Genomic DNA, 144,179 nt, shown 5'->3' on the forward strand with positions numbered 1-144,179 from the left:
TTGCCCATGGTTCTCATCTTATATCGCACAGTTCTTTAGGAGAATCTGATAACGTTGTATGTATTATATTGATGGAATGAACAATAAAAACACATAGATAAGCATAAATTGTATTTTATTCATTATTTGTATTTGTATTATTTGTATTTTATAAATTTTTGTGGTTTCTTCTTTTTCTTTCTTGTTACACTAAGGTATTGACAATTTTTGTATATTGAGCTGGGTTTCTTCATTAGACCGCCTCCTCTTCTTGATTGCGATGATTTGTTTCCATGTTTTGCAGCATAGCACCCGTTTGCAAAGCTTCGTATTGTGAATTCTGTAAAAAGAACGAGGAAAAAGATGATTAGTATAGAAATAGATGATGATTAAACAAATACACTTACAATGATAAATATGATAAAATTACCTGGAAGGTATATTGCAGTAGTCTACGATCATTAACCGTGGGTACTGTTGCGAACAAGTATTGAATTTCACGCAGAGATTTTCCTTGGGCTTTACAGCACAAATAAAAATAAGCATAATAGCCACATCCGGATGAACCAAGACTTTGCATTTGGCTATTATTATATTTATAGTACATACAATGAAGTTTTAAGAATGCAATATGTTATGGTACATAAAGAGGAAGGCCATAGCTGTCAAAATATTCTCCAACACCGCGATTATCAATATAAATTGCAATCCAATGGCTTCCTAGTTTTGTAGATGGATCTGTATTTACAATGATTGCCAGAGGAAGAGATATCCGTGAGGGCAACTCATCGCTTGCAAATACCCCGGTAAAATAATTTCTGAATAATGGACTACCGTTTAAAGCACTAGCTAATTGTAATGTATTCAACATCGTTAATGGAAATGATACATAACGTATACGTACCTTGTAATTTAAAAGTCCAGGATAATGTTGCGCTGGTGGTCGGTCTCTAGGAGTGAGGAAAGCTCCCCATACACAATACAGTTTGCAGGTGCTGCTAATTTCTCTTGGAAATGAACTTCCAATCGGATGGCTCCATGTCGTTGTAAATTCCAATAGTGAAAATCTCCAGTAGAAGAATCGGGAGTTAGGTCAAATACAAACAGTGTATATCCATTCTTGTAGTCGGCTCTTGAAATTGTATTTCCAGTATTGGTAAAATGTATGCCAGAGCCTGAGAACAATGTGTGGTACGATGAAATGTAGAGATTTTCTTCAAAGTTGGGTTGTAATGGTTTTGAAGGTACAGCTTTTCCATCCACGTACAATGTAAAGAAATTAATGTTTAGATGTTGAAATTCAAATGGATTGCTGGTAATAGTTCCACTGGATGCTTCATTCGATGTAAATCCTACAATAATACGATTTGGCAATGTTCCCATAAACAGGTTATCAATAGTTTTGGATTGTATATCCTTCGAGATGGTAAATTATTTCATTTGAACCCTTGTCAGAGGATACTTTGCCGGTGTAGATTGTAAAATTTTATTGTGTGCCAATTTGACACTAGGGCTGATGCTGACTTTTTCACCTGCAACGATGCATCTAGAATATTGATTTTTGCATTGACACCACTTTCACTGGCCATAAGACAAAAGTTTGGTTTTGCAGGAATAAGTTTAATACATAATTCCTCTCCATGAATTAAAAATTTATCTTGATTAAAAATGTCACAATGAAGATGTCCAATCATATCGAATTTCATACTTTGTTTTGTCAGTTGTTGAAATCCTTTGTTCTCCCTGGTGGTTGCGTTCATATGACCAGCCGTATCTTGAAACCACATTGCTGTTTGTAAATGTGTATTTTTAACTCCATCACTATAATTGAGCAGTTTTTCCAGGTACGAACGATATGGATGATTATGTGACGGAAATGAAATCAGTTTATTGTTCAAGTAGATTTGTACTTCACTAAACATAGCATTTAGAAAATCATTGACAGGTGCAATTGCTTTATCCGTTTCAATGAAAGAGGAACCATCTGGTTTCACAATTTGTGCTTGGATGTACAATAAGGTTTGTGGCAAATCAATATATTCATCACTGCTACCACTCACTACAAATTCTATTGGTGAATTTTCAGCTATTGAACTAATTGGTTTGTAGCCAATAATACGATTGTCCAGAACACTGGTTTGCGTGGGTAACGTTGAAAAAATGTCCAATTCACTTTTTACACATTCACAGGATTGATGATGTAAGAAAGCCATCGTTGAATTAATCAAAAATATCTGGCGAAGATGCCAATGATCTCTTCTTCTTCTTATGTGATAATTTACGTCTCTTTGTAGGATTGATGGTGTTGTTGATCGTTGGAAGGTCAACCTCAAACTGAGAGCAGTCATCCCATTTTCGTTTATGATATCCACTTCCCAGCATAGTTTTCAACTTATTTTTAGCTTTTTCTTGTAAATTTGTTTTCGCCTCTTGCATACGTTGATGAAACGATTCTTCCAGCGGTTGATTCGAGATCACAACATCATTAATCATATTCGCACCTGATTTTAATAATTATTTTCCCACAGTTTTAGCTCCTTGCTTCACAAGTGGTAACACTGAACGAAATAAGCCACCAAGGAAACTTCCAATGCCATGTCCTGCTTGATAGGGACTTCCCACATAGACGTTGCCGATACCGGACAATGCTTGTTTTTGGTAGTATTGCAAATACGGATCAGTCATGACGACGACGACGGAAATGTAGTTTTGTACACACCGTTCCAAAGGTGAATGGCATACGATGACCTGTGCTATCCCTTATATCGATTTGTATTTGCTCAAAATTCATTTTTTCCACCGGAACATAATGTGCAGGATTAAAGATTTGTACTGCATGACTTCCAAAAGTATGATTCACAGGATCCATGTTGACAATTCGTAGCAAGGGTACCATTGTATCTCCAACAATGACAGATTCAATAATGTCACAGCAGACGTACATTTGTGATGGTAAGCCTAATCGTACATCCGGTGTATATTGTCCCTTTTCCATATCTTTTAAATCACTTTTCGGTTCAAATCCAAGCATTAAACTAACACTTGGTGAGATTTGTACAGAAGTATGGATTTCCTTATTGGGATGTCTTATGAGGCATATATTATTAGTTGCGTCATGCGATATAAATAAATTGGTTTCTTTATGATGTATATTAATTGCATGAATAAGATCCCGTATATTGTTATAATAGCGTACAGGTATCGTTATAACCTTCCCCGGTTCCTGATCACTACTACTTGATGATTTGTAATATATTTTATTGTTTTTACTGTTAATGTTCAGCAAAGAATGTGGATAATGAATCTCTACAATTGCCACATCCCATTTCTGCCGAAACTCTACACGTCGTTGTAATTTTGTAATATATGAAGTCAATGTATTTTCTGGAAAATAATCCATGGAACTATTACTGAGAAGTGTAACCTAAAAATCTTGATCATGTTCCATTTTTCTTCTTCAATGAAGTTGCAGGGATCCACGAATTGAATGAGGAGGGATATCCTTTCCACTGGACGAGGTACTCCTTTCTGTGACCTTTTGTTCTTGTACGTAATATTTTATCGATGAGGAACGTCGAAGGGAGCGGTACTGGTTGTAATTCTTCTCTGTAGAAAACACCATCGATGAGTTGATGATTTAAATCCTCTAGTCGATACACTGGTGGGTTTCTTGGTACAATGGATTTTACTCTGAATATTTCCCAAGTCCAGTTCTCGAGGTAACCCTTGTCAAAGATACGTTCTGTTTTACTTATACGAACAGTGTCACCAACAGATAAGTCCGTATCTTGTTTTGAACGTTGTAGCTTTTTGTCGTATAAGTTATGCCACACCTCCAGTAAATTATCTTGAGAAACGTTTGCAGGTGCCATTTTAATACTGGAATGCCGACTTTCATTGTATGCTTTTAAAAGTAAAGGCAATACTTTGATGTAATTGTGTGTTTGATATTTGGTAAAGTATTTCCACATACGATGTTTCAATGTCTGATTAAATCTTTCTGCGATGCTGGCTTTAATATCTGGATCCTTTGTTGTAACATGTTGCACGTTGTGTTTCCTGAGAAACTTTTGTACTGTCTTGTTGGTAAATTCAGTTCCTTGATCACTACGTAGCACAATTGGTTTCCTGTCCTGGAAAATCATTTCAAATGCATTCACTATATCCTCGGCACTTTTTGATTTTAGTGGTACAGCCCATCCGTACCGACTAAACACATCAATCACTGTAAGAATATAGCGGTAATTGTCATTATAGTTTTGAAGTGATTGTAAATCATTTAAATCACATTCCCATTGATCATCAATATTGTTGACAAGATCAAAATCTCTACGGAAACGACGACGTACAGGACGATGTAACGTGTAGGTATGTTGTTTAACCAAAGTTTTATTTTGGCTAGAGGTATAGATTTTCCTGTGGCTTGCCATAATTTCTTCGCAGTAGAAAATGATTCAGGATGTGCTGGATTGTAATAAATGGATTTCAACTTTTTGTTCATGGTTTGTACGTTGACCATTGTGGAATGATATGTTTTCTTTTTGGTCGGACTTCTAAAACATCATCATCATCTTCTTCTTCGTCTTCTTCTCCGGAAGAAAATAATTCAGGTGCTCGTTTTGGTGGTGCAGATCCTTCAGATGCTGTTGTACTATTATGCTTGACAATATAGTTTAATCTTCGTGGATTACCAATCAATTCTTGAGGTGTGTTTGACGATGCAAGGTGGTTGTAAAACAATTCCCAGCCTTGAGGATTAGAATGTTTCCTCGGTCGAGTCACATCACACATTAAATCTACAATATTGGATCCATGTAGTTTATTGTCGTTGATGTACACTGTTCCTTTATGATCCCACGTAATTGCGTCATCTTGTTTTAAACGATGGAATAGTAGTTCGGCTTTCTTACGATACATTTGTGGTATTGCGGCTAAAATTTCTTGTTTCGTGCTATCGTCAACATTTGGAACGTCACCATCAGGTTTCATTAATGTAATTGTAAGTGGTATTGGTTCTTCTTGTTTACGTATCACATAAAGATATTTCTGTAATATTCTATTGTACTGATTCCATTTTTCTTCATCACTTGGATACGATGTATTCAATATAGATTGCATGTCACGATCGAGATTAGGATCGGGATGATGATGCATGCATTCGTTGAAGCATTTCTGGTGGCACTAAAACCATCTTCTTGCTATGTTCCATGATGTTTATTGTTTAAACAAAATACTGGATAACACACTTCCTACAGTAGGTGCAAGTAATGCAGGTAAGAATCCTCCTTGTTGTACGGCTAAATGTTTCTTCTTTTTATCCAATGATTTTGTATTGTCTACGAGATAGCGCAGCGTGTTCTTGTAACGCTTTAATCTTGACTTCTGCGCACTTGTCAGTGGTACATTGCATTTTAAGACATTATAACAACATTCACAAATACTATGAATTAATGAAGCGTCTGCATTGGCAATAATAGCTTTACGCAATCTTGGTTTAGCTTTGTGCAGAGCACGTAGCAGATCAGCGTGTTTCACTGTAGGAGACATCGTAACAGACTGTCATTCTTTTCACATGCACAATAATTTAAACATGTTTTGTTTGTACGTAAACGTACGTTGGTACGCAAATCATCGGAAAAAATATTTGTACGAAATCGCATTTCATCGGGTGTATCTTGTTTAAATCCATCAGTAAATAGCCATGTGGATTTCTTGTTGCGTGTGCATAGCTTTCTTGTAGAAACAGTGGATCCTCAGGCATGATTTGATAACTCATATGCTTGATTTGTGACTTGTCACGTGGATTTTTAAACAACACCAAATACGAACAATTTAAACTCATATTTCTATTTGCTTTACTTTGATGAAATACATTTTGTGTTATAAAAATCTCACTAATATTTCGATGATGCGATCCTTTCGTGAACATATCAACAATATCACTATTCACTTCTCGCATATGGTCATCAAAAATAATCAAATGTGATCCATCTTGAGGCTGAAAATCTTTCATTCGTGGAAGTCCTTCGTAAAATTCTACTGGAACCGGCATTGTTGCACACACGTCTTGCCATTCTGCATAATACCAGTATATCTTACGAAATTTTGCATTGATCATGGTTGGGAGATGTGACAGTAATCGCTTCACAAAATACGTTTTTCCACACCCACTAGGTCCTGCGAGAATACAGGTAAATGGATGTTTCCACTGTGTATCCATGATGAACACTAACACCTTCTTTCAAAAATGATGCGTATTTAAAGCGAGTACAATTTTTTTTGTTTTAGTTTGTAAATTCTTGCACTCACTGGTAAATGTTCGCGAGAAACGGAAAATCCGTTCATCTGTTTATCGAATAGTTGAAAACTGTTTATTTGTTAATCGAATAGTTGAAAACAGTTTATTTGTTAATCGAATAGTTAAAACCCGGATAAAGTTTAACGGTTAACCGTGAAAGCTGATCACTGTTTGATTTAAATTCTAATTGAACATTTTTCGCTTGAAATTTGTTTTGAAATCTTTGTTTCAATAATTTTGTTTGAATTTTTTTGTTTCAAAAATTTGGTTACAATTATTTTTTGTTTGAAATTTTTTCGTTTCAAAAATATTGCTTCAAAATTTTTGTTTTGAAAATTCTTTAGTTTGAAAATTGTTTTCGTTTCAAAATTTTTGTTTGAAAATTTTTCGTTTCAAAATTTTTGTTTGAAATTTTTGTTTGTAAATTTATTGTTTCAAAATTTTTTGTTTGAAAAATTTTCAAAATTTTTCGTTTCAATTTTTTTTGAAATTTTTTTAGTTTCAAGATTTTCGTTTAAAAGTTACCGTTTCAATTTTTGTTTTGCAAATTTTGGTTTGATTTTTTTGTTTGAAAGTTGAAAAAAGTTTTAAATGCCATGAATCTTGTTCAATTTTTCCACCTAATTCCTAGAGAACATTGACCAGGGGCCTCGTCGTGCATCAAAACAAAATCATCGATCACGTGACCGTACTACACCCGAAGGGTCCTACCAAATTGAAAGGGGATACCCGTCCATACCTTATAACCTTATCAAATAGGATAAATTGAGCCAATAACCGAACACGTGGTTGTACTAAAAAATTTTGCAATAGCACCACCGAAACATATTGAGGTCCTGTACTATGCTTAAATTGGACAATTTCAGTGGACCCCTTGCCAAATTTTAAGAAGGAAATAGACCCCTGTAATCATATAAGGTAATAGGATCTCATCCAAGGGGATAAAATGGACCAAAAAACCAAACACGTGGTACAACGTATTGCTTACGTTTATATTTTGACAATTTTGTACCCCTAAAAGGGAACGAGGTGGACCATCCAAATTTATCATGATACATATTGAGGTCCTATACTATGATACCAAATGTTTAAATTTGACAATTTCTACAATTTAAGGGGTGAGCCAAGGTACCCTTCCCAAAAATGTTAATGGGTGCATCAATATACCCATGTCTTACGAAAGGGAATGGACACCTATACATGACCATATAACCATATAAGGTAATAGAACCTCATCAAAGGGGGATAAATTTTGCCAAAAACCAAACACGTGGTTGTACTAAAATTTGGCAATTTTGTACCTATAAAAGGGATCGAGGTGAACCACCCAAATTTATAGTGATCTATATTAGTGTCCTATACTATAATACCAAATGTTTAAATTGGACAATTTCTAAAATTTAAGGGGTGGGCCAAGGTACCCCTCCCAAAAATTTAAAGGGGTGCACAAATGTACCTCTGTCTTATGATAGGTAACGGACCACTATACATGACCATATAACTATATAAGGTAATAGGACCTCATCCAAGCAGATAAATTAGGTCGAAAACCAAACACGTGGTACAACGTATTGCTTACGTTTATATTTTAGCAATTTTGTACCCCTAAAAGGGAATGAGGTGGACCATCCAGATTTGTCATAATACATATTAGGGTCCTGTACTATAATACCCAATGTTTAAATTGGTCAATTTCCAAAATTTAAGGGGTGGGCCAAGGTACTCCTCCCAAATTTTTCAAGGGTGCATTAATATACCCATGTTTTATGAAAGGGAATGAACCCCTGTATACGCCCATATAACTATATAAGGTAATAACACCTCATCAAAGGGAATTAATTACGTCAAAAAACCCCGAAATTTGAATTTTTGGCAATTTTTTACCCATAAAAGGGAACGACATAGACCCTTAATACTGATAGAAGTACATACTGTGGTCCTAGGCTACCATACCAAATTTTTAGATTTGGCAATTTCCAAAAATTAAGGGTGGTGGTCCTAGGTACCCCTGCCAAAATTTTGGGGGTGGGCCATGGTACCCCAGCCAAAATTTAGAGGGGTGGTCCTAAGTACTCCTAGGTCATTGACCCCGGGCCAAGGTCATTGACCTTTGACCTATGACGTCACAAAGGTCGGGGTCTAAGTCCAAACTTCGATCAGGTGCTGCAATTACTACTGTAACAGTGTTTCAACAAAAATTAAAACTAATATAGTTTGCAATGTACCGCAGCATCAATTCTCATCGAAACGAAAATAATATGTTTACGGCATCTATTTAAAACGGCACTGTTAAATCTAAACATGTTTAGGCATAGGACTATTTTTTCTAAGTTTTGTACCGTCCTCCACACCTCTTCAGAACAGTTTTTGTAGTCCTTGTTTTAAAAAATAATTGTCTCAATTATTATTATTATTTATTTGTTTTCATATATGGAGAAGATTTTTTTGTGTGTGTCGCTTACTTCGCTCATCACCGGCAACGATATTGTCGGGGCTTCCACCGATATTGTCGGCGACGTGTGCAAAGTACGCCGACACCGACACCGATATTATCGGGTCTTCCTCCGATTTTGTCGGTATCGTGTGCAAACACGCTAAGACTTCGGTTCACGTGGTCTGGGTTTAATTCCCAATGAGAGTGCATTTTGGCGTTCACCCAGTGTCGTGACATAGTGCTTTCAAACGGGGCGGCTTACGGGTCGGGTCGGGTCAGCTCGGGTCGGGTTGTCGGGTCTGGTCAACCGGGTCATGTCGGGTCGGGTTGTCGGATTAGGTCAATCAGGTCGGATCACGGTTCGGGTCAGTCGGGTCGGGTCGGGTCAGTCAATTCGGGTCACGGGTCGGGTCGGGTCGGTCTTCAAGCCTACCCGACCCGACCCGTTGAGAGCACTAGTTATCACGAGTCGGCTAACTGCTTTCGTTAATGCGAATTCCACAAATTTCTGCTTAACGAAAGCAGTTAGCCGACTCGTGATAACTCTATCTCATGCACACTACTTTTCCTTAAAAAAAATCTCGAATATTTTTCAGTTTGATTCCAAAAAAAAAAATAAAAAATAAAATTGGCGGTACTGAACGTTAGGTTGAAAGAAGGAAAATAAATAAAATAAATTTTATGAACTTTATCTAAATAACCAAATGAAAACATACACAACTGTTTGATTCTTTACATTACCAAATTTGTGCATTTATTGTTATTTGATGCAAAGAGTTTCTGCAAAATTGTATTTAAAAAGTTGGGAAAAGCATTATTTTTTAAAGATCTTTTCGTAATTGTTAACTTTATAATCTCGCCAGAGAACACTCACCACTGTTCGCGCGCTCTATCGTGTAAATTGAAGGAAGGAAAAATGTGGCGAAAAGTGATTTTCTAAATTTTTTAAAGTACAAGGGTCACACTCCCCTTGGAAAATGAGATTTAAATAAAAATTAATGAAGTATTATTATAAATAAAAATATTGTAATAAAAGGTATGTGGTGGCGGAGAGATTCAAACGGGGCCTACTACTCACCGCGCTGACGTTTTCCTCCTGGAGTACGGATTTCTGTTTGGAAATAGCGTTCTTTTGATTGTATTATAGGGGTGCAGCCTATATACCTCCTCGCTTTTATTAGGTATTTTTGCCATAATAAAACGTTGCGGGTCACTTTTTTTTTTTTTTTCAGAGACAGAGAGAAGAATAATATACCAACTTTACGGGAACCAGACAGTTGTTATAGGAAGAGATCAGAAGGAAGCAAGAATAAGTAAAGGAGTAAGGCAAGGATGTGGACTTTCACCTCTCGTGTTCAACGTCTATATAGAAGAAGCTATGAAAGAATTCTTTGATAAGAACGAGAAAGGCGTAAAAGTAAATGGCCAGGGTTTCAGCACAATAAGGTTTGCTGATGACATAGCACTGATAGCAGAGAACGAAATGGACGTGTAGGAAGCACTTTCAAACTTGAACGACCAACTGGATAAAACATGCAAAATGAAGATAAATAAGAAAAAAACCAAAGTGATAAAGTGCTCAAGAGCAGGACAGGAAGGGGCAAACGTATGGCTAGATGGAGAGAAAATCGAACATATTAAGATGTTCCCGTATTTAGGGAGTCTAATATCCTCGGACGGAAGCACGAAAAAGACGTAAATTCCAGAACGGCACAGGCTAAACAAGCATTCAACAGGAGACTGCTAACGTGAAGAAATGTGTCGTTGGACGTTCGTAAACAATTTATTAAAACCCTGATATGGAGCGTGGCGCTTTATAGTGGACATTGAGAAAAGCTGAAATATCCACGCTGGAAGCATTTGAAATGTGGTGTTGGCGCAGAATGCTACGCGTATCATGGACCGAAAGGAAAAGAAATGAAGATGTGCTAAAGAAAGCTAATGAAGGACGACAGATCATGAAAATAATAGGAAAAAGAAGAAGCAGCATGCTTGGTCATCTTATTCGGCACTCCAATTGGATCACCTCTGTGGTACTGATGGAGGGAAAGCCAGAAGGAAAACCAGGAATAGGAAGACCAAGGATAGAATATCTAGATGTAGTTGCGAAAAAGATACCTTATCAAAGTATAAAACAGCTCTCCCAACGGAAAGAAAAACTAAAATTTCCATGTTGCCCACCGAAATACGGTTGAGGTGAACAAGAAGATTTAGAAAGATTATGCATGACTTTTAGGTACTTTCTGGAGTTACATTCCGGCAACACTTTTGTAACAATGAAAGATCAAACAGCGCTCCCGCAAAGGAAAAAGTATACCAAAAGGAAACAGTAATTATGGAAGATTCATGGCTGATAGCGGAATACTGCATTTAAATATAGGCAAGAATTGTTTCGTTTTATTTATCATTTTTGAAGCTTGAAATAATTATAGGTTATAGTTAAGGAGCCGTACTTCCCATTTAGGGAAGGATAAGAAACGCCATACTTTCAGGAATTATTCATTGACTATCTAGGATGTTAAAAAGTAGGTAATAGACTGAGTTCTTGCCCTTGTACTTAGGGTATTTAGGTAGTGCAACAGTAAGATGTATCCTCGTGCACGGGAGATGAGAAGTAGCTGTTCTTAACTATTACCTAATTATAATATAATTAAAGCATGTTAAAATTAGAGTAAAGAAGTAAATTTTATTTATGTTATTACTTTAAAATGATAGTGAAAACCTATAAATGTATACAGTTTTGGTAGTGAAAAACTGTAAATGTATACAATTTTATTAAACCTTTTAAAATAACTCATCAATTCATTCAAGTTGTTCCTTAGAGGACTAAAGGCGGCACACTACAAATCTCATGGATTGTTCCGGTTTTCGAGTTGGGCAAAGAGCAATGTAAATTATAAATGTTATAGGCGTATGTCATATGACTAAATTCAATCGAGTCCTGCTTCTCCTTAATGGTTTACAGGAACACAGCACGTTAGAGTATAAGAGGAGGAGTTATGGAATATGGAGGCTACTTTTTGAAAAAAATACAGGAAAAATGTGTTAATTTACAAAAGACGAATATTTAAAGTACTTACATAGGCAACCAATTTCAAACTCAAATATTAACATAGACACACCACTGCATAGTTAGCTCTATTTCCATCATATTGTACTATGTAAATAATGCATACAACATACGAATGTAATGTTTAATACTAGTATTAGCGGAAGTATATACTTATACATGATTCATTATAACAATAATGTCTGTAAAAGATAACTTGTTAAAGTACTTGCTCCAGGGTTTCCCGAAGTGTTCCCAGCCCGAAAAAACCCGGTGGGTTTTTTCGGGTTGGACCCACCTGAAAAAACCCACGGATTGAGTATAGCTCGCTCCCCCCAGTGATTTTTAACGAATCATAGTGATTTTAACGATTCATACTAGTTCATAATGAATCGGAATCGCATGTTATAAAGATTTAAAATGTAAATCTTGCGGTAAGGAAGCTTTAGTAAAAGTAGTAGTAGTAGTAGTAGTAGTAGTAGGAACGGGTTAGAAGCCCCGCAGGGGTTGGTTGGGTTCTGTTCTCGATATAAGTAGTAGTAGCAGTAGCAGTAGTAGTAGTGACTCTTCCAGTTCCGGTGACAAAGAACTGGGGGGAGCGGGCCATACACAAGCCCGCTGGCCATACACTTTAAAATCCCCCTGGGTTTTTGACCTATTTGTTAGTATATTATTGGTACAACTAAGGTGATCACATTGTAAGTGATTTTCATCAGATTTTAGACTTTCCTTGGGCGAATTAGAGACTTTCACGTTAAGGTAGACAACAACATTCAACATACGACCTTTATAAAGTTCTGAATGCACTGAATGAATTAAAAAAAAAAAAATTAGCTTGAGATAGTTATAGAACAAATTAATGTATGGATTATGCTGATAGCCTATTTGAAGTAAAATAAACAATTTTGTACTTTAGAAAATATTTTCCGTTCCGTGAATAATGTGCTCGTCGACTCGGCGACACCGAGGGACATTATCACTCATACGTTTGACGGGTTTAAGGTCATAGGTGCCGGTACTAATAGTACATATGTAAATACATTAGTAAAACTATTAGTATTATTTCTTACCTTTGACGTAAAACACAAGTTTCTTCAACTAAAATTTGGTTTTTCAACAATAACAGTTTAGTTCAGTCATTTGTTGCTGCTTTTCAAATAATTATTCTGTAGAATCAACACCAGCAATAGCGTAAAAATTCTCGTCAAATTTAAGAAGCTTAATGCTCGGGGTTCCGTAGACTATGTAACGCTTACTATTTCAAGTGCTTAGTTCAAATTTCCGTACTAGTGGAAGGTTTGACGTACGCGCCGTGAAAGAAGTGCTCGGGAAATTAAACGCAGAAGGATCGGAAATGAATACTTCAACAATAAAACTATTTATTTTACGCTTAAGCTTGCCATACGTCCGTAAAAACGGGACAGTCCTGTGTTTGAGTACGAGTGTCCCACGTCCCGTATTTTAACTTCGTTCCATTTCTGCTATCAATATCAGCTTATTCGAAAAGTGAAAAACAAAACAAAACGGAAAAAAAAAATCTGACTGGCTGGAAATCCTGTAATTAGTGAATGAACAGTACGCTGTTGCATGTAACAGTTTCGAGGAAGTTATTACACCACCCTGTTCGACTTGATAGCAATGGTACTTTTTCCATTGCACCTTATGGAAACTCGGATACTCTCCGGAACATTAAAAAAAAAAAAAAAAAAAAAAAAAAAAAAAAAAAAAAAAAAAAAGCTTTGAGTGCTTCTACATTTACAGATACAGGGAAGATGACTGACCTTTTCTCCAGCAACAAGAATTATCTTTTTCAGAGGCTAGGGCACAGAATTGTGCTTTGGTCCAGGTCTTAGAAAAATGTAAATCTGGTCCTGACAATTACACACGACACAAGGAAAAAAATCAGCTTTTCATCAGATTAAACTAACGAACGTAATTTTGGCAAATACAGTCATGTAAATAAATATCCCTAAACGCGCGAAGAATATTGAAGGTAGATTGTACCTCTGATTTAAATAATTTGCATATTGTTTTCCTGTAAAGCATTTTTATAGCATATCTTAAGTTTTTAGGCAACTTTAGTCTATACAATTAATTGCAGGGTACGAAGAGAGAAAAGCAGCTGCTGCTTAGTGAACTTTCACCTATTATATTCTTTAAAAACAAATAAATAAATAAATAAAATAAAATGAAATCTTTTAGTTTTAGTCTCACGGTTATGCCTGCTATGCTCAAGGTGACAGTGATGATGACAAATGAATGAAATGACGGAATGAAGAAACTGGGAGGAAACGTAAGAATCCCGAGAAAACCCACGCACAAGGTGTTTGTCCACCACAAAGCTTACTTGGCGCGAGCTGAGATCGAACTAGGGACCCCATGCACCAGAGGTGAACGCACTACCACTGAGCCACCGCAGCCTATTATACTTGTGTTCATACCAGACTTCAGTTCGTTGCATTGTGTTGGAAAGTTCAGGGGGGGGGGGGTCTGAGGTGTCCCGTATTCTCATGGAGAAAGTATGGGAGGTTTATTTACGCTGGAAGATGTTAATTTCATGTAAGACATTTTGAAACATTTATTTGTTTCATACAACATGAATTGTATCTTTGTTTTAAATTAATAGACCCTTTTGGTATTCATATTTGGCGAACGTCAATCAGGCTTCTGAACGACTTGATCTACATTGGTTCGTTTGTCTGCCGATCTCCTTCATGGCTAAGCGGTTAGTGTACGCGTCTTCGGCGTGGGTGACCCGGGTCTTCCCGGAGGGAGCTCATGTGGTTTGGATTCCAAGTTAATTAGTAGGTCCCGTCTCATACAGGCTCGCTGCTGAAAGGGACGTTAAACACAAAATCAACACAACGCGTTTGTCTGCCTCTACCACTCACACTACAGGGTATAACTTTCGGCCTTTTAAGTTAAAATTTTCAGAGTACAAGCACGAGACACTCTAAATTTCCTGTATAGATTTTGGCGGCATACCAACGTAAAATATGAAAATGACGGCCATTTTTTCAGAACAGCGAGTATCCACGCTACGAAGCGCAATTTCCAGTCTTTTAAGTTGAAATTTCGACAGTGGAAGCACGAGATATGCTAAATTTGTTGTATAGATTTTCTCGGCAATCGAATTAAAATTTCAAAATGGCGGCCATTTTTTCAAAACAGCAGTGAGTAGAAAATTGTTGTAAGTTGTGACAATGACAATCTTGAAATATAAATCACATTTTAACACTTTTTGCCCCAAAGACATTGGAAAAACCCGCTTAAACCCGAAAAAAACAATTAAACCCGAAAAAACCCATATGTGCCCAGGTGGGTTGGGCTTTTTCAAAAAAGCCCGGGTTTTTTCGAACCCTGACTTGCCCTAAGCTGACGAAATGGTGAATATCAGTGGAGTGATAGTGACTAACACCGATAATAAGATATCACCGTTTCAGGGCTCCATTGCTGCGAGCTAGTGGCATTCATGCTTTTTTGTTTGGCGACCTAACACAAGTTGGTTTGTTTTTGCATATTTTTAAATTGTCATGCTGAAAGGCTGGTAGAGGTTAGCGGAATAAATGCCGGTGTATTTGCTTGAATAACCGTTTTCACGACATAGTTTGCCGGCATATTATCAGTCTGTACGTAGTTATTTTCGTATGCACAGTTCAACATACTGGAACATTATTTAAAATAAGTTGAAGTAGTCCTCCATATTATCTACCCGCACGCTTAAAATATTAGTGAGCTTACTATTTTTTAAAATACAAGGGTTAAAATGCTGTATCACCGGACCAATTTTAGGAAGGTTACCGCGTCAATTAGAGTTTTGAAAGTTATGAAGTTGTGAATAGTTGAAGTTTTGAAAGTGGTTGTTTTTCATGATGTAAGAGGTGGGTTTTTCATGGTGTATGTGGGGACGGAAGGGTTATTTGGCGGACAGGTACACTTGTTATGATTTAGTATCGGGAAAGGCACATATGTTGCGGAAATTGCACGTTTCTCCACCAATTTGAGACCAGGGTTTGAAGAAAACCAACCGACCTGGGCCCATATGGGTTTTTCGGTTTTAATTGGGTTTTTTCGAGATATTTCAATGTCTTTGGGGTAAAAATGTTGATTTATATTTCAAGATTGTCATCATCATAACTTACAACAATTTTCTATTCACTGCTGTTTTGGAAAAAAAGTGGCCACCATTTTCAAATATTACATTGGATCACCAAGAAAATCTACACAGTAAATTTAAAATGTCTCGTGCTTCTACCCTCAAAATTTCGACATAAAAGACCGAAAAAATTCGCCATTTTGAAATTTTATGTTGGTATGCTATCAAAATATATACAGGATATTTAGAGTGTCTCGTGCTTGTACCTTGAAAATTTAAACATAACTGAACTCCGAGCATTAAGCTTCTTAAATTTAACGAGAATTTTTATGCTATCGCTGGTGTTGATTCTAAAGAATGCTTATTTGAAGAGTAGCAACAAATGACTGAAATAAAATATTCAGGGGCGGCTTTAGGATTTTAATTTTGGGTAGGCCCGCTCCCTCACTTGTGAATACATATACACATTTGATTGATTAATGACAGTAGGAAATTACTTTTACAGTAGTGGTTGATGCTATTTGTTAAATAATTATCTACCATTACTATACACAGTGGAAAATATATTTAGTCTTCATTGTATCTTTTAGCGTTCATATATTTTTGGGTAGGCCCGTGCCTACCCGCTAAAGCCGCCACTGAAACTGTGGAAAACCATTTTTTTCTGAAGAATACTTGTGTTACTATCAAATGTAAGAAATAATACTAATAATTTTACTAATGTATTTATATATTAACTGGTAGTACCGGCACTTATCGCCTTAAACCCGTCAAACGTATGAGGGACGGCGTCGCCGAGTAAAAGTGTACATACTTATAATACGTGTGGAAGAAATTATTTTTACGTTGATCATCATAAAAGTAACATGTATCAAAAAAGTGAAACATATACGAATAAGAATACAATATGTTACCTGTTGTAATAAAAAAAAAGTGGGAAAAATATATTTAAACTTAAGAAATTACTTAAAAGATGTCTCCTAAACAACTGGTTATATAGTCTACTGTCGACGAGTTTATAAATTTTGACTGTAGGAATATGTAATTATGCTTGCTAATTGACAAACCCAATATCGTCTATATAATCTAAGGATGCAATAAGTGGAACTGAATTATGTATGCAAGGATGTGTGTGTGTTCCAATATCTGGACATTTCATTTTCATCACGAGTATATATATATATCTTTAATGTGAGAGACGATAAGAAGAATTAGTAGAAAATCAGCATCAGAATCTGTTGATTTATTATCTCTTATGGTAGATCATTCATCGTTCATTTATACATTTTGATAAATTAGCTTGTATCTTTTTACACGTCATTTATAATCGATCGTTCATTGCAGGTAATCACTCGCCTTACTATGGAGCGTATTAAATACACATGCTACTCTCTATTTGATCACGTTGCATAAATAATAATGGATGAAGTTCTCTTTCACGTATCACAAAGGCTGGATGATTTGCAGGTACTTTTCTTCCTTTTATTGTGTTTTCCAAATTTTAAAATCCTATTTTCTTACCATGAATATATATATGCAATCCTCATTCGTCCTGTTGTTATTCCTCAAATATATGTACTATATTTGATTTTACTTAATTGATTTGAACATCATACAAATAACAAAACAAAATTGCAAAGAAGAAATGAATGAAAATATGAAATTGAATATTGAAATTAGAGATGCAAAAAAGCCGGCTTTTTTGAATCGATGGTTTTTTTCACATAAAAAGCCGGCTTTTTTGGGAAAAAAACGAGAATTTTGGAAATTTTGGCTTTTTTCAATTTCATGATTTTTCTATCTAAATAGCTTTCTTATAGTATATTCTATAGTTAGATAAGAATTCCATGATCTAAATGCCATATTTCGCTTTAAAATTCACCATCAAGATGGATGGAGCACATGTTTTACGAATTAAAGCTAACATGAAGAATGTACTATTTGAGGGCAATTTTAGAGGCTATTTAACTTTATTTTAACTTTTGAGTTATCGACATTTTTTTCTTCTCGGGATCATTTCAGTTTGTCATCCGTTTTTCATTTCTAAGAGCTTAGCACTCTCTAGCTTCTAGCGCAAAACTTAAACTTACGTTGTTCTATATATCCGTCAAAGCGTACGTTTTTCAATATATCCGTCTAACCGTACTTCCACATTTCTGTTATACTGTAGCTGTGCAACGGTTTAGCAATAATTTTCCGGATACAACCTTGAATACTAATGTATACAAATAATCAGTAGCGGATTTAGAAACGTACTTTGGGACGGGTTTCTCTGATTGTTTCGTTTCCTAAAATGTCCTAATTATATTTGGGAGGAGCTTGAAGTTTATGAGTACAGGCATTTCGTTTCGTTTATATATTTAGCGATAATCTTCCGGATACAACCTTGAAGATCATTTTATACTGAGAATCAGTGGCGGATTTAGAAAAGTATTTTGGGAGTTTGCTTTTCTTACTAATGTTTAGTTTTTCTAAACATTCGTAATTTTTATTTGGCGGGAGCTTAAAGTTTATGAGTAAAGGCATAACTAATAGATATTTCGTTTGCTTTAGACATTCCGTGATTTTGGGGAACAGGCTTCAGTCCGAAAGACCGCCCCCTAACCTTCGCAAAACCGTCACTGCTGGTAATTAGTAATAATAACGATTTAAAAACAATAAGAAAGGAAGTCGGCCAACTCACAGTACACGCACTATTTCTACTTCACAGATGGAATGAAGAAAAGCTTTGTCAGAATCGTCGAATGGTGAGTTGAATCCCGGACTTCCCGATAGAAGCGCAAAAGCTCCACTCAGTTATGTTTGTTGTGCAGTTGTATTTATCTTCCGTAAACCTTTTTGTGTGGAGGTGGGGGTGGGAAGAGTTCCATAATGATATGAAGGGTGTGAGCCAAGAACATGCTAACTAACAAATTTTCAATTGCTGAGTTATGCAGCACCAGATAGACAGCAACACATACCGCTTTGTTTAGTCCTTCATGTATAGTCTTATGTGAAAAATCAGCTTTCCGACTTTCAAAATGGATTGTGCAGCAGAAAATCTCTAATTTCTTAAAATAGTAAAATTGTGAGTTACCATGTTCTTGCCTCACACCCTTCATATGTTGAATCCCTCTTGTTAAAAATACAGAAAACTTGAGGACTGAGTAAACCGTGATGGTGCTTATATAAAACTGTAGAATTTCAAGAATATACAAAACCAAAAGCTCTAGATATGCAAGCTTTAAGTGTATCATATAAATCTAAGTATTTTTATTATGTTTTATTTTAATTTTATTTTGTTCTAAAAAGAGGGTTTGGAATATTTTGAAGTAAAAATACTACATAGAATTTTGCTACTTATTTGTGTATTTTTTTCAAAGAAGTGTTTATTTTTAGGGTTGACTGGTTTACACCAGCTGTTTTTCTTTCTTTTTTTAAATAAACAACTGGTTTAAAGCAACAAAAAAAATAAAAATAAAAATAAAAAGAACGAAAAATGCGAATCGTGTGAACTTCATGGTAACGTTTCCTCACATCAAACCATCCGCATTAGTTTTATTTCCTTTTCACCTTTTAATCAAGGTGTCCCATGTTCAATTCTCGGTCGAACCACAACCCTTCTTTCATGCGTAAACAAAGTAGCGGTTCGGATGTAACTTTAAGCGAAAGTCTTCTCCTTGATAACCTCGGTATTACGTAAGGATGTTAAGCCTGAACATATGAAACGAAACTAAATTGTATATTTCTGCATGCCTGAATGCCTATTGTTTTATAAAGAAGCCAAGGTTGCTTAAATATATTGATATAAATTGGCAAAATTTATCGATTGCCTACGTAGCTTCCAACATTAGCTTGGATTGTACTTTCAATGATATGTACGTACTAAATTTGTAATTTAATACCTCAGTTTTAGCGTACTGATTATGATACGTTGACCTTTAAGTTTTACATGTAAAGCAATAACAGCATTTCTTTCATTGTTTTACATTTAGAGTAATGACGGGATTTTCCCGATGGCTAGGGCGGGAGTTTCTCAATTTAAGAAATTTACTGACCGGACTTCTTTAAGCTTATTTGACCTCTTCCAGCATAACCCAGTTGTTGCATAATAACACCAAGACGAAACAAACTTATTTCTGTCAATATGTAATATAAATACATAAAGCAAACTATCTAAATAAAAAAAAAAAAAAAAAACTGGTTTAAACCAAAAAAAAAACTAGTTTAAACTCCCCCCCCCAAAACGGGTTTTTGGCACTTTCAAAAAAAAACATGGTTCTTGCTAACATTGCTTACTTTTGTATTTAGGAGGTTAAAAAAAAATCTTATTATATACATTGGTTAATCCTTTGGAATTCATAATGTAAATATGTTGAGAAGTAAAACTGTTTGAAATATCTTTTCGAAATTCATGGTTTATTTTCGAGGTTTTATATAATTATCGGCATCAACCACTAATTAAATGACTTTTTGTGTTATAGAGAAGCGAAACAAAATCTGGTTTATCAATTTAAAGCAGAATTTTGAAAAAAGCCCAAAATTTCCCAAGCAAAAAAGCAAAGCAGAAAAAACCGAGTTTTTTTTCCAAAAAAGCCGGTTTTTTTCCGAGCCCTTGCATCTCTAATTGAAATACGGATTTCAGAGGTAGAATATTCTAACCAAAACTGATAGATTTATCAGTTCTGGTTTTAGTAGATATAATGTGGAGATAGAACCTATTCTTGGGATACTGGATCTATGTCAAAAAACAATTTCTTTCCATTTTTCCTCCGTGAAATTCCAACATTGAAACCGGAAACGCTAGATTTATTCAACTTTCGGTCCCAATGACGAGTTAATTTCAGATTAAACTTATTCTTAATGCACCAAATTCATATTTAGAACGATATTTTCTCACTGTTTTTGCTTTATCAGGATCAATATTGAAGCCTTAAGATGTTAATTTCTATCACTTCCGGTTTTTGTATAGCGATAACAGAAGAGAAAGGGTTTATTTTTGAGATTTTGAATCCATATTAAAGCGAATAAAACCGAAAATGATAAATTTCTGTTACTTCTGGTTCAAGTGGAGGAGTAAAGGTGGGAATTGGAACCTATTTTGGATGTTGAATCCACAGCAGACCAACATTTCTTGCTATCTGTTAACGCTTTTACTCTGATACTTGTCAACAGACAGACGGACATGCCCATTGTATTATACTCCCCACAATGTGCGTTGTTTCGAAGTCTAAAAATGAATTTAGATCGATTTGAAGCACTTCCTATAATCTTTCTTCTAAAAGCTAATTCGAAGGATTGTAAGTAAACTATGGTAACAAAAGCAGTACGTACTTTGTGAAAATCCATACTGCTATCGAAGATGGTGCTCTTTTCAGTGGCTATGAAAACACCTTTAGACCTCAGCTTCCACTGTGGGAGACTGCCTAAACGGTTTCCAAGGTTGTCTGTGCTTTTCAGCAGATCAAACAAAAATTCATTGACGGTACATCGGGTGATTTTACGTTAGTTTTAATGTGTGGTATAGTATATATTCTCGTTCCTCTCTTTATCTTGGAGAGTTGAAACTGATGTGTGACTTGAAAACTTATTCTGATGCATACAGACCTAATTTGCAGTAGTAACATAAAGAGCTGGAATTTATGTGTGCAGAATAGAGCGTAAAATACTTGTCTGGTAAGTAGATCCAAGTTGATTTTTGCATTGCTATTAGTCCAGCTTGTTGTTAACTTGTCACTGTAGCTGTACTCTGCTATTAGTAAGAAACACTGAGAAACTTTGTTTGGTTTTCTTGTACTACTTTTCTTTTTCTTCTTCTTTTTTTGTTGTTATTGTTGATAAATATTTTTTGGAGTTGGGTGCGTTTTTTTTTTTTTTAATACATGCATGTCTCACTTACTGTAGCAACAAATTTCTACTTCCAGCTGCCCGGTAGCATCATACAGCTTTCTGCTGTTTGTGGGACGTTCAAGATTACAGCGAAGCACCAACTTATGAATTCTGCTGTTATGCAGCATTACTGGGTTCAAATCCCAATTAATAGTGATGTTTATAGTAGTTACTAAGACCTTTGATCCAGTGGCTCTGTATGTTTCTGCATTTGGACCGGAAAAAAGAGTCTTAACTTCTCTGATTATATCCAGGGCACGGCTAGTAGCAGGTCGTTGATTGTCTGGTTTCCGCCCGATGAACTTAAACCTCTCAGGAAGTAGACTCATTTTTGCCTTACATAGCTTATACGAACACGAGTTACCTTTCTAGGTAATGGTGAATTTTTGCGTTATACCATTCTTTGTGCTACTTAGTATGAGTACGAAGTCATTACAGCGCATAGAATTTTATATCTTACACTATTGAAATTCGATCTATTGCTGTCACTCGAAGTATTTAATTACTTTTCATTTTCAAGCTTGTTTCCGTAGATCATGGGAAGCCATTCTTATTTGAAAAAATAAAGTAGTGAAGCTAAGTCAGAAATTACTGTGAGAACAGTTTTGTTTCTTTACAACAGGTATGTGTAATGCTGTTTGTCATCTTCACACATCCTCCTTGTAATCGGGCATTATTTTAAGTGTACAAGAAACATGAATCGTCATCTATAGAATTAACTTACCACTGGGTGAATCACTGTCAACTTGGCATAGAATTACGTATTTCTTACCTTGCTTAGATGGTGCCACAGGTGTAATATATTTCTACCATCTACACACAAAATAAGGGAAACAACTGAGGAAACTGTAACTTACATGATCAGTGCGCCATGGAATTACCATTAGCATGTTGAACAGCTCTAATTCGTCGTGGAATAGAACCATATAAGCCCTGAGTGGTTTTCGTAGAAATGTTGTACCATTTCTTGTGCAGCATAGTACTCAGCTTCGTCAGCGAGGATAGATGAGGCTGTCTGCTCTGGATTCTGAACCCCAGAACTGATCCAGGTATTCAACAAAGTTGAGGTCTGGAGATTGGATGGACCAGAGGAAGTATTGTAGTTTATCCTGATGTTCATTAAACCACGCCTCAATAACTTTAGTAGTATTGTCATCTTGAAAAATTCCGTCATTAGGCGGAAACAGTATCTGAACCAAAGAACACACATGGTAACCTAAAATGTCCACATAATCCCTGGCAGTGATACGTCTTGCGAGCGTAATCACAGGACTCAAGGAATACCAGAACGTGTGACTCATACCATACTTCACGGTAGGGCGGAGACAGTTTGGAGCATGATTCATAGGGTATCCGCCTGAGTTCCAAATAAGGTGAGATGGGATTAATCTACCATAATGTTCGTTTTCAGTTACCTGCGGTTCATTTTGCGTGTTCTCATCGCCGTCTTCTTTGCACGAAAGTGTTATGCAACCCAACCGCGGATATTCAGGTTAACTTATGTCGGACTGTGATTGTCGCAATAAGTTGTTCAGGTATTAGTAGAATTCCACAGTCATTTTTGTCACTTTCGCTCTACAGTTCTCTTCAATGTACGGCGATCTCTGTCACTGAGATTTTTTTCCGTTTGCTATGAATTCTGTGAGCCATCGTCACACGTGTCATTGTACCTCGCGACATTCATAACAGTGACCATCCTAAATACACTTGCTCCAACTAACTGCGCACTCACAATTTGGCCATTCTGAAACTCGAGGTATCCCATATTGCATAGTTTGTTTAACGTTTCCCTCGGTACAAAAGTATCCTCAGTGTGCCACCTAGTACATCATACGTATTTCGTTTGCATTATTTTGATATATATATATATATATATATCCTAACCTACTTCCGAAGCAGCACCAAGGTCTTTTAGAGCACAACATGGTGTCGCTACTATCAATCCCCCCCCCAAAAAAAAAAATTGACACAACTCGAAACATTATTTATCATGCTTTATGTTTGTTATCTTGTTGCAATTTAATATCAGTGTGAAACCAAAAGATTAACAAGTTATTTTCAAACACGCTTCATTCAAAAGTTTCGTATTATAATTAAGTTAGCATTGAATACATATTTGAGCTGTGGCATTTGTATCTTCGCATTTGTTGAAGAATTGGATTTTAAGAGAATCGATAGGTACTAATGAGATCTGCTTAAGGCGATGACAAGGCACTTTTATCGCCAGGGGCTCACTCCTTTGTGTGCCTATTAATGACGCGAGTCGTCGAAGCAACGATAATCTGAGAATCGGGCACCGAATTCACCAGAAGCCGTAGGAAGTCAGACCATAATACCGGGAGGACTTCCCTGATTAGGGTCTACTGTAGTTAACTGGAACTATAGTTAACGTTGAAGTTCAGTGAACTAATGCTTTAAATTTGTTTGCTAGGTGCACCTGCATTCAGCCTTCCAGCGGACGCATCAAATACTTCAAAGCTATTCCAACATTATTCACAGGTCTACAAGCAACTTTTTGGCTTCACCTCGTGCACAGACGATACATAACAAACTGAATTCTGTTTGGCAGGAAATCAAGAATTTAATTGCTACACTAAAACGTATAGCTAGCCATCTCAGTGTGCAAGAAGCGTATGATGAATTCATGTTCTTTCTAGCCACAAAAGGTAAGTGTTTTTTCTTTCATATTGAAAAAAAAAATATTTTCCAGATATATGTTTATATATATATATATATATATATATATATATATATATAGTTCTACGTCTCACACATATACTGTGTCGGTTTAATTTCATAATTTTAAATAGTGTAAAGTAGAAATGTCTTACTTGCATAGAAGTAAATGGTGGTGCATATCGATAGAAACAATAATCACACTTTCGGTTATTCTGATTTATTGTCAGTTTTTAAACAAGTAAAAGGAAAGAAAAGAGAGAAGCTCTGGAGAAGTTCTTAATATGTTTGACAATATTTTGTCGTACTTACTCATGCGAAATTTTCTACTCTAGATCAATGAATTCGATCGATGAAATAGATATTTTATGTTATAAAAAAAATGAACATCTGTCATATTCAGTAGAGACTGTTTAAAAATCGTTTGAGTAAACGGAATTGGCATTTAATCTCTAATCATATGGGATGGAGCCGCGGTGGCTCAGTGGTAGAGCGTTCACCTCTGGTGCTTGGGGTCCCGGGTTCGATCCCAGCTCCCGCCAAGTGAACTTTGTGGTGGACAAACACCGTGTGCGTGGGTTTCCTCAGTGTTTTCCCGTTTCCTCCCACTTTCTTCATTCCACCATTTCATTCATCATTCATTATCACCGTCTCCTTTAGCCTAACCGGCATAACCATGGGACGTAAAACTCAAAAGATTTCATTTTTTTTCTAACCATATGGGGGAAAGCACGGTGCCTCAGTGGTAGAGCGTTCACCTCTGGTGCGTGGGGTTCCTGGTTTGATCCCAGCTCGTGTCAAGTGGTGTTTGTGGTGGACAAACACCGTGTTCGTGGTGGACAAACACCGTGTTCGTGGGTTTTCTCAGGGTTCTCCCGTTTCCCCCCGTTTTATTCATTCCCCCATTGAAATCATTTCGTATCATTACCACCTCCTTTAACCTAGCCGACATAACCATGGGACATAAAATTTAAAGATTTCATTTCATTTATAGGATTTTATTATAGTGTATTGCAGATTTTTTTTTCTTTTTGTTGAACCACTCGTTCCGAAAGCTAAATGCTCCTGGAGTGTGGCAGGTTGCATCATCTTGTTGAAACCATAAATTGACGATTTCATTTGATCCAAATGGGGCTAAAGGAAAGCAGTGAGCATCGCAGGATAAAGAACTCCATTCATTGTAACAGGTCTTCCTTGTTCATCCTCAAAAAAGTAAAGACCGATTAAGCCCCCACTCCAGATCTCACACCAAACCTTAACTCGCTGAGGATGCATGTCTTTTTCGTGAATTTCTCTTAGGTTCTCGGAATCCCATATTCGGCACTTATGCTTGTTCACAAAGCCGTTTAAATGGAATAGAGCTTCAGCTGAGAAAATGATACGTTTTGGGAAACCATGGCTCTTGCGTTCCTTTTTCAAGATCAATTGCACAAATTGCAGTCATTTTCCATGATCAGCTAGTTTAAGTTCCTGTGTTAACTGAGCTCTGCACGGGTGTAAGTGTAAATCTTTTGTTAAGATTCTGTGCATTGGCACTGGACATGTGCGCATTTCTTGAGCACGACGGCAACATGATTTTTTCGGACTCTCAGTAACAGAATCACGCACAGCAACAAAATTTGCCTCATTCCGGCCACTTCGACTGCGTCCAGGACTTTTGATGTCTACTGTTGAACCGGTTTGTTCAGATATCTTGATCAACCTACGAACAGTGGGTTCATTTGGTGCATTGTTGTGTCCGAGAATCGTACGGAGTTTCCAAACAGGGGGGAAACTTTCACCATTCTTGTAGTGAGTTTTAATAATCAACACTCGCTGTTTCGTACTGTATCTTTCCATGACGATACTCCAGAAACACTGACCTGGAAAACAAAAGCACAGTATCAGAACACAACTTCAGTTATCACTGATAACAAACCATGCAAAAACAGTGTTGCCAACAACAAAAATAAAAATAATGGGCGTTTCAAATCCGGCGTTCTTTTTGAGACATCCTTTATTATAATTGACGGATCGTTGAAGTTAGTATCAGCTAGCAATTTTTCTTCCAGTGCTAGAGAACTGTTATAGATCTGGCTATTTTGACAGTGCACAGAACTATTTTTTCTTTATTTTTATTTGTGTATTGTCATGCTGTAAATTGTTAATTATGGGAAGTTCCTTATAAGTTAACACAGGCACGTAGCCAAGGGGGGGGTCCGGGGGGTCCGGACCCCCCCCCTTCGAGACCAGAAATGAAAAAATTAAGGAAGGATAAAACAAAATGAAATGACAAAAAGAAGGATCAGCGTTAAAAATTAAAAAGAAAACTACAGGAAGCTTTTGCTTACTTTTTCTTATGAGGAGATTTGTATTACTTGCAATATGGTGGTGAGGTAAGCGAGGTATTTTGGAAGAGTCAGGGAATTTGAAATTTCAAGAAAAGTTTTGGAATTCTCAGAATTCCTGCTATTAGTCAGGGAGATTTCAAACTTTCGAAAGCATAAGTACCGTTGTGTAACAGCGTGGGCATTTTTAATCATAACTTTTCGTCATCGCATCCTTGCAGTATCAAACATGTTATTTCAAGGACAATTTTCTGTTGCTCCTTTAACCTGTCATTTGGAACCGACAGTAGTTGACGGAATAATAAAAACAAAAAAATTATGTTGAAAGAAAGTTCTGTTAGCATTTGATTCAACAGAGAAAGGAACGCATATATTGTAAAACTAGTTGAATATACATATGCTTCGCACAGGTGCTGTATTTGGAAGTCAACGCCTGTGGGAGTATCACCATTGATCTCAGCGACCGCGAAAACTATGGATTTGATACTAATATCAGTCATTTTGGGATATTTTTTTACATGCCTCGGTATCCACACCCCGCTGGCTCCCGGCCCGTATACTTGCAAGTCATCGTTAATTGAAGTGTCACCATTGATTTCAGCGACCGCGAAAACTATGGATTTGACACTAATATTGGTCATTTTGGATTACTTTTATATGTCTTGGTATCTCACCCCCTTTCGGTGACCCCCGGCCCGGAGGCGAATAGCGTGAATTTGGAAGTTATGCGACTGGAGTTTCACCATTGATTTCAGCGACCGTGAAAATGTGAATTCGGCACTAATAGCTCAAGTGGTAGAGCGTTGGCTTCGCATTTGGGAGGTCGTGGTTTCGAATCCCGCTGCCTAGCATTCTGACTGAGGTTTTCCAGGGTTTCCCTCAGTCGTACCAGGCAAATGCCGGGATAGCACCTACTAAACAGGCCCTGGCCGATACCTTCCCAAATCCTTTCCATTATTAATGTTGTTGGATATCCAATGTAAAATGGCCTCTGAGCTGTATCTGGTGATTGTTAAATAAATAAATAAATATTGATCATTTTCTACTACTTTTACATGTCCCGGTAAACGCCCCCTGAGACCCCCCTGGTTCGAATTTCGACAGAAACGTTTAACTCTGGTCTGGAGTTTGGACCAAGGTATTCGTGACTAAAATTTGGTAACTCTAGGTCAATTTGTCTGGTTCCCAAGCCGGTTCCGGTAAACGCCCCCCTGAGACCCCACTGTTTCGAAATTTGAAAAAAACGCTTCGTCTTGATCTGGGGACTGGGCCAACCCCTGACCAAAATTTGGTAACTCCCGGTCCACTCGTCTGGTCCCCAGGCAGCACACAGGCAGACAGACAGACAAACACAAAAACAAACTCTTCATTTTATTTATATTAAAAGATAGTTTACAAGACAGTATTCAGTACGTACTTTTTATAATAATTGAGGTCATAACGAAAGGAAAATTGTTATATTTGAATAAACAGGAGAAGAACGTAAATATTGCAAAATCTTTTTCAATACTTTTTTTTTATTATTTTCTCGAAATTTCTTCATAGTTTGTTATTAAAATACTTGCCAACATATCCTCATTTTATTGTCCTAACAAACCAATATATGTTGATAGTAAAGTAGTTTAGATTGATCGAGCGCCTGGGCCTTCAGAATTTCATGTCCACCCCCCCCGCCGTTACGAAATCCTGGCTAAACGAACCAATATATGTTCCAGTAAAATAGTTTAGAGTGATCGAGCACCTTTTGTGATGACCACAGTATTTCATGTCACGGACCCCCCCCTTCACGAAATCCTGGCTACGTGCCTGGTTAACATAGCTTCACATCTCAAGTAGTCATTAGTATTCCTCATGATCTACTGCCGTAAGTAAATTTCTGTTTTTAGTCATCTGTTAGGATAAATTAAGGGTAACTTCTTTTGTTTTTAATTGGTGTTTGTAGGGGGAGAAATTTTTGATCACTAAACATACGCAGAGAATGGAAGAAATATCGTGGTGGTTTAGAGGGTTAATAAAATATTTTACTGTTTATTTCTGCCAGCTTACCATATAACAACAACATTATCCATTAATATGCGAAAGCAGCCTCGTCATAACTTTTTTAGGTCAATTACGTAATTTATTCTTTTGTTAATAGCTCGAACTTGCTTTAGTTTTGAACAATATGAATATGCTGGTGATTTTAATGAAATTAGTACATGCGAGTGTTGAAGAAAGATATCGGATCCACTGATTAACCTTTCTTTCTTATTCAGCTTAATCCAGATATCCGTTAGTGATTAGTTAACACTTTTCTCTCCCATCCATTAATGCGTAATACGTCCCTTCAAATACAGTTGAATCAGTGTAGTTGAGAAAGTTGCGCGAGTTACCCGCATCTTCAGTCTGTTGAACCTAAACCAATAAACAAAATACTTTACTCTTTCGAGGTTCAACAGGAGTAATTATGGCATTGGGCATCTTAGGCTTATAGCTGCTTGTGCTAATTATCTGGCTTATTAATGACTGATCTCATAAACTACGTGTAATGTCACGTCCGTCCATTTAATTGCTTTTTATTCACTTGCATCATGGGTTATTTACTTCAATGTGATGAATGGAGGAACAGATGAAACATTTGGAATAATTATTGATATATCTGATACGATGTCATAGCCCCATAAATCCGTATGTCTTTCCATTTATTTAAAATAAAACAACAAGTACTTGGATTTATAATTTTGTCTATATTTAATAACCAAGATAGCTTGCAATAATTTGTGTATTGAAACATGAAATACAGTAGTCATGTATGGTTGTGTCTGCAAGAATATGTACCTGTTTTGTTACATTTAAAAAGGTACTCAATTGTAAATCCTGAACATATGATTTTCCTTTAAGATGGAAATTTCGCTGCACTACGTTGAAAATGTAATCTTTGTTTGACGCAATTATGCTCAATATTCATTCTTCTTAATTTATTATTTCATCTTTATTGATGCTAAATACTAAATACGTGTTAGTAATTTCATAATTACTATGTTATCAAAATACTTATATACTTACGGCATTTTCTTAAATTCGGAAATAATAATGCGCTGTTGGATCCGTCCTAAATAAATAGTGTGTTAATGATATAAGAAAGTTGGGAAAGTTTCTTGAAGAGGTCAGCGTCCGAACTCAAGACCTTGGGGGAACTTCTGATGTTGATAACTATAAAATTTATATTATGGGCTAATCCGATAATATATTAAAAATTTGTTTTCGTTGTATATAGATATGTACAGGGTATTTCAAAACAACACCGACAACTTTTGGGAGGTGATTCCTGACACCAAGATAAGACAAAAAGTATAGACGAACCTGGATGCATAAGTGCTTCCTTTCGGAGTTACAGGCCGCCGAAAACATGAAAAAATGAAATTTAAAGTTCCATGACTGTAATACTATGGCGCCTACTGTAGTTGGATCAAGACTTCACTTAGGAACTAATATATGCCCTATACAAATATTTATGTTACAGAATCCTGTGGTACTTCCGCACTTTATATATATATATATATATATATATATATATATATATATATATATATATATATATATATATATATATAAAAAATTAGTTGGTGAGTACTTCAAATTATATTCCCGTAGCCAAACTCCAATTATTATAAGTAGTACCTCTGACAGCCCCGCATTTCACATCACAAGCGCCCTTCATCCTGACAAGTGGGGAGTTCACTTGCCCACGATGACTTTTCAGCCGTTCCAGTAACATCATCAATATTTCAGTTGGGGTTTGGGGATCATGATTCAGTGAACCTTGACTGTCACCATCAACAGCTATCAGAGAATCAGAACTTATTTCTGTACTAGATAATATGGGTAACTATAGCTTTTTGTCTATAGAAGACGGAGAGTGTACGGTATTATCGCATGAAATATTTGATACATAAGACTTAGATTGTCAGTATTTAGGAACAACTTTTAAAATAATCAGTTACCTTAAATGCGCTACCGCTTAGCCGAGAATACCCGACAGCCATAGTCGGGTGGTCTGCGGCATTAGGCTGTGGATCGTTTGTTGTGAATATCTTGGATTCGAATCCCGCTTCAGTCATAGGTGCTTTTAACTATTCTCGTTTACTTCTATGTCTGTGTGGTGTCGTAATGGTTCCAGTGTAATCCCTACAAAGCGTTAAGCAGGTTAAATAATTTGATAAAAAGCTGTTACCTTTTCATATATATATATATGGTGGTTAGCGCATGCCTTCGGTGCCCGTGGTCATGAGGTCAATTTCCGCAGAGGCACTCAACAATTTCGGTGCTGACCCAGCATCGTGTGGACAATTGAGGAGTTATCTGAAGTAAGAGGTAGTGGGCTCCAGTCTAAAAAGCCGGTATTAGGGACTTCGGTTGTCGATGCGTTGACTACACATCCCCACTTTGAACTATGCCCGTTGGTAGGAACCAAAGGACTGTCGTGCCAAGAGTTTAGTTTGTTTTAATTATCATAAATGGCTTCTTTATTATTAAATTTTATCCAATATTTTCTTTTCAACTGGTTTGCGAAACTCAGAGCTAGCTACTTGTTTTCTTTGCAATTCATGTTCATAGTCAGCACAACTAGTCACTAAGGAAAAGCAAACTTTTCAATAAAATTCGTTTCGCGTCTTTCGTGGCTCTGAGTTTTTTTTTTTTTTTTTTTTTTTTTTAAGTTGAAGGGCGTTTTATCATTTTCCCCTCGTTTTCCCTATTTTTTCTACTTTCACCTATGTTTCTTTGCACGGACATTGTACCTACAGGCACATGCGTAATGTGTTCGTTTACAGAAGCGTGCCTTTCTCCTGCCACTATAGAAAGTGAGGATGCCCTGTATCAGAGAAATATTAATTGACGTATGTAAATGAATATATCTGTAATGAAGTCATAATTAGTTAGTTTTTTTGCATCGTACATAGTTTCCTCATCCTCATTAATCTCTTCACCCCCGCTTCCTGAATTCCAGTTCTAGTATTCTTTCTTGAATAAGGCCCATTTAATGGGGGACTGATGTCTCATGTAGGCCTCTTAACTATAACATCAGCAATAAAGAAAGTAGGGTTTAATTTGCACTAATTTTAGAACATTGCGTTAATTATTAGCTAAATAATAATAATACTACGGAGCGAGCTTAGTCTAATTGTTAGGATTCTTGCTTCGCAATTGGATAATACCGGGTTCGAATTCGGAGACCAGCCATCCTGATTGAGGATTTTCCAGGGTTGTTCCTCAGTTATACTGGTCAAATGCTAGGTTAGTATCTTAATCTAAGGCTCTGGAGACCTTCCTTCCATTCCTTTTCCAATGTTTTCATCTGTTGATTACTACAGTGTAAAGTGGCCTCTGAGGATGTATCTAATAGCTTATAACAAATAAACAATAACGACATAATATATCTTCACGAAACGTGCGGGTTAATTTAACTACAGCCTTATAGTCTCAACAGATAGCTTAAGTTTTAATATCAATTTCCTGACTTTTAACTACTATTTTCATATTGTTTTAGCTTTCAATTGTTTCACATATGTTCCCACCGAGAATTGAACCAAAGATCACATGAACAAATGCGAATATGTTAAATATTTTTGAACACTTTAATATAAAAGACACAAAACGCTTCAATGATACGATGCATAAATATGTTTTGGTTACATTCTGCAATGTATGATTAAAGAAACCTGGAGGGTGAAGAAAAAAAATAACAGAAATCTCTTTTTTATTTACTCCTTCAACAAACCCCGACCTCAGAAGAGCAAGTCATAAGATAGGTGATAAAGTCATGCAGCGAACACTTTTATTAATAATAATAATAATACACAACCATATCACTCTCCTGAAATTCTCGTATGTATATTTAAAAATGTACTGTTGTGCCACGCCAACCAGTCTATATATATAGGCTATACCTTCGAAGTGATATTCATTATTACATTTGTTGATGATTGGACTCTAGTGAGTCAGAAACTACAATTAATAAAGAGTTTGTTTTGTCTAGTATTCCTGCGATTAGAAGGGCCTTATCTAAAAGATATTTCATTTGTATAATAGAAAATAGTAGTGTATTTTATAAGAATAAAATAAATATTTTCAATGTGAAGCTAACATTAAGTTTTGAAGAGGAGCTAAACAGAAAAATTTGTTCCCTTTACATCAGTTTTCAGACAGTTCACTATACTTTGAAATGGGAAGAAGTCAAACTTGGAAACATTTTACTAAAGAGACCTCGGCAGAAAGTGCAGCATGTAAATATTGCAAGGTTAAAATAAAATAAAGAACAAAGGTAGCACAAACGTGTTATGGAAACATGTAAAAACATAGGAACATACTATTAAATATATTAGTGAATCCGATAAAAAGTTTTGACGAATTTTAGATATTCAATTTTATCATCACAATTTCAGATGTAGGTTTGGATACGAATCAAGATCTGAGATTCGATTTTCGGATCCGAGATCCGGACCCAGATCCGCAATCCGAATTTCGGATCCAGATCCGAGATCCGGACCCAGGCCCGAGATCCGAATTTCGGATCCGGATCCGAATCTCATTGGGTCCGGGATATCCGGATCCGAAAATTTTTGGCCATCCCTAGTCTTGACCCGACTACGGTATGTCTTATAGTATTGGAGCTATGGACCTTTAAAGTTCATTTTTTGATGCTTTTGGCAGCCTGTAATTCCGAAATGACGGATTTCTGCACCCAGGTTGGTCTATACTTTTTATCTTATCTAAGTGTGAGGGATCACCTCCCAAATGGGGTCGGTGTTATTTGAAACAGCACAACGGTGAACACGACATGGTATTTATTAAGTGTTATTCTGTCAAACGAAGATTTACATTTTAAAAATATCCGTGCTTTATTGAATAACTATTCAAAATTTCGTCAGATAGTAGTTAAGACGGAGAGAAATTATATTTAGAAAATTAGTTTTTCCCAGTACAATCTCCATTACGGGATAGAAACAAGATATATAAACTCATAGCTGTACGCTCGTAAGTAGGTACTTGTTAGTCAAATGTTGCAATGTCACCCTGTATGAAAATGAAAGGGAAAACGGATTTCATCGTTTGTTTTCGTTTAATTTTATCATTCATAAGTAAAATGAATGATACCATTTCTAATAATTCTCATTTTTTCAGTGACTCGGACTGGAGTTTACATCGGAATAGTTTGCTTCATAGTGGGTAGTCTTATAGGCGTTTCAGTAGGCCTTATATGGCAACGGCGAACGATAGCACCACAACATATGCGAGCAGTCGTTTGTAACAGTTACGAAGGCATTGAGGTAAGCAATATAAATTTTAAAATTATTCATAGCAACTTCTTTTTTTAGTTGTTACTTTTGAAATTCTATAAAATATGTTATACTATATATGTACTGATGTGGAATAGAAAAATAAAGAAATTCCTTTGCTGTTTCTTTTACGATCTTTAATAACCAAAAGCATGTAGAAAGGATTAACTATTTAAAAATATAGGATAACATTCAAACATTGTCTTTGTGATTTTCTGCTTACATAGGAAAGCTTTGAAATTATTTATGTTAAATATTGTATTTTTCTGTTAATTTTGTAGCAATATTTAATGTCTGGTTCAGATATTTTAAACAGTTCAGTCGGTGTCAAATATAGAAGCAGGAAGGAAGAAAATAGAACAAGTGAATAGTTTCTAATACCTGGGTAGTATTATTAGTGATAACGTGAAACCCGAGCCTATGATGGTGTAATAAAAGCAAGGATAGGAATGGCAAAAGAAGCATTTAGGAGGAGGAAAAATCTATTTTGTGGATCCTTCAATAAAGAATTTAGAAAAATATGTTTAAAATGCTTCGTGTGGAATATTGTGCTATATGGGTTAGAAACGTAGACCTTACGCAGAAGATATGAAAAAAGACTCGAAGGTTTCGAAATGTGGATGTAAAGAAGAATGGAGAGAATTAGTTCGAATGGAAAATGAATGAAAAGGTGTTAGAAATGGTGGGGGAGAATGGGAGAGAAAAGAATTTTAGATGTAATTGGAAAGCGGAACGGAAACTGTTTGGAGCATTGGCTGAGAAGGAACTTATGAGGGAAGTGGTAGAGAGTATAATGGCAAGAAAGAGATGGATGAAAGCTTTTCGGTTGCGGTAAGTGATGTGCTAATATTGGCAGTATATACCTATGATGATGATTGTAATGTACGATACAGGCCCCCGCAGAAGTTTCTATCTCTATCTCTTAAATGTGGTTCGGCTAGCATTATTATGTGTTTGTTTGTTTGTTTATTTATTTATTTCAGGGAGTAACAATGATAGACGATGCAGTTACTCCAGTGATCACTGCTCCTGACGAATTGATTGTTCAAGTAAAAGCTGCATCTATCGATCCGGTTGATATAAAAATTACTTCCGGATATGGACGAGTACTTCGAAGACACCTCAACAGGTACAATGTTGTAAGTGACTTGAATTGATTACAGAAATATGTATGTGAGTGTGTTGTGTGCTACACCTAAGATTAAAAACGTTATCTGCGATGAAATATAGAAAATGTGAATATCTAATACAAGTTTCTGATCGTAAGTGTACGTATTAATACGTATATGCATGTATTAGCTATCTCATTTAAAGTGGCTAAATTCTTCGTATTCAAAACCTTAGAAATAAGCTCAATTGTGTACAAGTTTGTAAAGACTCCCACAAATATTTTCATAATCATTTTAGTAAAACCTGTTTGTTGTACATTGGTTTTACACGTATATCCGATTAATACAGATGAAATTACATAAAAAATTCACGGGGGACCTACATGCGGGTTCCAGGTGATATAAATTCACTATATATGAAGATTTCATTGTATTAATAATAATAATAATAATACAAATATTTGCATTAAAAAAATATGAAATGTCTTTAGTATTAGAAATCAAGATGATCGATACAATACTTTACTATTAAAACATCGTATATTATCCTGTTCTATTATCCTTTTGAAGTTGTCATAAGGTAAATGCATGAATTATATCATTAAAAAAATGTATTGTTCATGTTCATGTCCATGGTCTATTTCAGAACGTAAAAAACGAATTTCCAGTTGTGCTAGGTAGAGATTGTGCAGGAATTGTAGTGGAAATTGGATACAGTGTGAAGAAATTCGAAGTTGGTGATCATGTATGGTTTGCAGTCCCATACTGGTGTCAAGGTGTCATGTCTGAATATGTAGTTGTGAAAGAATCCTTAGTCTCAAAGAAACCACAAAACGTTGGATTCGAAGGGGCTTGCACTGTGCCATTTTCTGCAATGTTAGCTTGGGATGCGTTGTGCAGAGCAGGTTTAGACGCTGCAACAACAAAAGGAAAAAGGTCAGTCAATACGAGTGTGAGTCGTTCATAGATATATCTATTTAAGTATTATAATAATTTGTAGAGGTTTGCCTACTGTATGATTTTCTTAGAATATTTTTCAAAGGGTTGGTGATTGCGTAGTTTTAATAGAAAAATTGTAGTATTTTTTGTATAGTTGCATGCAAAAGGTGACGTCTTGAACACTATGTTAAAACGCTTTATATATCTATATCTGTCTCTTTCTCTCTCCCTCCCTAATATATGTAAACACTTTTGAATTTGAAATGATATACAAGAGAATAAATAAATTATATTGTACATATACTCGCAAAAATAATTTTGGAAGAACAATTTTTTTAATTATTCTAATTTATAAAATAATAATATTAATCTGTAAAACAGTTTATAAGCACGCAGGTTTCGTTAGAGGTAGTTCATAGAGATAACAAACCTTTTGTATACAACCGCCACTATTTCCCTATATCCGACAAGTCTGCTGTCACTTCAAATAGAATAGCATGAATTAGATACTACGAAGGACGCTGGAAAAGTTTTGCAATCAATATGAAAAAAGACATGTGAAATTCTGGAAATGGTTTTATTGTTTTTCTGAGTGTTCACCTTTAAGATCGATATACTTTTGCATACGCTCAAACCAATTTTTCACTCTGAGGCTGCTACCTCGGAAATCGCTGTTTGGAATGCGTCATCAGCTGCTTCAGACAATACAAATAGTTCATCACGCTTCTTATATTTTTGTGTGTGTGGGAACAAAAAGAAGTTATTAGGTGACAAACCAGGTGAGTGCGGACAAGGGGGATCTGACTTCGTTATGGTGCAGAATGATGCAACGACATGGGTTTGTTTACATAATTCATTGATGACCTCTGGCAAACAAATTGTTGTCTAGTGCTTTGCATTTACAGGACTCGATCTTCTAAAGGTATGGTTGTCTCCCAAGTAAAGTGTAACCGAAGAAACAAACAATCATTTCTTTAACAGCACTCCTCGAAGTGACAACTTTTGTTGGTTTCGGCTCACTTTGAAACACTCAAACAATAGATTGGTGTTCAGTTTCTGGTTCGTGTGATAGATCTAAGTTTCTTCTCCTGTAACAATGTAGTACAGCAAATTTGACTTACCTTGGTTGAATTTTTTGAGATTTATTTTTCACCAATTCTCACGAGCCTGTATATGAATTTCAGTTATGTGGAATCCAATAGCTTGAAGTTTTCCATACGGTTATGTGACCATGCAAAATCATATGTATTGCTTTCATGTCCATGTTCAAGGGTACCTGAATCTCATGGTATGTTACATGGCGATCTCTCGTAATAATTTCACGTACATCATCATTACTGGCAGGAACAGACATGCATGGATAGACAACCGTCATGAAATTCATCACTGAGAAATGTGCGACCACACTTATTCGGAAAACCAATTGTATACAGTTCTATTCCATAATTTTTCATCCACGAAAGCCAAAAGAAGTTACTCGATGTGTTGTTTCAGTGTTAAAACTACATTTGAAGTCATATATTAACATTGGCCAAAAGTATTCACAAGATATCTCCATTTCTCACACAAAACTGCTTCTTCAGACTGCTATTTTAGGCTTAACTAAACGAAGATAATTTAAACACAGAAACGTCTGTTCTTCCTAATTTTATAATACCGGAACACTAGCACCACAGTTCATAGTAGTTTGTAGAAGTCCTCGTATTACAGAAATCAGAAGTAGTAAGGTAAATTAGCGTTGTTCTGATTTAAATGTACTTTTTGGAAAAAATAAAATAAAAGGGTTTAACACGTTTTGAACTTAATTCCTTTTCTTTCTTTTTCGAAGAATACGAAAACTCGCTGTAATTTCAACTACAAAAAAGCTGTTACTGTAATGTTCTAAAAACAAACGGACCTGCAACAGCATTTTAAACATTTTCACAAATACGCCAGTTTAAGAAATGTTGCATACTTTACCAGTATTTACAATATCGCTGCAACGGTTTGAGATATTAAATTGTAGTAAACGTGAAAATGTTTTATTGTCTATTGAAAACCACATAAATACTTGGAAATGAAACTTATGTATGCATTTTTTTTTTTCGAATGAACTCCTTGCAATTTTATTCCCATTCATTTGCAATACGCCATATCATAACCGTGGTATCCAACACTAAGGTACTTCAGAAATGCATTGCCTATTCGTGTCAGCTGTGCTGTTGGTGTGTTAAAGGCTTATAATATGTGGATATTTTTGATACTGTAGCGCCCTTGGTTTGCAATACTGAATAATAAATGTGAGATTGTAAGTTATGGTTTGACTTATTTACATTGTGTAATAATTTAACCGTGGCTACTTCTTCAAGTTTCCCAGTTCCTTCTCTGTTTTTTATTATTATTATTATTATTATTATTATTATTATTATTATTATTATTATTATTATTATTATTATTATTACAGTAGAACGCCGATTATCTGGACTAATTGAAATCAAACTCGATCTGTATAATCGGAAAAAACGGGCGAAAAAGGCTATTGTACGCTCTATTATAGTAAAGTAGTAAAATTGTTACTGTAGTAAAGTACTGTGCAGTGAAACATATGTAATTTTACAAACTATACAAAATATACAGTGGTATGTATAAAAAAGTTGTAAGCTATGTAGACCTACTTGAACAAGTTCAAAAGAATCAGCTGCTTCGCTGACGAGGATCGCTTCCGCGCCACCTGCTTTTTCATCTGCTTCACTGTGAGTTAGTAAAAGATTATCTCATTCAGACTGTTTCTCCATTCACTTTAAAACAGTATCCAAACATGCAAGTGCCTCACTTGCAGTAAGTCGTGTTTCTGTAACCTAAACAAAAATACAGGGAGGCAGACGTCTGACAGGTTCACTAGCTAGTGCACACACTTAACACCCGTATACATTGTCCGCAGTAAGATCATATTAACGAATTATTATACAGTGTTCTCGGCGATTTCATAATTTCTCGCAGCAAAATGTTTATTTCATTTTTTTTTTCTTTCTGAAATCAATCAAGGTAATTTGGCAATCGTAATAATCGGTGCTCTACTGTATTATTACAGTTTCGCAGTGTCTGATGGTATGTACAATTAAGCAGATAAGCGAAAAGTAAGTTTTTGCCTTTATAATTATCGAGTATAAATGTGGCCAATCTAAAATAATTTCTCTCCATTTCTTTTTCAGTGTATTAATTCATGTTGGAAGCAGTGCTGTTGGATGTTTGCTGATCCAGATTGTGAGGCAGTGGGGTGGTCATGTAACAACAACCGTTTCGGGACGCGCAGCTCTTTTTATTCAGATGCTAGGCGCTGATGACATCATTGTGTACACAGAAACGGATTTTGAAAAGGAACTCAGACGAAGAGAAAAGTGCGTGAGTTATTTGATAAGTCAATAAAATTTATGTTTAATTTAAAGATTTAACAGTATTGAGGAAATGATTGTCAAAATAGCAACAGGATTAAAACATTTAAGTAGATTTATACTTTGCTTGAACATTTCATTAATTGAGCCATTTATTAGATCAGTTTTGGCAGGAACTGTTCACTTGTTACCAAGACTGGTTATTTTGTTTCTTAAATATTTGTTAGATGGAGAAATCTAAATCAAAAATGGATAAATTGCTGTCCGAAAACAAAATAGATAGACTATACACACAAATAAAACTAAACCATGAATTAGAACTTCCCCTGACACTTAATGAGATAGTGTACCTTACTATCTTACTTAGATGCACTTCTTTAAAGGTAGATACATTTTTCAAGATCACATTCAGGAAATCATCTTTTGTTGGTTAAAGATAATAGAGAGAAAGAAATAGGAATATAATAGTACAGTTTACAAGCTATTCACACAGTTTAAGAATGCCTATGATTCCAGAGGAAGATTGTAAAGTTTGTGAAGACGTGCCTTAGTGAAACAAGACATGGATGCAGCTAAGAAGGAAGTTGTCTGATCCTTTGTGCTCCTATTGGATTGCATAGGATTTGTGTTTAGCGTTCCGCTCAGCAGCAAGAGTATATGAGACGTAAACCTACAGCTTAAAGTGGAATCCGAACCACATAAGCTCCCGTCGGGAATCGAACCCGTGTCTCCTGCGCTATCTACATAGCCACGAGGAGCTCTTTCTGCACGAGTAACGGTTTGAGGCCAGAGTACGTTTTATAATACACGATAAAGAACATGAATGATAACAATGTAGGATTACTATGAAATCGACGGAACCAACTCGTATACATGCCGGGTTAGATTGTAGGAGACGATACAGAGATATCGCAAGAAAACTCGAATATGTGTGGATCTGCATGTAAAAAAATGGTCTTGAAACGAATGCAGACCTAACGAATTATATTATATATTCACAAACAAATGAGTGTATAGTTTGTCACAGGACGAATTGTAATTTTTTTTCCCCGCGAAGGTAAGATAAAATGTAATGGACATGAATATTTAATCATAAGATTGATAAAGATTTTATGCAGGTTTTTCTTATTCAATCGCTGTCATGAATATAAGGGCATATTCTCATGACTGCTCAACGAGAGTAATCAGTAGCACACAGTCAAATCAGAAGATCCTTAATGGTGATAATTCTATTTAAGGTTTTTTACTAATAGACGCTATGTGATTACAGAGATGATTTCAGTAGTCTGTGCTACTTTCCTCAATGTGAAACCCTGAGACTCTCAATTTATAAACCTATACACAATGAATCTAGCGTAATAGTTCATTAAGCTACTGAAGAAAGTAGCAAAGACTACAGAAATCGTCTAACAATAAAGACTGTATTTCTCATGAATACATGGTTAGTAATCTCAACCTATTTAAAGTTTACGTTTCTCATCGTGTTCCAAGATACATCCTGTTATATTAGTTCTTCCGTTACAGGTTTGACGTTGTAATTAATGTTGCGAATTCAGTTCTTCATGATTCTTGTATAAACTTCTGTAAACCTGAAGGAGTTGTGGTGACAGCAGTCGCATCCAGAATTGCTTCTGACACATATGGGCTTCTGCTTGGGTCTCTTTACGCGTGGTGGTTGAGAATGAAATACTTCATTTTTAAGGTATGCATGTCGCACTTTTCTGAGTTTCTTTTCTTCTTCACAAAAGAGGTATGTTTTTAAAAAGAAAAACTCAAGGATTTTATAAAAATATTTGCTTTTTTTTTTAACATGCTGAATAATACAGCCAGACAGATATCTCAGGTCAATAAATAATATATTATGGAGTTGTATATGACAGTATTCGCTGAACAATGAATTACTTACACGTATTTCACATTCTTCAATTAAGAAATGCAATAGCTTCGCATAATAACGTTTCGTGAATCAGCTTCGAAATCTTGTAACTTCAAATATATTTAGAAATAGATACATCTAAGTAAACTTTTAAAAAGAAAAACTTTATCATAACAATAATCGATACTAACACCTACCAACTTTACTATTTAGCAAGGTATTCGCATCCGTGGATCAGCGTGTCATGTTCGATGATTGGCGAAGTCTCGTGTCGGAGTTGATCCGGAATTTGAGCGGCTTGACACTAGTAGGAAAGTCATAGGAGATTTTCCAGCTCCTTCTTGAGTTACAAAACCACTGCAGTTATTCTTCTTGCCTGTTTGGTTGTAGAGTCTTAGAATTAAATTGATTTGTAAATTAATTCAATCATGCAACTAGAGGAATATGATGGTGATCTGTCCCGTTTGCCAGTAATGCTTACTAAGAAAGAAAAAAAAAAGATGCAATTAATTACTTTTAATTGGGTCTATTCTAGATTACTCCTGGGTAGCTCGGTTTGGAATATTATGTACACCATTGACCACTGCAAGAAAAAAAAGTAAAAATCATCATGGCAACCTTCCTATTTTTACTGTTCCATTAGAATGCTGGCACTCTCAGCCAAAGATAATATTCTGAGATTACCTATACTTATTTGTAGCTCTCCGTGAGTTAAATGATGATGTAAACCATACCTCCATGCTTCATTGATTATTGAAAGTTAATAATTCCATTCCAGAATACTCAAAGAACAGAACAAATCAAACTAAGTAATCTTGCTTAAGTAGGAATTTGCGAAATTAGGTGGGAGGACAGTACCTCTAATACGAAGTGAAGAATGCAGTATATTGTATTCAGGTAATGTGAAAATGATTGTAATGATGTAAGAATGATCCTGGGTAAGCGTGTGGATGGGAAGGCAATTAAAGCAGAATTTTCAGAGGACGACTTAATAATCACAAGACTGAAAGAAAAGAAGAATCCGGTATTTTGATATAACTACCACTTTATATGTAATAGAAAAAAGTAGAAGAAATCGTAGTTAGAAAGATAAAGAGGCTTATGCGTTATTGTAAAGGATGATTTAAATACTGTTGGGGAGAACAGTCAGGAGAATAACGTAGTACGTAAATATAGTTTGGGTAAATAGGGAAAAGAAATGAGAGAGGAAAAGGTTTGGTCGACGCTTACAGTAAGGAACACGTGGTTCAGCTAAAATCAAAGAAACTATACCTGAAATCTCCATTGGATAAACAGAGATGTCATAGATTATATAATGGTACAGAATATGTTTGTAACTAGTTTCGAGAATTCGAAGATTTTCTGTATACCAAACGTAGACGCCTCGGTTACAGATCAGGAGACCTCGGTGACCAGTCAGTAAGACTACAGCGACCGATCCAACGTTAAGGAAGTTGGACATTCATAAATTGACGGACAATTAACCTGTGATCAGGAAAAACACCGGACAATCGCCAGCTTCATTTAACATACTCGTAAATGGTCTTCTTAAAAATGTTTGTAACCTCCGTGGTAAGAGTACCTTCAATGATAAATAAGCCAGTTACTCTTTGTCTCCAAATCCCGAATCACACCAAATCTTATTCCCTCCCTGCATTTTTGAAGGATTTGTATCACTCCAATACCTCTTGTTAACTTCCCCATGGACCCGAAACAATGCATCGTCACTGAACAAAACAGTTAATACAGTGAGATCTCTTTAATTCAGTCGTTTGTTTACTCACAGAATTGTAGTCAGTGGTCAGAATTACCCTCACTGAGGTGTTGCAACATTTGGATCTCCCATGAATACAGCTTATAAAATAAAATATTTTTTTTAAAAAAGCGGCACACACACAGTTTTTTATGGCGTGTTCTATCTACAGACTTCGGCTGCTCTTCGTAGGTCTTTTACACACGGCTGTTAACATACTGGTTGACGTCCCTTCACTCAGTCAGCTGCACACAGTGATTTGAAACGGGGAAAGGAGAAATTACTTACCTAACCAGACTTTTGACAGCCTATTTTTAATCATTGAATTATGAATGCTTGCCTACATAACAGCGTATAGATCCTCCTTTTGACGTGGCAGGGATGTTGTCAGATGTCGGCAGTACTCTGGTTGTACAGCCAACCAAGTTATCAGCCCTTCAATGCCGAGGTGGATGTGAAAGGTGCCTAAAGAGATTGAATGTGTCATTTCATGGCGTCCTACACGGTGCTGAACAGTGTGAAATCAGGGGAGTTTGAGGACTAGGAAATTTGCTGGAAGTTCACACTATATTCTCCGAACTATGGACCTGTGCGATAGTAGATGCAGATCGTCTGGAAAATTCCATCGCCATTGGCAGACTGCAACATGATAGAATAGCAGAAGATCGCGATATCTGACAACAGTCATGCACCCGTGTACAACCACTAGGGAACCGTAGTTTTTGCCATGTAAACATGCTTCATATCATACATCTGTTGCCACCAGCCTGCACTGTTGACATCAACATCAAGCGCTCAACGCCTAATGTGGTTCCAAATTCACAGAGGATTGGCATCGATGATCCCGGGTGAGGAGTGGGCGACGCTGATAAAGTCTACTGGAATAGCCCATACGTGCGAGTGTAGTGCGCGTGATCATAGGTGATATGTTTTTGTGTTGACCGCGGCTTTATTGAGAGATCAGCTGCACTCGTAACCCCTATCAGTCTCTGAATGCGATGCCACAGTGGCGCTTTTTAGTGCTCTTGAGCACCCACTAGCGATCAAAGCAAATCCTTAGGAATGCATTAATATTGCCTTGGCCAAACACTACTCCTATCCATCATGCTCGAACTCTCACAACTGCCTGACTTCTTATATCGTTTCCTACGCATTACTGGGATCGCGCTGCGTCAGCATGAAATTAAATGTAGTAACAAGGTTGAACCGAATATTAGAGGGCATATATACCAACCGATCACTGAGTTATGGCCACTCCCACGAGTAATTGATTGCCCTTGTTGCTGTGAGTTTCGTTATATATAATGTTTTTATTATCTTTTTAATGAGAAATACTGTTTACTACATTTAATAAATGTGTAATTAATAAATGTGCTGTAGTACACACCAGAATAATTCTTTAATTAGTTTAATATTCATTACGTTGCTTTCACGCTTCACAATGTATTTTAAAACAGTAAAACGTAATAAGTAAACACTCAGTTGTAGCAAAATAAAACACCGAAAATGATAGTATTTTATAGTGCAAAAATTAGTATAGTCATTATATTTTTATACCATTAATTTACCAGAAGCTTATATTTGAGTTAATCTATACTAAGGATTTTAATAGCAGTAATTAGTAACCATGACTTCGAAAGTATTAATAACCAAAGCGAAGGACAAGGAAGAAAATATACGTGACTAAAAGCTACGTAAAACTGCATTTCACAATAACGGCGAACAAACTGACTTATAATTTCGGTAGAAAGGTATAAGAACTTGAACAACCGTAAAAATATAAATATGACCCAAAAAAATATCCAAGATATGTCATTTTGCCACAGCGGTCATTCTTTAGTTATAAGGAACGATTATGGAAGTTTTTTTAAAGAATGCATCCTTTTGTAAAACATAGTGTGAACAAAACGAAATTCGAATTCCTTAAAAGGATGTATAGTAACTGTTTTTATAAGTGTACTTATTAACTTTCCACTATGTAAATACTAAAATATTAATTTAAAAAATCTTTAATTGTTCTGTCTTTCTTATCACAGAACACCATGTTGCTGCCTTCATCATTAGGGTCTATTAAAATATCTCCTAAGGTGCTGGATGAGATCAGGTCACTTATAGAAGCAGAGAAATTGCAGCCAGTAATAGATAAAATATACTCTCCCCACGAAGCAGAACTTGCCTTTCAACATGCTGACTCTGCAGAAGCTGTTGGGAAAACTGTAATTAGGTTTAGGTAAGTAAAAATTCATATAGCTTTTGTGTGTTTCTTTCTTTACTTTTATTAATGCATACACACAAAATTGCAATGATCTAACTGTACAATTTACTACTAATAATAATGGTATTCCGCAATCCTTAAGACTAACAGCTAGTGGTTTTAAACTCAGTGTTTCTTTTATTCACCTGTAATTCGGTGAGCTATTGCTCGATATATCTAATAGACGTTCTAATGATTATTTAAGGATATGAATTTACACATGTTTATAATAATTTGTAACTGTACTCTTTTATTTGTAAATGTACGTAAACTAAACTAAACTTAAAAGCACAGTTGATAGTACATGGAATATTAGACGTAGAAATAAAAGGATTTATTTACAGTCATTGTAACGAATAAATGGACAGATGCTAACAGATCTTTAATTACCTCTTGAAAATTGGCTTGGTTAATCGTCAGATGAAATCAAACAATGGTTCGATTTTCGATTTTGTCTGTAACTGTTGACGTAAAACGTACTTGAGAACAGCGTTAAAAGAAATTTAAAAAAAAAATGAAAAAAAAATGAAAAAATGTACCATACTAGGATCGAGTTTCAGTTTGAGGACTTCTGTTGTGACATCTGAGGTACTGTAATGTTAAAAAAAAAAAAAAAAAAAAAAAAAAAAAAAAAAAAAAACTTCTTTTTTTAAATTTGTGTAACCATTCATTAGCAAGTTCTCAAAGCACGCTTCCCTTAATTATAAATTCTTGTCTTGTTGCATATCCATATTACTCACAATGTGCACTCAAGGAAACTTGTCTTGTGTGGTCTACAAAGTATAATGGCCGACCAGACGCCCGTTCCACAAAATGTACGCTTCAGAAGTACTTCCCACAAATTTTTAAATATTACGAAGCAGAAGTTATACCAATAATTAAAAGTAATTCGTAAATACTGTGCTATTGTATCTATTTTCGTTGTTAAGCTTTCAAAACGAGAGTTCAATATTGTTTCCTCTCTCTGATTTTTAAGTGATAAACGTCGTGTATTTTAGATATTTAACCGACGATCGTTTTGCTGGTCCTATCGCTAGCCTATTACTGACCCTGAAGAACTTGGCAATAGGACCATCAAAACGATCATTGAATAAATACCTAAAATAAACGATGTTTATCTCCCGAAAACCAAAGAGAGCAATATCTCTAACTTGTCATATACAGTTGTAATTTATAATATTTTGGTTATGCTATGAGTTATCCATGATTACCATACGTAACGAACACGAGAGATTCATAGCAATAACGAACTTTTTCGTAGAAATCTAGACATCGATAACACATACACCAATGTCCATGAACACACTGTGTATGATGAAATGAAAAGAATCGAGGTTTTAGGAATGATTTTAATGGTGAAATTTATGTTTATTCGTGTCTGTTGAAATGTTTCAAGTATCGTATCATGATTAGGCATTGACAAGTATATACCGTAGACTTATTAATGTTGGTCCAATAGAAGTCTTGTAGATGATATACTTCAATATAACTCTTATGTTCAGGTCGGATCCACGGTTGGATACGGAGTTCTCTTCTTTCTGAGTTTAGCGTCGTAATGCCACGACTTAGGAAATCCAAGTCATTTTGTACTTCTATTAATGAAGTCATGCATGCATGTACTGTACTCGTGGTGAAATAATAGATACGTGTATCTGCAGGTTTATAACAGAAGAACCAGATCAGTTACAATTTACCAAGTCTTCTTTGCACATTGTGACCATTGTGCTATCTAGAATCTCGTAGAAAAGATATACAAGACGTAAAACAGATACTGAAATGTATTTAGGCAATATTCGCGAGTATAATAAACGTGTACTAATGATTCAGTTTCAGGAATATATGTTCTCATTAAATATGTTACATAGCTATGATATGTTTTAAAATTTCGTACATTCTTACACGCATGCGCTTCGTCCATAAAAACACAGATTCTAAGGAAAAAATTGTAAATAAATTTTCATAGATTAGATTCGGACCTATGCCTTTCTAAAAAAGACATCTCTTTAGAAAGATAAGCCCTTATTGATAATATTATAAAGAAACTACTGTGAAACCTTAATTAACAAAAAATTGGCCACTTACCAATGAATCCTCCCTTGAAAAATTTAAAGGTTTTGACGTTTCGGAACTCTCAGCTGGTTCCTTCCTCAGTGGCAAGGTAAAAAGGATTAATATAGAAAGGATAAAAAAGGAGTAAAACCAGGAACACATACCACTATATAAAAGTAACGTACAAAAAAGATCCTGAGATGGATAGAGCAGAATGAAAAAAGAATGAACTGAATAAAAAAGAACGTGGTGTCTATGTTAGGCCACTATTGCCAGATCCAAAGTATGCATCAAAGGTAGGTACCCAAGTTCGATTAATGTTGCCAGTATCAGGGTTCAATGCAGGTTTGTATTTATGAATAAAGAACGATTCTTTAATTTCCCGTTGTTTTTTTATTTTATTTTATTTTTTTTTAAATTTTATTTTGCTGAATCTATTACCTTAACCTGTTTTATATTATATGAATGTTGTTTTAGATGAAGCGCTAAACCCGACATGCCTTCTTCATGTGACTTTTTTGATTGTTTAACATGTTCCTTCACACGCGTGTTAATATTACGTTTAGTTTGGCAAATGTATGAGGAATCACATTCGCAATGGACGCGGTAAATACCTGCCTTATTTAATGGATCGACAAAATAGCTTTTAAATCCAGTGAGATGTTTTTGTAAACTTTTGGGGGGAATACTTGAAGCAGATATGTTATGCTTTGCAAGAATACGTTGATTTTTTGTTGAAAGTTGTGGAAAATAAGGAATTCCAATCCAAGTGTTTGCTTCTTTGGAAGTTACCGTTTTGGGGACTCGCAGCGATCTACGTGATTGATTAAACCATTTTTATAAAATAAACAGCTTATAACCGTTTTCTTGTCCTATTTTATATAAAAACTGTATTTCTTCGTTGAGATCTTTTAGACGGTCACAAATTAATAATGCTCTACGAAAGAAGTTCTTCCAAATATTGGCCTTGTACATTGGCGGATGAGCTGACTGTTGATGTATGTAAGTAGTGCCTGCATTGGGTTTTCGGTATACTTTTTGTAATAAATTTATTATGTGATCGGGTAATCAATAGGTCTAGAAATGGAAGGCCATTATCAGATTCACGTTCAAGGGTGAACTTCAGCCTAGAATGCTGATTGTTGAATTGTTCAAATATTTGTGTAATTTCCGAAACGTCAGCTGAGAGTTCCAAAACGTCAAAACCTTTAAATTTTTTAAGGGAGGATTCATTGGTAAGTGGCCAATTTTTTGTTAATTTTGAATATCCCCCCATGCGCTCATGTAATTATACTGTGAAACCTGTTTTTCGTGCTCCTACAGGCTTAGAGCATCTGTTACGCAATGTGCCAGTTTTGTTTTCTTTTTGTGATATTTTTTCATGATGGTGCTCGAAATACCAATTATATATTTGTTTAGTAGCAATTTAATCAATTATGTCCCTCACATATTCTACATGTTGCTACCTGTAACAAAATGCAGAAAGTTCATTTCCTTGTAAACAAATGTGGGGAATTCGAAAGGATTTAAGTTTATTACGTCTCCATTAGCTGCCAAGCATAATTGTGGGACTTAAACTAAGAAAGAAAGAAGAAAAATCAACGGTTATTGTTTTGTACTTCAATTCTAGAAGGTCATTTAGGTTTGAGTAGGAGCGTGTAAAATAGAATCCAGTATCGGACTTGCGTTTCTACGGCGATGAGGGTTCCTCAAGCATAGAATTAATTAATCGTTAAAATCAGCTGTAGGTTGTTCTTTATTGATGTGTTTCAAATGCCCCTTCGTAGCCAGATGTCTAACGCGCATGCTTTTTGTACTCGAAGTCGTGGGTTGGATCCACGTTCAGAATAGCCCGGTGTTTGACATCAAACTGCGAATTCAGTCAAGTAAAATCAATTAATCAATCAATCAAATTTGATGTGTCTCAAAACTTGATCTCGAAGACCGTGAAACTGTAATGTAAAGCTTATCTTTAAGATCATTCTGTACTTTTTTTTGCGATGAAATTGTTCAGTTACGCTTGCTTCCAATTGATAGTGTGAATGAAAGGTTGTACTGGGAGTCAGTAGGAATATTCCAGATAATAACAAACTCTTGAACATAGTGCTAAACTTCATTAACTTGTACGTTTTCTTCTTTGCTAATTTCTTTCAGTTATGAGAACCTCATAAAATCTTAATTTCTTGTTATGTATAGATTTTAATAAAATAAAATAATAAAATAAATAAAAATAGTAATATCCCTTTTCTTTAAGGTACTTCTTTTGGCAGAGAATCATTTAATTTTTCGTTTTAAAACTGTGATTGTAATCTTATGTCACACTAACATGCTTGTCACTTTAGTTATTAATTGTTTATGTTTAAATATAAATTATTTAATGTGGTTTATAGATTATTTACTTACGGAAGTTATTGGATGCATATTTATTATTAGAAAAAATTGCTCCTACCTTCCATCCCGAACATGAGAATTATAGCATCATACTGTTTCAAATGTCTCTAGTCTCTTTTTCAGTGCATCTGCTACTATTACACTGCCTATTAAAACATGGTTGTTGGCTCCGTTCGTCCAAAAAAATCTGTTTCTGACTTATAACTACTTTTTATGTTATCCAGTTTTTGTACCATTTATCAGGATATTTTTCATGAAGAGTGGATTGAACTACGTTTTCCTCTTCACAAAGGTTTTATATTGAAGGATGAGATTTTATGGATGGACAGAGCCTATAACCTTGTCTTAGTGACAGTATAGTACCAGAAAATACGTTGGAAAGGAGACCAGAGAAGTCCTGAAACAGTATGTTGTTGCAATTCTCATGCCTGGGATGTAGGACAGAAACATTTTTTTCATTAGTTAATAGATTGTTTTATTCGCTTTTTTAACAGTTGATTTTATCTTATATTACTACTATAACTAACGCAAAATAATCATGTGTCATGCTTTTTAATTCGTCTACAGATTGGATGGAAGTTGCAGATGTGGACATATTTGCTGACAGCATGTGTAACAGGATGCCTGTGTTCAGATTAGAACTTATTATGGGCTGTAATACCTGTTTGTAAACGTGTGGCAAATTAATTCTGTAATAATGTTGTGTGTGTAAAAAAACCTGAGACGGAATCAGGCCAGTGTATTAAGTTTTACTAGGATTTTCAAGACATCTCGTTGAAGCGATAGTTAATGTGTAATTACGTTATGAAGAATATATATATATGTCCGGAATGAAACACTTTAATATGATATTTATAAAGATAACTCGATATATATGAAAAGACATATAAGTGAAATGCAAATTTCTATATTTTTGAGTATATTATACTCTGCGTAAGTCACTATTGTGGCTGGTCACTGCCAATGTCTTGCACTTACATTGTTATAATAAAACTCAGTGAAGGTCGAAATTCAGTTTCATATACCTTGAATGGATACCAGAACACGATACTTAATAGACTTAAAAAATGGTTCATATTTTCATAATCAAATTTCAAAAGTCAGAGTATGTAGATGTGCTAAATTTGTTTATCTTTTAATGAACATTGTATCGCAGTTTCAGAATACTAATTTACTCCTGTTCATTAGACTCTGGTAGAGTTTGGCGGCAGATTTTGCATGCCTGCGAGTTTTATTTTGGCAGTGTAAATAATTATGTATGTACAACAATTTTGAATTATGAAAATACTTCATGGATGAAATGTCGTGTAGCATTTTAATTCTAATGACGTTTCAATATTCGAAATCAAACATTGAACAGCCATAGACAAGAATCAGGCGTTTTGTGGGGCTATGTGTAAAAAAAAAAAAGTATTTTTGATAAATGTATTTAACGTATTCCTGTCCGGACGTTGGTATTGGTAAATCCTCCAAAGTCACAGGAGTACTTTCTTCTGAGCAACTTTATTGGTGTCTTTCTGATTTTCGAACTATAACTTCATTACATTGCGAAAATCACTTTCTTCTTAATGTAGTCATTCTTGATGAACTTTCTTCAGAATTTAAGATGCTTTTACCTCACACACAAATATATGTTTATGTACAAGGTGTTACTAAATAGCATGAGTACATAAGTACGTTGTTAGACTCGAAAATATCACCAAAGGAAAACAAAAATACCTTAGTAAATGTAGATCCAAAATGACTTCGTTTTGGAATTAGAATTAATTGGAATCGTAAAAAGAATACAGAAGTAAATTAATTTCTAAACAAACTAACTGGAATGTTATTCAAATTAGGCAGCACAGTATGATAAATCGTAAGAAGGACGTACTTGTCTTATTCAAAATTTGTTAGTTATGTTAGAATACAAATTACGTAACGGATTTCTCGCCTATGAGAACAATTCCATACTGTAATTATGAAAGTTGAAGATTTGAACTAGATTAAAAACTTGTGATACTAACTTTTAAATAAGGTGGATGTAATATATTGTATTATATATCTTTAATATTTGAGCGATTTTGGTTAAAAGTTGTTTTTATAATTTCAAATAACAATAAGAGCAAAACGACATTATTTTGAATTTATGTTTTCTAAGGTACCTTTTGCTATCATAGTTCGTACTTACGATCTCATTCAATAATTCTTAATACAATAAGAAAGTCTCGTCTTAACAAATACGCAAAAATAAGAAGTTTGTCGAATTAAAAATTTTGACAAGAGGGCAGACTATATATTTTTCAGAAGCTAACAATTTTTCTTTTGCCAGTTTTTCGTAAATGAAAAGAGATAATGAAATGTAACTTACGTCAATAATGGATAATGTTATTCTACACCCGAAAATACGAATCGGAAGAATTTTCAGTGTTGCAGCCTATAGAAAATACAATGTGACCAGAATTTGAATTACCCAAAAAATCTAGGTTAAGGCAACGACTAAAAAAAATGAATTCAACGGTATTTGATGACTTATGCTGTTTTGTGTTCCTTGATAACTACTTTTTAAATAATATTTGTATTTATTCTGTAATAACTTACATACGTTATTACAAAATAAATACAAATATTATTTAAAAAGTAGTTAACAAGAAACACAGACAGCATGATAAGTCACCAATTACCGTTGAGTTCATTTTTCTAGTCGTTGCCTTAACTTGATTTTTGGTTAATTCTGATTCTAGTCACACAGTAATTTCTATGGATGGCAACACTGAAAATTCTTCCGATTCGTATTTTAGGATGTAGAATAATTATCAATTATTGAGGTAAGTTAATTTCATTATCTCTCTTCATTTACGAAAAACTGGCTAAAGAAAAATTGTTAGCTTTTGAAAAATATTTAGTAGTCTGCCCCCTTAACATATTTTCCAGCGATGAGTTTTAAGCAGTTTTGTTAATAATAGTTTTATTGTTGTAATTTTATTTATTAGAAGCGTGTTATATGCTTTCCATAATCTTTTATCGCGATTATCCGATGTAAAGTGTACAATCATCTGAGCGTGCGTGGTAAATGTTCAGCGTAGCGAAGAATAAATAAAATATCTAAAAAATAATAATAATTCTTAAATAAAGAGTGCCTTCTATATCGATAGTCATTGATATTTTTGCATTTGTGTACATAAATTAACGAAGACAATAGTGTATATGGTTGTTGAAACTGGTTTTGTAAATATATAAGACTTCTAGATTTTATGCTGTGATGAAATATTGTTCTTATTTAAGAATGAAAAATAAACTATTTATCAAAAATTCTAGTTCCACTATTTGCCTCCATTTTTTTATTTTATTTTATTTATTTATTTATTTTTGTTATAACTTAGGAATAATATTCTAAAGTTTCACTTGCATGAGACGTAGCAAATCATATTTGCTTATACATTGTGTATATATATTGCGTAGAAATAGTTTCCATATATACAGGGTATTCACAGAAGAACAGGGTAGGTTTATTTCTCACCGTAGACTGGCACAATGTCAGCAGGTGAACCTTCTTACCGCTTCTCATACGTTAATTACAATCTTCATTGTATGTAGTCTAGGTCATACGATACACATTCATACGGTAATCTCAAATTCATCCCAGACTCGGTGTAGGATGCCCGCCGTATTGACCTACAGTGCATGCGTAATCCGATCTGAAATTCCTGGATGACGTGAGAAACAAGTTGTCCTACCTATATAATTTTTCGAAGGAAAAGCCATACTTAAAAGAAAAATAAGTTAGTTTCGTCTCACATTGTGAAACTACGGTAGATCCAAACGATGAAAACTCAATACTAAAACCGATCATATTAGATTTATAACTTCCAGTTCAATACATAAATAATGCCAGAAATGGAACTTATTCTTGAGGCCTTAAAGTCATATGAAAAAGCCATTTCTTGCTGTTGCTTACTGATTTTGCCATATGAAGATTAATATTCAAATCGGAAGTGGTAGTAGATATTCTACAACCTCTAATTGCACTAGAGGAATAAAGTCAAAGATAGATCATATTTTACAGACCCTTATTTAGTTGCAGAAAACAACTACTCGCTGTCTCTTACCGCTTATACATTTGGAAACCCATAATAAAACCGTAAGTAGTTGTCAATTTCTACCTTCCTTGGTTTTAGTAGATGTTCGAATGAATATGGTATATTTTCTTGAAACGCTGAGTCTGTTGTATCGCGGTCGACATTAAAACCGGAAATTATTAATTTCTTCCACATCCGGTTTGAATACAAGGTTACGGATGAGATGTCACCTATTCTTGGAATTCTAAATCGATACCAAAAGAACTCCATGTCACCAACGTTGAAACCGGAAATTGTTCCTTTGTACCACTTTTAAATAGAGTGTTAAGTAAGAAATGGAACGTATCCTTCGGACGCTGAATCGATTCCAAGACCACCTCACTATTTCTTACCGTCTTTGCTCTATGGCAATCAACGTCGAAACTGAAAATAATTGATTTCTACCATTTCTGGTTTTACTAGAGGGTTCACGAATGCGAGGGAACCTATTGTCGTGACGCTGAATCTTTTTTTTTTTTTTTTTTTTTTTTTAAGGGAAAAAAGCTTTTTTTTCTGTTCATACCTTTTTACTCTATGGGGATCAGCATTCAAACGTAAAATAGTGGTTAATTTTTCCACTTCCGGTTTTAGTAGAGAGATGTAGGAGAAGATATCTTTTTCTTGATATGTTGAATCGACTCCGAGAAGCGCTTGTCACTTGTCACTACCGTGTTTACTCTACAGCGATCAAATTCCCGGTGGGAGCTCATGTGGTTCGGATTCCACGTTTATCAGCAGGTCCACGTCTTATATAGCCTCGCTGCTGAAAGGGACGCTAAATTAAAATCAACTCAACTCTACAGCGATCAACGTTAAAACCTGAAATGATGATTTGACTACAAACTTAACGGTGAGATGGAATTTACTCTTGAACGCGTCGATTCCAAAGACACTGTTTCTCGGTATCTCTTACCGTCTTTTTCTGATTCCTCTTGACAGACGGAAATAGCTGTTTTGACTTCCGATACTTATGTATAGTGTAGTTTGGAAGTCTAAAAGGTCAACTTTTCCTACTTTTTAATCAGAATCTATATATATAAAAGAGAACGCACAAAATCCTTTGTCCGCTCATCACGGTAATACGGCTGAACCGATTTCTTTCATTTTTGGGGGGTTGTTAGGATTTGGACCCTAGATGGTTTTTATCATATCACTTTAATTTTCAATTACCAGTGTCTTGAGATAATTGACCAATCAGGTGTCAATACGTAGAAAAAATCCTTTGTCCGCTCATCACGCTAATACGGCTGAACCGATTTCTTTCATTTTTGGGGGGTTGTTAGGATGTGGACCCTAGATGATTTTTATCATATCACTTTAATTTTCAATTACCAGTGTCTTGAGATAATTGACCATTCAGGTGTCCATACGTAGAAATCCTTTGTTATTAGTTCATCATAGGTATAAAAATAAACGTATTTATATGCAACCCGCATGACCCTGTGACTCGGCGGGTTAACATAACTAACAGGCGCTATAAATCACTTGAAAGCGAAAAAGTAAAAATTATCTAAGTAACAAAGTTTATTGCGTTCCGGGGTGACCGCAGCGAAGCGGGGTGAACGCTGCTAGTTAAATATAAACAAGTAATATTTTCATTGGGCGGTATTCAGAGAGAATTGGTTAATCGAGTTTTAGTAACAGACTAGTTAGTAGCATACTAACTCTTTACTAAGGAAGATGCACTTTTTGGTATTCAGAGTCTACTTTGAGTACAACAAAAAAGTTGATTTGGGTATGATTAACTTATATAACCCAAATGTATCGGGTGAGAAAAATAAATGTGGCAACTACGGAAAAGTAGATCAGCGCATGCGTAGTCTGTAAAAATGAAAACACATGAAATACGAAATGTGTCGCACGCTAAACCGTGGGTAAAATATTAGCCTGTGCTCTAGATTAATTAGTCACATGTGATTAACTTCGTCAAATATTACGTCCTAATCAGAGTCTCTGAATACAATTTTGATAACCACCCGTTAGTCAATACCGTAGTATGGCGTTAATCAGACGTCAAAACGACTCTGCATAAGGCCCATTGAGTTTAAGCTTCATTTTTATTGCAACGTTTGTTTATCTTGATCCCAGTTGCTGAAAGATTATAACAGTGGCCAGCAATAAAAAAATATTTTCCCTCAGAGCTTTTCAAACGAGGTCAAAAATTAGGACAAAGTGATCGGTGTAAATTGATACTGCACAGTATTGTGACAATCAGTATCAGAGTTTGCTTTGGTCGGAAGCAGGAGGTAAAGACAAGACTCGCCATCGGCATACGTGGTTTCATCATAAGTCTATTTAATCTCTGTTAAACGATATCTTTAACGAACCCCCAAGTAGTGAGATTCGATTAACAGGCTGGTCAGTGGAGAAAGTGTTGTCTCAATTTGCAGTACGTGCGAACCAACACTGTGAAAATAGCAAGGAGAGCTTCGTTCAGATGTGGAAACAGAGGGTTATTTCCGACCTATGGTAAGGAATTTGACGTGCGTTTGTAGAGTCGCAGAGAAACAGACGGAAGTGAACCGAACCGTAGCAGTAAGAAAGATACTTCGGAAATGCGTAGAATGCTTACGTTTCTAGAGCATAAAACGGCGCCGCGAATATCACCGTGGGTACATCATAGCACGTTCCGAAGAAAAGTACTATTGCTAGATGATAAAGCAATGTTAAGAGACTTGGTTTCAGAATATCCAAAGAAGAAATCTCCTATATGCTGAATCAAAAAGGTACAGATGTGTTGGGAATTCTACAGAGCAGGCCTTGTCACTGATCAGAATCCAGCAACACAGAAAGTTATTGCAGTGAATTGGGAACCTTAGTAAAATGGTGAACACTGTTATTAACTGTGGTTTAGATCAAAACAAATGGCGTAAAAGTAGAGTTCATAAGTTGTTACCGCAACACATTACTGAACGTACCACAAACAGTCGCAAGATGTATGAACGCTATTTTGCCGGTAAAATATGGATGTTTGTGGCCACTTTACATGGGGAATACGTTTATCTAAGTGAATGCAACGAAGTCCAGGAAATATGTTAGCACCTACGGGAAGAAAAATATTCCGAAGCATCGTATCAGAAAACGGTGGAAAATTCCCGAAGAGTTTCATGATCATTGCATACTTCAGTTATAATGCAAGTTCACCAACCACCGCGTAGCTAAAAGTACCAAAATCAACGGCCTTATGCAGAGTTGTTCTGATGCGTGATTAGAGCCATACTTGAGAGTTCGACTAACATATGTTTCCTGCAGTAGCCAGGCCTTTAGTATGACGCTAGCCATACGTCTAAACGACTCTGCATAAGGCCTCAACTCTCGTATTATTCGACGATTGTTTTGGTCTCGCTGGTTTCGCAGTCTATGGTGCAGATTCTCACAAAGCATGGCTGTATCAGGATAAGGCGTCGAGCCACACACCATCGTGCAAATTAATGGAATCAAACTTCAATTAGCAGCATAATCGGATTTATGTTGCTCCTAAGATTGTTATTGGTTATTATTATTTCTTTCAGAAAATTGTAAATTTAACAGAATTTCTAGAACGTTATATTGTAGTTAGATGTAGTTGTGCGTGAGCTTTGGTGGACTTTGGTATATCTACAATGCAAGATGAATAATCCAAGAAAGATGCAAGATTATTACATTAAACGAAAATACACCAAATCCAATCCAAAGAGAGATTACTGCTAAATTGGCGTGACCCAAAGTCCTGTAAGTAAAATGCTTTAGCTCAAGAACGAAAAAGGTTCTGTTCCTCCATGTAGGAAAGGAAAGTGCGGTTGAAAACACGCAACAGCCGCTAAGGATGACTGTGACGGGCAAGTGAAATTGGTCCACAGAAGAATAGTTTGACCTTCAAAAATATCTTGGTCGTGCAGGAATTCACGGTCATTACTCAACTATTCGTCGATGGCTGTTAGAACGCACGGTAGCCTTAAGGCAAGAAGGCAAACTAGATACACAATATTGACAAAGGCCATGGTGATCAACCGCCTCAAAGGAATTGGACAAAGAAAGGCTGATTATCTAATGAGAACCACTTTCTTGTCCAAGAGGTACGGGCTCAACATATTCGTCTAGCGATTTCGCCAAATAATGAAACATCCAGTAAAAACAATGGGCCTATGCAGAGTCGTCCTGATTCGTGATTAATGCCATACTAAAGAGTTCGACTAACATATGCTTCTTGCAGTGGTCAGGCCTTTAATATTACGCTAATCATACGTCAAAACGACTCTGCATAAGGCGGTACATTTTCGGGATCTTCAACAACACTTTGAATAAAGTAATGGGGCCTTATACAGAGTCGTTTTGACACGTGATTAGTGCTATACTAAAGAGTTCGACTAACGTATGTATCCTGTAGTAGTCAGGCCTTTGTATGATGCTAATCATACGTCAAAACGCCTCTGCAAAAGGCCCATGGCCCTTAAAGCCACAAACAAGGGGCAGAGTTTTCTTCTAAGCCGCATATAAAAGATAGACTTTTCTACAATGGGCCAGGATTACTTGTCCCTATTAAGGAGATGATTAGTAACAAATACATCAATGTGCTACATTCCAGAGTTGTTCCAGGACTAAACTACTTCAACTGGATCGATCTACTATTTTTAACAAGACTTGACACCATGTCACATGTCTGAAAAAAGTCAAAAGATTTTTTCGAAATACATGACGTAAATATTTTAGACTAGCCTGGAAACTCACCTGATATGCATCAGATCGGAAATTCGTGACCTATTTGCAAGAATAAAATCAAGCAGGAGGATTGCATAACAGGTATTTCGTATAGTTAGCGTCAACGCAATCAAGTTTTGCAGATTAGTTTGCCATATTATATGTCCATAATGATTTTACGATATTATGTCAGTGACCCGAAGATTTAATGTGCAATTATTTTGCTTAAAGGGTATTGATTCGCATATCATCGTTTACGACCGGAAGGCCTGTATCACCGTTTACGGCCGGAGGCTCACCGCTGAAAGTTCTTAAAACATAGTTTGCGTTACGCTCCGCAAATGTTGAATCGATGATGCAAAATGAAAGCTTAAACATCCATCTCCATCCTTACTGACAGATCCGAGTGCTGGAGCCTTATTCTGTATCAGATTTTGCAAAAATTATGAAGCGTAACGTACCGCAAAATTTGCAAAAAGGAATTACCTCTGTTATGGCTAGTTTCGCAAACTAAAATATTTTGCGTTATATTGAAGCAAACCATTACGGAATGTGGGCCCTGCGTTCAGGGATGGACCAAGGGCAGGACAATCCGGGCAATTGTCCGGAGCGCCACGATCAGGGAGGTGCCATAACGAGCCTCAAAAAGTAAATTGTATAACGTGTTTTCTACTGTCCTTTTTGGTTTATATTCTTGTAAAGTAGCGTCAATTACACCATCTTTTACCATTACACCATGGACGAAGAGAGTTTCATAGTAATGGGGGTGGGGGTAAATCGACAAATAGAGACATGGCATGTAGAAGAAAGAGTGGAGGGGGAGTTAATATTATTTATAGCTGGCCATGATTTTTATGAACTTTTCCCAGAAAATGAATGTTATTGGATTTTATATGTGTTACTCTTTAAAAGTGGTAGTGGGGGTAGGGATGCGCACGAGACAATATTTGTGGCTGTCTCGTCTCGAAAATGTGCTGTAAAAGTGATGTCTCTTCTCGAAAAATGTATATTTCTCTATTGAAAGAGCCGTGTCTCGACTCGAATTTTGCCAGGAAAATCCTATCTCGACTCGAATTTTGTCAGGAAAATCCTGTCTCGACTCGTCTCGTGCGCATCCCTAAGTGGAGGAGACTGTCGGCCTTTTTGAAAGTAGTGTCTGGGAGGAGGATTTCTAATACTTGATAATCCTGTTATTAAACTTTAGTCATGTAAGTGTTCAGCTTTTATACAATTTCATACATTTTATAAATGCTATGGACTTCAACTACTAGGACATAAACCCCTACATAAAAAGGGTTGTTTACATTGCTGTGCGTAAAACACGTTCAACATATGTGTAATGTATTTTTTGGTATTTCACGTTATTATAATAGATTTTTACATAGTCGGTTACATAGATTTCACAATTGATATAATAAAACAATTTACAAATATAACAGTAATCATGCTACCATTAGTAGTATTTAATAAATGCTGTTCGATATTTTCTTTATACATATCGATACATAAATAATAATAATAATAATTAAAACACGATGTAATTGATACCATATGTATATTTTTAATTGCTAAATATACCTATATGATGTATTTGCGTACTAATTTTTCTTTTTGAAAAATAGGTTTAAAATATTAAAATTACGGTACTGTAATAAAATGTAAAATATAGGCTAGGACTAGGGAGAAGTGCCAAAAAGTCACTTTGCCCAGATGAAAATTTTGCCTTGGTCCGCTCCTGCCTGCATTGCATGAAGAATGGTGAAATATTTACGTGAAAACTTCAAAACTTAGTGCTTGCATTCCAGTACTGCCATTTCAGGTTTTCCCAGAGGGGGAAAGATTCTCCTTCGACACAAGAGTTTCACACTCTTTAATACATTAGTATACAACCAACTAGTGTGAATGTCTCAAACACAGAGGGGTCAGTTGCCCCTTGCTCACCCCAAATGTCGCCCACGTTTCATTCCCCTACGAATTGGAGTTGTTCTGCAGGCTTCGGATGGTCTCAAACCATGTTTCTCAGGCAAGATGCATTTTCTTCATGGGATTATATTATTTTGGTAAGAGTTAGTACATAAATACATATAGGAATATATATAGAGAAAGAGAGAACATTTTTATACAGGGTGGGAATAAAGTTGCTTTCCCAATATTTGAAGAAATAAAATAAAAGAAGCTAGGTGACTTGGCAATCTTTATTGTAGTTACTAATACTGTTCAAACTGTCTCCCGTCATGGTCAATGCAAATATATATCTCTTCAACACTAAATTGCAAATATCATGATACAAGGGAGTATTTGCATCCAGTCTCTCGAATGATTGTTTGATTAGCTGTTTCAATTTATTCAAATCCTATGGAATAGTTCTATGGCATCAGCGCTCCAAATACCACCTCAACAAGTTCAGTGTTTCCTTCATTTCGTACACTTCGTTATCGTTCGCTTCTTGGTACATTATGCAAAAAACCTGTAAGTTCGAATCGTTGGTTTAGGTTTCTCATGGCTTGATGTGATGGTGATTTTACACCTAGAAATCTGGCGAAATCTGATGTCACCATATTTGTGTTTTTGCTTCGTTTCACCAAGCTTGTAGCTCGAGAACATGTTTTTGTCTAATTTTGCGATTCATCTCAACCCCTGTACTACTCGGCACAACTTCATTCATTAAAGAACTCTTGAACAAAACACGTACGAAAACATAATAAACATGATTAGCAGTTCTAGCCACAGCAGTGCCTGTTTCACTACACACAAAACGCTCACTCATACATCGCTTATTTAATTTCTTCGATATTTGTTTTGGGTTAAAGCGATTTTAGGTCCACTCTGTATTCTTATTAAAGTTATGTAGAAAAATTAATAGATGGTAGTCATTGTTGGTTCATCTTGTTTGTATTGTTATTTTTTCTTTAACTTCCTGTCCTCCGTAAACAAATAGTTTAAAAGTTTATCTTATTTATTTCAGAACTCGGACACATTTGATTCATGAAAGAATATCAAAGTGAACACAAGTGATTTGATTTCATATGGTAAATGTTATTGGTATCGTATATTATGAAGTGGAGGACGACTTTCGAATGAATAGTTAAACAGCAGTAATATTGTAGTAGTAAGCAATAAAGTTACAAATATAATACTATTCTTCTCTCTTTTTTTCTGTAAAAATTGTTTACCCTTCCTAAAATTAAAGACTTGTTATATTTAAGTGTAATGTATTAAAATTGCATTTAATATAACTACAGTTCTCTAGTTAAATATAATTCGTCATATATATCAGCAACCTTTTAAAGCCAGGTCAATCGGACACGAGAACGTGAGATTCTTGTTTGAGTTTAATGTCCCACGATTACACACCGAGCCTAAGAGAGACGTAGATAATGGTGATAATAAATTAAGTGGTGGAATGAAGAAAATTTGAGGAAAGGGAGAACCCCCCAAAACGGACATACAGTCTATCTACCACAAAGGTCGCTTGGCGTGAACACGGCAGACTTTACGAGAATAAAATGATTGATTACATATAACACACTAGACCCCATTCATTGCATAGTAATTGTATCAACGCAACATAAAATAGGTGTTTTAGTTTGAGATAATAAGTGTATAGTTGATTTTTGCAAGTTTTGCGTTGTGTTTTGCTATTTTTCCAAGTTTTACGTTGCGTTTCGGTTCAATTTCTGCGTATGCTGGCCACAAACACAATGTACTGAACGGTATTGGTAATCGTTGGTGATATTCATTATTTCAAGAATGTAATTAAAACAGGGCATATTTTGTAGAGTATCGAGGCTATCGGCGGTAGCTCTAGAACATTATAAAAGGTAGTTAATATAACATGTATAAACAAATTGACATTAATAAGTTCATATAGTCTCGTATCTTCTCTTAATGATAATAAGCGTTCTAAATTTTGCGCAAACTTGAATTTGCACTACGGTTAAAGTTAAAATTAACTTCAAAACTAATCAATAGAGACCGGATGTTTAGGCACTAAAAACCTGTAAAATAGGCACTAAAAATTTTTAAAATAGGCAATAAAATAGGCACTAAAATGCAACTCGAAATAATTAAGATAAATACTCAATACCATTAAAATAGGTTCAGGTCATAGATAATGTTCAAAGAATATAGAAACATACCTGTTTGTTAATATCTTATTTTATTGTACATATAAAAACGAAGCTTGTTATGCATTCATACATACTGGGTGAACCTAAAAGATCTGCACACACTTCAGGAGGTGATTCGTGATATCAAAAGAAAACCTGTTGCATGATGCATATCAAAAGAAGGCAAAAAGTCCTGTTGCATGTTGTGGAATTCCGCGTCGTGTACGAGTGACAGGGGTGCCATCTTAAAATTGAAAATCGTATCCTGACAATTGGAACGAGACATAAAAGTGTGCACATACTTCGGGAGGTGTTTCCTGACATTCAAGAGGACTTTTTGTCTTCTTTACATGTCACTAATCATCTGTCGAAGTATGTGTACGATTTTCGATTCCAAGTTGGCACCTCTGTCACTCGTACACGACGAGGAATTCGACAACATACAATAGGACTTTTTGTCTTCTTTTCATGTCACGAATCACCTCTCAACGTATGTGCACACCTATCTGTTCCGTTTCAATTGTCAAGATTTGATTTTCGATTCCAAGTTGGCACCACTGTCACTCGTACACGACACAGAATTCGACAAAATACAAGATGACTTTTTGTCTTCTTTCGATGTAATTAATCACCTCCCAAAGTATATGCACATCTTTGAAGTTCACCCTGTATGTACATTGTAACGTAGCACGTGTTTGTATTTACAAACACTTATTATACGTATATATGCGTCTTTATTTATGTTGTATAAATTATATATTTTCCCAATAAAGGTTTATTTTAAAGAAAATCCATAAAATAGGCAACATTAGGCACTAAAGCAATTATTTAGGCAGTAAAGGCCGAAATAGGCAAAATAGGCAAAATAAAATTGGCTTAAATCGAAACTATAACCTCCCACATAAACTTTGAAACGTTATTTTTGATCATATCTTTAATATTAAAGAATAGGCATTTTGCCTAACATCGGTCTCTACTAATCAATAAAAATGAAATGTGATAGTTTTCACTATTATGCAATGAGAATAGTCCTGGATTGGCTCTTAATGTGCTTTAATGGATAAAAATAGTTCAAAACTTATTCCTGCAAAGCCGAGAAACGTTTCACAATGGTTATTACATTAATGCCACAAGTATACGTGCCTCTCTATCACTACAACAATAACATCTCATGCCGTCAATTCTTCCTGCCAGAGGTACCAGACGGGTTTTGTTTGATCACTCACTGATATATTTATAGGTTACTCACCGATCCAACACCTCTTAAAATATTAATATCAAATTAGTACTTTAAACTCCCAGACAAGATGTTTCAAGATACTGGAAAAAACTTTGGTGATTACATTAGCATGTACCGAAAGATAAGAAATATATTTTGGTTTTAGCGTTTCTTATCCAAATAAAAATTTCAAATTTAAAATTGTTTAAAAATTATAATAATTGGAAGCATCGAACACATTCTTTTATGCACATCTAGATACGATACCTTTTCAGAATGAAAAAAGTTACATGTGATTGAATAACGTATTAAAATTATCGATGCTACGCTAGTTACAGAAGTACAAAATTGCTTTGAAAAGATAGGATTTAAAAGTCCGCAGTTGTACATGTTTATTTGATGTTTCATTTTGAACTAGTTGAGAATAAAATAACATTGATAATTTTGTTAATTGTACAGAATAGCAGAGTCTAGTTCATAATATGCACCTCGTAAAAGAAAGTCAAAATCGCATATTGATGACTGACGTAACGCCTATCAAATATATTTTTACACATTTTTATTATACCTATAAACGCTTATTAATATATTCTTTTACAAAATTTTATATATTTTTAATTGAACACGAAATTCAATTCCATCAGAGTATTTGTTTTGAAATTCATTAAGTAATTGATTCTAGTGTGAAGGTCTTTGTAGTGAAAACACCAATTTTCAGTTGCAGTAGAATGAAAGAAACATCTATTATTTTTATTATTAACAAAGTTATTGCTTTTTTATTTCTAATTGCTTTGGGAAGGTCAATATAAAAGAAGTTCTTAGAAGTATATATTTGTTAATCTGATTTCTAGATGTTTGATTTGATGTAACAACCATTCTGATCCTTTACCTTCAAACTCTTCGGTTTCTCTTAAATGTTTTTGTTTAACATGGTAAAAATATTCATCTAGATCGGTTGACTTTAATAGTCTCTCATTTGATATTTTAGAATTGAATTTTAGCATTTGTTGATCTCTAATAATGTCAATGATGAATACAAGATTAACTTTACCGAGTTCAATTCTAATTCTTTGATTTTATTAATATCAGCTCTTTCATTCATTTTTAGAAATTGTGTTGGGCCTTTATATCCTTCTACGTTTTCAACTATAACTGTTCGAAATTGCTTTTGAATTGCTGTTTCTATTGTTTTTACTTTAATAGTTATACGCCCCTTTTATATTCTTGGAAAATATCTTCCTTAAGTGGAAATAACTTTTTCATTTGTATGTGTTGTAGTTTTGGTAATTACTTTGATATAATACATCTAGAAATTAGATCTTGATTAAATAGGAATGTGGTCTAACTGTTTATTTCTTTTATTCGTCTTCGTATTGTTTAATACGGTCAATCAGAAATAGAACACTGAACTGCTGAACAAGACTGTACTATTGATAAAAATTAATACTTTACATGTTACGTTTCGATCTTCTAACCAAGATCCTCATCACACATACACTAAATCTATTTGCAATGTAACAATACTAATATAATAGCCACGAAAACCTACCTGCTCCCTCATTGGTCGGAAAAGGTAGCCAATCAACGACGCCCGTTGAAGACAGCCTCAACCAATCATATAGTCCAAATCTAAGACTACTCGACCAATGAGAGAACATCTCAAAATAACAAGAAAAACATCATGAAGCAGAATTAACATATAATTCCCTGTGTTTGTCAATATGCGTTTTCCATTTTTTATTAATATTCAAGCCTATACTCCAGTTCATTAAGTTCTTATCTCCTTTTTCTATCCAGCATGCCTCCTTCCATTTCCTAGGCAACATACTTTCTTCATATTCTAACACAATAACTTTCTCCCAGTCCACCTTATGTCTTTTATCCTTGACATGTTTGAATATAGTACTACTTTCTCTATTATATTTTACATCACTCTTATGTTGTTTAATTCTTTCATTCAACAATTTACCCGTTTCTCCAATATATTTCATATCACAATCTAGACATTTTATACAATATATAACACCTTTTTTTCTATCTCCCCTCTACTTCTTACCAACTCTAACAACTTCCTACTGCCTTTTCTTTCTATCTCCCCCTCTACTTCTTACTAACTCTAACAACTTCCTACTGCCTTTTCTGTACACTCTCACAAACTACTTTCTTAACATCTTTTTAAGAACTTTTGTCTCCCAATAATACCTTTCCGTATTACCTATTTACCTTCCTCCCCTTCTTGACCTTTCCTGGAACATACAGAAGCCTTACAAAATCCCTCCTACTATACATCTTCTCATATAACAGTTCTTCTAACTTCTTAATGTTCTCCCCTACATTTTTGTTACTAATGTTGGTAATTCTTGTCATCATATTCTTATAAGATTAAATTTTGTGCTTTTGCCCACATTACTTTTCTTATTACAATAAATACCCGCATTGCATTCTTTCTGGTCCATTGTGTTCTAATTCTTCTCCCTTCTTTGCTCATTAAAATATCCAGATAACAAAGGCTACCTTCTTTCTCTATCTCAAGCTCTAACTCTATGTTTTTCCCTTATCCTCGATGCTATTTACAAAATTTACCAACTTCTCTTTAGACCCTTCTTAAATCTCAAAACAGTCATCAACATATAAACACAAATACCTAACCTTCCCTTCTCCATCATCTTCTTTTCTCATTTACACCCATAGAGTAATAGAGCCATTTACAACAGAAAGAGAGTTTAATCATAAAATTTCTTAGAGGCCTTTTAATAGTTTATTTTTCCTGTAACAAGAGACAAGTTTAATGAATAAATTAAAAATAACAGATTAGGATGGCAATTTGATTGGTTTTGGCGGAGCAACTACAACCGTGTTTTTACAAAGATTTTATCTATAATAAATGGATATAATTGAAAATATTAATTATCCATTACAGAGTTTTCCACCAAACGGATGAGCATTTAATAATTTGAATGAACCTAACAATGACAGAGGATGAAAGGGAAGTTTATCCATCCTCATAAAGCAGATTGTTTTATGAAATTTGATGTTATGGAAACATTCGCTGAAGAAGCATTTGGTGGAAATGATACGATAAAACCTATAGATAAGTTCTTTCCATTCTTTTCTCACAAATAGAAATTAGAAAGCATCGAGGTTATATAGATAAAATTGAATTGCCTGGAATTACTTTAACTGGGATTGAAATTTTAAAAATTTCTGAACTTGAATTTTCCTACTTAAAACAGTTTCTAAACCAGTTTCGAAACAGATGATAGATTATAATTTATTTAAAAGGTCTTTTACTATTTTATTTCAATTAGGACTGAAACCCGGCTTTATAAGCGATTGTAAAGATATAATGTGGAAAAAGGGTTGACAATAGCAATAATGATGTTTAGTATAAACTATACTAGAAGAGGAGGGGGCTCAACTGCACTTTATAATGAAAAAAATAACAAAAACAATATGGTAACAAAATCCCAATTGTTAAATACGAACCTAATTATGAGCGCGAGGTAGTTAGAAATATTGAAGTAACCGAAAACCATGTATTCATTTAATATGTATCAATGTATTCCAAAAGCAGTAACACGACCAGTTTTTGAGTTTGATGTAACTACACAATTTAATTCAGGACACTTGAATATCCCTGATTTTGTAATTGTAACTATTCAAACTGATAGAAGTCAGGATCAGATTAAAGATACTAGCAAATTTGATAATTATTTATTTGAAAAAACGTTCTAAATGAAGTGTTTCACAAGGAAAAATAAATTTAGATATTGCTAATAATGATTATTTTAAGATGCATGAAAATTTTATTGCTTTTTTTAAGAATATAACACGTAGAAACACAAATGTATTATGAGCAGATAAATTCCTTAAAAATAGGTCAATGTATATAAATACTTATAGTAGAAGAAAGAGCGTATCTCTAAATGAAAGAACAAATGTAAATATTGTTGTATATTTTGCGGAAGCTGCTGTCTATAATTATGCGTTATGCGATTTTAATCAGTCAGATGAAGTTTACTTACGATTCATCAGGGGTGGATCCAGGGGAAGACGATCGCCCACCCCAGAAGATGAAGCTTTCTTCTTTTATATATAAATAAAATCCACCTGAGAGTTTTGAGCTCTTAAAGGTATCTCTAAGTAGCAGTATTACAACTCACCGCCTCCCAGAAGTCCGTCCTGGATCCGCCCCTGCGATTAATTAAAAAGTGATTAAAAATTTTAATTGAGGTATGTTGTAATGCGTGATGTATTGACTGACATTTATAGACATATTTCATAAAAACAGTAAATGACGATTTTCTCAATAATAAATAGTTGCTAAATATATTGATTTCTTAAATTAACTTGGAAATATTGAGAGAAAGTCAGTTATTGCTTTGAAATAATTTGAAATGAATAAAGAAATATAAAGTTGAGAAGACTGGAAGGATAAGAACAAAGTTTGGGAAAAGTATTTAGTCGAATGTGATGCATTTAAATGGTTACTTCCTCCTCGATTGACGAAGCATATAGCAGAGAAAATGATAGATGAGATAATCAGAGATGGATTGTCTATTAAATACGCTGGATTGAATGATAGTTATCCAACTTCAAAATTTTGTATTAATAGAAATAAATATTTTTAATATTTTCTGTATAATAAATAAGTATTGGCGTCACAATTAAACAAGGAAACCGATATTGAGGTCTTAAAATTGTTAATTTACAATATCTAGAGAGAGGTAAACCATGTGAGATAACCTAATGGAAATTGATTATAATAAATTGTACTGGTGAGAGAGTATTATTGCATTTAGTCTGAAAATATAAAACCGTATTACCACAGAGATATAATTAAGAAAGAAAATAAATATTAAAGGAAATGAAAAATAAAAAGCTTCTTATCATATTGTGGTGAAGGTAGCGAAGGCAGCTGGAATAATAACAAAAAGTGAACATATACAAAAATCCTATATACTGCCCACATCAAGAAGAGAAAAGCCCAAAATAATTATAGCTAAACTTATTCAAAAGTAATTAGGAACAACTGGATTCAGAAGTTTCGAGAAAAGAAGAGTTTATTAGCGTCAGAAGTCAAACCTGAGTTCCCGAACAATCGAGTTTTTGTTAATGAACAATTAACACCAAGCAATCGAAAAGTGCTATACGAAACAAAACAATTCGCCAGGAACAATGGTTTCCGATTTGTTTGGGTGCGTGATGGAAAAGTGCTTCTAAGGGAAGACGAAACATCCCGAGTGAAACATATCAAAAAGCTAGAAGATCTACAAAACATGCAAAACTAAGTGGCTCAACAGGACTGTCAACTTCACTCAAGATGGAACAGGTAATTAATGAAATTTTCTTATACCAAAATATAGACACTACCATCTGTGATAATATAGACTCTTTTAATGAATTATTTAATGATAAAACAGGAATCACGATTATTCAATTGAACATTAGAAGTGTTAAAAAATTTAGATGAATTTTTAGTATTGTTACAAAATATTGCTATAAATATAGATATAATTGTCTTAACAGAAATATGGAAAATGAAGCAACTTGTAACATTAACATAAACGCATACCGCTGTTATTATACAAATAGGTCTTTAACAGTGCAGATGGAGTCATGATATTTGTAAACGAGCAAGCTGACATTGACAAGGTAACGGAACTTAATCTTGCTGACGCCGCTGGAATGCGCTTACATTTAAATAATGCAGAAGGTTGTAACATAATAGCTATATATCGCACTCCAAGTGGTGATGAGAAAGCATTTCTACAATCACTAAATGATGGCCTTAAAAATTCATCAACTTGCTCTTTGCTTTTAGGTGATGTCAATCTAGATATATTAAGTGACAAACACTGTGAAAATATAGTGTTGACACGTATTTAAATTTACTATATAGTCATGGTTATGTTTCATGCATAAATAAACACACTAGAGTTACAGAATATAGTAAGACTTGTATAGATTATATATTTTTAAAGTAAAAAAGTCCACTGAATGTCACATCAGCTGTGTTGCAAACAAGTATAACTGACCACTTTCTCACTAGTGTAAATGTTCCCATTACAATGCAAAAGAGGGAAAAAATATCATATGAAACAACAATTATAAATTATACTTTATTAAATTAAAAATTGAAAAAATGTAATTGGAATCTGGTAATATATAGTAATTGTGTTAATACTGCAACTTCGAATTTCATCCAAATAATGAAAAATTGTATAAGTATTTCACGTATTAACAATAAAAATAAAAAGTAAGTAGTAAATATCGCAAAATAAAACCATGGATAACAAAAGGATCAGTCAACTCTGTAAGAGAAAGAGATAGATTAAGTCGTTTAGTAATAAAAAAAACCAAAATGATTTAGAATTTAAGGAATATTACAGAAGGTATAGAAATAAACTTACACAATAAAAGAAGTTAAAAATGACTACTATAGAAAACAAATTACATTATGTAATAACAATGTTAGTAAATTATGGAAGGTAATAACAGATATTATAGATAAAAATGACAAAAAGTATGTAGAAATAAATGAACTAAACACTAAAAATGGTCTAGTAACGTTTGAACGCGATCCATTGTTAATAGTTGAAAGTTTTAATGAGCATTTTTCCAGTGTTGGCAAAAAAATAGTTAACAAAGAGATTGATGGTAAAATAAATTTGAACTTGGATTCCCAAACTAAAATAGTAAACTCTATATTCTTCACTCCAATCACTGAACATGAAATTGAACGCTTCATAAATGAATTATCACCAAAAACAACATCTGGTATAGACGGATTATCAGCAAGTGTATTGAAACATACGAAATCAAATATATTAAAACCTTTGCAGTATATCTTTAACCTAAGCTTAGAAACAGGTGTATTTCCCGATGATTTTAAGACTGCTGTAATAAAACCTATATATAAAAAAGGCTCAAAGGCTGACCCTAATAACTATAGACCTATATCAATCCTCATTAACTCTGCTAAACTGTTAGAAAATTGTATGAAGAGAAGATTAGTTAATTTTCTTGAACAAAATAAATTCTTTTCTTCAAATCAATATAGATTTCAAAAAGGTAAAAGTACATCAGATGCTGTATACAATTTAACAGAGATTGTTTGTAAAATGTTGATAAAGCTGGAAAAGTAGTTGCAGTTTTCCTAGACCTAGCTAAAGCGTTTGACACAATATCACACAAAATTCTCTTAAATAAACTAGAAAGATGTGGAATAAGGGGTATATCGGTATCTTGGTTTAACAGTTATTTGAAAGACAGAAAACAGGGCGTCTAAATAGGTAATTTTAAAAGCACTTATTTATATGTAAAACAAGGAGTCCCTCAAAGAACTGTATTAGGCCCTATATAATTTTTAATTTATATAAACGATTTGTGTAATTTAAAAATGGACGGGCATATACAATCATTTGCTGATGACACCTCACTTATATTTACTGGTAAAACATGGACAGATGTATTCAAAAAAACTGAAGCAGAAATGAAGAAAGTAAAACAATGGCTTGATAATCATCAGTTATTATTAAATGCTGAAAAAAAACAGATATATAACGTTTTCACCAACTACAACAGGACAACCAGAAAACAAGTCACTAAAATTGCATTACTGTCAAAATACTGAAAAATGTAACTGTAGTCCTCTTATTAGTGAAAATAAAGTAAAATACTTAGGTATATTTATTGATAAGCATCTAAAATGGTCTTCTCACATTACACATATCGCCACAATACTAAGAAAATTATTATGTAAATTTGTTCAATTACGAAACATTGTAAGCATAAAAATATTACGAACTGTATATTATGCTCTTGTAAATAGTATACTTACATATGGTATATTAATTTGGGGTGCTGCTTACCCTACTCATTTAAAACCTCTGATTGTTCAGCAAAATAATATTGTAAGAATATGTTTAAAAAAGGGACTTGAAAGTAGACTAGATAGACTATGACCAATTCTCAGGATTACCACTTTCAAAATTATATTTGCAGAAGGTATTAATATATGTTAAAAAGAACAGAAACAAATTGGAAGTAATAAAACATACGTATATAACCAGAAATGTGACAAACAAAAATTTAGAAATTAGAGCAACGAGTAAATCTATAACTCAATACCAAACATATTACAGAGCTCCGAAGATCTATAATGAACTCTCACTCCGAATCAAAGATGAAAGTAATTTCAAAACATATAAAAGGTTAATTTTACAGTGGTTAAAAGAATTAAAAAGTGTTTTTTAAAAAAAACTATTGTTAGCTAAAAGTAAGAATAAACCTCATATGTTACGATAATAAAATAAATAAAACACGAGAATCAGGCTCACACACAAGCATTTACTTATGTGAGCTATTTTCTATCTGTTTTATTCTTTGCATAAAAAATACAAAAAATCGCAATATAGAAATAAGTGCATTAAGTTACCCGACACTGGGAGATAGACATGACTTCTGGAAGTCCGAAGTCCTGTCATCTCTGAATACCGGGTACGTTAAACTCTACTAATAAAGGGAATCTAGGAAGTCTGATTTCCTTTAGGGAAGTAATAGCACTTATAAGTAGAAAATTTACTTGTTAATTTTTGTAACAGTTATTTTTCTTATTCTTTTATTTTCATTAATATTTTGTATATTGTTACTATAATTTAATATGTTTATGTATTTTTATGTATATTATTTAATAATTGGATAAATCCAATATATTAATTTTCTTCTTTAAATAAATAAATAAAATAAATAAATAAAATAAATAAATATACCAGGTCATAAAGGATCTTACCAACAGGTATAAGATATATTATATATATATTTTGAAAACAGCCTACAAAAATTAATTTTTTAAAACTCACCAAATTAAAAAGCTAGTTATTGACATGGAACCTCAAAAGAGACTTATTCTTACTAATAGTTTCAATGTTATTATGAAAATGTTCAAAGTAATTTATCAAGTAGATTTTACATTGAAATTAATGGATGTTTGTTCACATTATTCTATGATCAATGGATTGACAACCTGTACCAATATACTCACCTGTAAGTATCATACAATTATGTAAAAATATAGATGTTTTATGTTTTTAAAAACAATAAAAACTGAAATAATGAGCTATTAAAATCTTATCTTTAAAGATAGACAGCCTTCATTACACTCAAAATACAATTTCAGATACAACACTGTCAAGTTGTAATCTGGTTTGAGGCCTCAGTTCAGGTCCGTGTGAGATGGGCTTAAGTAAAAAAAAAAAAAAACGCCGCTTAACTTTCTAGGCTAGGGTTGGCATCCGTCCCGATTTTGGAGAGAATATCCCGCATCCTGACGAGGTCCTGTCGGTACTTTAAAGTGGCACATCTTTCATATTCATTGATGAAGTTGATAAATATATTATTATTGAGCCCTAGTTTCTACATTATTATAAAGAGATTTGAAGAAACCTCACAACAGCTGCAGGCAGGTAGTGGTGTGCCTGATAACAAACAGGAAGTGTAAGCTCACTTTATAATTGGTGGAGACAGACTTTTCATTGCAGAAGTAACCAGAAATATACGCCTAAATGTGAGTGGCAAGAGCAATAGGTTTGGGAGTGATAGCAGCTGAAACAATAAAAACAACATAGGATACTATTCCTACAACAAAATTGATATTTAAGTTTGGGATAGACGAGGCATTCGAACGTGAATTACATTATCTAGAGAGCACTCACATCGGCGGATGTTCCATCTGTTCGTGAACCTGCAGGGTGTAATAGATCCTGATGGCAAAAGACCAGATGGCATGACGCTGGTACCATGGAAGAGGGGAAGGATTCTTCTCTGGGATTTCACCTGCTCTGACACTTTCGCGTCATCTAATCTCACTCTTTCTTCATCTCGAGAAGGAGCTATTGCAGCCGGCAAAGAATGCGAGAAAAGAAGAAAATATAAAGATCTGCTCGATAGATACATGTTCGTGCCCGTAGCCATTGAATCGAGCGGCATTTGGGGCCTCGAAGGGCTCAGTTTCATCAAAGAAGTAGGCCAACGTATTGCACACCTTACTGGTGACAAGCGGGCTACTACTTTTCTGATACAACGCATCAGCATAGCAGTTCAGCGAGGAAATGTGGCTTCCATTTTAGGTACATTACCTCCTGGAAAATTATTAGAAGAAGTTTTCCTTTTATAACTAACTGTTCAGAATTTACTGTTTATCTTTCTGTAAAAAAATATCAAATATATTCCAATAATTTTATTCTTGAAAAAAATATTTATATGTTTTACTTATTATTTATAATTATTTATATATTTTATTTATTATTTTTGTTTTTTTATTTGCATGTAGCCCTATTTAGGTATGTAACATATAGGTCTTCTACATACTATTCAAATTATATTATTTATAATTTAAAATAATATATTTCAAATTATATTTTATTGATATGATTTAAATATTGTTTTCATTTCCTTTTATCAATTAGTTTACTTATATGCAGAGTTAGAAATGAAAAAACAGAGGCGGTATGTTTTATTACGATTTTGACTAGACATACCGGCTATCTAAATGCTGAAATACAGTGAAGGTATGTTGCCTAAGATTGCATTTCTATTTACATAATGACTGAAAACCATTGAAGAGCTTCTCTGCAGTTACGGGAGGGAGAGGGGGAAAGACTTTGATCCCCTACCAACAACTTTCTGAAAAAATATCCGCATATGTTGTATTATAGAGAATAATACACGAAAATGATCAAAAACCAAGTTTCTTATTAAAGATTTCCTTGAGAAAACTCCCGGGCCCTTCACTCGACTGAGGAGTAATCCAATCTCCCAGAAGACCCGACCTCCCATATAGTGATGGCCAAATTTCCGGGAAGATATTTTTCGGGAAGATTCCCAAAAATGAGAATATTCTGGGAATTTATGTACAATCACAAAGAAAATTGCATTCTATTACTATATTATGATTTCAAAGTTAATTTTTTTAATCACAGTATATTATTACTGTTGTCTCCAGATAATTCTTTAAAACGTATATCTAAACGGTATTATTTTATTATACTTAGAGAGTACACATAGATGTATGCTTATTTGCAATATGTTCTATGCAAGTAAATATGTGGGGGAAAATGGTATATTAAGTCCACATACTTTTATACTGCTAAACAGTTTAAATTTATATGTAAGTGGATTTTCTAAACTTGACTCTACTACTGATATTATAAACATATTAAATTTTTAAATGTTATAAACAAATTAGATTGGGTAACTGCCAGAAGACACATGTCTCACCATTTTATGAACATTTGAGCATACACATTTATGTTCACAATATTTGCAAGATACTGACTTCTCTTTATAATTTTGCACATAGCATTGCCATACACGGCCTTTCTTCCTACCTATTTCTCGAAATTTCATGCGTTGATTCACATGTAAGAGAAGTCCGAGTACCTATTCAGAAATTCGAGTTAGAGACAGGAGACAGATCGGCGTCTATTACTGACGGTGGTTCGGTATTGATAGTACTTCATCTCTATTTCTATACATTACAAATTGGTTCCTTTTCATCATTTGTAAATTAGCACTATCTACTTTTTAGAGCAAATGTAAATGGAACTTAAATAATCATATTATTAATTGTAAATTATAGTCAACGAATTTTAATTTTTTAAACTTCCAAATTATTTAAAGCCTAGAAGTAAATCATAATAAATGAAAATAAAGTAATTAGTCATATGGTTCTTATAATTTGGAAGATAAAGTAAAGAAATGGAAATAAATTCCTTCCCGGGAATTTATATGCCAGGGAAAAGTCCGAGGATATTCCCATTTTTTTAAATTTTCCTTCCCACCGAGAATATTCACACTGCCCATCACTATTCCCACAGCAGACAACCCCTAAATCCGCCCATGCATAAAACACGAAATTTATATACATTAAGGCAAGACGACACACATATATAAGAAAGAAACTCAAATATGATACATCAAAATATAAACTAGATGAATTTCTTGATGGCACCTCGTTTTAAAAACAATAGGTAGGAAAATGATAACAAAAGCGGCTGGGTTGTCAACTTAGAAATTATTTCTACATAAAAAAATCTTTTTACGTGCAAAGCTATTCGTCAATTACTCTGTATAAAAATGGATTTATTAAAGGTATTTAGCATCTACTCTCCAGTGGCGGTATGTCTTGATCACTGAAAAATCAGAGGCGGTATGCCTTTATCACTGAGAAACCAGAGGCGGTATGGCATACCACCGCATACCGTCTCACTTCGACCACTGCTTATATGACTTGCTCTTCACTACAAAAAGTCTTGGATACATTATTACCGAAAAAGAATCTATGATACACGTCTCCTTAGAATTGCTTCCTTCATTTTGCTTTGGAAAGGTGGCAACCGGGATTCTCCTGCATAATATTTTCGGAAGAAAATTTCCCCCAACTAGAAACTTACCAGGAGATGAATAAAACATTACTAATATCAAAAGCTTGCAAATTAATGAGTTACAGTAATTCCTTTGTTTTCTACACATACTTAATAGATATTAACATACATTTCACATGTAGGCCTAATTGATAAGGGAAGTAGTGGTTAATCTTAGATAGTTTAATAATAATGAATGTTTTAATTCTCCAGGCCTTATGCAGAGTCGTTTTGACGAATGATTAGCGTCATACTAAAGGATTGACTACTGTAGGGAACATATGTTAGTCGAACTCTTTAGTATGACTGTAATCATACGTCAGAACCACTCTGCATAAGGCCTTCCATGTCGAATTATTCTAGTGTGAAGAGTATTTCCCACTTTTGTCACATAACTCACTTCAATTGTTATGATTTCGAACTCTGGTGGCAACCCGAGGCTACGGCTTTTCCAATGTAGATAATCTGATATTTTTCTCCTCTTCATATAACCCTCCTACTTATTAAACATGTTGAAAATATATTGTCGCGTCTTGTAATTATCTTTCAAGATTTATATAAACTCTCCTTAGTTTACTTCACCTTTGCTTGTATTACCGTGAGAGGTTTTAGCACTGTTTGGTAACACCTCAATTGCGATAAACATAAAAGAGTTGAAAAGAAAGAAAACGAAGTTAAGGTGACGGTTGTGGTATAACGTGACACCGTGCAGGTAATATGGGTTATTTTTGTAAAGTTTAGGTTTAAAATTTAAATTGTAATACTTGAATAGATTTTACTATAGGATATTTGCAATCGTTACTGTATGTTTTATGCGTCTGTCTGTGACCTTATTTAAATAGTAAGAATTTACTTGACATATGTTATCGTTCGGTTGTGGTGCGTTTCTGAAATATTTTGTTACCAGATACACATTTCGTAATTAACATCTGTCAATAACACATATAGCGGTAGAGGTTAAGAATATCCCAGCCATCAAACGCATACAGGTTCAGTATAAAGATGCCATTAGGAATAACTTTTCAGAAATTAACTTTTTTTTTTTTTATTGCACAGATCGGCGTATTAGTGCCCTCTCGAGTACAGGTGAAGTTAAAGGGCTACCAGTAATGTGACTATAAATATTGTTTCGTGTGATGATTGTCGCGTATACCTTAGAAATTTGTATGCTGTTTGCAATTTTCCATTTTTATTAGTTTTAAATCTGGATTCTAGACGTCCAAGTTTAAGCGTGACAGCCCCGAATTTGCATCATATGCTCCCGATTTAATTTTTTTTTTCTTCAAGGCCCCTAAAACCCCCGGTTTTTCTCCAAAAGGGGTATGTTTAGTACAAGGGGTCCAGAAGCACGTAAAAAACGCAAAATTTACGGGAGAAATGAGTGGTGCAAGTAGTTAGACGTAACATAACGTAACCAAATCCAACCTAACCTATCGTAAGCTAACCTGAACTAACCTAAACTAACGTAATATTAGTAAAAATTAGCGAAATTCTATCATTTTTTGGAAAATTATGCGGGACTCCTACACTAATATAACATAAACTAAACTAACCTAACGTAACCTAAACTAGCCTAATCTAACTTAAACTAACCAACCCTACCGCCAAATAACCGAATGTGAACAGAAATCACCAAAATTGTAACATTTTTTAGAGAAAAGAGCTGGACCCCTTCTGCTAAACATAGGCCCTCCAAAACATCATTCTTGCGATATTAGAAAAAGAAAAAAACAGAGAGAGAGAGAAAAGAGTCATCGATACTAAACTGATAGAAGTGATCTACTCGGTTTGTAATGTTATGAATCGACATAGTTTGCGTCAAGTGTGCGACAAGTTGTCAGTTACAGTTAATATGTGGAGCCTTGTTGTGGAATCGGGCATTTATTCCGAAGTTGGGCGTCCGCTTTCGCCACGTTTTTTCGCGGTTATCTCCTTTCCACACTTTCTGTAATTTGTTATTAGGTTCATTAATCCGTGCTCTTCACAAACTTTTAAAAGATTTTGCTCATTATCAACGTATTGCTTCACAAATGTTAAAACTGTTAGTTCATTGCTCTTGTACATTCGCCATGTTGGTAACATAAATGCTCGTTTCTTTCCCACAATCCAACTGTTCGGTTACCTTGCGCCAAGTAGTTCCCTCCACTCGCCGTATAGTCCTATGTTTATAATCACTTATAAGCAGATTTTAAGACAGTTTTATATATTATCAAGCATACAAACGATCAAATTATCTATATCTTTCCTGTAAATTTTAAAATAATTGTTGGAAACGGACGCCCAACTTTGGAACTTAACCCTGGAGTCGTACACACTTTTACGTTATTACGAATCTCTCCATGAAGATAACTTTAAATGGGTAAATTTTACAATGCACGCTCCAGTTAATAACCTTACGCAAGCCTAAGGGCAGACTTGTAGGCAATTCATTCATTTTCGATTCGTTTAATGATTCGCATTCCGATTCCAAAGAACTGAGGCAAGACTTTACTATGGGCATTTCATTCAATTAACTCTTGCAGTGAATCGATTCCTTAGAAACTGATTCCACGGAACAGTTTCCCAACTGTTCCGAAGAACCAGTTCCTAAAGAATCAACTTGAGAAAGGTTCTAGAACACTGTTCTATTACACAGATTACGAACCAGATAGGTTCCTTTCTATATGCGATTTCACAGAGAAAGGAAACAACCTGCTTCATAATCAGTCTGGCAGAGCAGCGTTCTAGAACCTTGCACCAATACCTCACTTAAAAAAAAAAAAAACCTACAAAAATTTGCACGTAATATAAAACAGAAATCGCGTTAAATCATACTACAAGGAAGGGCAAAGCAGAAATTATATTTTGGAATACACTGTACCACAAGGGGGGCAAGTCCCCCTAATCCCCTCTAAACCAAAAAATATATATTGAAGTAAATTGTACTACAAGGGGGAAGGGGGGCAAACCCACCTACAAAGTACTACCTACATATCAAAACTTAAACAAATATATAAAAGAACAACATACTTGAGACTAAACTGAAGTGTACAATTCACCAATATGCTTCATAAAAATGAAATATTTTCAACAATTCTCGCATCCTTACAAAATTTTCGACACCATAGATAATATGCAAATTGCAACATCTTGGACTCAGAACCATGAGTACAACATAAATTTCTTTTTAAATGACACCAAAGATTCCCTATACAGTGAAACCTGTCTATGTTGGCCACAATCGTTTCCATCGAAAAGTGGCCAACTTAGACAGGTGGCCAACTTACAGAAAATAAGTGTGATTTGTGTATTTTTAGAATAGGATTTCTAGTATTACTTGATTGTAAAATTTTAATAAGCAGTGCTACTTATAAATGTATATAGAGTAATCATAAAAATATACAGTACTAGAAAATATTACTATAGTATGCAAGAGCGCCGATTTCTCTGTAAATTTTGGGGGGGGGGGAGAATTCAGATGCAGAAGGTATATATATTAAGATTTTAAGACAAATTGCACTCAAATTATACCAAATATTGTATACTCATAAATAAAATAGTCTCCCTCGGTCTTCCCCAGGATCGGCGCTCTTGATAGTATGTCTAATATATATGCATACCTTTCTCTTCCTGAAAACTAGTCTGGTACATTGGATTATTCGGATTGAAAATACAATAACACAAACAACCATGAAATAGAAGTGTATGTACGCAGTTTATTGAAGTTGATATTATAGCACACTGAGTTATTCAGATTGAAAACAAGTTATAAATTGAGAAATTCATATGCAATTTATATGACTTCTTTTCAGCTGTTACTGAATGGTGGTTCATTCTAGATATATTTGCTTTATTCCATTTGTCAGATATGCACATTCTAATATTGTAGTTAACTACCTCTTGTTAATGAGCCAAAAGTATTTCCCTCGGAGCAAAAGATGTTTTGAGAAAATCTTGAGGGAATTCATATCTCAAAACCTCCGTTACCTTTTGACATGCAGTCAGGTGCCAATAAATGACAATTGAGCTTTAACCTTGAGAATTTTCCGGAATTACTAAAGCTTCCCACTGATGAAAGGAGCCGATATAGCTAATGGTTTTACCAAAACAGACAGGGTAAACAAATACGTACAACCATTTCCTGAATTCCTGTACGTGCTTTTTCTTATTCACATCTTCCTTCACCACCCTTTTATGAGAATAATGTTCTGGCCATTGACCTCCAAGAACAAATCGTGCGAATCTATGCTTCTTTGTGTCCAGTCAAAAATACAGAACATCTGCCTCTCATATGGGAATTCGAAAGATTTAAGAAAAATAACAAAACTGTATTTTCGTGGCCAAGATACGCAGGTAAATTTATCATTATCATCATAGGGTAAACATTGCTTCAGTGTGGCCAACTTCCAAGATAGACAGGTGGCCAACTTATAGAGTAGTAAGTAACGAATGTCTTATGGGAAAATGCAGGTTCAAGACGAACTAGGCCAAGATAAGCAGGTGGCCAACTTAGAGAGGTGGCCAAGTTGACAGGTTTCACTGTATTTTGCGTGTAGGCACTACTTACTGGGTCAACGAAGTTTGAAGAATGGTTCACAGTCAAATGATGCCATCCATCACTACTTAATGATGAATACTCCATCCATCAATCAGTTATAATTGTGGAATTAACATTAACATGCCTAGTAATAACTTCAACTAAATTTCTGCCGACCTCTCATTATTTGGACATTCACTCAATTAAATATCTCCTGTCTCTCTGCAAATTCCACCTACAATCCACACTTTCTTCTTTCGCCTTCCAAAATTATATTTTCCCCTTCCAAACAGTGCCTCATCAATCTCTACTGTCAACCCGGGTCCACCAATAACAGGAAGGTGATCGTCTTAAAACAGCTCAAAGCACACATCTCTACAATAATTTAGCCAATTGGAAACAGTTCTCGAACTGATTTTCCCTTGAAACGAACACTCATTAATAATATTTGCGTAGTTAGTAACATCAGCAACGAACATGTATGATATTAACAATTTCGCGAACTTGCAGCTTCGAATGACTGATAAAAGAACTATTTCGACCAGAAACTTGTTTTAAATATGCATGATATTTTATTTTGTGATACACATAAGAAACTTTCAGACGATCACCTCGAACTACAGTACCTAACTTACATCTCCTTTCACAAACGTTGCAATCTTCATCTAACTTTAAAATTCCAATTGAGAAACAAAAGCAGTAGCTATTTTTTTTCTCACTATTTACCACCAAAGCTCCTAGTCTATACAAATTTAAATTAGCGATTTCTTCATCCTCATATAAAATATCAACACCGTTTGCCATTAAACCGCTCGCGAAAACTGTACTTAGCAGGGAAGAGAGCACAGTACAACCTACAGCAAAAGAGAACAAACAGCAGTGACACACCACGCCTACAAACACACAACCACATGACGTCACACCCTACATTCCATACAAGAAGAATGGAAGTACCACGTACCAGAGAAATCACGTTCTAAAGACGATTCACATCAACAACCAAATCACTGAATCAAAGAATCAAATGAACGATGAAATGCCTATAGTAAAGACTTAACGGAACTGATTCCTCGCAGTAGTTCCTTTAATGTTCCGAGGAACCAGTTCCTGCGAAACGGAAATGGGTTATAGGAGTCATGGTGGTTCCTCCTGTCAATCTTTCACTAGTTGTTTTAAGCATTGTTTTATGAAGTAACGAAAAATGTATTACTATTCTAATTTCCAGTCCTAGAATAGTCCTAAATTAATTAATATTTCGCCATTACTCGAGCAGAGCATTGGTCCGTTGGTTCTACCAAATTTTGACACATTCTTACATTTTCAAGTTAGGTTAGAGCTTTGTATTTCTTTTAGCAGAGCATTCACTCAATAAGGAGCTCCATCACCACTTGCAGATTGACTTCAGGAGGGCTCAGTACAAATACAGTGTGGATGTTTAGCATAAAACACGAACCAACTTGTGCTAAATGACCACTAAAAAGCATGAATGGTATCTAACCGAGTCAGAGCAGGAGCGCGGCAGGCAGGCCCAAGTGGCAGCGAGGATGTGCGTCCGTAGGGAGGAGGCGCGTCTGGGACAGGAGATGTACACATAGACGAGGATAGTGGAAGAGCATACTTAAACCTACAATACTTTCACTATCACTCAAAATTCATTTGAATATCTGTGCATTGACAGTAATTACTTACTCATACGTGATGGGTTAACATGGCCATAGATGCCGAAAGCCCAGAAATCTAATTCCTAATCCTAATCTATTTTGTCCTTGAAACAGTGACTACGCAAACTTTAATTTCTTGGAAGGGAGAGGGAGTAGAGCGCAAGCGGTGGGCCAGAAATGTTTCTTTGGATAGCAGCTATTTTTTTGAATACTGAAAATAATTGCTTTATATTACTTAACGACTGATATTTTAATCAAATTATTAAAATGATGGATGGAAACAAAAAAAACATAAATAACCCGTTGAGCAAGAGGCGTCTTTCCAACTATGAACCTTGAACGAAGAGTCCAAGTTGTGAAAAATGATTTGGTCTTTATGTGAATAACTTTCCTAATTAACAAAGTCACATTTTAAGTGGCCGAAATGTTCATAAAATCTTGCTGATGTAATCAACAGAATCAGTGCTTATGCATATTTTTATATTACTTGATATACATTACAACAAATGTCTGGTGGGCAGGCAAAGCCACTGGGGCACTTTCTTTCTTTAGCGTCGTCACTGCCTTGAAGTAAGTGTAAGCTAAGGTAATAAGAGATGGTTTAAAAAGTATTGAATCTTTGGAGGTCAAAATTGAGAATATATTTATTGTGATTTGTAAATAACATTATAAAACCACATAAGCACTATTTTGTGCGATAATCTTCTGCCATTTTTCCGCAAACGCCATAATCTTGTCGCTGTAGAACTTATATGGTTTCTGGTCAAAAAATTGCGACATGTAACACCAATTATAAAGTTCTGCAAAGACCGAAACAAATGACGGTCTGACGGTGCCAGGGCCGGACTGTATTGTGGATGTATTAAAACCTTTAAGCCAAGTTATCTCACCTTCTGACGGGTCGTTAAAAATATATTGCGGTCTGGTGTTGTCAGCGTGGTATAAGACACTATTTCTGTTGACCACTTTCCACCGTTTCTTAAAAAGAAAAAGCTAGGTATATTCGAGCTAATTGTCGGCAGTACAGATACGAGTCTGTTGTTGTACCGGCTTCAGCAGTTCGTGGTGCACGATGTGCTTGCAGTCCCACCAAACGCACCATAACCTTTATGGGTGTCAGTATGGGTTTTGCCACAGACTATAGCTCTTCTCGCTTCGATCACAATCTTTTTCGCACATTATTGTTGTAGAATATCCACTTATCATTTATGATAACCCGTTTTAGAAATGACTCTTGTTCGTTACGTTTCAGTAGAGTATGTAGGTATTAACCCGATGGAGTAAATATATTTGAGTCAAATCATGTGACACTCAAAGGTCGAGCTTCTTTTGTAGCCTAACCTTCTCCAAATTGCATAATACTGTTTGGTAATGGATTTTAAGGTCATTCGCAATGTCATGCTGGTCTTGCTTGACTTTCGGGGAATATCATCCACTTTTATTGTGATTGGTTGCCCATTGCGAAGAGCATATTGAACATGGGTCATTCCACGTTTAACCCACTATCTCAGATTTGGATGAAATTTGGTAGAGTTATAAAACTTTTTATGCTAATTGCAAGTATGTAAATTTTATTGCAATAGTATCAGCGGTTCAGAAGTTATTGCATTTAAAAAATAAGAAGAAAATCCATTTTTTAACAGTCGCAACATATTTCCCCGTTTTGTAAGAACACTAAAAAAAATGACATTTCGCTTCCTATTAATGCTAGAAACATGATTCTTTTTTTTTTTTATTTTAGATTGTCTTGAAGTTGTTGACTATGAAACAAATGAAAACTTTCCGTAGAGCTGATAGAAAATTTATAGTCATTTGAAAGGTAACATTTTGAGAAAAAAAAGCAAAAAAAAAAAAAAACTAGAACGCCATTTTGTAAACTTCAAACCTTTATTTCTGAAAATACCCATCATGGATTTCATTGAATTTGTTTTTGTTTGAAAGCTTACTACATCTACTTTCACATACAAAAATTGTGATGGGCCATCCAAGTATTGAGGAGATATCTAGTCATTGTTGCCACCTGATTGCAAAATAAACTTTTTCCAATAACTTCCATGCGATTTAACATACGTGGTGTGATTGGAAAGTTTTAAAATAGTTGGCAGCACTGCTCAGGAGGAGTAGATATAATCGCCCGTAAGCATGGGAGCGGTGGCTTTGTGTCCCCTTGAGACATGTTGAAACATGCACCGAGATATCTTTATTCAGTACGGCGTAGCAACCAGTTGATTGCGGGCGTATGTGTGTGTGTGTCTTGGCGTGTCTTGGGAATACTACAGAAGTGTCCTTCTCCGTCTGCGCGAAAATGTGCGGCGGAAAAGGCCTGACCTCTGGAAAGAAAAGAATTGGATGCTCCACCACGGCAATGCACCAGTGCATTGTGCGTTCTCAATCCAGGAATTTTTCGCCAAATTCAACATTCCTGTGCTTCCGCAACCCCCATATTCCCCAGATTTGGTCCCGGCCAACTTCTACCTCTTTCCTAAATTAAAATTGTCATTGAAAGGGAAGAGATTTGACTGAATTGAGGACATTCAAGCAAATACGGAGAGAGTGCTTCACGCCATCACGGAAAATAATTTTCAGGATTGCTTCCAGAAGTAGAAACACCGTTGGAATCGGTGTGTTCATTCAGCAGGGAACTACTTTGAAGGAGATCCATCATAATAGACTGTAAGTACTGCCATTTTTAAATTACAAGCCCAGTCCCAAAACTTTCCAATCACAACTCGTATACCCTCCAAAACGTATAAGTACTCTTCGGTATCCTAGAAACACGTCTGTGAGCATTACCACTCTTCCCAAGCAACCCAGTTGTCAGGGTTGTTTGTCACAGCGTTACACGTATCTGTGTCACATTTTGCAGTAAGCTTATTACATCTATTTTCTCTATACAAAAATTGTGATGGAGCATCCAAGCATGGAGGAGAAATGTGGAGTTTTGAAAATTTATAATTAAGGGGGAAAATACAATAATCTGAACAATAAATGGGCATTAGCTTTTTAAATGTTAATCAGAATAACTACCAGAGAAACAAATATGATAAGCCTGACAGTATTATAGACCTACATGTATGGCACATAAAAATAATCTTCGATTTTGTTGTAATTATATATTAACATGAGGTGCTTTTTGTAAACTTTTCCCACATTGAAGTAACTACTTTTAGAGACTTTGGAGATAACTGGTATGTTCTGCCAGTAGCAGTTGTTATATTCACTTTACCTAAGATGTGAGTAAACAGAACACAACAGGAATCGTTTTCAGCCCAATAAAATGAGGGAGATGGATCATGGGAATGTAGGAATTTTACTGATGCATCGCCTTCATCACTATTCACTAACTAAAATCTTCATCCAGACTTGTACGCTTTGCTCCAATCTTGATTGGACTAAGTTTTATTCGAAACAATGCATTGCACATGTTCCCGGAATAGTTGTTGCACTCAGAAATCTTTGCTGATGTGTGGCACGAACAACAGGCATTTCTTCTTTGTGCACAAAGAAAAACTTGATGCTTATGATTTCTTCAGGGAAATGAAACATTAGGGCACATGTATTTATTTGATCAGACAATGGCTCTGAAGGCTTGCTTTTGTCACAACCCACTTAACAGTCCCACGAATTTCATCGCATGAAGAGTTTCATGGTTGTATATATATATATATAAGTGGAAGTAAACATTTAAGAAGACTTAGTAGTTTTTATATTGAGCTCCACATCCAACGTGAAATATTCCAATCCGACATTACCAGTGTCTGTTTGAAAGACTGTTGGTACGTCATGTTCCATATCATCAAAAAGAATGGAGCAACTTTTGTGTTGAATAATCGTAATTAGTTGGAGGAATCACATTGGGATACAACAGTTTCCTTAATTCTAACATTACCAATATATACTACATTAGAACTGCAGCATAAGACTTTACTTGTTATAGATATACTAGCCCTCCGTTGTGTAGTATAAGCAGTATTTGGAAGATGTTGAAATGCATTCACTAACTCGGATTTTTGGAAAGATTGGGAGTGTTGAACCATGTATATTTTTTCTAGTGTCATGGACATTTTCAAAGAAAGAAAAAAAAAGACGAATTTCGCTACTGTTTGGAAATGAGAGCAGAGTGAATACGAATTTTGAGCTCTACGTACAGGTTAATAGGGTGACGAACATATAGTGTTCTTTATAATTGAATATATATATATATATAATATTATGTATTAAATTGGTAGTTCAGTAATTAGGGGTATTTGCTCCACACAATTTGGCATATTTAATGTCGCAGGCAATAATGCAAAGTATTAGATACGTCTAACGCTATGACATGCAATCTAAAATTGGTTGGCAACCCTGATAACTGGGTTACCGAAGAGTATTTATGCCATTTTAGTTTGGGGGGGGGGGGATATATTAAATCGTATGGAAGTGTTTGGAAAAAAGTTTATTTCTCAATATGTTGGCAAAACTGACTGGGATACCTCCTTAGTCCTCAGTGCTTGATGGCCCATTGCAATTTTTGAATACTGAAAATAGATGTAGTAAGCTTACTGCAAAATGTGACACAGATACGTCTAACGTGGTGATAGGCAACCCTGAAACTGGTTGGCAACCCTGACAACGGGGTTGCTAGGGAAGAGTGGTAATGCTCACAGACGTGTTTCTAGGATACTGAAGAGTGCTTATACCAGTTTTGGAGGGTATATCTTAAATCGTATGGAAGTTATTGGAAAAGGTTTATTTTGGAATCAGTTGGCAACACTGACTGGGATATCTCCTCAGTGCTTGGATGGCCCATCACAATTTTTGTATATGTGAAACTAGATGTAATAAGCTTTCAAACAAAAACAAATTCATTGAAATCCATGATGGGTATTTTCAGAAATAAAGGTTTGAAGTGTACAAAATGGCGTTCTAGTTTTTTTTTTTTTTTTTTCTCAAAATGTTACCTTTCAAATGACTATAAATTTTCTATCAGCTCTACGGAAAGTTTTCATTTGTTTCATAGTCAACAACTTCAAGACAATCTAAAATAAAAAAAAGAATCATGTTTCTAGCATTAATAAGAGGCGAAATCTTTTTTAGTGTTCTTACAAAACGGGGAAATGTCATGTCGCGACTGTTAAAAATGAATTTGCTTCTCATTTTTGAAATGCAGTAACTAATGAACCGCTGACGATATTGCAATAAAATTTACATACTTGCAACCAGCATAAAAAGTTTTATAACTCCACCACATTTCATCCAAATCTGCGATAGTGGGTTAATTTTCCCCAAAATTTTGTTTGAATTGACGTGGAATGACCCACATCAAACATTTGCATAACGAAAGAGACTGAACCATATTTTTGTTGTTGCTTTTGATAACGTATCATACCCATAAACAACACAAATTTCTTCATGACCCTGCGCAGCATGTGCGTCTTGATCGAAATAAAATTGTAAAATGTGGCCCAGTTTTGCGGAAAGTTTATTCATCTTCACGGCACAATACCTTATATCTAATCTTTAAGAATTCCAACGTGCATCTACTATCATCAACTGCCAGCTGTCAAATGGCGTTAGATCTGACTCTGCTACTCAGGTACCTTGAGATGTGGGACATTAACCCCTTCTCATGCGCAAAAGGATCACTAACTTTTAGGCTATCTGGTGGAAAAGAAGGAATGTTTCAAAACGGAGATGTGAATATTTACATGTCCCGTGGAAAGAGCTAAGAATTTATTGTGTAATAGTACAGGTTCGAGGATGACTCAGACAATGGGGCCTCTTTTTTAATACTGGTTAAATCCATTTAAGTTTTCATGTATTTCCGTACTTTTGGGATTTAAAATTGCTTCTACAGGGAAATAATTGTATAATTATTGATTTATGTCCCAACACTAGTAGAATTATTCGCATTTCACAATTTTAGTGAGAAATTCTATTTCGAAAATTATCATCCGAGTTTTTGTTGCACTACAAAATAAAAGTGTAGAAGAAAGAAGTAGAAAGAGGAATGAAGGAATTCTATCTCGTAGTGAGATAAGTAACTAAATTTTCTTAAACGATTGAACTTGTGAAAGATCTCTTAAGTAACCTTTCTGGTGCTTGGATATAAATTATTATAGATATTATTCGTTTGATATGATCTTTTTCAAAGCTAATGTTCAATTACTGGTGCAGATTTCAACAGGCTTATTTGCTTAGTGAACGATGGGCGAAAACTTATCCTCGATAAAAAATGTATTCTTTTTGTAAAGTTTGGCTGTGAGTCTGTTTCTTTCATTCAGTTATTCGTAAGTTTATTGGTGCCCATCAGTAATTTTAAAGTCATTGTTTGTTTTGCATGTGAGCTGATTATAAAATGGTTGTGCTGTTTACATTCAAAATAGTGTGTAATGTGCTTAAGTACTACTCACTTTAAATATCATATATAGGTTTATTATTTACTCTTTATAGTTTCTTTATTTCTGTACTGCTGCGTTATTTTATATCCTATTTTCTGTGTATTCCCTAAACGGTGTGAAGAGTATTCGTACATCAGAAAAGAGATCGGCAAAGTAGAATCGTACCATGAAACTAAATGAAAATTTTGTTAACGTTACTCGCTTGTTTATTCTATTATAGTATTTTTCTTTTCTAGGTTATCAAATAAGCTTTCAACATGCCACTCTCGTGTAGATTTTACAAGGAAAAATATCCTGAAGTGGAAGATGTTGTGATGGTGAACGTTCGAAGTATTGCTGAAATGGGAGCATATGTTCATCTTTTAGAATACAATAATATCGAAGGAATGATTCTTCTTTCAGAACTTTCCCGACGACGTATTCGATCTATAAATAAGTTAATTCGAGTGGGCAAAACAGAGCCAGTTGTTGTTATTCGAGTTGATAAAGAAAAAGGTAAGCGAACTGCATTTTTAAAGGTAAATTAGTACGCTAGTTCTTTGCCTCGAAGATTTCGAAAGGCATCCCTCATTTGTACGGAACCAAAACGAACCTGAAGCGAGTTCACACGGACAAAGCGATCACTCATAAACATGCCATTCCTGTAAAAACGCTGATGCCAGCAAAATGGTTTCGTCATATTTGGACTTTTACAATGGCGTCTTGAATCTCGCTGGCCCATACCGTTAATGGCCTGTGGAAAACCTGCAGAGAGAAATGGCATGAAACTCTTGTGCCTCTGGTCCAATGTAGAATGTGTAACAATCCAAATTTTTATTTGTTTCGCTTCAGACTTTATTAAAATAAGCTCTGACATTTCTTTTTAATAGCTCTGTCTCAGAGAAGAAAAAATAGATTTAATATTTCTGCCAAATTGAAGAAGAGGTCGTAAGATGACATTATGTTTAGTTTTAGTTAATTGAATGGAATTATTTAATGAAAATATTAGAATAGCAAGTTCCCGTTATTAAATAATTTAAATACTAAAAGTTTTACCCAATATAAACTGCAGAAGTATTTGTAATCATAAAATATGTTTTAACAAAATTATAATTTACTACTTGTCCAGAAGAAGAAAAAAAGATATATATGCTGTTGTTGATTTGAAATGAAAAAAAAAAAAAGATATAGGTCTAATTAAGTAACAACGACAAAATATAGTTGATAAATGTCGTTAAGTTAAAATAGCTTCTTGACGGATAAATATAATGATTTTATGTGATCCTGTCAATAGTTAAGGTTATAAAGAGTTTGAAGTGTTTATTGTAAAATGAATAGCATTATAAATATGTTCCAGTAAATGAGTTTCGGGTCCCCTCAACTTCTTTACCTCACTGTATAATGTAATTATATTCTCTGGTATATCTGTGTACAGGTGTTTTGTCTGTTCAAGTAGATTAATAAAATGCAAATAAGGTGGTTAATTTCTGACGTTGAAGCTGTAGTTTCATTTGGTTGATAGAATTTTGAAGTAGTGTAGAAGTAGATGTGTATATTTCTGACATGTACTGGGTGGCTAAAAGGAATATATTGGAGTTGACGAGTGATACTAAATATGGATTCCATCTATAAAGAGTATTTCAGACTTTCCAATGCTCCTATATTTCCTATTTTTCCTATATATTTGCGTCTCTTCCTATAAACTCCTATATTTCCTATTTTAATGAAACCTTCTATATTTTTGTGGCATTGCTACTTCCACTTGTAAAAATAACATAAGGAAATAAGATGTGGGTGCTCGGAGGGCCAAAAGAGGGAATTCAGGGAGGATGTGAAGCGATTCTGCATTTGTGTGGTTTCAAAACTGCTTAAGAAATTACCTATATTGAGATGGTTGTTGAAGTACCTGCAGTGTCTACATCCACTATTCAGAAAGGAGATTGCTTGTTTATCCCTTGCACAGAATTTGGCGAAAGAAATGAAGCATGTATTTGCAGATTGTAAGAACATCGATGTCTTCATGGACGAGTGGAAACTCTATTCTGTGGAGCCAGATCCTTTTTACACTTTTCTTATGGTCGTTGCTTAGTATTGGTAAGCTACATACGAAAACACTAAGAAACTCGTATAAAATTTTGCAACGAGATGATTACCCACCTAGTTATATATAGAGTAGAATGTATGTTCATATTTTCATGTTATATTGGTGTAATTTCCATATTTTTTTTTCCTACCTATTGGGTAATTGAAATGTTCCTTCCAATAAGTAGAAATATTGTTATATGAGTTTCTTTGTTCCTTGTTCTTTCAAGATGTTCCAAATGCACAAATATTCCTTCCAAAATGTTCCAGGATATAATTGAAATGTATCTTTTCCACAGCTTCACGAAACCTATATTTTTTTCGTCGTGATTTCCTATATTTTTTCTCATTAGCATTGGAAAGCCTGGTATTTCAAGTTCGAGCCGATGTTATGTAGAACTGAGTAAAATAAGGGTTGGTGTTGAATCCGATATAATTAATTAGTCACGCTGTTGACCTTATCTTGGTGATCGCCGATGTTAATATGACTGCACACTTCCTCGCAAGTTTACTTTGATAATGCTTATGTCATCTAAACCAGTGTTTTATATATATATATATATATATATATATATATATACATAAAGGGAGACGCCTTGTAATCCAGAATACCATATATCTCCATAATTACATTTAGGGATTCCAATCCAAAGCGATGTCGTAACCCCTTTATTTTAAAAATTGAAGTCCGTATTTTCTGTGGGTGTTTTAGAGAGGATAAAGTGACGTTACAAATGTTGCAGTGGAAATTGCAGTTTTGGGCAGTAGCCTCTAAAGCTGATGGTCTGATAGAACACGATAGATGGTGGCGGCTTTTCATAGTGTAAGCACACTTTGAAAATAGGTCGGATATAAACCCGATTAGCTTTTTGTATACGTAATAACAAAAACAAAACAGATAACCCTCTACACACATAGACCTGCTTTCTGTAAGATAAATACTTCAGAAGAAAACATACTTGTTATCAATTTTATATATATAATATATAAAATCGAAAAAATATGAAATGTATAATTTTGGTTCATAAAATTGGTTTCTTAAAACCCCTTTCCGATATTGACTTGGCTATGTGTTATTCCGTCATAGCATTCAACATGCTGAAAATCCATACACAACTGTATGCTTTGTACACATTTTTTGTTCTCTCCTTTCTTTCTTACATTTTTTTCTTTCTTTAAGATCAAGCAATAGACCATTGTAATTCAGCGCTCAGCACTTCTGTTTAATGTTTCCAGTATCCGTTTTTTTTCTCTCTAGATATTATTGAGGGGTCACGATGGCTCAGTTGTAGAGTGCTTGCTTCTGGAGCATTGGGTCCCTGGTTCACTCTCAGACCATGCGGGTTTTTGATGGATAACATCCTGTCCGTAGGTTTTCTCAGAGTTCTCCTGGTTTCTTCCACATTCTGATTCCACTAGTATTTTAATTAATCATCGGTCTTTGCCTAAAGGGTGTAGACGTTGAACGTTAAAATTTAATTTCATTTTCATTGGACAGCAGTAGAAAAGGAAGTCGCCCAGGATATATTTAAAGTTCCGTGTTCACATCCACTATCCTGGGAAACACGTTAAAATGACTAGGCACCGGATTTAAATCCGGGACTTCTCGATTGAGAAGCAGGAACGCTAATTACTGTACTATCATATGCCGTCTCAACTCTGTGAAGTCTGATCAGAATGACAATACTTTATGAAAAACTGTATATATATTTATTTATTCTATTAATATTATTATTATTATTATTCGGATTAAAAACAGTGAAAAATCTTCCCGATAAAAGGCTTTCCAACACTGTAATGGTTATTAATAAGATATCTAATTTTACGTATGACCATTATTCCCTTTAGGCTAAAGGAGACGGGTGTTTAATGAAAATCAGCGAGTATGAAATAATCGGTGTGAAATAATGTAAAAGGAAATGGGAGAATCCCGAAGAAACTCAAGAACACATTGTTGTCCACCACTAACTCCCGTGACCAGGGACCGAACCAGTCCCCTCGCACTAAAGGTGAGTGTTGGTGAGTCACCGTGCCCCTTCCTCATTAAAATAAGTAAATCGTAACATGTTCCTATAATATTAAGTCTTAACTTCTCTCTGTTTCTCTCAGGCTACGTAGATCTGAGTAAGCGAAGAGTATCGTCCGAAGATGTAGAGAAATGTACAGAAAGATTTGCTAAAGCGAAAGCGGTTAATTCTATTCTTCGTCATGTAGCAGAACTTCTACATTATGAAACAGATGATCAGCTGGAAGTGCTCTATCAGAAGACAGCGTGGCATTTTGAAGAGAAATATAAGAAAAAAGCATCTGCATACGATTTCTTCAAGCAAGCTGTCTCGTAAGTATCGATCGGATTAGCAGTGCTTGATTATTTTCTTAAAATCATGTTTTCTCCCCTTCCTTTTTAAATAGTGAGTGTCAATAATTTGAGCTAAGATCGGAAATAGGTTCAGTGAATGAGATCTAGTGGGTTAAATAGTGGGCCCTATGTATACCAGGTACCCCATGTAGAGTGAAAACTTCAGAAATAATCATACATTGTTATTTAATATTAACATACTCGAATATGGTATCTTTTCCCGTCGAATTTCCTCTAAAGGTTTTCCTTATAATAGTTATTATTTTCATTTTCTGCTTCTTAATGTAATTTAAGGTATGCTAAAGTAATATCATAGTATAGGGCTTAATTTGTTTATATAAACATTCGGGTAAATGCTTAAAAAGATCTGTAAGGAGTTTTTGAGAATGTTTGGCTAAAAGCTCATCTATGTTTGATGATTAGCAGATTTCTTTTTCCATAATGCAACAGAGTAAAATAAGCACAAATGATCAGCCAACTCAAAATGTACTTTACTCCTTTAAATTATTATGAATGTTTTATAAAATCATATTAAACATTGAATTTTTGCTGACAGCTGTCAGCATTGTCAAGACTTAGGTAAGGCGAAGTCTTCAGTGGGGAAAGGCTAATTATGATACCCTATCCTATACGTATATGGGTTTAGTATCGTGTAGTTTAAAACGTTGTAAATAGTAAATAATGGTTTAAACGTGAACAGTCGATTTATGATTTAGTGTGTTATATTGAATATTTGAGATTTTATTAAAAGTTTAATCAGTATGTGATATATGATGTTGCTTTTTAAATTGTTAGTCAAATCTTATATGTATTTTATTTTATTTTTAACGTAGTGATCCGTCTATTCTTAATGAATGTGGCTTAGATGAGACAACGAAGGAAGTCCTCCTGACGAATATCAAGCGAAAGTTAACGTCGCAGGCGGTGAAGATCCGAGCAGACATCGAAGTAGCCTGTTACGGATACGATGGCATAGATGCAGTGAAAGCAGCACTTAAAGCAGGATTGAAGTGCTCGACTGAAGAAATGCCTATTAAGATTAATCTCATTGCTCCTCCATTATATGGTAAGCTACTAAAAACTTTTGATTTATCTTTGGAAAAGTGAAATTGGAGTAATTAGGTAACAGTTTCAATGAAAAGTTTAGAAGTGGAAATAATTCTGCATAAGTAGAGAAAATGGAGTTTAAACAAACTTACGTAGAAAATGTGAATTGTGTGTATTTCTCTCTGTGAATGTGTTATTTTATCAAAATATAATTCAATTGAAAGTACATTTCACACTTAACTAGCAAAGACTTGAAATAAATACTTTTTTCATCACATTATTTTTATTTGAAATACTAACTTGCATACTATATCAACAATTCTTAGTATTTTCACAACAAATCTATAGTATAAATTTTAGGTGCAAAATTTATACTGTATATATATATATATATATATATATATATATATATATATAGTATGGCGCTAAATTCGTTGTACAAAAGCAGAGGAATGATTCCTGAGAGTAAAACAAATTAAAAAAAGTTCTTATAAACATAGGGCGAAAACCCCATCGTTTACGTGTTATAGGCTGCCGAAAACATGAAAAAATGAATTCTAAAGGTCCATAGCTCCAAAACTATGGGACCTACTGTAGTCGGCTCAAGACTTCACTTAGAAACTAGTATGTGCCCTATCCAAAAACACATGTTTTAGAATCCTAAGGTACTCACGCAACAATTTTTATGGAGGTAGTTGGAGAGTACTCTATATCATAAGCTCGTAGTCAAACTTCCTCTATAAAAATTGTTGTGGAATCACCTCAGGATTCTGAAACACGCATTTTTGGATAGGGCACATACTAGTTCCTAAGTGAAGTGTTGACCCGACCAAGATAGGTCCCATAGTTTTGCAGTTATGAACCTTTAAAATTCATTTTTTCATGATTTCGGCAGCCCATAACACGTAAACGATGGGGTTTTCGCCCTATGTTTATCGGAATATTGATTTCAGGAATCACTCCTCTGCTTTTGTACAACGAATTTAGCGCCATATTATATATATATATATATATATATATATATATATATACACCCACTGAATTAAGCCTCTGAAAATGTCAGCAGGGAAATAGGTGGGCGAAATATCAGGATCAATTAAAGAATCAACGCAATATAAAAGTTAAAAGATTTTATTTCTTTAAATTAGTTAAATTACCACAGTGATTCGTACAGCAATTTTATGGCAATTCTAGATATAGTCGGGGTGACTTTTTAACTGCTGGAAGATTGCAGATTGAACAACTTCCTATTCAGTTTGGAGTTTGGCAAAGGACAACTGTATTCCGTAAAAATATTTTGTATAAAATAAATCCTATTGTGGAATATTTCGGAAGTAAAATATTCCCTCAATCAGAACTCCGAAGTGGGACCAATACAAGGTCTGAAGAACAAAAACTAAGCAAGACAGATTTAGTACATGAATGTTGAAAATCTGTGCAAAGCGAGAAAATATAAGGTGCTAAAGAAAGAAGTAGAAATATATAATGTAAACATATTAGGTCAGTGCGCATGAAATGTTCGCCCCACATGCATCATTTAAAAAGGCCAAATAAAGGAAAACTACAATACCTGGTTAATGAAGATAATTGCAAACGATTGGATTCTGTGGTGAAAGAAAATCTTGAGTTAGCGATGTGAAGAAATCCTCAACCGCATGTTGCACGCCCGATCATTAGGGGAAATATTCCGTTCCAAGAGGTATTCGAGATGCCTGAAGATGGTAGTCAGTGGGAGAAACGTTAGAAGAATACTGTGAATGGGAAACTTGTTTCATATTGCAACTCATGGATGGCCTCCTTTGAACATCATTTGTGTACACATTGTCGTGGAACGTCTTTTGAACATTTTTGGGTGCTTGCGGGATAAGTTGCAGTTCATTTCAATAGGAGTTCAGCATTGTAAGGATCAGCAGTGATAGTTGCGCTTGCCTGAGAAAGATATGATGGATCAAGCGCACAATAGCTCACCATACCAACATCATTATCATCTAGGGGGTTTGGAAACTTGGATATTTATCAAGATGCAGCCACTGTCCTGACCGGGAGTTCGTATGTTAATCACAGTTGTAATAAGTTTACTGCTCCGAGAATTGAAGAGACTCCTGCTAAGTCAGTGGTTGACAGAAGTGACAATCCGATGTAGAAATCTTCCAAGTTATTCCATACACTCAAAGAGCTGCATACGTTCAGACGACGATTCTTATTGGCTGATGTCAACTCGTATCGCACCCATGAGTCCAGTTATTGCACTCTACCGGTTGCATAGACCCTCTGAACGACAGTGGTATGTTGTATGCCTAAGTCGTCTACAGCGGTGCGAACACTTTTGCAAGTATTCTTCCAGTGTTCCTGAGGACCTTATCCGAACATAATGTTGGTCGGTGCCCACGGGGCTGATTTTGCAGTACTATGTTAACGGAACAAAATGTGAAACCAACAATGAATGATGTATTTCTGACCTTAATGCGCTGTTGTTTTTGCGGCTTGTTGTGTGGAATGTCCCAGTTTGAATTTGTGAAATAAATCACTCTGAATTTTGTTCTCCGTGGTGCAGTTTTATTCGACCATGTTCAACAGCACACTGCCTTCTGACTGTCTGATTACTCCAGCTTGTTTGCTGGACTGTACTGAGTTGTGGCATTAGACGGATGACCTTACTGCATTTCGGTATTATGTTGTTGAGGTGGGTTTCCACTAGACGTCAGAGAGAATGCTTCATTTGCACCAACTTAATACTTAGTGCTTCAAGAACTTTCGTTGTTGATACAGTATTGTGAGGCAATTTAATAAGGACAATGGGGCGATATACTAACCTCACATTAACCAGCTAAGAGCTTTCTGGCTGGCCATACCCCTTCATTGACTCTAATGCCAAAATATTTAGTTTTAAGTGGTAATTTGTGATTTCGTGTTTATTTTCAGTTATGACCACATCAACACCAGAGAAACAGGATGGTTTGAAAGCTCTGAATAATGCCATTAATAAAATCGAAGAAACTATAACCGCAAGCGAAGGTGGACAGTTTAGCATACAAATGGCTGTAAGTATATCAAGATACATATTTGGTCTAGGAATTAATTCGTGCGGTTGGTACGCACACATTGAAGCTGTAGTACAAACACAAAATACATAAATACCTTAAGAAAAATATTGTCCATCGCTAGCCACCACTTTCGCCCATCTGTCAGGCAATGTACGGATTCCGTGGCGAAAGAAGTCCTCATCCTTGGAAGCGATCCAGTCAGAGACCCATGTTTCGATATCTTCTGAAGAAGTAAACCGCTGTCCAATCAAATCGTTGTTCATGCAATCGAACAAGTAGTAGTCCGAAGGAGCAACGTCTGGTGAATACGGCGGGTGGGGTAAAACTTCCCATCCGACATTTTCTAAATAGGTTTTGACCGGTTTTGCGACATGTGGGCGAGCGTTATCATGTTGAACAATAAGTTTATCATGTCTGTTCTCCCATTCTGGTCGTGTTCTGGCCAGAGCTTGCTTCAAACGCATTAATTGTCGTCGATAACGTTCTCCATTCATAGTTTCACCCGGTTGCAGCAGCTCATAGTACACCACACCTTTCATATCCCACCATATGCACAGCATAACCTTTGCACAGTGAATATCTCGTTTTGTTTGTGATGGACCTGGTTCACCTGGTTTCACCCAGGCCTTTTTTCGTTTAGGGTTCTCGTAATGGATCCACTTCTCATCACCCGTAATAATTCGATGCAGAAACCCCTTTCTGCTCTGTCGTTGAAGCAGCAATTCGCAAATGGTTTTTCATCTTTCAACGTCTCTGTCTTTCAATTCATGTGGAACCCAATGTGACATCTTTTGAATCATTCCCATGGCTTTCAAGCGTTTGGAGACTGTTGTTTGATCAACGCCTAATGCTGCTGCAAGTTGTTCCTGCGTTTGACACGAATCCTGCTCGAGCAATGCTGTCAATTCTTCGTCTTGAAATTTTTTTGGCTGTCCAGCTCGCTCTTGGTCTGCCAAGCCGAAATCACCACTTCTAAACCATGCAAACCACTTCTGACACGTTCGCTCAGCTAGAGCATGGTCACCATACACTTCCACCAAAATACGATGACTTTCAGTCGCACTTTTCTGCATGTTAAAGTAATGCAGCAGGACACCCCGCAAAAACACTTTATCAGGCACAAATTGCGCCATGTTCACTTAACTATTTGGTCTAGGAATTAATTCGTGCGGTTTTTAATAAAAATTGAAGCTTTATTTCAAAAACAAAGTAAATGAATACGTTAACAAAAATATTGTCCATCGCTAGCCACTACTTTCTCCCATCTTTCAGGCAATTTACGGATTCCGTGTCGAAAGAATTCCTCATCTTTTGACGCAATCTAATCAAAGATCCATTTTTCGATATTTTCTGAAGAAGTGAACCGCTGTCCAATCAAATCGTTATTCATGCAATCGATCAAGTAGTAGTCAGACGGAGCAGTGTCTGGTGAATATCGCGGGTGGAGTAACACTTTCCATCCGACATTTTCCAAATAGGTTTTGACCGGTTTTGCGACATGTGGTCGAGCGTTATCATCTTGATAAATAAGTTTATTATGCCTGTTATTCCATTCTGGTCGTTTTCAGGCCAGAGCTTGCTTCAAACGCATTAATTGTTGTCGATAGCGGTGTCCATTAATAGTTTCACCAAGTTTCAGAAGTTCATAGTACACCACACGTTTCAAATCCCACCATATATACAGCATAATCTTTGCACAATGAATATCTCGTTTCGGTTGTGAAGGACCTGGTTCACCTTGCTTCACCCAGGCCTCTTTTCGTTTAGGATTCTCGTAATGAATTCACTTCTCATCACCAGTTACAATTCGATGCAAAAATCCCTTCCTTTTCTGTCTTTGAAGCAGCAATTCGTAAACGGTTTTTCTTCTTTCAACGTCTTTCTTTTCAATTCATGTGAAACCCAATAAGACATCTTTTGAATCATTCCTTTGGCTTTGAGACGTTTGGAAACTGTTGTTTGCTCAACTCCAAATGCTTCTGCAAGTTCGTCCTGCGTTTGACACGAATCCTGATCAAGCAATGCTTTCAATTCTTCATCTTCAAATTCTTTTGGCTGTCCAAATTGCTTTTGGTCTTCCAAGCTGAAATCACCACCTTTAAACCGTGCAAACCACTTCTGACACGTTCGCTCAGCTAGAGCATGGTCCCCAAACACTTCCACTAAAATATGATGACTTGCGGTAGCACTTTTCTTCATGTTAAAGCAATGAAGAATAACTCCCCGCAAAAACACTTTATCAGGCACAAAATGCGCCATTTTCAGTTGAAGAAAAAATGTTGTTGTTTCCGCTTCAAGCAACTGACATATACTAAACAAGATGCTCAATGACAGTAGTTTTCAACGCATGTTTGGATCAACGAAACTATGGGACAATAAGCTAGTTACGCCATCTTTTGTAAAACCGCACGAATTAATTCCTAGACCAAATACAAACTGGTGTTGTTGACGCTTTAATCCACTGCCCTATACTACGAACGATACGCGATGACAGGGGTTTGCAACACATGTGTGGATACACGGAACTGTGGGACGCTCCGTTCGTTGCGCCATCTCTTGTCCACCCGCACGAATTAATTCCTAGACCAAATATATATAAAACAAAACGTTGTTTTTTTTCTGTTACCTATTTTCGTATTAAAATGTAGTGTACGAAATATAATGATGCACAGACATGTATCCTTCGTCTCTTGACTTTCTTAAAGATATATATATATATACAAGGGCGGATCTAAGGGGGGGGGCTACGGGGCTATAGCCCCCCCCCCTTGACGCTCAGGTTTACACTGGATAAAATGGGCTTCAATTCTGCTTAACACTGGATAAAACGGCAAATTATGGTTTAGCCCCTCCCTTAATCATATCCTGGATCCGCCACTGTATATATATATATATATATATATATATATATCGAAGGTACTTTGCAGCTACCTCGTATCTCAAAAACAAAACTTAATTTTACAGAAGAACGAAAGTTTGAAAAAGTTAGAGATTAGTTGAAAGTCAGCTGATACGAGTTATGAATTACGATAACAAATTGACTTCTCCATCAGAAAAGTCGCTGACTTTTAACTAGTCTCCAACTTTTTCAAACGTTTCTTTTCTCTTGTAAAATTGTGTTCTTTTTAGATACGAGGTAGCTGCAAAATACCGTATATATATGTTATCACATAACCTTGCTCAGGGTGTTATTGTGTTTTAATATATATATATATATATATATATATATATATATATATAATTTCTAGCAAATTTATATATCGTGCATACAACTTTTAATGCAACCTTATCTTAGATCTATCATTTACTGAATCTTATCATCTATAAATTAGTAGTAGATAGCTTCTTAAAGAAAAGTGAACGATTAAAGAACCAAAGTACTTTTCTTATAATGATTGGGACTTCAGCTATTAATAAAACCTATGCCATTAAGTGGAGTATGTCTAAGAAAGCAAAAGAATCTTTGGCGTCAAAGGCATAGCCAGCACAGGCAACTTTTTTTTTTCTCGAAGTAAGACATGTTTAAACACTAAATACAGTAGACTTACCTTTGTACCTCGGATATATCCTATTCGTGCTGGATAATTTCGATAAGCGCTGTGATCTTGCCCACCATCACGTCACGAGACTCCCTCATGGCTATGCTAGGTAGCATACACGCCTTCGACACGGGAGACTTTAGTTTCAATTTCCGGTACGAGCTCATATGTTTTAGATTCCATATTAAGCTGTAGTTGTCGTCTTATATAGCCTTGGCACTGAAATGGGACGTTAGAAAACAGTAAATATATAATTAGCAGTATTAAAAAAAGGTACAATATAAGTCTTGTTGCTCGACATTCCATGATATTGCAAGGGGGAAGAAAAAATTAAGATAACAAAATTTAAACATTGTGATGCTTCATATATCTCATTACCACCACACTTCATCTGAAACCTTAAAGGATTCCCGATTCGTCCTAAAGTCGTTTACAGGAGACTCCCAACCTCTTTCTTCCATGTCCACGGTTCTCTACAGGTGTTGCTGATATAAAACAACCCTGGGTTTATAATCTAGGAGTGCATAATATAGGCAACAACAAGGCAACCAGCCATCTTTTTCACTAGGGTATCGCTTCGCGAAGAGCTCAGGAAATAGCATGTAAATAGCACCTTACCTACTAAAATATTTCAGAAGTCATTTATTCGACGGACATCGTCTTATTGTCTGGAGTGGCAGCTATGAAAGTCAGAATAAGGATTTTAAAGTTGCTTGTATGTAGATGGACACTGTCAAAAGAGATCATCTTCATTTGAAATAATTCAATACAAATTCATGGATAGTTTCCTGCCTAATGACAGTGACCTCGCTGATATTGAGAGGAACTTAAAAGACAATCCACAGGTATTCCATCGAGAACAGTACAGCGAAATGATTTTGCACTCGAAAGCAAAACAAATTTGAAATAGTACAATTGCAATACAATGATTTTGTTAGTACAAAAAATCTTGAATATTCTCGTGTTAACGGAGGAAATGATTGTAATGGTAATAAGGTTCCGTGGCTAAAATTTAAGGAAACGTGTGTTGAGAGACAACAAACAGGAATACTTTCGTACAAAACCTCTCACAATGCTACGGACTACTATCAAGTGAATCTCAATCGAAACATTAAAACTCGTCCACGAAACATGGGTATTTTTACTCTCCCATTATTTTATCCATTGGGACATCGTATCAGCGAAGCTAAGCAAAACGACTTATTGTGCCTCGTATATTTCGTTCCTCCAGTGTATCACAACAGCTTCTGCCAACAGCTGATAACGATGAAGATACGCTCTAAAAAGGCGAAAGTGAGTTACATTATATACTTTGATCTACAAGGATGCGCTATGATTTCTCATTACTGTTGATTTTTTATTAGTATATTATTAAATATTTGTTGTTAGTTACATTTATTTTAGTTGCGTGTTATGTATTAGTTGTCACATTATTAAGAACTTTGTAGTTTCTGCCAGACTGAACCATCTCCCATATATTTGTACTAAAGACCAACTTTAGTGTTTTTAATTGCTGCCAGACTAAACCATCTCCATTTAGTTTTTCTCTATGTTTTATTTCAATCTGAAGAAATGTGATATCTATGATACTTTGACAAATAAAAAAAAATCAATGGAAAACAGTTAACTTTTTTTCAAATTCATCAGACTTGCGAGTAGAATGGAAACTTTACCTCTGTTTCTTAATTTTCTACTTCATGGATTTTTTCCACTGTGTTTCTGCACCATCTAGTTGTAAATGACGATGCCGAACAAGATCATTGGCACTGCAGGAATGCGCCAGAGATGAGACGAGAATTGATGCTATCACGTCTCGTTTCGTGTCAGATTTCCAGACAAAACAAAAAATAATACGAGTTAAAATACATAATAAACAACTAAAGTGTTAGAAATTTGCAATATTTTGATCAGTATCCAGCAAATGCCATAAGTTACGACGGAAGCAAGAGGCAATCGAAGACAATCGATGAACAGACAGTTGACAATCCAATATTTTTCTGCCCTTATAAGAAGACCAAATTTAAGGTCATTAGTTTTTTGTCTTGTGAAATGTTGATGTTTGGGTACTCGTTAGTCTCGCCCTCATTTTTTTGGAAATATTGTGAAATAATCATGTAATTTCTGTATGTAAGTACTCGTATTTAGTACTTAGAGAATTCCACCTAGTGAAATAGTTTGTGTTGACAATATGTTCCCTTTTCTGAAACGGTATGTCTTAGGTTCAATTATAATTTCATTGGCGCAGATAGAAACTAACCAATTACAAAGATTGTATCGTAAACATTTAGTTCAGTAAGTAATATTTTGTGTTCTCTAGAAAATTAAACAAAGAAATTTTATTATTCTTTTCTTTCTGAACTATTTTGCAATAATGGGGATGACACAAGAACGATAATGTCAGATTGTTTTATACGGAAAAGACCGGTGCGACTATAGTTGTTATGTCACAAGTAGGTGTCACCTGCTTTTGCACTATCATATACACTTAATATATTTATTGTATTGGCATATATTTACTCGATCTCGACACTTGGCTGCATGGTTAGCATGCAACCCAGATTCAATTTCCGGTAATAGCTCATGTGGTTCGGATTTCACATTAAGCTGTAAGCCCACGTAGTATATTGCTTCGGTGGATCCAGTGTCCAAACTCTTACCTCTTTCGATTCACATCAACGATCACCGGTACTCCTACACTGCTCAAATTCCCCTTCTACGTATCCCAGACATCTCTGTTTTTTCTTTATCTTTTTTCGTAATTTACAAGACCCAAGTTGACACAGTTGTGGTTTATGCATTTAGGGTGATGTTATAATATTGACATTTTATTCAGGGTGATGGCACAATACAGAAACCCTGACACAATAGTCTCATACTTGTATTTTTAATTTCTGTGGAAAAGAAAATCTGGAATAGTCTCTAGAAGAGTTTCTTGTGAATGCTGATATATACAGTATATATATATATATATATATATATATATATATATATATATATATATATATATATATATATAATGAAGGTGTATTTGTTTTTGTACTAATTCGTTATAAATACTGTTCCACTACAGCCTAAAGTTGTTACTGCGACTGATGAAGCTGAGCTGGCCAAGCGAATTGAGCGTGCTGAGGCTGAAAATGCTGAGGTTGCAGGAGATGATGATGAGGACGAGGAGGCTGAGGCATTTTCTGGTGAAGAGGACGGACGAGGAGGAGGAGATAATGACGAAGATGAGGATTGAACGAGCTTCCAATGGGAAGCCTTCGAGGAACCAGGTGGCGCCACTTCACAGTTATTAAACAACATGGCTGTGGATTTTGTTTATATGGTTTAATAAAAATTCTTGAAAAATCACAAATATGCTAAGTTTCTTTAAATTATTTTAGGACTCGAAAGTGAACAAACGTAGAAAAGCACGTAAACTTTTTTTTTGTACATAAAGGTAACAATAGTTAGCTTTGTTTAGTAGCTACAATAGCTCTGTTTAGTACGTAAATATGCAGAGCTATCTAATGCAGTATTATAGTAGTAGTAGTTGCATCTTTTATACCACTTATCTTTGGATACATCTTATTCGCCCTTTCTGTTTTATTGATATATTCTCACTGGATCGTGTTAATATTAGTCAATAGTGGCCACACAATATTACTACCCCCGGGCCTCAAAGTATACAGGGTTTAATGAACTATACCGACAAACTGTAAAAGGTGATTTCTTACGTCAAAATTTAAAAGCTCATATGGATCTATGGGTAAAAGTACATCATTTCAGAGCTAGGGACGTCGAAATGTCACCACGGCATGGCGCGTCCTCAGGTTGCGGATCGAGGAGAAGGCAGAGGTTAGCTGCGAATATACTGAATAAGCAGTCGCGGACAGACGACTAGGAGTGGTCCTCCAACTTGGGGGTTTGGGTAAGGCTAACAACCTTACCCTGTAAAAAAAAAGGCACTTGTTCAGAAACATTCACAAAAGCCTCGGACAAGGACTGATAACTTGGCACGACTTCAGCAAAAGAAAATGGACATAAGATTTGGAAGATGAAATATTAAAAGTCTTTATAGGACAGGCGCGTTAAAATCCGTAACGAGTGAGTTAGAGAAATACAGGATGGACCTAGTAGGAGTTCAGGAAGTTAGGTGGGAAGGAAATGGTTCTATGAATTCCGGAAATTTTACGTTCTTTTACGGGGAAGGAAATAAAAATCACCAGTTAGGAACAGGGTTTATCGTTCACAAACGAATATTACCAGCAATTAAACGGGTTGAATTTGTTACTGACAGACTTTCTTTTATTACTCTTATAGGACGGTGGTGTGATATTATTGTTTTAAATGTACATGCTCCAACTGAAGATAAGGATGACGATACAAAAGACAGTTTTTATGAAGAAGTTAAATGGTTATTTGACCATCTCCCGCGATACCATATGAAAATTCTATTAGGGGATTTCAGTGCAAAGATAGGACGAGAGGATATTTTCAAACCGATTATAGAAACGAAAGTCTGCATAAAGAAAGTAATGACAACGGTGTTAGACTCGTGAATTTTGCAACATCCAGAAACCTAATCGTGAAGAGTGCAAAATTCCCACATCGCGACGTTCATAAATACACTTGGACATCACCAGACGGAAAAACACATAATCAAATTGATCACGTTTTAGTAGATAGAAGAAGGCAACCTAGCATAATTGATGTCCGGTCGTTTAGAGGGGCTGGTTATGACACTGATCACTACCTGGTAATAGCGATAATACGAGAGAGATTATCATTGAATAAAGGTAATATTCAATGTCCGAAAACGGAGAGATTTAATTTAAAGAAATTAGAAGAGAGCCAGGTAAGCGAGGAATACCAGATTGAAGTTTCGAATAGATTCTCGGTTTTAGAAGATTCGGAGTGCACTAGTGTTGAGGATACTTGGATTGAAATTAGAGATAGCATTAAAAGTTCAGCAATAGAAAAATTGGGACACGCGGAGATAGAAACAAACCATGGTTCGACCAGGAATGCATTAAAGTAGCAGAGAAGAGAAGACAGGCAAAATTACGCTGGCTACAAAATCCGAATGAAATAACCACAAAATTCCCCTATCTTTGTTCTAAAACTTTCAAAACTTTTAGAACAAAGAAACATGATTTTTTAAAGCTAAAATTAAGGAATTCGAAGCTAATAGTAAAAATAGAAACATTCGGGACATGTATAAGGGGATCAACAAATTTAAGAAAGGCTATCAACCTCGTGCGTATATATTAAAGAAAGCTGACAGAACAGTTCTCACTGATATGGATAGCATCTTAAATAGATGGAAAGATTTCTTTGACGATTTGCTGAACACGCAGCCAAAAACTGTGCGTGTAGAAAAGGATGGATATATATATATATATATACCGCAGAACCGTATATTCCAGAACCCAATCGAATAGAAGTAGAAACCACTATAAAGAAATTAAAGAAACACAAATCTCCGGGTGTAAATGAAATTCCGGCTGAGTTAATTTTAGCTGGAGGCAAAAAATTGTGGAACAAGATACACAAACTCATTCTCCTTATCTGGAACAAGGAAGAATTGCCACAAGAGTGGAAAGAATCAATCACTGTTCCAATTCACAAGAAAGGCGACAAAACTGACTGTAATAATTATCGAGGCATTTCTCTTTTGTCAACATCTTATAAAATCCTTTCAAATATTCTGTTAGCAAGATTGACCCGATACGCAGATGAAATTATTGGAGATTATTAGTGCGGATTTAGACGAAATCGATCAACTATCGACCAAATATTTACTATTCGCCAAATACTCGAAAAAAAAGTGGGAATACAATACCCCGGTACATCAATTATTTATTAATTTTAGAAAGGTGAATGACTCGATTAAGAGAGAAACATTTTACAACGTTCTTACGAAACTTGGAATACCGCGAAAGCTAATTAGATTAATTAAGATATGTTTAAATGAATCCCAAAGTAAAGTCTGGATAGGGAAACTTTTGTCCATGAGCTTTCACGTCGAAAATGGACTGAAACAAGGAGATGCGTTGTCGCCATTATTATTTAACTTTGTGCTGGAACACTCTATAAGGAAAATCAAAGATAGCAACCAGGGCCTAGAATTGAACGGTATTCACCAGGTTATGGCATATGCTGATGATGTAAATTTAACAGGGGATGATAGGAGAACTATAGAAAGAAATGCAGAGATCTTATTAAACGCTGCAGGAACATTGATTTAGAAGTAAATGGAAGAGAAAACTAAATACATGGAAGTTCGTCGGGACCGTAATACGGCAAATTGTGTTGGTTAAAATATTAAATAATACTTTTGATAAAGTGAGTACTTTTAAATATTTAGGATCAATATTAACAGACGAAAATCATATTCATGAAGAAATTAAATGTCGACTAAAACCAGGGAATTCGTGTTACTATTCAGTTCAAAATCTCTTGTCGCGAATTCTGTCGAGAAATTTGAAGCTTAAAATATATAAAACGATAATCATGCCTGTTGTTCTGTATGGTTGCGAAACATGGTCGCTTACTCCGAGGGAAGAACAGAGACTGAAAGTATTTGAGAACAAGATCCTGAGACGAATATTCGGACCCAAGAGGAACGGGAATGGTGAAAACTTCATAACGAGGAACTACATAATTTATATGGTTTACCCAACATTGTTAGGGTCGTCAAGTCTAGGAGGCTTAGGTGGGCGGGTCATGTAGCTAGAATGGAAAAAAGTATGAACACTTTCAAAGTGTTAGCGGTAAGAGCAATCGGAAAACGACCATTAGGAAGACGTAGGCGCAGATGGGAAGACAATATTAAGATGAATCTCGCGAAAATAGGAATGCAAAGTAGAAACTGGATCCAGTTGGCTAAGGATAGAAGTCAGTGGAGAGCTTTTGTGAACGCGGCATTGAACCTCCGGGTTCCATAGGCCATAGAGTTTGTTAGGGACATTGAAATGCATAAAAATATTACATTCCAATACATTTCAAAAACTAGAAACCGTGGAGTGGCGGTCATTATCACCGAAAAGAAGTCATGCATAAAACTGGTAGTAAGTTAAAAAGTATAATAAGCTTCATAGCTATCTAATTCAATCACATGACAAAACGACGACAGATTACTACAAAGAGAATGATACTAGCCCAATGTAAAGCGTTGATATGTAAAACCCAAAGTCTCAGGTTCATGCTCAAGTGCTCGTAAATTTTTCATATTATGAAGGCTATTAGAAGCAATGCAGTATGACGTCAGTAAGATTCGCCAGGTAAATATGAATGTGCTTTTTATATAATATATTCTCAAACCATAGAACAATCAATGGGTTTGAATGTTAAAATAATCCATAAGTATTGGGTAATGTGATTTTCTGTATCGTATTGTCACTTCTGATGAATTGATCTGGTACGACAGGATCTAGAGCAATTGAAAGTCCGATTTTACGTTTAATGGGAAACTATCCTCTGTGATGGAAGCAGTGGTCACGCGTACTATGTCACAAACTCTGTACATGTTCAGAAAATACACCGAGATGCCAGTCAGATAAGATGTACTGTATCGTTGATTAGATGTTTCGCAAATTTCTCTATTGTAACACAGCATAAATTATTCATGATTCTATATGGCACAACAAAGTGTTATTCCCCTCAAAGACGTATTAGACGACAACCTCTATAAATTCGTGTTCCAATCAACCTGTTGTGATTAGTAGTCGTAGTAGTAGTAGTAGTAGTAACCTTTTGCTTAGCTGGTTTCCCCATTTCTGCTCTTGTTTTTTGTCGTATGAATTTACATTTCAGCCCACAAATTTAGAGTGAAGAAAATGTTCAATAAGAAAACAAGTGTTCAAATATTCAAAATACTTCAGAATTATATTTAATTCAACTCCTGATTGTTCTCATGTGGAACAGTTGTCACAAATCATTCGATTTGTTGACATACAACGTGATTCTGTTCAAGTTCGGGAAGCATTTATTGATTCTATCTCTGTCAAAGGAAAGACTGCTGAGAGTATTTCTGCTGAAATACTGAAGTAACTACAACGTGATTGCAAAGGCCAATCTTGTGATAAAATCAGCCTACAATGACCAGGCAATATTCTGGAGTTCAAACTTTGATACAGAATATAAGTCCTTTGGCGATTTTCGTTCCTTGTAACAATAATTTATTGAACCTTGTTTCTTACATGCTGCGCACGTTAACGTTCTGGCGAACACTTTGTTTGGAGCAATGGAACGTTTTTGGTATTATTCTCTAGATCTATTCACCGATGAAATGTGCTGCAAAATCACGTAAAAATTGGTCTGAAACGTAAAACTGACACTAGGTGGAGTTCAAAAGCTTTGAGGGCACTTTCTAGTCAATTGGATGAAGTAATTAATCTGTTGAATGATCTGCGTGACACTTCGACTGAAACACTTGATACTAGAGGAGATGCTGGTCTTCTTGCAAGCATTCAGTCATTTAACTTCATCGCTTTACTATATTTCTGATTAGTGTTGTAAATAGAAAAAAAACCGTTCGTATTTTTTCAGAAATGAACGTTTTTTTTTTAGAAAAAAAAACATTGCCTCTCGTTTTTTTTCTAAATTTCGTTTTTTTTCAAATAGTCATTTGTAATGCATCTTATGTCTATTTAAGTATTAAATATTTTTATGTAGGTATAATCACCATAAAATGCAACATAAATTAAACGCTAAATACTGATACGCTACAAATATTTTACAATTTACATGAATACCATACCTATTAACAATTCGGATTTCAGCAGTTTTCATCAATATCAACTAAGAAATAAAAGTAGAAATGAAATTTTGTTTTTTCGTGAAAGCAGGCCTTAAATAAGTACGAAAATAATGTCACGAACAGTATAAAATTCATATAACTTGTCTAAAGATAAAAACTAATACTAATTTGCCTAATAGTATTTTTCTAAATGTCATATATAAATAATTTGTCGACTAGATACATATGATATGCAGAGCCGGCTCTACCATATATGCAAAAAGGGCATTTGCATGGAGTGGCAAGTTTGGATGGTCCGGCAAAATCTGTTATAAGTATATTATTTAAATTAAATATTTCTTGTTGGAAACAGACTTCATGATGATGGTAGTTACACTTACTAAGCTGACATTCTATTTGAATACTACATTCATAAATTATGTTTAGGTTGCATTAGTTTAAGGCCACATGGACAATGCTAAAGCAAATGGTCAGCTTGATTGTTGATTCTCGAACAGTAGTGAATATTTGTTCCATTTAGTAAGTTATCACAGTTTTGATATGACAACTAGTCTTGTTTTTGTCAGAAGCAAGTTCCTTATTATTGAAGATAGAAACAAGTTTTTTTTTTTTTTTTTTTTTTTTTTTTTTTTTTTTTTTTAATGTTAACAGATATAGAAGAGAAATCAAGAAATCAAGATAAAAGAGCTAGTTGCACTGGAATTGCAAACTGATACATTGAGATTGAAGCTCGATAGTGAATTATATAAAAAGGATTACCATCTTTCCTCTGCAGGTGTGTTTGCTTTATCTTTCACTAACATAATATATATATATATATATATATATATATATATATATATATATATAACAGACACAACGCGATTGCATTTTTATAAGTATTTAAGCCTCTCTGAGTGCAACTGCTCTTACCCTCACCTTTGTTGTTCATGCTGGAGTAGCATACTTAAAATCATGACTTTTAAGATTTGTTCTTTCTGGAGAAAGTGGGAGGCAACAAGTTATACCATTGCATGGGGCGACAATTTGACTAGGACCGGCTCTGACGATATGTATATAAAAGACATGAATATAGGATGACACAATTTGAAGTAATGCAGGGTGTTTCAAAATTAATATTAGGGTTTTGAAACCTTGTAGTATCTATTACAATTAACTTACTATTATAAATATTATATCAAATGAAAGAGCAACTCAAACAATTTTGTACGCACGCATGTACACTCATGTCCAAAATTATTGTCGCATGTTTATAAATATGTTGTAGGAATATAATTTGATAACGAATTCGCCCGGTATTTCTTATAATGTTACTATGTGTATAATCGGCAAACACATGTATGTGTCAAATTTCATGTCAAAAGAGCAGTAAATAAGAACAATAAAACGAAAATAAAACTTTCTTGTCCATTTAGCAACATTTTGTTTTACTCATTCTAATTTTCGTATTTATAATCCTTTTCCTATGAAATTTACCACAAATACACATTTCCCGATTATACATATAGTATCAGTATTAAAAATACCCTGCAAAATCATTATCAAATTATATTCTTACAAGAAGACAGTTATAGTTATGCGACAATCATTTTGGACATGAGTGTACATGCATTGTTTCTTCTGTCTGCCGTTAGAAAGAGCAAGCAGCAAAGATGTAGACTAGAGAGCAGAAAGTTTTTTGTGTTTTAATAAAAACTAAATCTGTACAGTGCAACGGTCTGTGTGAAGAATATTAAGGAGACGCTTGCAACTACGTCCTTATCGTTTGCAGTTGCTACAGGTCTAAAGCCTACAGACTACGGTTTACGTGCCAATTTCGCAAGTGAAATATTGCTGCAGAACAAAGATTTTCTGGATCGTGTCATCTTCAGTGATAAATCGAAATTTCACCTAAGAGCTAATGTGAATACTCATAATGTTTGTATCTGGCCATCAGCAAATCTCAGGAGATGGTACACTTGAAACGAGACTCCCCTAAATTGAATGTGTTTTGTGCCATATGGCGGAAAGTTTATGGGCCTTTCTCGCCTATCGACTAGATGTGTGCCGTGTGACGAATGAATCTCACATTGAACACATGTAGCAAAGACTGTTTGAGGTGCATTTGAGGTTTGGTCTTTGAGTTGGTGTTTGAGGTCTTTTACTTGATGCATTGCTTATAATTGTACGTAAAATGTAATAAGTACTACGAAGACTTAAAACCCCAAAATTCATTTTGAAACACCCTGCATTTCTCACCAACAGTGTTGGAACTAAAATGTAAAAAGGAGAGAAAATTTTCCTTATAAAGTTATTGTTTACAACAACGATATTATTATTAGTCGAGACTAACAACGATATTATTATTAGTCGAGACTATAACTACAACAACAACACGAGTTAATAGTCAAAAAAATGTGATCAAATGTATACTCGGTGGCCCAGGTGGCCAAAGTGGCACACACGGGTGCATTTGTTTAATCCGCTCCTGTGTGGACACTAATTAAGATATCGGGATATTATTTTTGCAAAATATGGTTGGACTATAGTTTATCATAGTAATTTTTTTCTTCTGGTGTTGAATTTCCTTCTCAAATTTCACCCCAGTCAAAAATTCGAGAATTTTCTAATTTCGAATTTCCTTTACTTTTTTTTTTTTCCCTGTAGCTTCCTTCGTTGTAGAAGGACCTCCTTAAGACTTGCCAGGTAGATACCTCGGACGGATACCTAATTGTTGACATCAATTGGACTGGCCTGCGCGCAGTGTTGCCAATTAGGGAAATTAAAAGTTTCCTAAGTTTGGGCAAAAAATTAGACATTTTTGTTTATAAATCCGTACTATATGTCCGAGTGCAAGACAACTTACGCCAATCGTACATTTGTCCTTACTTAACAATGCAAGTACAGATCGTTACAATGGGGTAATTAGGGAACGCACGAAAAATTCGTATTTAGGTTTTAACACGATTTTTCTAGTTTTTCCCTACTTTACTGTTTACCGTAATATATTTTTGGTAATTAAAAGTTTTGTTCCTTAAATATCGTCATAATATTCGTAAGATATATTAGTGATGTAACAGTGTTTAATTTAAGATAGTTTGCGTCTGTCTGGTAGCAGTGTTATCAGCTACAGAAAATTTTAATTCCAGATTTTAGGGGGAAATTTTGGAAAATTATCTGTTTTGTCTCTATTATTTCCCTCTTGTTGGCGATATAAGACCAAACGTACCAGTATCTGGAAGTCTCGTCTTTGCTCTACACAACGAACTATAAAAAGTTTCAATAGGATAATTAGAGGAAGTACAGTTGAGGTTTACAGTACACCTTGTTCTCTAATTGGGAAGATCACTGTGATTTTTTAAAAGGTAGAATGAGATATTTTTTATTGACATGCTTACTTTATTAGATATCGTCACATTACTTGTAGGATATATTAGAGGGATACCAAAGCTTATTTTAAGATAGTTTGTGTGTGTCTGATATTAGTGTTGCGAGCTACAGAAAATTTTAATTCCAGATTTTAGGGGCAAATTAAAAAAAAATCCCTTTTTGCTTCTATTATTTCCGTCTTGTTGGCTACACTCGAACAAACTACCAGTGTCTAAAAGCCTCGTCCTTAGCCTACACAGCGCACCATAAAAAGTTTCACTAGAATAATTAGGGAAAGTACAGTTGAGGTTTATAATAAACCATGTTCTGTAAATGGTAAGAAAATGATGAATTTCTGAGGTTGAATTAGATTTTTTAAAATTTTCTTGCTTGCTTTGTTAGATATCGCCATGATACTTGTAGGATATATTCGTGGAGTACCAAGGTTTCTTTTCAGATAGTTTTCGTCTGTTTGATGGCAGTTTTTCTAGCCAAAACAATTAATTCCCGATTTTAGGTGAAAAATTCGGAAAATTTCCCTTTTCCCCTCTATTATTACCCTCTTACTGGCTACATTGAAACAAACGTACCACTACCTGAAAGCTTCCTCTTTGCCCTACAGAACGCACCATAAAAAGTTTCAATAGGATAATTAGAGAAGCTGTAGCCCAGGCATATTTGATTTTTGCTTGTGAGGCGTGAAAAGTGTCAAAATTTCATGTGTATGACAGAATTTTTTCTTTCCCTCTTTGGATGGAAGCAAGCGACTTCAGGATTTCACTGTACCTTGTCAACACACCAAATATTTTTTTAGGTGACTTGAACCCATATAGCAGTAGTGGTACTAGATTACAAAAAATTCCCTAACCAAATTTCAAAATTTTTTGTAAGTTTCCCCCCTACATTTCCCACCTATTGGCAACACTGCAATGCAACTTACACCAAAAACTAGCCACATCCATTTTCTAAAAAACAAGGACTTAACCATATCAATCGAATGAATGGTTTTTGAGCAATAAGACGCTAACTGGAAATGTAGGAAAACGCCAAAAATGACCTGGGGCCGAAAGGAATAATCACACAATTTTGCTAGTATATAGGTACAAAGAAACAAAAGATTTGTAAGTTACGAGGGCTTCGACTCAAGTTCTGTTGATTATTTCAATAATCTGCAACGTAAATCGATAAATAATAGTTGCCAGAAAAAAAAAACAGATTTAAAAAAAACATGAAAAAGAACGATGTTTTTTATTGAAAAAAAACTTCACAGAAAAAAACCGTTTTTTTACAACACTATTTCTGATCTGCAGGTCTCTCATATATTGATCGGATCCAAAAATGCCTTCAATCTCAGGATATGAGTTTCAATCAAACTCTTATTCACTTACAGAGCCTAGTTGAGAGCATTGACACTTGAGCTGGCAAGGAAATCATATCTGCAGCTGAAGGAAGTTGCAGGGCATGGAAAATAACTGTGAATACACACACGAGAAAGAAATGCATGTCTGGAAAAGCAAAGAATAAACCCCTGACTGCACAGGCCAAAGTGAAGCGCTCTATCAATGAAATTCTAGATGAGATGAGACAACAAATGTATGATCATTTTACTCAGATGCATGACTTCAACGACAGATTTGGGTTCCTGTGTTCTATGGCCAACTTTGTGCAGTAGCTAGATGTTGAGAGCAAGGAAAGGCTAAAAGCATGTTGCTATGATTTGGCTTTGTTCTACCCGGTCCCCCAATCTTGGACTTGGGGGAACTGTTCCCCCCCAATAATCTGACTTAAAAAGTGCTCTTGGGATAAGTGTGATGATTTGTGTCCGACTGCCACAAAAGAATGAGAGATGAAATTCATTTCTCTTGGCTTTTCCATTTCTTTTAAAAAGAATCGTATTCTGTAGTATTTCAAACTGAACTTTATGCTGTAGTGCGTTTAGTAGTCTCATCAATATGTATGAATTCCACTTGCGCTACTTGGGCATAAATTGCAATAAATGCCAGAAGAGGATATGCCTCTCTTCTCATTGTCTCAGCTGTAGGTACGGGCACAAATTCCGGGGAAGTGGAGAGACATGTCCCCCCAAACATTGGAACTGGAGGCTCTCCCAATAATCCGATTTGAAAAGTGCTTTTTGCATATAAGTGTGATCATTTGTGTCCGACTGCCACAAAGGAAAGTGAGATGAAATTGGTTTCTCTCGGTTTTTCCATTTTTAATGAAAATGAAGGTGTGCGAGTGTGTGACGTAACCTGATGTGAAATCTTATCTTCTCTCCCCTAGGCCCTAGAACACGACGAGTATATAGACTACTCAATGTCAGTAGAACCCATCTTTTCAGTAAATGTATATTTCATCTATTTGAAGTATCAGCCTAGGCATCTATTCATGCTACGTAAGCCAACTCTATGGCCTATGGAACCCGGAGGTTCAATTCCGCATTCACAAAAGCTCTCCATTGACTTCTATCCTTAGCCAACTGGATCCAGTTTCTACTTTGCATTCCTATTTTTGCGAGATCCATCTTAATATTGTCTTCCCATCTGCGCCTACGTCTTCCTAATGGTCGTTTTCCGATTGCTCTTACCGCTAACACTTTGAAAGTGTTCATACTTTTTTCATCCTGGCTATATGTCCTGCCCACCTAAACCTCCTAGACTTGATGACCCTAATAATGTTTGGTAAGCCGTATAATTTATGTAGTTCCTAGTTATGAAGTTTTCCCCATCCCCGTTCCTCTTGAATCCGAATATTCGTCTGAGGATTTTGTTCTCAAATACTTTCCGTCTCTGTTCTTCCCTCGGAGTAAGCTGCCATGTTTCGCAACCATACAGAACAACAGGCATGATTATCGTTTTATATATTCTAAGCCTCAAATTCCACGACAGAATTCGCGACAACAAGAGATTTTGAACTGAATAATAACACGAATTCCCTGTTTTTAGTCGATATTTAATTTCTTCGTGAATATTGATCCTAGATTTTTGAAAGTATCCACTTTATCAAAAGTATTATTTAATATTTTAACGCATTCATAATTTGCCGTGTTACGGTCCCAACACACTTCCATGTATTTAGTTTTCTCTGCATTTCTTTCTATTGTTCTCATATCATCCCCTATTAAATTTACATCATCAGCGTACGCACAACCTGGTGAATACTGTTCAACTCTAGGCCCTGGTTGCTATCTTTGATTTTCCTTATAGCGTATTCCAGAACAAAGTTGAATAATGATGGCGACAACGCATCTCCTTGTTTCAGGCCATTCTCGACGTGAAAGCTCGTGGCCCAAAATTTTCCTACCCGGACTATACTTTGGGATTTATTTAAACATGCCTTAATTAATCTAATTAGCTTTTTCGGTATTCCAAATTCTGTAAGAACGTTGTACAATATTTCTCTCCTAACCGAGTCGTAAGCCTTTCTAAAATCAATAAATAGTTGATGTACCGGGCTACTGTATTCCCACTTCTTTTCGAGTATTTGGCGAATGGTAAATATTTGGTCGATAGTTGATCGATTTTTTTCTAGATCCGCACTGATAATCTCCAATAATTTCATCTGCGTATGGGGTTAATCTTGCTAATAGAATGTTTGAAAGGATTTTATAGGATGTTGACAGAAGAGAGATACCTAGATAATTATTACAGTCAGTTTTGTCGCCTTTCTTGTGGATTGGAACAATAATTGATTCTTTCCACTCTTGTGGCACTTCTTCTTTGTTGTAGATAAGGAGGATGAGTTTGTGTATCTTGTTCCACAATTTTTCGCCTCCAGGTTAATTAACTCAGCCGGAATTTCATTTACACCCGGAGATTTGTGTTTGTTTAACTTCTATATAGCGATTTCTACTTCTATTCGGTTGGGTTCTGGAATATACGGTTCTGCAGTGGGTATCTCCTTTTCTCCCCGCACATTAGTTTTTGGCTACGTGTTAAGCAAATCGTCAAAGAAATCTTTCCGAAAATTTAAAATGCTATCTTTATCAGTGAGAACTGTTCCATCAGCTTTCTTTAATATAAGCACGAGGTTGAAAGCCTTTCTTAAATTCGTTGATCCATTTATACATGTCCCGAATGTTTATTTTTACTATTATCTTCAAGTTCCTTAATTTTAGCTTTCAAAAAAATCGCGTTTCTTTGTTCTAAAAGTTTTGGAAGTTTCCCGCCTGATGTCTATGAAATTTCATTTGGATTTTGTAGCAAACGTAATTTTGCCCGTTTTCTCTTCTCTACTAGTTCGAACCATGGTTTGTTCCTACATATTTCCGCTTGTCCCAATTTTTCTTTTGAGAGAGGATGCTTCGTAAGCAAAGAAAAGAATTCAATTGCTGGAATAATTTTCTCCATAATCTTAAGGTTACATCTGTTAACTAAAGAGTATATGAGATGCGTCAGTTTTCTGCAACGATTCCTGTAATGTTATTGAGATTATCATCATTTTGCTCAAATACGAGTAGCCTATCGTTGGGCCATACATAATTGATATTCTTTCTTCATAGTTTTGGGGAAGTCATTATTTATATTATTATAAAACAATTTTAACGTTGATCTTTGTGGATGCCTAATTAGAAACATACCAATTATAAATATGCATGTATTCAGATTTCAGAATGTGTTCACAGCCGTGATTTGTAATGTTGACATGTACTACTACTTCATCTACATCGCCTAATATCTAATACACTCTGCCTAATATTTAATACACTCTGCCTAATATCTAATACACTCTACAACAGGTTCACCTCAGAAATCAGATTCATCTACCGTAATATGAGTTTCATCTCCCTTCTCTAGAATAAGCCTCAAATCTGCCCACCACCCAATGTTGAAGACAACGAATGGCGTAGTTAGGATTTTGTTTCGAGGGGCTATGTCCAACACAAGGAAGGAAGTGGGCAATTGCCCACTTGAGTTTGAGAATTAAATATATTTTAATTTATGCATAAATTGAAATTATAATGGCAAGAATTGCAGACCGATAAATCCTATATATGATATGATACAAAAATTTAGGAGTGAATCTAACCCTTTATTCTATTCATACAAGAAAAAGGAAGCATCCTCTTGGCCTTCCTAATTTCTCGGGCTAATTATTCCCCCGTTTTGATTTTCTTTAATTCAAACATTTCGTTCTTTTAAAAATAACACTGTTCAACAACGAAAATGTAAATTGAAAAAAATCAACTAATTCTTATTGATTTTGTGGTGCTGATCACGAATTTGAAAGTTATTTTTGAATATTAGCTCTACTTTTCGTTTAACAGGCATGTCTAATAATAACGCTTTAAAAATAAATATATTCGCTTCGTTTGGGGTAAAATGTTACACTGATCCGGCAACACTGGAGAAACTACATGAACGCTTGGTTTCATTGTGTTCCTTATCTCAGTAGTGTTCTGCTATTGTTAGAAAAGACAGGTTTAGTGCTGTTATCAGCGTTTTGGGTGTGACGTTGTGTAATGCAGGACATAAAAATACAACTACAAGTACGCAAAAATACTGGTATTTCGAATGTATATTGTAATGATTTTGGTACAGTCAATAATGGTCCGAGATTTATCCTTTCACCAATTTTATTATAAAATTGATAAATACAAAACGTCTTTGATTACAAAGAGAATAATGCTGTTTCCTCGTTAATGTCCAAGTAGAGGAGTATAGGTGTTTTGCACGGTGCCCCTTCTCTCAAAGCAGTCTCCAAGGCACCTGCCGGTTCGGTGAGTTTGGAAGGATAGCCCTCTCAGCTCAAGGCAGCTTCGCAAGGCTTTGTTGTTGAGAGGATCCCTAGTCCAGTGCGACCTCAGGGCGGTGTAGGTGATTTGATCAGTTGGACGACTAATGCTGGGTCCCTCGGTGTTCCTCCTTTTATTTGTCCTCCTCGGGTCCTTTCGTGAGGTCCGTCTGCTTTCGGCGTTCCTCGGTGTCCTTCCGCATTGGCTTGCTGTCTGTTGTTTATAAATAATAGCACGTGTTGAGTTGACACGTGCGTCTGTTGTGATGTGGGGATCCTTGCAATATTTTTAAATGGTTGTCGGAACTATTTCAAGTGACATTTTGAGGATTTCAATAAACAAAAATGCCGCGAAATTGTGTAAACAGTGCGGATAGCTTCTGCTACGTGTGTGAGGAAGTGACATTTTCCTCACAAAAGCAGACTATAACACCACTAATAAGAAAAGCCTATCAATATTACTTTGGTTGTAAAATTGGAGACCAAGATAAATCTTGGGCACCCCACATTGTGTATAACACATGTGCCAGCAATCTAAGAAATTGGATTAATGGGAAGGGGCGCTCAATGCCTTTTGCAGTGCCCATGATTTGGAGGGAGCCAAACGACCCCCTCACAAAAGCAGACTATAACACCACTAATAAGAAAAGCCTATCAATATTACTTTGGTTGTAAAATTGGAGACCAAGATAAATCTTGGGCACCCCACATTGTGTATAACACATGTGCCAGCAATCTAAGAAATTGGATTAATGGGAAGGGGCGCTCAATGCCTTTTGCAGTGCCCATGATTTGGAGGGAGCCAAACGACCCCATCAGAGACTGTTATTTTTGTATGGTTCCTTCCGTCAAGAAGGGAATTTCCACGAAGAAGAAGCGGGCCTTGATCTATCCTAACATTCCTTCTGCAATGCGCCCTGTTCCACATGAGAAGGACTACCTGTTCCTGACCCACCTAAAGAATACGATCTTTTTTCTGATGATGATCAAGAAGTTGAAGCTCCTGAATCAAGTACTTCAAAGGACCCTACGTTTGTGGTATAAGAACCTCCATGTGAACCACATAGACTTACTCAAGAGGGACTAAGTGGTCCAATCAGAGACTTGGACCTCTCGAAAAGCAAAGCCGAAATTTTAGCGTCACGCTTAAAGCAATGGAATTTATTGCAGGAAAAAGTAAATATTTCAGTGTATCGGAATAGGGAGAAGATGTTCACTTCATTTTTTACTATGGAAGACACACTTGTGGCATGTACAGATGTAAATGGTCTCATGAGGGCACTTAAAATTAATTACGAACCTACGGAGTGGAGGCTCTTTATAGATTCGTCCAATGTGAGTTTAAAGGCAGTGCTTTTACATATTGGAAATGAACTTCCTTCAATTCCTGTAGGTTACGCAGTTCATATGAAGGAATCTTATGAAAACTTGAAACGTTTACTTCAAGCCATTAAATATTACGATTTTCAGTGGCTCATTTGTGGTGACCTTAAAGTAATAGCACTGTTGCTAGGTATGCAGTTAGGGTATACAAAGTATTGTTGCTTTATATGTGAATGGGACAGTAGAGATCGTGGATCTCATTACCGCAAATGTGATTGGAGTACCAGAGAAACTCTTCAGCCGGGAGTGAAAAATGTGCAGCATGAACCACTGGTAGATCGTAACCGAATTTTGCTTCCCCCTCTACATATTAAATTAGGTCTTATGAAAAATTTTGTTAAGAGCATGAACCAAGAGGATGAGGCCTATAAGTACCTAAGAGGACAATTCCCTCGATTAAGTGATGCCAAAGTTAAAGAAGGTGTTTTCATAGGGCTACAGATTAGGCAACTATTCAAAGATCACAAGTTCGATGAAATTCTCCAAGGTGAGGAGAAAGCTGCGTGAGAAAGCTTGAAGAGTGTTTGTTCACAGTTATTGGAAAGAAACAGAGCAACAAATTACAAACAACTGGTAGCAAAGTTGTTATTGTGCTACGAAAATCTTGGTTGCAATATGTCTCTGAAACTCCACTTTCTTCATTTACATCTAGACTTCTTTCCCGAAGATTGTGGAGCAGTAAGTAACAAACATGGTGAGCGTTTCCATCATGATATTGCAGCCATGGAGAAGAGATATGAGGGAAAGTGGAGTTCTAACATATTGGCCGACTACTGTTGGACTATTGCAAGGGATGCTCCAGATGTAACCTACAAAAGGCAAGCCAAGCAAAGACGCTCAAAATAAAATAAACATAATCCTGTACAAGGGATCACATGAAACTTTTGTTTACATTGTAGTGTAGTTCTTGCAGAAAAAGGTATTTGTACATATTTTTCATGTTTTGATGTTAATACTGATTTTTATTACAGCATTGTTAATGTTTAACTTGACCACGGTTACTTTATTTTCTGTATCGCTGTGAAACTGGTATTTGCGCAATTTTGAAAAAGGAAGTACAAGGGTATAGAAAGCTATAGGTTAGGGCACTTCTTAACTCCCCAGCTTATCACATCACAGTGAAATAGATAAAAAAGTGAAATGTGGGTTTTTACAAGGATTTTGCTTAAATGTTCTATAAATATTAATACATTTGTATATATACAGCTACTGCTGTACAAGGGCGTTTTTTTCACAACCTAAGCTAAGAAAGTTCTTCTATTATCATTTCCTTTCATATTATGCTTAAATGAATGTAAAAATCGCAATTTCAAAGAATTTACATACTTTCGATCAAAATTTGTTGAACAGTGTAACTAAACGATATAATTTTTCCTTTGTTATAATAACTAAAGTCCTGTCATGTTGATATCCGCGCAAGTTGGTGTGGAACACCAGTTTCGCTTACCCACTCTTAGTTTTGGTGTTACTGGTGACGGCCGACTTGAATAACAACTGACAACAGTCGATAAAGTATGATAAGCGAAATGAAAGAAAGTAACATCAAGAAAAAGAAACATAAAAGTAGAAAGGACGAAAGAAAGAATAAAAAGGACGCAGTTCTTACATGGAATGAAATTTAACAAATACAGGGTTATTTCTGAACAAAGAGCATAAGAAAGTGGAAAGTCAACGACATTCTTAGAAATGGTAAGAAGGATCATTGTGCGTGGAATGCGAAAAACTAACAAATTTATTTCGGGGGTAGTTTGAGCCCAGTCCGATAGCTTCCTAAATACGCCACTGAAAAAAATTCTGCTCCCCTGATCCTTCACAGCATTGTTTTTCAACTTCATAAATATTTTGAACATCGCTTTTATATATATATATATATATATATATATATATATATATATATATATATATATATATATATATATATATATATATAATGTTATTTCTGTCGTGGGTTGTAGTTTCCGTTACACTTGTATCCCTATTTTTTTTTTTACCGTGTCCTTTGTTTAAAAATGAATAAAAAAGAAAACAATATCCAATGATAGTCCTGGTCCAGTTTTATTTTTAGATACCAGACTGAAGGCAGTTCTAAGTATTAAAAAAAATAGGGATGCTGAATGTCACCCCATTTGTTTAATATGTATATATATATAATGTTATTTCTGTCGTGGGTTGTAGTTTCCGTTACACTTGTATCCCTATTTTTTTTTACCGTGTCCTTTGTTTAAAAATGAATAAAAAAGAAAACAATATCCAATGATAGTCCTGGTCCAGTTTAATTTTTAGATACCAGACTGAAGGCAGTTCTAAGTATTAAAAAAAATAGGGATGCTGAATGTCACCCCATTTGTTTAATATATATATATATATATATATATATATATATATATATATATATATATATATATATATATATATATATATATATATATATATATATATATATATATATATATGAAATGAAATCTTTTAAGTTTTATGTCCCACGGTTATGCCGGTTAGGCTAAAGGAGACTGTGATGATGAGTGATGAATGAAATGGTGGAATGAAGAAAGTGGGTGGAAACGGGAAAACCCCGAGAAAACCCACGCACACGGTGTTTGTCCAATACAAAGTTCACTTGGCGGGGGCTGGGATCGAACCCGGGACCCCAAGCACCAGAGGTGAACGCTCTACCACTACGGCCCACTATATATATATATATATATATCAGAATAAAATGATCTAAACACACACATCAAAGGGAAATGGGGAGGCGTAAACAGAAAAAATGTTTATGTAAATGAATGTCAAAAATAGAAGTATATAAATTACGATTGTTCGAAAAGGGGCCCCGATCTATTTCACTGGCCCCAGTTTGGTTTACGCCGTCACTCCACACAGCATAGCATTTGTAATTGTTTCTTGCATCTTTCGTGTGTATATTCGACAAGCAAAATTTGAAAAAGACTTGTATGGAATATGAACCCTATATTCTTATCCCCTAACTCTAACCGCTATTCTTTCGCTTTTACTTACCCTAGCTCTCACACTCCACAGAGGGTTACAAAACAATTTCCTTTTTATGCCTACTAACAGTGAACACGGAAATAATAGTTGTTATGCACAGTTTCTCATAACGTAGATTTCTACATAATTGACCGGTGGACGGATGGAAATAAGTCAAAGAAGAAAATAAACGTTGTGTGCGAACTAGGGGACCTCAGATTCGTAGGCTAGAGCTAATTTTCCCTTTTAGTTATTTTCTTGAACTAGATAATTTCGCTCGATAAAAAAAAAAAAAAAAAAATCTCCTAGTACTTGTAATTCAACTTAAACCACTACCTGATACATAGAAATAACATTGATATATATTGCATTGTGCTCAAGAGATGGCAGCACTACTTACATTAAATAAGGACAGAAGAATCTCGGAAAACAGACATTATCTTATATTACTTCGGAAACCGTTTACAAGAGTGAAATAGATAAGGAACAAAATTAAAATTTGAATTGTTATTTTAGGTTAACTTTTGTAAAGATGTAACTTTACTTAAAGTTCTAGCATAAGTGTTAAGAGTTAAACTTGGTTGGGTCGAAGATGCGGGATTTGTCAAGCATACTTACCTGGCGTAGGGGTTACCGTGATCAGTAAGGCGGTTCCCCCGGGGCGAGGCTCTTCCATTGCACTTCGGTTGGGCTGACCCTCGCGAATACCCCAAACGTGGGTATCTCGGGCGCGTAATTTTTGATAGTCGGGACTGCGTTCGCGCTGTCCCGGATAAGAAAATTTAAACAAATATTTCATCTCTTCAATTGGGAAAGATTCATCCTCTTTATCGTTGGATCTTCAACAATTTTCGTAGGAAAAGTCACATGCTGTCATGTCTAACATTTTCATCTTCGGAACCAATTTATATTGGAATTTCTATTAGTTATGGAAAAAGCATTCCCAGAAGCTATTTAAGGTAACATCACAGCATTCGTCTCCTAAAGATTCGGTTGCGGAGTTCGTATGTCTAGCAGACTACGAAGTAAAGATACTAACCACTTACTTGTTTCCACAATCTTACTAACCACTTACTTATTCCCACAATCTTAGATTTCTTGGCATGCATATAACAGTGACAAACCATTTTTTCATATATGGGCATTAATTCTTACAGAGGTCTTCATAAAATTCCCTCGCTTAAATAATATAAGATTTTGATTACTACCACCCTCATTAACTCTCCTCATAACTGCAAGAATTGTAGAAAGTGGTGCAAGGACTGGATGAACTGTATATCCCCCACTCTCCAGAGCTATTGCTCACGCCGGGGCTTCTGTTGACCTCTCTATTTCCTACCTTCACCTAGAGGGGGTCTCTTGAATTCTCGGAACAGTAAATTTCATTACAATTGTAATTAATATACGAACTCCTGGAATAACTTTAGAACGAATGCCACTATTCGTCTGATCCGTAGTAATTACTGCTGTGCTACCCAGTGGCGGCGTAAGGGTGTGGCGAACGGGGCCCCCGAATGGTAGGTAAAAAATAATTACTAAAGAACCTTGTTAGTATGAGCCGTACAAAGGCCGTGAAGGTTTATAATTCACACCTTCCCTAAAAGTAAATGCAATTAAATGTCGATCGATATTACACCAAATAACAGATGAAACAACAGAAATATCTTCTAATAAAACTAATCAGTGCCGGATTACGTATAAGCTAAACAAGCCATAGCTTAGGACCTCACTCTCTTGGGAACCTGGAAAGAAATTTAAAGAAAAAACTGAATGTAGATTAAAATAAATAAAATAAACGTTCCACGCTTGGGGGGGGGGGCAAAGAAAGGGTCTTTCCTAGTAAGATAGTGAAATCGGCCCTGGGGGCACGGTGGCTTAATGGTAGAGCGTTCACCTCCGGTGCTTGGGGTCCCTGGTTCGATTCCAGCTTGCGCCGTGTGGACTTTGTGGTAGACAAAAGCCGTGCTCGTGGGTTTCCTCGGGTTCTCCCGTTTCCTCCCACTTTCTTCATTCCATCATTTCATTTATTACTCGTCATCACCGTCTCCTTTTGCCTAACCGGCATAACCGTGGGACGTAAAACTTAAATATTTCATTTTTCTTAAATCGGCCCTTGATCCAAATTGGATCGCTATTGACCCAAAAGGTTACCCTTGACCTAAAACTACCTCCAAAAAAATTTTGACCCCCTATCCCCTTCTCTTACCGAATTATCGTATCATACATGCTCAAAATTGAATATTTTTAAATTTTGGTGCGGATGGTCGAAAAATTTTGAAAGTTTCATAGCTTATAGATACTATCTAGATGTAAATGTGCAATTTTTTGTTGCCATTACTTTCAGGTCCCGAAAAAAATATATGTTGTGGGTACCTTAGGGTATAACAAATTTTTTTAACCAAAAATTCAGCAACGTGTCCCCCACAATCTTTTTCTATATTTTTTTGAAATTTTCAACACGCAAAAAATAAAGAAAATACGCATCGATGATTTTGAAAAATAAATTGCTCATTTACATCTAGATAGTATCTACAATCTGTGAAACTTTCAAAATTTTTCGACCACCCCCACCAAAATTTAAAAATATTCAATTTTGAGCAAGTATGATACGATAATTCGGTAAGGGGAGAGGGAAGGGGTCAACATTTTTTTGATGTAGTTTTAGGTCAAAGGTAACCTTTTGGGTCAATAGCGACCCAATTTAGATCAAGAGCCGATTTCACTATCTTACTAGGAAAAACCCTTTAAAGAAAAAGCCTGAATGTAGGTGAAAAAATTATAATACAAGCGTTTCAATTTCTTGGCCTTCCCCCCCCCCACTAAAGAAAATAAAGGAAACAGCTGAATGTAGGTCAAAAATAAAAAGTTTCACTTTCTTGGGGCCCCAAAGAAACTTAAAGGGAAAAATGTATGTGGATTAAAATATGGATAAAATAAAGGAAAGTGTAGATTAAAAAGGAAAAAAAAGGGGGAGAAGCTGACAATGAGTGTAGATTAAAGTTTAAGGCGATGTAAAGTTGACCCTGGTATATTCATTCTAAAGACAAGCAGGGTTAACTTTACATTGTCTGGAACTATATCGTGACTATATCGTTAATACGCGTCTTTGGCCGAGGAGATCCGGATTCGATTCCCGGCGTAATCCCATGTGGTTTGGATTACACGTAAATCAGTAGGTCAATGTCTCATTGTAACTTTGATATTGAAAGTGATGCTAAACTCCAACGAAATATAATGCAATTTACTTTGCATACTCCAGTTGGTATCCTTATGTGGTTCATAAAATATGCTAGCTAATAATGGCCATCTACTTCAAGTTGGTGAGCATTTTTCGTGCAACTGAACCGAACATGGCTTATAAATAACGATACTACAACGTTATTTGCTGCAAAATACTTCTAAAACAGACCTACTTTTGGATGCAAATGAAGACGAACTGGAGCGTGTAATGTAAAGTTAATCTGAGAAACATTTTTGTACATGGTAAAAGTAACGAGGCCAAGACGTTTTTAATTTTACATCATCAATTGAGTGGAATCCAAGTTCTGTATATAAATTTGAAATCAAAAGAAGGTGTTGCATAACAAAGTGCACGATTTCTGCAAAAGCCAGTGTATCCATTGTGATCACCATCAGCTAATATTGTCTCTGTAATTTAATAAAAATGTCAAAATTGTAGACAATAAGTGCGTTTCTTATGTGAAGTGCGTTTTTTTAAAACTTATATTTGGACGAAGACTTATTTAAGAATAATTTATTTATTACGCGTAATGCTGCTTGTAGACGATCCAAGAAAGCTGGAACAAGACCATTCAATACTTGAAATTTACACGTTCGAAGAAGTATTGTTCAAAACACTTGAACAAGAGTCTCGAGTGGTCTTGAAACAACTTCTACACCATCATATAGGTATTGAATCATGTTTTATATACTTATTAATAGGTGGCAGTCCAAAACAAGTTACTGAAACTATGAAAACAAATTAAAGCCAAACTGCGTTCAGACCTGCGCATGAATAGCTACAATGTTAGCATATTTTTCCTAACTTTCTGCAGGCATTTGGAATTTAATAGATTACCAGTATATTAAATCATTTAGAAAACAGGTAAGTTGATTTTCTAGCAAGCCCTTCGAAATGACTGCTAAACCTGGAGTTGTCATGCTGACCATATCCCCGCATACTACAGGAAAACTACAGCCACTGGATTTAGCTATTTACGGTCCGTTTAAATGCTTCTATAACCAAGCTATGGAAGAATGGTTACCTAATAATCCGGGGAAACATATTGATATTTATGCTGTGGCCCAAGTATTGGGAACTATCTATCTGCGTGCCATCAGCACATCAAATATCACCAGTGGATTTTGCCGTTCTGGTATTTATCCCATAGATAGAAACATTTTCTGGGAGTCAGATTTTTTCAGCTTCTGTAACAGATCATCAACAGGGTTGTCATCTAAGTGATATACGTAGATGAAAAGACCAACACTACGTTGCAAGAACGAAACGAAAGAACGGTGCAAGTTTTCCCTTCTGCTGAAGATTTGAACTTGCCTTCTACATCAGTCCTTCCAGAGGAAGTACAACCATACCCGAAAGCACAAACTCCGCAAAGTACAACACGACGAAGAAAGGCTGGTAGAAGTAGGATAGTAACAAATACACCTGAAAAGCAAGAACTGAAAGATAAAAAAGACCACAGAGCCACACGGAAAGGAAATAAGAAGCAAGAACAACAAAGAAAAAGAAAGAAGAAATTACAAAACACTTGGTTTCGAAACGTCTGCCGAAGAATCTGAAGAGAACATAAGCCTGCATGAAGATGATAATAGTGATGTTATGCTTGCAGGATTGATGGACACAGAAGTTGAATTAGACAAGAGTATTGAAGCAAATAATCTCAGTTCGGATGACTATGTGTTGGTGCAGCTTAAGCAAAAGGCACGAAGCGTTGAATTTTATTGAGAAAAGATTTGTTGAGTGGAATCTAATTACAACGAAATTAAAATAAAATTCTTGAAACGTATTCCAGGTGCTGCAAATAAATTTTATGAAGACTCTGCAGGACAGTTTGATGTGAATCCATCTGATATTATAGTGAAACTGCCACCACCCGTTAGGCCAATAGGCTCCAGTAGAGTGTCTGAACAATTGTGGTTTCAATTTTGGTTCTTATAATATAGTGTAATAGATCGTAGGCCGAGATCGTTTTCATGAATAAGTCAACATTTTCTAATTTAGTAATATCTTATCTTATTTTCTGATAGGCCTGCGCCTATTTTACGTGAAAAGAATTAGAATAAAATGTGCGGAACATATGTTCAATTTTGATATTGTTTTAAAGCCGTTGTTCTTTGCTTTTTTCGGGATTTTAAGAGTGGACTGACAAATAGAATATAGTTATAGTCTTATTTTCATATATTAATTATCGGTAGGATTACGTATTTTTCAATAAGTAAATAAATAACGTTAACTTTCCGATTAATATTAGGTTCAATATAAAGATAAAACCCTGATCAGAATAAATATCAGAAATTTCTATTCTCTTGATTCACACGATTTTGTATATCGTAAACAACAAATTTGGATATATAATATAAATAGTACAATAATTATTTGTGATTTTATTTCTGTGAATTATCATTTTACAAGTATACGTTTCAAGGTACCTGAGGTTGTGTTTCAAGGTACATGGCCATTTGTACCATGGAACACTTTCTGGAGAATTTTTGAAAACATAACAGTATAACGAAGAATAGAAATAAGAACTTAAATAATGCCGCAATTTTGTTCAGAAAACTTCCTAGTTTAAATGCACTGCAATAGAATTGCAGAAATAACTGTTGATAATACTATATCTTGGAAAACGCAGAAAGTGTTTCAAGGTACAACAGTTTCCCTTATATATATAATAGTTTTAGGTTCATTAATTCCAGGCCTGGATAATTATTTAAATGCATATATATATATATTTGTATAGTCTATAAGGAGTTCCGATATTTATTTAATTTGTATAATTTATCTGTATATTTTTGTATAATAATTTTATTTTATTTATATATTGCATATAACCTTAGAGAAATTGTTTCTAAAGTTTTACATCTTATACTGCTTGTAGACGATCCAAGAAAGCTTGAACAAGAGTCTTGTTCAAGACCATTCAAGACTATTTGATGAAAAGGACGTCAGTACTGACGTCATTTTTGTCTTGAATTCAATGGTTTTTTCAAGAGATTTCGTTTCGGTCCTGTTCTAAGCAATCTAATTCAAGAGTATTCAATAGCCAATCAGCGCTCGAATTGAGTGCAGGAAAATACAAAACAAATATGATGGCGTCGTGAGACAGCGGTAATTGTTCAATAAATATCTGTTTATTATTCTTTTCCATAATTATCTGATGTTCAAAGTGTGCTTATGATAATAAAGATAAGCTAATATTTGGGCTGGAAGATATTGTTAGTATTTTTGTTGATAATATACACGATTTATGTAGTTACAGTGCTTGCATGTCCATAACTATTGTTAAATTTTGAGGCAGTTATAGGTATAAGTATTAATTTGAGAATTTAATGTACAATAATATCGGGTGTAGATTAAGAAGGAAGAGTTCATTAAATAAAAAACATATATATCTGACCTTTTTGCTTTAATAAGACGCTTTGTACAGTTATAAAATCTGGGATAATAAAAAAATAATTGCGTACTGATTGATGTTATGCTTGGAAACTGAAGTACGTTGGAAATTATTACATGTTATCCTATTGTAAAATATGCAATTATTTTATTATGGAATTCACACGTAGCATTTCAGAAGTTATTTATTAAGGTAGGAGTTGCTTTCATGCTTGCAGGTTAATTTTACGATGACTTTCCCATAAAGTACAAATGCGCATTCAGACATATGCCACATATACGAAGTGAAGAAAAAACATTAAAATCAAGAATGCTATTTAACAGTGTCAGGGCAGAAACATAGAAAGGGGCCCACGCGAGAGTAGGTCTCTGTGGAGCAGGCGCGTCATCGACGAAGGTTATAGTGCAAGAAACATAAGAATAAGAATAGTGCAACAAACCCTTGACATCGTATTCACTCATTTGAACTCAACTATAGTCCTTGTAACGATTTGATACTGGTAACATTAAACTTCTAAACATAAAATACTTGTTTCCTACATTATACAGGCATGTTCCGTCAGTGGAAATTATTATCCCAAACAGTCCTCTTTCATACGTACTCACATTTAACAGCAAATTACTACTTGTCTGACGGGTTATTTTTAAACAGTACCAAATATGGGATAGATTTGTGAATGTGCCTGATGTAGATATGGGCGGTAAGTCCAATGGCCGAAAAAAAAATATATTATCATTGCTTCGTTTGGTTTTCTACGTGTTCAGCCTTTTCTTTAAACAGTCTTCGATTCCATAGCATAAATAACATCAAAAGGTAGTCATTGCCTCGTGATACAATTTTGGGAAACAGTTCGATATTTCTTATTGAGTGTGATTCTACCATCAGTAGGCCATTTGAAGAATCATAGCATTTTACTCTTTTAACTTAAGTTAACCTAACGCGCATTTAATGTAAAAGGGGCAAAATACTTAGAGAAAATTCGAAGGAGGTTGCTACAATATCAATAGACCTGTTTTATAAATGATTTAATATACCGGTAATCTATTAAATTCCAAATGCCTGCAGAAAGTTAGAAAAGATATGGTAATATCATAGCTATTCATGCACAGGTCTCAATAGTTTCGCTTACAGTAAGCAGTACGCAGTTTCGCTTTCATTTGTTTTAATAGTTTCAGTAACTTGTTTTGGACTACCATCTATCAATAAGTGTATAAAACATGATTCAATATCTCTTTGGTCGTGTAAAAGTTCTTTCAAGACCATTCGAGACTCTTGTTAAGTGCCTTGAACAATACTCCTTTGAACGTGTAAATTTGAGGTTTTTGAATGGTCTTGTTCAAGCTTTCTTGGATCGTCTACAAGCAGCATTAGCTAGATACACTGTTCCATTTGTTTCTATGGTTTGAGAATCGGATACGTGCTGATGATCTGTTAGAACTTCAAGGGGGAGGTTGATGTCGGTTTTTTCAAATTAATAACGAACTTTCTTCATTTTAGCTAGGGATCTTTTCGTTCATGGATATTGCCACTTGTGAGCAGAATCGTATATAAACTGAGCTGTTTCGCTCGGTCGGGGCTCTTCTGACGCTCTGGACCACATGATTAAGTTCGACCGAAGGTCTTAATGTCTTTTGAATCAACCATATTTTATTTTTTCTTTCTTTCTTTCTTTTCTTTTCTTTTCTTTTTTTTTAGCTATGTTGTTTAAGGCTGGCAGAGTAGGTTGGTCTTTCGGAATGACCGAGGATAGGGAATAGGAGTTTTTTGGTAGATAACTAAAGAATAGTTTTCTGGGGAGAATTCCTCTTTGTTTGTTAGGTCTTGAATTTTAATCACGTCGAGGACGTGGGGATATGTATTAAATAGGTTTTATATTTTGAGATATGTTTTAATCTCTTGGGTAGGATTATAAAGGAATTCAATTTTCGAAAACCAATGGTTTTGGTTTCGAGGCCCCTCTGTTTCGAGAGCTTTGTTTCTCGGGTTAAAGTTTATTGTTTCTTGTTTCCCTGATCCTAATCCTGTGTCAGTGATTGTCAGTGATTATCTCTTGAAAAAGAGATAAGTTTCTGGTCTCTTTTAGAGCGAGACCTTTATTAGGGCAAGGCCTAATTGTTGGTGGCCAGTTGATCGTCTCACAGAGAGAGACTTTGGTTAGGGAAAGGTCCACTTGACGGGCCAGTTTATAGTCTCATGAAAGACACTTGTTTTTCCATGAACTTAACTTATCACCTTGTAGTAATTTTTTTTTAGTAAGGTATCCTTTTTCACAGGTTCTCTTGAGCTCTGGAGTCCTGTGTAGATAGGCCAAGTATTTTCTCTCAGTCAAGGAATTGCTTTCAAAGTGAAGGCTAAGTGGAACTGTGCCGCTAGCAAGGGCAGAGAAACTTATGCCACAGGACCCTTAGAAATTAGAGCATATTTTAGCGTATAATTGTGTCTAGTTAGGGAGTGTTGGGTTCTGAGTTCGATCCATCACTAGTAAGGTTTTTCGGGTTTTAAACGAGAACTCTTGCTACGTTTCATGGATAACTTTTTCCGTTTTTCCTTATATCTAGTTGTTTGAATAAAATATTATAAAAGATCAAGATAATGTTTCGTTCTTTAAAATAAAACTTCGCTGTACCCGGATGTAGTAAGAATATTTGTAATCATAACCCTAGCATTTAAGTTTTTTGAGAGAAGCCAGTAAAGAAGGATTAATTGGACATAATCCCGTATTCTATTTTTTTATTTATGTAGTATATTGATTTTTCAATTCAGTTAGAAGAAGACTTGTGTAGGAGAGATAAATCAAAGGGTTCATAGTAGTGCGATATTGGACAGCAAGCCTAATATTCTCTCTCTCATAGTCTGTTTTGGCCATTATATTATAAGTAATACTATTTCACTGTGGTAGTTATTTAGGAGACTACAATTGTTGATGCAAAGGTCGATAGATAAGAAATGCGATACCGTAGGCAGAGCAGACCTGTGGGTCTGGGGGCGGGGCCCCAGCTAGCCAAAGACTAGCTTTGTTATATAAAAATTAATGGCGATGTAAGTAATTGGTCATTCTGACCACTAGTGTTCCTTATAGTCTGTTCCAGGGTTAAAAAAAACAAACAAAAAGAACGTTTTTTATGTTTAAAACATGTTTTTTTTTTGTTTAAAACGTTTTTAACGTTTAAAACAAAGTACTTTGTTTTAAACAAAAAAAAACGTTTAAAATGTTTATTTTGTTTAAAACAATAATCTAAATAGGCATATATATATATATTACATTTTTACACTCTTAGGTATTGCTTGTCATCTATATTCAACCGCTAGATCAAATTTCGGGAACTTCCCTAATTTCGATCCGCTCAAAATGGCTCAGTTTTAAACCTCAAATTAAGGCTGGAAGATTGGTTTTGATACCAATTTATTCCTGAAAGATACAGCTTTGCTGATGTGCATTTTATGTATGTGGAAGGAGGGTAAATATCGTTTTTTGTTTTGTTTCTTCAACAGTTTTTTGGGGGGCTATTCCCCCTCTTGGGGGATAGATTCATAAAAGTTGTTACGTGAAGCAATGAAATAAGCCATTACATGGTAATATCGTGTATTTGGACTTCTTGCTTATATGGGGTAGCAGGAAGGGGGCAAAGTTAGCCAATTTTTGAAGTTTTTTTTTTTTTACGTAAATTACATTTATTTTTACAACAAACATCACTAGCTCAGTCCTTAATTAAACTAGAAAGATGATTTGGTACCAAATTATTTTTGAGGGATGAAGCTTTCCGTCAGTTGCATTTTATGTATATAGGGGGTACGTATGTACGGCCGAGAGAGGGAGGATGAAGTTGTTTATTTTAATTTTTCATCATTTTTTTCATCAGGTTTTGGCGGGTATTTCTCCCCCCTTTGTAGCACATCCCTAAAAATTGGTATGTGAAGCAATGAAGTAGTCCCCTACATGATAGTAACCTGTATGTGTACTTGTTGTTTATAAAGGAAGAGGGGGTCAAATTTGGTTAGTTTACATTTATTTTCGGGACGGTCCCATATAACACAAGATATATTTCACTGAAGTGGTCTAGAAACATAATTCTTGTTCGTATACATGATGTGTGCAGCAAAAATGATTTGCATATGGACGTGGTAATATAGTGGGGGAGGAGAGAGAATGTCTAATTCAATGAATGTTTTTCTGCGCATATATTTTTTTTAATATTTCCTACATAAAACGAATTCATTGCGCAATGGCAGCAATGGCTATCATTTCTCATATTATTGTCACAAGTATGGGGCCTACACATTAGCATCATTTTGTCAGGGTAGGGAGACTGCAAGGGTTGCCAGGGCCCCGCAAAGTCAATATTTTCATATTTTTAATGATTTTTTATGTCTGTTCTTTTTCTACAAATACGGCGGGAATTTCACGAATGTTACCTCGTTGGAATTTGTGGTCTATAAGCTTTCCAGTGGTGTATAACTCATGACTCTGTGATAATTAGGGGGGTCACCAGAGCCCCGAACATGAGAGTCTACCGTTTTGTTAAAATCCCTGGCGGGTGTCTAGAGTTAATTGTGTTGTTATGCCGTAGACACTAATCATTATTAGCTACCCATGTTGCAGATAGAGATGTATCTTGAAAACTGTTTAGTTAAAATGTCATTTGCTCCTTGTAAGCTAGTCACTGCTCTTTTCTGTAAGTTGTATTGTATTTGTCAGAGTATTTCTTCTAACTTATGATGATGCGAGAATTGTTCATTATTATGGAAATGATAGTGATAAAAAATACCCAAGTTTTGAATTTGTGAATTTGGATCTTACAAGTAAACCTTACGTTTGGGTGAATCGAGTTGCTGACTGAGACACATATGAGAAAGTAGTACTAAATGTGATCAGTATTTCAGTGAAGTTGTAGGTGCGAAGCTCCAGGGGTTTAGGAGATACAGCTACCAGAACATCACATGGAAGTACAGAATAGTCTTCATACAGTTGGAGGTAAAAGCTCTGTAAGACCTCTTGTAACGACAAAAGGTGAATAACAAATATATGGGTATATATTAGGACTAGGGGGAAGTCATATAGTAAGGATATACCTGACGGCGGCCATCTTGAAATCCGCCATTTTGAATTAAGTTTAAGTTTTTAAAATAGGAATAGGGTCATGTGATACATGATTTAAGGCGCAAATTTAATCAGAAGAGCAATGGTCACGTTAATTTTGAGTTACGCACAATTGGTAAAAAGTTACAGGGAAATTAAATATTGTTGCAGCATATGTATTAGTCCTTTACCCCACCTTGTAAATTTTGTTTTAATGATAATAATTAAATAAAAACAGGTGGATAAATATTAGGTCTATGGTAAGAGTTGTCTTGATGGCGGCCATGTTCAAATCCGCCATTTTGAAGCAGACAAAAGTTTTAAACAAAACGCATAACAGTGATACCTTATTAATAGCAAATTTTACCATAACTCCAATGGTATAACCATTTTTGCTTTATCATTAACCAGCACAAAATTAAATGGATCACTCCTTACGACTACTGCTTTGACGGAATTGTTAACGACAGATGTGTCATGTGTAACTCGATTGCCTTTGTCAGGTGTGCTCACTGTAAGCAGAGCATTTGTGCAAGTCATGCACTCTTTTCTGAACTACATATTGATTGTACTAATTGAGGACTTTTCTGGAAGAAAGACCCAAGTTCAATTATGACTCAATTCCTCTTTGGTCATTTTTCCTTAAATTAGCAACTTGTTTATGCGATAACAAATGATGGTTAATGATAAAGCAAAAATTGTTATACCGTTGGATTTATGGTAAAATTTGCTATTAATAAGGTATCACTGTTATGCGTTTTGTTTAAAACTTTTGTCTGCTTCAAAATGGCGGATTTGAACATGGCCGCCATCAAGACAACTCTTACCATAGACCTAATATTTATCCACCTGCTTTTTATTTAATTATTATCATTAAAACAAAATTTACAAGGTGGGGTAAAGGACTAATACATATGCTGCAACAATATTTAATTTCCCTGTAACTTTTTACCAATTGTGCGTAACTCAAAATTAACGTGATCATTGTTCTTTTGATTAAATTTGCGCCTTAAATCATGTATCACATGACCCTATTCCTGTTTTAAAAACTTAAACTTAATTCAAAATGGCGGATTTCAAGATGGCCGCCGTCAGGTATACCCTTACTATATGACTTCCCCCTAGTCCTAATATATACCCATATATTTGTTATTCACCTTTTGTCGTTACAAGAGGCCTTACAGAGCTTTTACCTCCAACTGTATGAAGACTATTCTGTACTTCCATGTGATGTTCTGGTAGCTGTATCTCCTAAACCCCTGGAGCTTCGCACCTACAACTTCACTGAAATACTGACCATATTTAGTACTACTTTCTCATATGTGTCTCAGTCAGCAACTCGATTCACCCAAACGTAAGGTTTACTTGTTAGAATAGTGTATAGTGTGTTTAACCTCCATTATTCTTGGAAATTAAGAAATGTTCAAATACTTCACTTGCATTTCTGTTGGTTTAGTTATGCGCACATTGATGTGCAGAATTTCGTTCAGTAATTGCTGTTATAATAAGAATATAACTCTGCTTGTAATTTACTCCATGCACAAATCCTGCGGAGGATGGGTTGTTTGTTAGAAAATTAAATCAGCTTTTTCAATCTGATATTTTAGTTGTTTTAAACATGTCCAACCAGCATCGAAAAAAAACACGTTTAAAACAATTTGTTTAAAACGTTTAAAACAAACTGAATAAAACAACAGCCCTCGTTTTAAACATGTTTTAAACACTTGTTTTAAACATATCAACCCTGGTCTGTTCTACGATATCCGTTATTATTGAGATTTAAGAAAGATGTACGTAATTAGTAATTCTTACAACTACAAGCTGTTTTTATAATTTAAAGGATATGTTATAGGAAATTAGAAAAAAAACCATTGTCATTTCTGTAACTGTACAGGAATTTTGTAGGTGTGTGCTGTGATATGTATTAGTATTGAAGAATAAATAGTAACCATTATTTCAGTTTTATACTTAACTTGTTTGCTTTCAATCTATATTTTCTTGTAGTTAGAATTGTTATAAGACCAAGATATCAACTGGAAGATGGTTACAGAGAAATAAATTTAAGAAAAAAATTAAGATTTTAAGTTAAGTTTGGATAACTGATATTTAACCTCTTTTACGATCTTGGTTCAATTTAGCTATATTTATATGCTTTGGACATTCGTGGCAGAAATGATTAAATCGAGAACCGTTATCTACTAACAAACACAATAGGTGAACCCTAAAAATACAAGGCCTAGAAGTTATAATTTTTTGACAAATTAAGTTCCTGTCATCCTGTCCTTCTGCCATTTCGTCCTCTTCCATTTTGACCTCCTGCCATTTTGTCCTCCTGCCTTTATTTCCTGCCATTTTGTCCTCCTGCCATTCTGTCCTAAATTCCCAGTTTAAACGTTACTATATTGCCTGTACTATACTCTTAAGAACATTAATATTGCAGTAAGGTATGGTTAGGTTAGTTGTGCATAAATCATCCATTGTCTACTAATGTCAATTGAAATTTTTACTCATAATTTATATGTTACCACAAGGGTAAAATTGTCATCGAACTTGCGCTGGTGAGGTTCGGAAAGAGCGGAGACAGGCGAGTATCACACTCCATGCTGGAGTGGGCATTGTTTGAAGATTATAGTGTCTTTAAACGTATGATTCAGTTATCAGTTTACTAAGAAAATTTATTACAGTGTTCTTAGTATTAGTATACATTAAACAGTTAGCGAAATTAGTCTAAAGTGTCACAAACATACAAACAAACAAAAAAGACAGAGTAAGGGTGCTTTTTGTAAAAAATATGTGTATTTTAATTTCTTCCTGGCAGAATGTGCAAGGAGAGAAAGTGTCTCTCAAAAAGATTGAGTATATTTGTTCGCCCAATAAATAATTAATCGTTATATCGCTTGTTGTGTAGCGTGGCTTTCTTATTGTTTCTCTTTAATATATTATGTAGTACAATAATTCTAATTTGATTTGATTTCTTAATAATTCTGTAGTCTTACATCCGAAAGCGGAACAAATCATTTTCAGAGGCGAGTACCGTGTAAACTTCTTTATATAACCCGCTCAAAGCTCGTTTGTTTGTAACCAGCTTGCTAAACAGGAAGCGGAAGTGACGTTTTCTGCACCAGCGTATAGGTACCACATAAACCTTCACTTCTTCCAACCTTGACTAATTACTTTCCTCAGAAGAACGAACATTAATAGCTTCTCCAGTGTTCTCTTCTATTAGGCAGAATCGCACGTTCAGAAATAATTTAAATACTGACCCTTCCAAAGTAGTCTGGCACCAAGAACTAAGTGCTAGTCATGTCAGAAAAACAAGTGCTACTAACGGAATTACATCAATTAACTCCACGGGTAAAAGTGGATCTGGAAAGGAAGGGGGACGCATGACGTCAAGCCGCCCCCTCACGTATCTTTGTCCATTGTATTTTTTAGGATGCCATAAATATTTTAAGGAAGTTATAAATATTTTATGAGGCCCCCTGCGTTACCCTTGTAACATTAATTATTTTTCCTTACATTACTTTCCCTTATTCTAATGTATATTTATACGGATTATGAAATTATTCTGGATTGCACGACACAGTTATTCACTTTAGAACATTCAAAATATATCGTATTGTTACATTACAATAATCAATCTACACTATATTGCACTTCGTTCTTTTTTATATATATCTTTTTACATTGTCATAGCAACGACATCAAAAAGATAAACAAGTCGTCATAGCAACGAAATTAACAAAATATTTTAATAAGATACCAACATTTAAATAATTTCTTTATATCTCTCTTCTTCTTCTTCTTAAGTGATTGTGCCTACAAAATAGCACTTTTTCCCGTAAATAAAAACAATACTTTGAAGTATTTGCAAAGATATATACAATATCGTAGTATAATGGCTCCCGAAATATAGGGATTCCTTCAAATTGATCACAATTAAAGGAAGAATCCTGGACCATTAGACATTTCATATACAACAGTTGCTTTACTTTTTGAGTAGTCTTCGTATATACAAAATTACAGTTCATAAAATAATATATATTATTTTCATTTCATCTCAATGTCATTCTTACATTTGTTCAATAATCAATTTTAAGTCAATAAAATTACCGACGAGAATTACATATTCAAAATGTGGAAAATTTGTTGGTTATTTTCAGGTCCTAATTAGATTCTTTAACTCAATGACATTTATACAAATTAACAATAAAGTTGCTATAAGCTGAAATACAACATAACCTATTTCATTTATTCGGGCATAGTTAGCCTAAACTTGATAGACAATATTTGTATTGTTGCATAGAGTGTGAACGAAGTAAAATAAATAACAAAAATTAATTGAATGTGTATTGACGGACGCCAGAACTTTAACTCAAGTTACATTATCGAAAGATTCGATTAGGTTACATTGAATGGCACAATCTTGAGTACAGTCCTGTATGTTATTTTACTTCACCAACTCTTTGGTTTCTATTTCAAAACTTTCTGCCACTTATATAATTACTAAGGAATCTGCGAGTTCGTAAGAAATTAGCTCGATTATTTACACTATTCCTAAAACAGTACGATTATTATTTAGGTTTCTTCTGAAATTAGGTTCGGTCGTATTGCCATTACTAGAAAATCTAACATTACACCTCGTATCAGTGGCGGCTAATGTTAGTGTTGCAGCGTTGCGCAACGACCAAAGTATTTCAAGAAAAAAAATTATTATCAATAGTAGTAAAGAACAAAAAAAAACTTTTTAATACTCGCATATATACATTTTAAATAACATATTTTTTTACTTCTGTAACTGTCCGTTCCGTTAATCAGTTTTAATACGAGAAAAATAATCCGTCACAGAGTATCTAATTTATATTGTGTTGCAGCGAGCATACAACGACCAGATTCCTTCAGCGCGGGAATTGGAGCAAATGTTAAGTCTCCTTTCCCCTATCTCAGAAGTTAAAGGGACTAGTCGTTGCAGCGCTTCTGCAACACAGCACGGTTTCCAGTGAACGAGAAGGTTTTTCGCGCTAAATAAGATCTCTGAATTTTCTTTCACTAGCAATTAACAAATGGAATTTGTTTTTATATATTCATATTTTTAAATTACGGGCCATACTGAAGCAAATCAATATAATGACAATTAAAAAAAGTGATTGCAGAATCACAAAATAAGAAAGAAAATATCTAGTAGTGTAACGTACCGGTTTACCGGTAACGATTACATTATATTAATACCGGTATGCATGTTGATACTCGTTTACTTGTTACATGTTTGATGGCTCCCGTATTGTGTATCTGTGCCAATTTTTTTATTATTGTTATGTTCGTGTGTTTGTGTTAATTACATAGGTTAGTTGTTGTTAGGTCGGTTTGCCACACCTTGGCAAACCTTTGCTTTCCCTGATATTTCGTAATTATATAGATTTAGGCTATTATTCTATATCTGAGCACACGTTTGACTTGTAAAACCTATATTGTTAGGCGGAATATAATTATGTATAAATAAATTAACCGGTGTCACAATGTGCATTGTGCTGAGGAAGAACTGCATTACGGTAATACAAATATAATTACGATAATAATAACGAAACATTACCAATGCACTTCAAAATCATATTAAATAGTTGAATAGTAGAAGGGGGATTTGTATTACACACTTTATTAATTTGAAAATGGTATTATTATTACTCACCAAGATTTTCAATCCAAAATTCTTGTATTTTTATACTTAATTATCAATAGAGCATTAGGCCTAGCGTTAGGCCTAATAATAATGACAATTCAGTGAAGCTTTAGTGAAGTTTTCTGCTGGGTACTACCAAACTCAACTGATTAATAATATTAGAAGTATTAGGATTATATTTATAAACAGTAAAATCACTAAATTGGGATAAAGCAAACATAATTTTAATGATAGTTGTTGATATACTGATTTTTCTAAATTAATGCAATTAACTATAGTGTGAATTAATAATTATACATAAAATAGGCAATGCACGAGTAGTTAGGTATAGAAGAAGAAGAAGAAGAAAGTAACACACCAGCAGGAAAAGGGGGTGAGAGAACTCGATGTCGAAAATTTAGTATATTACGAAATTATTGGATTTGTGCCATTAACCTATATACAAAAAGTGATCTGGGAATAACCTTAATAATCTCTTTCGGTTGCCGAGTTCTCACAAAATTTTTATTTAACCTTTTCTGATCCACCCCCGCTGGTCATTAATGTTTGCAAATCGCCATGATAGAAGCAGACATATAACCTCAGTTTGAGAAGACTGGTGACGGCCGAGATTCCCGGCTTTTGGAGAAGGGAAAGTGGGCTGTTATCGGGCTCCTTAAGACTGTAAGTAATTGTACCTGGCTTCCAGGTAACCTGATTTTTCTTATTTTGAACAATAACATCTTTATGGAGATAAAAGTTCGTCTTCCAAGATGGCGTCGGTGACGTAGGAGTGTATTGTGAAATTCAACAGTTTGAAAATTTTTTATAAAACTAATAACTCTTGGAAGTAATCTTGCGAAAAATGATCAATATAAGTACTATGGATAGCTAAATTTCATTTGCGTTACGCATCTCGCTTATCTGCCATAAATGTCTCCACGTTACTATTAATCTTTACAGTCAATTCAAAATTTTGCATGATAGAATGAATCTTAATACGGAATGCATTTAAATATAAGCGAATTTACCCTTATTGCGTATTCGGTACATGTTCTTAGTTACTGTAAACTCACGGTATGATTAGCTTAGCTCCGGAATATTTTATGAAGGTTGATTTCACCTTGTGGCTCTTAGATTTATATGACTGACAAACTAATGAATTGGCCACATTAGTATGAATTTTCTTGCATGTTGTAAAAAGAAAAAGTAAATAAATAAAACAATAACGTTCCATACTAGTATTGAGAATATCCTGTCACGTACTTACGTTTCTTATCATCAATCATACCATATGTACATAATTCGCTGTCCATTATATTTTTTTCTTTCTTTCTTTTCCTTTCTTTTCTTTGTAGTGCATAAATAAAATATTTAATGTGTTGTCCGAGGGCGGGCTAAATGCTTAAGCCATATCTGATATATGCTACAGTTTTAGAACTCAGTTGGAGTTATACAGTAGCAACACAGATTGGAGAACATTGTAGAATATGAGTGACAGTTAGATAATTATGTCTTCAGAGATGGAACGTTCAGTTTTTTTCATAGATAATTAAAAAGGGGATGGATCAGTATTTGGTAGATTTTTTTTCTTTTCTTGTCTGTAAAACCAGTCATGATACGAATTTAGTCGAAGAGCAATTATTGTAAAGTTCCGTAGTTGGCTACTCAAGATCAATCCTTGTCTGATATATTGTAACTAATGTACCGATTCGCTGAAACTGTCTTGTGATTATCAAATATATCAATTGAAGTATCGATATGCAACTTTATGAAACTGTTATGAGATACAATTGTCTTAAGTTATTAATCAAACTGGATTTTTTTTCAAACTTGTCTCCGTTTTGTAATGATAAACCGACCAAAAATAATAAAATTGTTATCCTAACTTGAGCTTATGATTTCGAATAAACTAATTTGTTAAATAGCAATGTGAACAGTGATACATATAGAGATTGTAATAATACGGAATCTTACTGCTGGTTTACTGCTTAAGCAAGAACCTAAATGTCATTTTCTAGAACCGAGTCAGTTGTGCGTTATTTCGTTGGAACAAAGCAGTATTACAGAACTTAGTTTTTTTTCTTTCTTTATTACCTATTCAAAAATTTGTAAATTATCATAGTGTATAATATTTAGAAATACTCATCACTCTATTTTATTGGATTTTAAGAATCTTTAACGAAGTGGTAATCCAACTCAGGAATTTTGATTTATTTTCGAGATTTTCTCATTCCTGGAAAAGAGCGTTTTACAAAGTGGCGACCCAGCCAGGATGATTATTAACTTCGCTGTAGTATGTAATACTGGTGTGAGATTCTGTAATTACAGTGGGGATAATTATGGTAGATATTGGAGATGTGTGACCCAATTACTATGTTGAAAAATGAGTGAAGTATCAGTGAGACGACATGAACCAGAAAAGTACAGTTGTTGTGATAGCAGTAGTGCTAAAGACAATGTAGCTATTTGTTGTGAAAGCTGTGACCAATGGTTCCATATAAAATGTTTGAATATGTCATCAGCTGAATTAGAGATTCTAAGACAATCGGAGGACAAATGGTATTGTGTTACATGTAAAGTGCAAGAAAATAGAGAAGTAAATACTGAAATGAATGTACAGGCTGAAATCAATGCTGTTGTAGGTCAGGATGACATTGTTGTTACTGGTAGAAAAGAAAAGCCAAAGAAATCTGTCCCAGAAATCGAAATAGGGGGTGGTCCTCTTTTAGATAAGTTAACAACGATTATTGCAGGGTTGAGATTAGATATGTCCTCATTTAGAGCAGAAATAGCAACAAATATAAGTGACTTAAAAACAGAAATGTCATCTATCAGAACGGAAATTAGTAATGAAATGACAACTAATATAGGTGAATTAAAGTCAGAAATGTCAAAGATGGGTAATGACATTGTATTTCTTAAGGAATCTTTTTCGTCTATGAAAGGGGAGTTAAGAAATGAAGTATCGCAGCTTAAATCTAAAATTGAAGAAACAAAAATTAAATTTGGAGAATCTGTAGTCGATGTTCAGGAGAAATTTTCTAGGGAAATAACTGATATTACTAAAGATATGGATAAGGTTAAGTCTGATGTAGGTATTTTAAAATTAGATCTTAAAGAATCGACTGAAGATATGGATTGTAAATTAGAAACTGTTACCAAAGAAATATCTGCATTGAAAGTTGAAATTAGTAAAGTTAGTGTAACTGTAGAAACAGAAACAAAATTTGTAAAAGAGCAACAAGCTGAAGAAACCCGGAAGCTGTATGAATTAAATGAGAGAACAACGAACATGGTGAAAGTGTTAGAAAAGGACGTAGTTGATGCATATCGACATGGGCGCGATTTATGCAAAAGAAATTCTGAAAGTTTAAAGACCTTAGTATATGATCACCTAAATAAAAATAATTCAGATCAGTCGAGCCCCATTGACCAAAATTTGATTGGAAAAACATCGAAGCCTGTTAGAACCGAGAATAACATGTCTAATGAAAACAATGAGACTCCGGTATTCATGTTAGATGGGACGCGAATTAACCGAGAAGAAAACGTCGTACACATAAATCTATCTTCATCATCTGACTCGGATGAAGAGAGAAATAAATATAAAAATAAAAATAAACGGCTTAGGAATAAAACCGGTAGAAAGAGGACGTCGTGTCGCGAACCGTGCGTCATGCAATGTAAAAAG

General features: G+C 35.1%; 2 protein-coding genes and 1 non-coding gene across 7 annotated transcripts; all 3 read left to right on the top strand.

The window, feature by feature from the left end:
* Nucleotides 1–10,941: 10,941 nt before the first annotated feature.
* On the top strand, nucleotides 10,942–61,669 carry LOC145673245 (NAD(P)H oxidoreductase RTN4IP1, mitochondrial-like). Of its 3 annotated transcripts, none has more exons than XM_081742760.1 (10): nucleotides 10,942–11,091; nucleotides 17,201–17,323; nucleotides 24,156–24,390; nucleotides 33,889–34,034; nucleotides 35,027–35,182; nucleotides 35,799–36,088; nucleotides 39,283–39,468; nucleotides 40,987–41,164; nucleotides 45,128–45,321; nucleotides 61,525–61,669. In XM_081742760.1, the coding sequence occupies exons 2-10, from the start codon at nucleotides 17,276–17,278 to the stop codon at nucleotides 61,562–61,564; spliced, it is 1,473 nt and encodes a 490-aa protein (XP_081598886.1). In that variant the 5' UTR covers nucleotides 10,942–11,091; nucleotides 17,201–17,275; the 3' UTR covers nucleotides 61,565–61,669. The 3 variants fall into 3 exon arrangements, with proteins under 3 accessions (XP_081598886.1, XP_081598904.1, XP_081598895.1); XM_081742778.1 differs by lacking the exon at nucleotides 61,525–61,669 and adding an exon at nucleotides 50,353–53,090; XM_081742769.1 differs by lacking the exon at nucleotides 10,942–11,091 and adding an exon at nucleotides 11,214–11,236.
* A 15,195-nt stretch (nucleotides 61,670–76,864) lies between these two features.
* Nucleotides 76,865–104,280, top strand: eIF2alpha (eukaryotic translation initiation factor 2 subunit alpha). 3 transcript variants are annotated; one of them, XM_081742790.1, is made up of 6 exons: nucleotides 76,865–77,024; nucleotides 89,109–89,367; nucleotides 93,043–93,271; nucleotides 94,126–94,358; nucleotides 97,262–97,380; nucleotides 103,993–104,280. In XM_081742790.1, exons 2-6 carry the CDS (start codon nucleotides 89,130–89,132, stop codon nucleotides 104,161–104,163), a joined length of 990 nt encoding a protein of 329 aa, XP_081598916.1. In that variant the 5' UTR covers nucleotides 76,865–77,024; nucleotides 89,109–89,129; the 3' UTR covers nucleotides 104,164–104,280. The 3 variants fall into 3 exon arrangements, with proteins under 3 accessions (XP_081598916.1, XP_081598925.1, XP_081598932.1); XM_081742799.1 differs by lacking the exon at nucleotides 76,865–77,024 and adding an exon at nucleotides 77,129–77,153; XM_081742806.1 differs by lacking the exon at nucleotides 76,865–77,024 and having other exon boundaries at nucleotides 89,093–89,367.
* A 19,447-nt stretch (nucleotides 104,281–123,727) lies between these two features.
* Nucleotides 123,728–123,889, top strand: LOC145679911 (U1 spliceosomal RNA). Its single transcript, XR_014130614.1, has one exon. It is a non-coding gene; the product is annotated as a U1 spliceosomal RNA (small nuclear RNA).
* Nucleotides 123,890–144,179: the final 20,290 nt, after the last annotated feature.

This window comes from Thermobia domestica, chromosome 2 (assembly GCF_964235325.1).
Source record: "Thermobia domestica chromosome 2, izTheDome1.hap1.1, whole genome shotgun sequence".
Taxonomy (NCBI): Eukaryota; Metazoa; Arthropoda; class Insecta; order Zygentoma; family Lepismatidae; genus Thermobia; species Thermobia domestica.

Bases quoted from the DNA above. Each gene is read 5' to 3' on its own strand.
- LOC145673245 (XM_081742760.1), top strand. From the start codon at position 17,276: ATGGATGAAGTTCTCTTTCACGTATCACAAAGGCTGGATGATTTGCAG. The intron at 24,391-33,888 runs GTAAGTGTTTTT...TCATTTTTTCAG, and splicing joins GTTCTTTCTAGCCACAAAAG to TGACTCGGACTGGAGTTTAC. The intron at 45,322-61,524 runs GTAAGTAAAAAT...TATTTATTTCAG, and splicing joins AAAACTGTAATTAGGTTTAG to AACTCGGACACATTTGATTC.
- eIF2alpha (XM_081742790.1), top strand. From the start codon at position 89,130: ATGCCACTCTCGTGTAGATTTTACAAGGAAAAATATCCTGAAGTGGAA. The intron at 89,368-93,042 runs GTAAGCGAACTG...TGTTTCTCTCAG, and splicing joins TCGAGTTGATAAAGAAAAAG to GCTACGTAGATCTGAGTAAG. The intron at 93,272-94,125 runs GTAAGTATCGAT...TTTTTAACGTAG, and splicing joins TTCTTCAAGCAAGCTGTCTC to TGATCCGTCTATTCTTAATG.